The following is a 117645-nucleotide window of genomic DNA, read 5'->3' as shown; positions in this document are numbered from 1 at the left end:
GCCGTGCAGATGGTCGACTTGTAGGGCCACTGTTGGGGGGAACACGGCCCTTCTGACAGCAGTACTGACAAAGAGCCATGTGGAAATTAATGGGATGGATTCAAAATACTTCCCAATTGGAGTCCAGTGTGGCACCATTTACTCTTTTGCTGTATGTGACTTCTGCTGCTCTCCATCCGTGCTGCACAAGGAGCTATTGCCAAGAGGAGCAATAAGACCTTCCAAGACGACCTTCCCGCTCTCACTGAACCCAAAACCTCCCTCTGCTGTACCACCACCCCAAGGAGCCAAAAGCATGAATTCCACCACTTTTACCACAGTCTCCTGCTGCTGCTGTAGTACCACAAAGCTGATTCCTCACCAACATAAACCGGTGAAATAACTCCGTTTATGTATTATTTTTTGTTTGTTTTTCAAAACAGGTAGAATAGAACAGACACTAGGAAAAAAAAAAAAACATTTTTTATTCAGTTGAAAAGAAGTCATTTACTCAATCACATTAACTATGCTAAAAATGATTTTTCTGACTACACCAGCAGTTAAATATTTTCAGCACCAGTTCAGGACACATTAGTGACATTTATCACAACAGGTCTATTTCTCAATGTAGAAGGACATACTAACGTCAGTAGCTGCTACTGGGAAAGGAGTAAGCAGAAAACTGCCCTTGCTTTCCAAATTCTTATCAGCGAAAGTAGCAACTTCTAGAAATAAATAACTGCCAAATGATCTCCCAAATCTTTAAATCGATTTTTTAAAAATAGAGTTAAAATAGATATCTTAATATGAGCTATCATAGATATTATTTTTTATGTGCTGAATACTCCAAAACGCGAGTAGCTGAGCAAGCATCCAGTACATAACTTTTTAAAATAATTCTTCCCTCCCCACAATATCAACCCCATTTTTTTTAATCCAAGTCATGCTGGTTAGATCCCTATCTATAGTGACTTCCCAGTAAACACCACGCTGTTATCACTAGGATATGCTACCATCCTATGAGTGAAAGAAGTCAGTGAACCGGTGAAATACCATCTCACGCAAACACAAAATTTATCCAGTCATTGGCTTGTTATCATCTCAGAGTATCAAACAAATACAAGCTTTTATTTTAAAAAGCTTTTGCGGTCTTCCTCTTGCTGGGCCAGTTCAGAAGGTCATCGCTGAAGGCAGAACGGATGAAGGCAAAGAAACCAAAAAGCAGCAGATAGTAGTGTCTCAGTCCTTTTAAACAAATCAAGTTCGCACAAAACAAAAGGAGATAAGGTTAAAATGAAGTTTATTAGTTTTTTTTGGTGTTTTTTTTTAAGCTTTTTTATATAAAACTGTTTGTGAAACAGCTATTTTATTCCCATGGCAGAGTGACCCCTGAAAGATGCACTAACCCCTTTCTTAAGGCCTTAATAAGAAAAAAACTTTTTTTTTTTTTTGTGGGTTTTTTTGGTGTTTTTTTTTGGTTGATGTTTCTTAAACCCAAATGTTTACAGTTACATAATTTACAAAGAAACCCACAACAAATAACCATATAGTGTAGCCTGTTATAATGACATTCCTTCTTCCTTCTTCTGGAAAAGCAGAACATAAAACATAAAAGGGCTAAGTGGATTTTCTGACTACTCTGAAAACACTCTGGTTCCACCAGCATTTGGACTTCCTTCCCAGCTCCCCAACCTGGCAGGTAAAACAAACCTCCCCGCTGCCTCCAGCACTGAAGGCAGCTCCTAGCTATGACCTGGGCTGTGTGCTGCAGAGGGCAGCCAACAGGTAGGTCCCACATGTAGAAGGTGTACGCTTGTGTGCATGATCTAAGCAAACAGCAGTTTCCTCTTACTTCGTGAGCCACATGACCTAAAGGTCTCTGGGTGTTTATCAAGCTCCCATTATCAACACGGTGTCTCTTAAAACTATGACCACCCCATCCCACACACACAAAGTAAAAACACCCCACCACCTGCATCCATTCAAACCTTCCTCCCGTACCCTACAAACAATTTATCCTGTGATTTTGTTTTCCTTTTAAAATTGGACTTCCTTGGATGTTGTGAGAAAGAAAGAAGGCAAGAAGAGAGACAACCCCAGTCCCGACTGCTCCCAGTACCACTGTTCTTTCCTGCCAAATGTTAGGCTCTGTGAGCCTTGCTTGATTTTGGATTTAATATTTACTTCAGCTACAAATTTGTTTTTTAAATTTATCTGGGTTTTTGTTAATTTTAATCAAAAGCATCAAAAGGGATAGCGCACCTTTCATTTAAAACAAAGTCTTTCAAGACTAAAAAATAGATCTTTATATATATATATATTTATCCCTCCCTCTTTAGTTCCCCCCACCTGTTTCTTTTTTCCCCCTCCCCTTCCCACTGTCACTATGGAGATTGTGTCCATGGAAACAGCTGGTTCAGACTCCTTGGTCAGATTCTGTGATGTCATCAGTCTTGAGTGTGATGTAAGAATTGATGAAGGAAGTGCTGGCATTGGCAGGCACGTCGAGAGGGGGCATGGCTGCACAGTGGGAGAGATTCCATTCAGTCACGAATGTCCACCGCTTTTTATCTCAACAGCCTAACCTGAAAAACAAAGCGAAACAAGTAATATAAAGGAAGGCTTCCTTGACTTGGTCTGCCAACGCTCCCCCCCCACATTCTGGGGAAAATATTCAGCATCCTACCACAGCAGCAGCACCTACAACTCTGGGTTTGAGGACTAAAATCGGACACGAATACAACAGTAAGTAGTTCATAAGAGCAAATCTAAGTAACAACAAGCTTTGGTTTAACAGCCAGCAGAAAATGAGAGACCAGAAAGAGAGCAGAGCTACCCACACCCAATTCAGCACTCTCAGTCTTCCAGCAGTGGGAAAGGAGCTTGCTCACCTCAAGTTCAGTCCTCATCCTGACTCTGAAAACTGCAAAGCAGCCAAGCATGTTCAAATGCAACAACAGCTTTGGGACACCACACCATCCCTTAGGATTTGGATCCAAGTATTTTCATACAAGTCACCACATTGCCATCAGACAGTTCTCAGTGAACGTGATTCAGATGATGAAACTGGTACTGACACTAAAGGATCCAGCCACAGGAACCGAGCTCCTGACACAGCTGGATTTCATCAGCAAAAGGCAGAGCTACAGTTAAGCTAACTGCAGGTAACGTAATATTTATTTATTTATTTAGTTGTTGTTCTAATGGCAAGGTTATGGTGGCAAAAGTTCATGGAAAAAGGATGCTCACGTTGTCTTTCAAGACAAGCGTGGGAATGTCCAAGCGGTTGGCACACTCACTATCCCTGTCCTGAAATGCTGAGCAGACAGATCGAACACCAGGAGTTCACTATGTTGGTAGAGGTGTAGTTCAGAAGAGAAACCACAGATAAAATTAAAGTTTAATTTCTCTAAGCCACAGTTCTCATTCTTAACCTGCACTGTCGAGAAAGCAAAGCTTGAAATAATAAATTCCTTTTTTCCCTTCTCCCATAGCACATGTGAGGCCCAGCAGCAGCTGATTTATTTAGTAAGGTTAACCCTTTGATGTCGCTTGGGTAAATCCCTCCTCACCAGTCAGTGAGCTCTTGGTTAAAAAAAAAAAAAAAAAGCTCACAACTAAAGTGACACATACAGAAAGCAGTTAATAGCATTAGAGGTGTGCTTGTGAATAAAATAACATCCATGTTTATGTATAGCTGGCAATTACCCCACGAGCCTGGAGCGTGATGCAGAAATCAATGCCCTTCTGATTATCAGCATACCAATTAGATTACAACTCAGCAAGCTACCTGTTGGCTGATAACACCCCCTCACAAAGTGGATAAGGTAAAGCAAGTGCATATGAAAACCAGACAGGCAAGCCATGGAGTTGGAACTCAGGAGGAAAGGAGGGAGGCTCAGGCAGCTGACCTCTGTGGCGTTCATTACTGTGCAACTGTGAGTCTGCACTGAAGGAGTGTTAAGGCTGCAGTGCTGTCTCTGGCTGCTGTACAAGTGCTGCTTGCCCATGCCTGGAATCAATCCAGAGCATTAGGCACTGGCTCAGGGAGACATCAGGCTCACCACACAGAGCCCTTCCCCATTCCTGGAAAGGCTCCAGAGCACCAGACTCCCTTTCACAGTCACTCTCCAGATCTGGATGTGATCCAAATATTCTAGAGGCAACTGGCTCAGGGAGAAAGAAGCAACAAACAGAGACAGAATACACTGACTTGCCTGGATGTTATCCAATACGCACGATTTCTCCTAACTCACTGGGCCTAGAAGTGAACCAAGACAAAGCAGCACAATAATCTAACAGCTGACTGCCCCATCTATCTCTACACCAAGGTCAGTGGAATGGCAGCTGCTCTCCTACTGGAGGTGTTCCTCTAAACTTTGTTAATTACAATCAAAACAAAGCAAACTTTCTTTTTAAGAACTGTATCATCTGGATTTGCATGGTTTTTGCTTTGGTCAGGCTGGATAACTTCATTTCTAAGACATTCTCAGCCCCCAAAAAAGGAAGCTAAACAGGACCTTCAGGTAACAGCTACCTGAGGTCAAAGTGGAATTGGGAAGAAATGATGCCTTAGAGAGAAGCCTATAGCACAACAGTGAACACGGCGCTGAGATTCCACAGCTTACAAGGTCTTAAGCCAATACAATCCTATGACCTATAAAAAAAAACGAAGGAAAATGATGCAGCAAACAAAACTGCACAAAGGTCTCTGCAACACATTAATGTTCATTAGCTCCTTAAAAAAACTGCCTTCAGAAATCACCACTGAGAAGGCAATCTCTGTCTCTTGCTTCTACACAGAAGACCAGAATTCTCTAGCTAACCCCTCGTCCTTCACAGAAAACAACATTAAAAGCTCTTTCCACTCACTTAATTGGAGAAATAAGTAAGATTATAAAGTGACAAAGGTGCTTGGGAAGCAGTAAAATGGTGGTGAGGGAAAGGGATTGTTAAAATCAGGTCAGACAGCAGACATGAAGCAGCAACTACACCTGCAGTGCTGCAAGAAAAAGAGAAATGGCCAGCTGAGCAAGAAATGCACCTGAGCACTGAAACGGAGTCAGAAGACTAGAGGGACTAGAGTTTATGGGAAAATGTGCCAAGAGGAACTAATTTGAAATCACTTATTTCATTTAGACCTCCCTGTTGCCACCACATGGCAACGTACTTGATGGAAACGAAACAAGAAATCCCATCCTCATCATACCTGCTCTAATTCCCACTTCTGCGCTGCTCCCTTCTCACTCCAGACATACAGAAAATCAGATTAAGAAAATGATCCGACTGATACACTAATATGGCAAAACACAATTATCAGACATATCAAATATCTGATCGAGCTCACACATGGCTGCCTGAAGATTTGGGTGAGAGCAAACATGTCCAACCCCTGGCCCATGGACTGTGTGTGGTCACCTCCTGCCCTGCGCTATAAAGGCAGCAGCTCTTCCCTGCAGAGTGGCCCCAGGAGCGAATCCATTGCTCAGCAGCAACCAAACTGTCACTGTTATTAACGCTGCGTCGACCGAAAGCAGGGCATGGGGAGGGCAGTGCTGTGCTGCTTCAAGTGACGGCAAACACTAGTACGCATTCTGATACACTGACTAAACAAAGGGCTACAAACAGATAAGAATACACAACTGAGCTTTTCATTTTGATATAGGCATTTGAAAACAGGTTTCAAATTGCCCAATAAAACATCAATTTATGTTTGCAACATTATTTTGAGTTGATCTAAATACATTACCTGCAAATTTTCAAACAGAATGTATGCAGTTGCAATCAGATGTTCCAACTCCAAAATCTGATCGTGTCTTTTTACCAGACTTTCATAATCCCTCTCTTACCAGAGAGAAATATCCTTCGCTTCACAATCACACTGTATTCATGTCATCACTTCTTGGCAGTACAAACATTCTGCACAACTACTGTCAAGGATGAAGTAGAGGAAGAGTAAAATTCCATCAAAAAATCTCTGATGAATACCTTGAGACCTCACTAAGAACTGCAACCACTGCCATCAAACCACGGTGATGCATTCATTTCACAAAATCACATATCCCAGTAGTTTTATCTTTTTGTTCCTCTCTTCTTTAAACTCTTATAAGAAAAATATTAAAAATTGAAATGTTTTGTTACTTATATCTTATGAGAGCTCCTCTGAAAGTAATGCCTCCTGTTTTATTGTATTGGCCCACAATGTCTGAGGCGAATGTTGGTGGTATGGCAGTAGAGAGTGAACGTTCCCACCAACAGTCCCTTACATTTTGCTGCTGTGTGACAGAGGGCAGCAGAGGGGCAGTCTGACAAATTGTTGTCTGATGGGGAAGTGTGTATGAAGCAAATGTGAATCACTGAATTCCTTCATGAGGAAAAAGCTACACCGACATTCATTGATGTTTGCTGAATGTTTATGCGGCAGTGGGTGGTGTGTTTCAGCAGCGGTCACCTCTGCTGGAGCAGGTTTTGTTGAGTGCGGCAGGTAGGCTCTTGTTCATCACTGGCAAAAATGCACAGTTAATGACGGTGATATGTTGAAAAACACTGTTTTGTAGCTGAGAATTTGCTCCATCAAGCAGTGTTGCTGTGCTCTTTGTACCTCTTGTATTTTCCATGGAAATGAACAGGAGATATTACTTTCAGAGCAGCTTATATATATGTGGCCCAAGACAGCTCCTACTCGCTTAATGCAGTCCAGGCCAAAAGGTTGGACACCCATGGGCTAGATAAAGAGGGAGGCAGGTGGAAAGAGCAGCTGGAGAGCTGAGGTACAAGAGCAGAGCTGCTGCCTCCCACAGCCCTGCTGGCTTATGCTGACCAAACACTGCTACAGCTACCTTGGATACAGAGGGTAGAGCTGTAAGGAACTAGAGGAAACATTAGTAAGTTGAATTTGTGTTCACCTAGAGATACAACTCCACCTTCTCTCACTCACAACTATTTGCAAAATAAAGAAAAATGCTATCATGAAGACAGAATGCACTCCTGGTAAGACCAACGCACATATCCCTGTATTTATGTTTATGGAAAACTAGTGACTAGCCTGAACAGACCATAGCAGGAAAAAATGGAAACCAATGTTAGTAATTACAGATTTGCTGCACGTACATGAGATCACCATTTTATCTCTCAGAAGTGGGGAAGAGCACTGCAGGTAAAGGAGCCACAGGAGAAAGCAGGTGGAAACTGGAAGCTCTCCCCAACTCACCTGTGCTTGCTTTTATTTCCATTCCCAGGAGTACACTTCCCCCCTCACCCCCGCTCCGACTGCTCTGTGCTGAGGCTGCCTTTCACCATCTTGTTCTGCAAGGAGGGAAGAGAGCAAGGAAGGAGGGGCTGACAAACCAGCAAGCCAAAAGGAGGAGGAGGAAAAAGAAAACAAGGGAGAAAAGGAAGACAGGGGTAGGGAAAGTGAACATACAGAAAGTGAGAGAGAGAAAGAGAAGTCAGTATTGAAACCAGACACAGATTTTCAGACAGAGTTTTCCCTAAAGCAGGTAAATTTGCAAAAGTTAAGAGCCTGGGACATGGAAGCCTGGTTAAGAAACACAGAATTTAACACAGAAAGGTAGAATGAACTTAGCAACACCACTTAAAACTGCCCCACAAACAGCTTAAGACTATCTAAGACTGCAGTGCCACCAAAAGGTGAGGTGTCCTATCCCCTGTGCTTCCCTTTCTCTGCCTATCCATCCTTACCAGGTCTGCTGCAACAGCACTGGCTGTGCTGCAGCACACAGTGAGCCGGCTCAGTGAGTGGAAGCAGAACCCTTCCAAAGATGATTAGTTTTCAGACAGTGTTTTCCCTGTGATAAAAGCTGCTATTTTGCAAAAGTAGCACATTCAGGACATGGATGGTTGAAGCATCAATGCTGACAGAAGGAAATGGGAAAGCTCACTGGGGAACACAGGGAAAGACAGGACTGGTCCCTCTGGACACAGCCTGCTTATGCCTGAAGTGTTAAGCGCAGTTAATGAGGCAAGAAGCACCTTTGCTCTCTGGGAGCCACTTATTATGATGAGGTGTATTTACCGACGTGAGGCATGGACTAAAAAAGGGTAAGAGGCACTATACTGGGGACTCGCTGAGTGTCAGTGGATTTATGAAGTTAGTGCTTCCACCCATTAACTAAAGAACAGAGGAGTGAGATATTAGACAGCTACTAATTAGCTACTAATGTTCAACTGCTGCTACCTAATAGCCTAGTTTTAAATGGCCTAATCTAAAGCATCTTTTCCTTTCAGTTGCTCATGTTCATAGTTTGCAGAAAAACTGACATAATTTGTTTTCCAGTCACTCCAAAGCAAGAGTTTTCAGCCCTTCTGGCCCCATCTTACAACTGCCTGGAACTCCCCCTCCCAATTACTACAATAAAAGGAGCAGGGCAATACTGTATTGTGCCAGAAATGATCAGTGAGTCACAGAGCAAGGGCTGAGTCACATGCAGGCAAAAAATAATTTAAAAAAAGAAAATTTAAAAAAAAAAAAAAAAGAAAAATCCCTGCTTGACTGGAAATGATTCATGTATTTACTGAGCAAATGACAACAAAGTGCAGTGTCAAAGGTTGCTGATGCTGAATTTCTGTATTGAAAGCAACACAGCAGGTGTGCAAGTGGGTCAGTTTTGAATAAAAGCCACAATTTGTATTGCTTCATGGAGTACCTTAATGTATTCAGCAGTCCACCCCTTCCTGCTCCCCAACGTTACTTTAGAAATCAATGTGTCTTTTCACTACCATCTGCAGAAGTTGGATTCCCCCATGTGGTTCTTTCCTTTCATGTTCTGGGCATCACCAATGCAAGTACCAATACTGATGACCCAAGCCAGGTAAGAAAAACTTCAGAACTATCTTTTCACTTCAGGCAACAGGCACTGAAAATAAAACATTTCTCAAAGATGCCATCTTCCTGATCTCTTCAGGCAGGTATCCAAAGCTGGGCAGCAGATGGCACATCTACAGTTGCATTCTACAGTAAGGGGAGCTCACCCTTTCTGGTTTTGTTTGGGGAGATCTGCAGGCTCATGCAGCATTAATACAACAATTTTTTGTAGTGTTATTTTTCTGTGCTGTAAATTTTCAACATCATCTCCACAACTGCACAGAGCGAGTTATTTTCTTTATATTATGGAAGGTAGGCTGGTTCTTGATCACAGACTCACTGCTCCCAGAATCTTCCAGCACATTTTAAATACGTCTGCCTAAACACATCACACTGTGGTAAAACATTTAGAAAGTACTATGAGACTAATTCTTGTATGTTTACAAAAGACAGATTAAGAGATAATCTGTGAAGACAAAAGACCACCAGATGTCAGTCTAATTCTAGGCAGGGATCTGCAGGCAAGAACTAAATGGAAACTAAATGAGAGTAACAGAATTGTTCCCTATTATAATTTATTTTCCAGCATGGGCCATCCATGCTCTCACACAATTTATGTGGCAGCCAACTGGCCACAAGCACAGCCATTTTTCTGGAGACTCCCAAGCATTTAAAACCAGTGGACAGGTACCCACAGGGTCCCAGATTTGCAACCTCACTTATGGACAGGGGGAAATTAGGGGACAAGACAGAAGATGGATATTCCCAGCCCCTTATCACATTGCTCATATGTACAAGAGAATCTGTGCTATGTCTCCTCTTTCCACACAGAGCAACAGAAGTCCAGCTCTTAGCACCACTGAGTTTGCATTCAACTAAGAATGTCCAAACTTTAGGCATAAGCATCACGCTGAATCCATCACCAAAAACAGGAAACAATGAGTCGTTAGAAGAGTCAAAGTCCAAAGAACAGCCGAACATATATCATAGGACTCAGTCTAGTTACTACCATTTAACGAGATGTCTTGGTTTCAGCTGGGACAGAACTTTTCCGAGTGTCTGGTACAATGCTGTGTTACGGTTCTAGCACAAAAACAATGTTGGAAACACAGATGTTTACAGTTGCCTGCTAAGCCAAGGCTATTTGCAGTGAAGGGCCCAAGGAGCTGGCAGGGAACTGAATGAGGACAGCTGACTAAAACTGGCCAAAGGGATATCTGTATCTGATGACATCAAGCAGAAAGAGTTCTGAAGGGGTGGAAGTTCAGCTTACTGGGACTAGTTGGGCACTGGTCAGGGGATGGTGATCAATTGCTTGTGCATCACTTGTTATATATGATTATATATATATATATATTTCCTTTTGCTTTTCTCTGCCTTAGGAAATAGCTTATCTCAATTCTTGAATTCTACTTTGTTGGTTTTTTTGTTGTTTTTTTTTTTTTTTTCAATTCTCTCCCCATCCTGCTGGAAAATGGGAGAGTGAACAAACAACTGTGTGATGCTGAATCACCTGCTGGGTTAAACCACACCACTAGGACAAGGTATTTCACATAGACAACAACGGTTCATGGTGTAGTCTAAACGTTTCCCGAAGCTGTTGAAAACTTTCCATGAGTTATTATTTCTTCCTTCTTGCATCCTCAGTAAATCCAAGAAAAATAAACCACCATAGTTTCAATGAAGCTTTTGAACAGATGCAGTGAGCAGTGTTTTTGTTCTACCACAGAAGACAGGAAAAGAAGCTGGTTCTAAAGTGTCATCAAGGATCTAAAGAATGACTGTGCATTTATCTTCTTAAACTCTCTGTATTCTTCTTAAGTTGATGTTTGCCCCCAGAATATACCACGAGCACACATCTAAAAGCACCTCTGATTACAGATGTTATCCGGGTATGAAACTACTAAAGCAGATTTAAATACCAGAAGAGGGCAGTAAAAAACAGGTGCAATACAGGTGAGGATTCTTACCTTGTGCTTGGGGCACCTCACTGAGAAATTCTCTTCATTTAGTAAACAATCTAGAGGAGGAGAAGACAGCAACTTAGTACATTTTTAATAAAAAACAATTTGAATAATACACATGTGTTAACTGTGCTTCTCAGGCTATATATTTCTCATTCAAATATCTTATTTTTTTTTTTTGTTAGGAATATTACCAGCAGATTTGTCCCTTCCACCCCCAAAGGTGGAACAATTAAAATTACTACATGTCCCAGTGTCACCTGGGTAACCACACCTAAGCATCCCCAGCCTCCCTAGTCCTCTGTATCTGAAAGAATCACAACAGAAAAACTGCAAATCCTGCAACCCAACCCCCTTCATCTACTACAGCCTTCCCTGCACAAGGGAGTCAGACACATCCACCCCATTCAAAGAGACAATCCCTGCTTTACAAGACATAGGAAAATTGTTGTCTTTCATCCTACCCCAAGGCTCTGCCAACAACAGGGGGAGAAGGGGTGACTGTTTCTAGGTATGGCTGCATATGACAGTTTATTTACAATCCCGAATCCTGGAGATCAGTTTACACTTTGACACTATGTCTGGTAGCTGGGTCACTCACGCTGCTCTTGGATCTGCTTCCATGATTTGTGTATGCAAATCTTCTATGATCTAGGAAACAGTTTAATTAATGATTTAAACCTATTAAAAAAAAACTGGGGCACCTAAGTAGAGCTTGTTTAGGATTCTACAGCAGCTCAGAGAGCATTCCATCGCTGACAGTGCCAGTGCAGGTGTTGCCACTTCCCATCACCTCCCACACCACGGGCACTGGCTGATGCTAGGAGAATTCAGCAAGTTGCCTATGACCTCCCATGTTCTCAACCTACCCAAACAGCCAGTAAGGAAAGCGGCGCCATGGTAAATAAAATGTGCTAATTTAAAGCGCTCTTAAGTATGTAGCATAACCAGAGCTACCTGCTGTTTCAATCTGCTGGAAGAGTTTAGCAGACAGCAGGAGACTGCAACTAAAGCTTGAGGGAAAGGCTTCCTAGACACCCAAGCCTTGGCAGAGCATCCCTCCGCTATGCAACGTTTATGTTCCAACACAAATGCCTCTGGCCTGAATCAAAGGGAAACAGCGTGCAGTGGGCTAAGTTAATCGAGAGATTTTAGCAAAGAAGAGTAAAACCTTTAATCCTGCCAGGGATAACGATTTCATATGCAGCATTAGCAAATAACAAAGAAGAAGTAAAATAAATTGTTGTCTTGTTGTAAGGGCAGGAATTGTACATTTTGACTATAGACTGAATTATCACTGGATGATACAGCTATCATTAAAAATACATAGAGCACTGATTAAAAAATAGACGCAGCATGTTAGAAAATGATGGTTTTTTTCCTTGGAAATTCAACTTCAGCAATGAATGCACTTCTCTATCTGAAAGGAAGACAGCACAAACATTAGGAAGGAAAGTCAGACACCTTGCACTTCAGGATTGATCAGTGTACAGAGCTCTGTTTCTTAATAAGTTTGGTATTTTTTCTTGTAAATACTAACAGCAATCCCAATTACTGACAATTTTTTTGCTTCTCCAAAGGGACAACTGTAGAAAACCAACTGCTCCCTGTAAACCAGAAAAATCTGTTCAGCATTCCCAAGCTGGTCTGGGTTTCAACTGGCAGTTCCAAGGATTTATATCTCAGATACAATTCAGCACCAAGTCAGCAGACACGCAGCTACCATCAGCTTATCAGGGCAGATAGGGAAAAAGAGCAGAGCCTCGTCCTTGTTTATACAGATTTTTCTCCATAAAGCAGTCAGGAAAAAACCTAAAGCATTTCTAATGGAAGCAATTTTTCTTCTGCAGGCTTCACGCTTTGTCTCACTCTGTGTTCTTGTTCCTCATCTTAAATGATACTTGTGAAGACACGGAATTTCTCTTCTCTGAAAATCCTTTCTATTTTGCTGCTATTCTTTTTTTCCTAATTTACAATCACTAAACATCAGTATGAGCTACTCCCTGCGCTGGATGCTGAGGGTACAAGAGTGCTGCACCATCTGACTGCAGGTGGTGAGGAACAAGCCCAGGGAGCAGATAGCAAATTTCACAAAACAAAGATTCTGTTTCCATGGAGACATCTTCAGGACTAAGTTATCTTGAGACATCACAGGCTCTTTGTAAATTTGGACAGACGAAAGCTAAACACAGACAACGTTAACCACAGTCATTTCCATGTAAAAATTATTTAAGTGGCACCACTAATCTTGATTTTTATGCAAATGGCCAGCAGGAGTTCAGCTGTCTTTTGCACAGTTCTCTTGCACAGAAACACACCCTGCATTGCCAGAGATTATTTTGTATGAGAGGAGATTAAAAGGAAGACTGAATTGGGATATATGAAAACATCCAAATGTACCAACTGGAAGCTTAGAAGGACACATGCCCCACACAGCGGCCACATAGCATCAGCTGCCCAAAATTTGGCTCCTCAGCAGGGCTGGCATGAAGCACGGCAAGTAGCTCAAGTGGTTCTCAGTTATTGCACCCTCCAGTCCTTCACTGTAAATGTGCTGCCCTTCACATGATGAGGCACAGGAGCTGACAGTGCATTCGCTTCTAATCCACACAAGTCAGAGGCAGAGAGACACTTCAGCTCAGCACAGCTGCCCAGGAATAGGACACACACACTGAGTCCCAGCTACAGCACGCTCACACTTCCAGGGATGCCAGAGTCACTCTGTCAAGCACTTAGTGTTTACGACTTGACATACCCTAAAAAGCATTCCAGTAAGTGGTTTTGGATTTATTTTTTTCTAAGATACAAAAGAAGTCATCCGTATTCTGAAAGCCCGAGCACGCTTGTAAACGTCTGCACAAACTTCTGAGGACTCAGCACCAGCTCCTCCATAAAGGTGGCTGAATCTTTCATAGTGGGGCCGCTGACTTCAAAGCAAACTACCGCAGGGCTCAGGGAACTTGAGAAATACTTACACCTGATTTACTGCAGCAGCACTGCATCACCAATAAAAAGGTTTACAGGCAGACAGCAGGCTGACAAGAGAGTAGAGAATGCTGATTTGCTTCTCCAGGAAGCCCACGTTTTGTTTTTGACCATAAATGAAAATGAAGTCCTATTCCTTACAGCTTGTTTCTTTTATACTGACTTCCTGGAAGAGCATCTATAGATTAAGACAGCTTGATTACTCCCACAGATAAAAAGAACTGCAAGGAAGGTCTTACCGTCATGTCATCAGGCTGAAATTTTCAATGCCAAGAATGTACTTCAAGCTGGGCTCTTCTGTTTGTTTTGGTTCAACACCTCAGCTAAAGCAGTCTAACCATTTCCTTAAAACTTTTTCTTGGAAAAATTGTTCTGCTAGTGTTCAATGTCCCAGCAAACTTTCTCTGACAGACCCCAACAATACTCTGGTTTGCTATAGGACCAGAATTTTAGCCAAGGCATTCCCTTGCAACTTAACACAAAATGAGCAAATATCACTCTCTGCAAGGAGGTACAGGGATTTTAATCTGCACATTCTCCAAGAGATTTCTTCAATTTTAGTAGCTAAATCCTTTGCAAATCCACCAAATGCACTTCTTCTTGGGCCTCCAATTTTGGCACCAGAGCCAAAAGCTGCAAAGTTGTCAGGGATCCCTTAGAAGGCCCAGGAAGTCTGAAGAAAGGATGTGGCCATTTCTCCACTGCAAAATGGGAAGCACTGGTCCAGAAGGCAACAGAAACAAAGAGGCTAATGGGATGTGAATGTGGGGCTGGAGATAGAGTGCGAGCTGGCAGGTTGTGGAGAGCAGGACTAGAAGTCCAGAGCAGGCAATTAAGGATAGGTGGAATCAGAAGCATGTGATCCCACAGAGTAAGATGTGAGACTTATGCAAAGAGACTGAAGGAAGTAAATGGGACTGGCTGGGCTGGGAGAGAGCCAGCAGAAGGAACAGAAGACTAAATCGGGAGTGTGTTACTGCCAGAAGACTGAAGACTAAGAATTAGTGGGATGAGAGGAAACAGAGAGGAAAAGCAGAATGAAGAGAGGGGAAGGATAAGGAGAGAGGAGAGGGAGAAGAAGAGGGAGAGAAGAGGCCTCAGTCCTTGTTCTCAGTAAATCATACTGTTCTTGGACTGAACATAGAGATTCACAAGTTTCATCATTCCTCTACTACTGTTTAAGTACTGTTTAAGTATGCTCATGAAACTCACAGCCAAAGTACCCCATCTCCATGCAGCTCTAATCCACCCAGTGGCTTCCAATTTATTCTTGCCATATTACTCTAAGTGGGTAAACCAGCTTGGAATGGTGCCCTCTGACAGATGGCCACATGACAAAGTGATGTCTTGTGACAGAATTTAGAGTGGAAGAAAATGAAGCAAGCACAGCCTTGGAACCTGAACACAGAAAGCTACTCTAAAAAAGCCTTAGAGGTTACAATGTCAAGACAAATATTAGCCAATACCAAATGCAAGGTAGCCCACTTCAACTAATTATATGGTGAATATATTAAATAACATTTAGCATGGAATTAATAGTATGGATTTAAGAGCAGGACTATACACTGTTTTTCCATAGAATACTGCCTTTTCCATGCATGGCACAAAACTGCTCTTGAGAATCAGTCATGACTGTTCAACGAATGTGACATCTGGAGAATCCCACTGCATTTTCTGAAGTAGAGCAGAGTTAATGAGGAAGAGATATCTGAAGAAGAAGGACAATATCTTACTTCTGTTATCTGTATTTGGAACACAGAAAACGCTATATCCTGTACACAAAAATTCTAATTAAGCTACTAGGGCACTATTAATTAAACTAATTAAACTATTTGGGCATATTCACTATAAATTAATTCATGTTTTCATGGCACAGAAAAGGTGAAGTCACAAACCAGAAACAAATCACTAAATATAAGTTAGCTAATGTTCACAAAACTCTTCAGAGATGAACATCACAGAATTTCACAACTCCACTTGCTGAACTGAGATGGGAAAATTTCACTCAATAAAACACAGAATCACACAGTACGGATAATGAAATGCTCGTTAACGGAGTATCCCTTCATCCTATCAGTTGAAGTGGAGCACTATCTATCAAAAAATAAGTCTTTAGTTGGGTGATTACTATTTCTAAGATACATTCCTAAGAGACCAACATCAAATTTACACAGACAGCCTTATTTCTGCCCTTTTTTGAGTATGCAATTTCTTCAAATTGGATGATGTTTCTTTAACACTGTATTTCACGTACAATCAAGACTTCTCTGTCTATACCGTGGTATTAGTCATACTCCACTGCAACACTCTTGGTATTAAATAAATTTCTATTGGAATAAAATATGATGCTCCAATAGGGTGGGATTTCACAGCAAGAAGTGCAATGCAGTCATTCAGAAATGAGCAAAACTACTTCAAGCACTCCACGATTTGAAAAATAGCACAAAACAGGCGGAGAAAGAAGTGGTCTGCTGTGGAAATGAGATAACAAATTGGAAGCCTGAATTTATATGCCACTCATGAGATGCAAACTTGAATCCTTGCCTCCTTGCAACTGGACTAAGTTTTGTACAATGTGAGAAGTGAGTTACAGAACATTGGAAGAGCTGGACATTATTTATTTTAAACTGTTCAGTTGGGTTTTTCTATAATCCAAGAATCAAGTTTATCTCCAGGGAAAACTTACTCTTGTATGCAAAATACCAACTCAATCCCAAGCTCATGGCTGAAGATAGTTTAAACTTCACAGAACCTCTTACAAATTGTTGTGACATACCTTACATGCATTCCTCTTACCTTTCCTTGGGTCTCAAAAGGTGAGAATTTGCAGAGACCGCACAATCCATATCTTTTATTCTGTTTTAATTACCAGACTTCTATTAACAACATTCTAGTGAAGCTTTTTTTCCTGCAACCAACTGTTCTGTCTTCTATACAACCTCTGTTCACACCAGGTAAACAATACATTCCATAAAGGCACATGTACTCACAGAACTCCAAACTCCTCCTCTAATCACTGAATAAAAGGTGAAAATTCTGCAGGCCATTAGCTTGTCCAATGATAAAAACTGGACCTAGTCAACAGATCAGCTGAAATGGCTCTAAGGAGGGAGAAGGAATGTTGCACTGCTAGTGGTACTGAAAATACTACAGACACTCTGCACTTGGAATCAGTACTATGTTTATCTTTACGAGTGATGCTCTGAAAGAGGGGATGTGTCTTTCTGGTTGCTTGCGTCCTTTTTTTGCCATCTTGTCCCAGTGCATTACTGTATGCTGTTTCTCTAATGTGATCCTTCATCATTTCTGTTACTTCATTAGTAGTCTGACATACAGGTAGCGCGTCATTTCTTCTTACCTGCATCGATGGCACATGGGTAATGGTATCGGAAGGAGCAGCCTTTGTTGTAGCAGCCTAAGGTGGCTCCTGGTTCCTGGCAATGGGAACATTTCTGAAAGGGAAACCAAGAAATGGCAATGAAGACTGTAACAATAATTCTAAATAGGTGTATTTTGTTGGGAATCAACCATGTTCCAGCACACATTTATCGAGAATCACAATGTTATGTTTTTATACACCACAGAAAATTGCCTTTTGAATAAAGGCAACATAAGGTGTTTCAAAAGCAAAGCTCTTCAGCTGTGCTTAACCAGGCAAGATAGACCAAATGCTCACACCAGCCATTCAGACAGAACTTGGAACACTTCTCTCAAATCCATTCCACCGACCCATGTTTCAGCACCTGACAATGACATCAGCGTTAAAATTGGAAAAGAGCTTTTTTTGAATCTACAGCAGCTTAAAAATGAAAATTAGCATGACAAAGATGATTTAGAGGATACCATTAGTGTAAAAGTAATTTGCTGACAACGGTTTCATCACCATGAGCTGTTCGGGAGGATCGAGGCTGAGCTGAACATTTTTTCACAGGTGATGAAGAAAGGTTTACCTGGAGCAGGGGAAGATGCCATCAACAAAAAATACCTCACAGTCACAGAAATGGCACTTCTCCTGAAGAAGTGCCCACAGCGCTAGAAAGATGCTACACGTCTATCTTCAAAGCAGCAAGATTCATCTGATGAACACATTCCAAGTTTCGTTACCTAAATCCTATCGCCTCAACTGGTCAATGATGTATTTGATTGTATTACCAGACAGATGTCAATGCAGCAGGATGAAAGCCACCCATTTAACTCCCCTCCAGTGACTTTACGGAAGTAGGCCCACAGCGCACCTCATTCAGACAACAACTCCTCTTACTGAATGGATACAGTGAGTGATTTTCATTAACTAATCTCAGATTCTGATGAAATCTGGCAAGTTGACATTTTTCAAAGAAAAACACCTAAGTCACATCTAGCAGAAGGCTGAAAGGACACTCCTATTTGAAAACTAAAATGCAAGAAGACTGGTGGCAGAAAAACATTAACTACAACTTCTAAGATGTACCTAAGAAATGCAGGAACTGTGGGTTTGCTGATAAGCACGACCAACACAACAGGGCTTTGTATACCTGGTACAACTCACCTTGAATTCAGGCTATAAAAAGTCGCTTTGGTCAATGATTACATGTGGATGAGATGACCTAAAATCTCTCCTCCTTCTGGAGAAACTGTTGTCAAATTACATGTACTCCATCAACTCTACCAGCATGCAACAGCCGTACAGCACATGGAACAGATGTGCTTGAACCAGCAGCATACTTGGCACCGCACAAAAGCACAATTTTTCTGCCAAACGAGGAGGCTCAGGTGCCAGGATGGCTGCATCAGAAAGACAGCACTTCTTACATCCCTGACTTACACAGGTGTGGCAGTGCAGGCCTGTAGGACAGACGTGTCCAGTGATTACAGCCACAGAGAAATCACTCACTCCAAACAAGCAGGGTTTTGATTGCAGTACTTCACAGAACACCTAGGAATAGCTGACTGCTGTTGCTCTTTCTGCTATTCTGTGTGATGCAGACAGTGATGACTAGGTTGCATTTAAACGACTGAATGAGGATGAAAGCAAAATTAGCTCCAGCCATAAACCAGGTGGCCCTCTTCAAATCAAAGCAGATGCAACTAGCAGCAAAGCTTGTGAGGCATCACTTCTCCTGACATGTACAACTCTAGTCTCTAATGCTGCCTTCCTTTTTCAGTTATGCCAAAGCTTTTCGAGCCGGATCGTCAACATTCCCTTTTTCAACATTCCGATTTAATACTGTTTCTATCTTCTAAGCAGCAAATGTGTGTCATGACAAACTACTATTTATAATGTAAAGAAAGTGCCCCTGGGGCCCGAAAGAGACACCCAGGAAGCTTATTTTTACCTGTCAGAACATGAATGCTGGTTTCCAAATGTAAAAAAAAATAATAATAAAATCTAACACAATATTTAAATGCACATTGAAAGACATGGACCTCTGGCCAAACAGCAATGTAATTCACTCTCTCATGGGAGTAAAACTGAGTTTCATGTATAAAAAATGGCTCTTCCTGGCTATGAAATCAACCCCATAAGATTATTGCGTCCTGGCAGCAGTCCCAGATTCACCTATGCCAAGTATTCACAAAGTGCAGCTCGAGGAGCTGTGGATCAGAGTGCTTTACCTGCAAGCTTTATTCTCCCTCTCAGATGTGGCAGACTAAGATTAATTATTCTAACAGGACAGAGCCCAAATTGACTATTCTTTTTGAACAAGGATGTGAATTTCTAGTGTTGTCCCTCAGAGGCATTCTGTCCTCCCCACTTTATCTCGTCTTTGAAGTACCACTGTGCCGTTGCAACAGCAGAGGTCATTCTTCCCTGGAACACTGTGTCCTGCACAGAGCAGTCAACAGGAGCTTACGAACTGCAACAGTGGAGATTAAACTGCAGCTGTGTCAAATATTTCTTAAAACTAAAAAGGCACGTCGTAAGAGCGCGCTGTGCGATACAGCTGAAAACAAAAAGACTCCTAGCAACATTTTTGATACTTTTCCAAATGTTAATTTAGTCTTTGAACTAATTCTTTATGGCACAGAGTGTAGTTCATCCTGCTATTCTGAAACTCACAGTGGGAACATGACCGGCATTCTGATGGATTTTCTGTGTGCCCATAAGTGCTCAGCTGAGGATGGGCACAGATATTTTTATATGGGTTGTAGCTGGGACTGATTAGGCAGGAAAAGTGGGTGGTTAAGTTGGCTGAGGGTGAGCACTGAGCCTTTTCTTCCCTTGCTTTCTGTCTGCCTGACCAACTAGATTATTGCCAAGGTTACCTGCAGCTACGCCCACAACAGCGATTCCCCAGCGGATTACAACACCATTGACTGCTCAAGGCAGAGATCATCTGCTGCTGCTGGCTCCCCTGTTGCCAAACAAGTCTCCATCCTGCCAGATGCTTCTGCTTTTCACAAGCCACTGACAGTCTAATGGCCCCATTTCTCCTACCTCCTGGGACCCCCGACCATCTGCTTCTTCCAAGGGGAAGCAGGGGGAACCACAACACAGTAACTACTCTTTTCTTCTGAGTCCTTCCTTCTTGACGCACCACACAGAGACTGAACAAAGCAGAAATCCTACAAAGTTATGTGGTCTAAAATAACTTAAGGTCCACCACTGAATCTTTGAAAGAAATGATAACAATGCCATGTAGTTTCCCAGTGTCTCCGAGCTTTCCTAAAAACAGAATATAGTAAATGTAAAAAATTCTAGATGGTTTCAGTTCTCATTTGCAAGACACCACAGCTGTGTCTTGAACGATAAAAAGAGGCACAGCTCCTGTCAGCACCCTTTGAGGCTCTGGTGATAACCATATCCTTACGTATTTATGTTCCATAAACAGACAGACAGATAATGGGGTACACTGCAATTAGAAAATTTTCAAAAACCCAAACAAAACCAGGGAATTTTATACATGAAAGAAACAAACTGGTCTCAATGACCTCTTATCGCACTATTTCATCCATGAGCAAATCTCCATCCAAAGTCCCCTGCAATCCTGCAGCCACTCAGCAGAGGGTAGCAGCCTGCTTGTCCCCTGCACGGGAGTCAGAGCACGCCTAGCCAGGGAAGCAGCACTCGGCCTCTCTTGGGAAGAGAATTTCCTCTTGCTCAGTAAGCAGCCTGCGGAACCTGCCCTGCCTGACAGAGCTGAAAGCTGGTGCTTGGAGCGTGCTTCCAATGGGAGGTGCCAACGGCAGCAACCACTGCCAGGCAGCTCATCAACTCCTGGCTTAAATTAAAGAAAAAAAGAAGAAAAAGAAGACCACACAGTGAAGATTGATTCAGAGGTCCTATCTCCACAATTCATCTCTGGCCACAGAGCACATACATCTCACTTACAATAGGCTGGAGAGACTGAAAAGTGCCATTTAGAAGAGACACTCCATCCCTTGAACTAAATTATCAATAGTATTAAAGCCAGATACAGTGTCTCTATTCCTCCATGCTATTAGCAGCCCATTTCTTCCTCGTTACAGCTCATCATTCTCTGTCTTCCAAAATGAAGTAACACCAACATGAAGTGTGAGCAGCATTCGGACAAGCACCTCAGCTCAGAGGAGAGGCTCTGAGTCACTCACAACACTATGACATCCTCCAACTGCATTCCTTTTGCTTTAAGGTCTTTGGGTTGGTACAGGTTTGCCATGCACACTCAAACACTTTTGACTGGAGACTTTTAGAAGAACTTTCTTGCCCATTGGTTGCTTCTTTCAGATTCCTACCAGTGCCCCACACTCAGACTTCATTCTGAATTCCTCTCCCCGGAGTACAGCTCTGTGTCTTCCTCTGCCCTCTACTTTCTTCCCTTTTCCTTCACTTTGCTCCCTATCTCCTTATCTTAACCCTTCCTTAGTACCAGTGTCAAGAACACATACATGGAATAAAATGCAAAGCAGCAATGAAAGGTTACTTCAAAACAAATGCCAGCTTAAAAAAAAAAAGAAAAAAGTAGAAAAAGAAAAAAGAAAGAAACATGGCATTAATTACACAGGCAAAATCTCTACTTTCTACACTACATGAATTTTCTGTACTGTTTCAGTTCTACGCCCCGTTGTGCTTCCTGGCAAGCAGGGCACAGGGAGATGACTGCATCCAGGGAGCTGCGAGGAAAGCTGCGAGATGTTTGCTGCCACACACAGTGGTGAAAAGTGCTGTATGCTGTAAGGGAAACGAAGAAGAGATTCTGGGAGACTGCTGTTAAAAAGGACTGAGACAGAAAAAGATGAGGGTGGGCTGACATTGTCAGGAAGCAGAAGAGAAAGCTTCTTGGCTGATGTAGAGATACCGATTAATGAAAAATTGCTTTTGTGATTGGGGCTTGACATAACAAGCAGCAGAAAAGGATGCGGAATGGTTTGCTCCATTTCCTGTAAAACAATTGAAGTTCTCTAAAAAACAGACACAGAACATCACAAAAATGAATCCCACGATTAAAAAAGGAAAAAAATCCTTCAAACTTGCACTGTGAAGAGGTACCTCCTCTCAATGGGGATCTCCTTCTGCAGCAAACAAGTCAAGTATCGATAAAGAAACATAATCACAGCGGCAGAATTAGGCAGCTATGGTGAATTCAACAAAGTAAGGACTACTTTAGATTTTGAGATTTTAGCCAACAGATAAATCAACTGTCTGGAAGATGCCACTGCTGCACTGTAAAGCTGCATGAGGAAACAGTGAAGAGTCAGAACTGCAGTGCTGCATGGGCTGCTGAAGCACAAAGAGAAGCTGCAGCTCAAAATGGATGGCACCGAAAAGAATGAAATACCAGAGCTAAAGAATGTCTTAAAAAGGGAAATCCTGTTCAATACTTACACAACCAATCAAACTGATTACAGCACAGCAGAAGCCCTTAAAATGAACAATGAACACACCTATTTCCCTCAACTCGAAGGAAAAACAGAAAGTAACAAGAATAGAAATAAATTGCCTGTTATGACAAGGGAAGGTTTGCAGCAATGGTTTCTGAGGCCTTACACAGACACCTGGGCTGTTTGTACCAAATCTCAAAATGAGGCTGAACAATAAGGTGGAAAAACTTGCAAACTGTGCAAAATTATGCAAGGGAGTCAAATCTCAATGGTAAGGAGCTGCAAACAAACATCTTACTATGCTGGGTAACTGCATGATAAAATGGGGATGAAATTTAACGCTGGTAAGCCCAAAGTGATACACACGTGGAAAAATCTTTTCACCTATACATATACATGATTATAGACTCTAAATTCACTGTTACCACTCATGAGAAGATAAAAGGAGTAATCCTAGGGACACCATGCAGCACTTGCAACTGCAAAAAAGACAGAACGCAGTTATCAGAAACAGAAACTGATAATGAAAGCAAAGGCTTTGTTATACCCATATAATAGCCTTGTAGTATCCTGACATCCTGAATAGTGCGTGTGGTTCTGGTCACTCTGTCAATAAAGAAATACAACAGATCAGGAAAAAATAACAGAAAGATCACAGAGATAAGAAGGAACATGAAGAGCTTCCATGTGAGAAGGGTGATAAGTATTTCGGAAGAGAGGTAACCGAAAGGGGACTGAGATCTACAAATCAAATATGGTGTGCATGAGGAATGATTCCTAGCCACTTTCAAGGAGGAGAAGCAAATAATGCAATCATCAGACTGCAGGTTAGAGATCTAAAATAAATCCACTTCTCTATGCAGCAAATAATTAGACAATAAAACTCAGTGCCAAGGGCGGCTGTGCTGGCCAAACGACAAGTCATTTCAACATCAGATCAGGCAAATTCATCAGGGACAGATGCGTCACTGGCTGTGCTGCAAGAAACAACCCCAGAGCTGTGACTGGTAGAGCAGACAGAAAACATCTAAACATCTCTCCACACACACCTGGTTTGTTACCCTCCTCCAAAGACAGCCGCTCCTGGCCATTGCTGGAGATGGCACACAGCAATGAAATGCTTTTGTACCTGCCCAGAATGGCAGCTCTGCAGACAGAGAGATTTGATTGTAAAATTCCCCAACGAACAGCAACGAAAGTCCCATGATTATTAAAAGGAATGCAGGCACCCAGAAGTATGCTATGAGGTTACACGCTTTTAAGATTCCTCATCTTGCCTCTAGAACAGGAAGGCTGAGCTCAACTGTAACACCATATAAAAGGGCTGAAATCTGATCTAAGCAATGAATTCATGTTCACTGCTCCATACAAGCCTAAGTGCCTCATTCACTTGGTAGAGTGATCAAGGGCTTAAATGTGCATGAACCTATGCTAGGAGATGAGACTGGAAAAAGGCTGAGAAATCAAGGGAGATATAAACCCTCCTTGCCTCTCAGGCAATGGAAAGAGAAAAAAAACAAATGAGATTAGGACTGAATGCAACAGAACTTGAGCAGACTTCAGATACTTCAGGAACACAGTAGAACTGATTCAGCAGAACTAATGAGCACCGCTAACTCAAAATGGCAATGGGAAAGCATATGTAATTTTAAATTAAGCAGGCTAAGTGTACTCCTTTGCAGGCAGTAAGTTCTGTGTTTTAAAAGGAATATTAATAGCCAGACCAGCATGCCCAAGCAGACCAGCAATGCCTCAGTCTTGTCTCCTTTGACAACAAAGTGCCACCCTGAACAAGAGAAACATTTCAGACCACTTATGAGTACAGGGATTTGAATTTGCTAAAGCATGCAAGTCTGTCTAAAAAAATTACACAGTTTATGTTATCTTGGCTATTCATTTGGGGATTTAAATGAGCAACAATAAATGCAATTTAGCTAAGAAAAGGTCTGAAAGATAGAAGAGACTTAAAAGAGGGAAAAGAAATTCAAATTTCCAAGCAGTGATCATGTGATAAGGAGATACGCGGCTTCAGGAACAGCACGCTCAGCAAGAGAGGGCATCTATTCCACTTGGATTTTCTGCCAGTCCTAGAGTTCTTTCCCAGCCATTCTGACTATGGGAAATATTTATTATGGGAATTATTTATGCAAGATAAATGGGAAGTTGGAAAGGGCCTGCAAAGACCACAACCCAACAGCTTCAAGGCCAACCAGAAGTTAAAGCGTATTACTAAGGGCATTTATCCAAATGCCTCTTGGACACTGACAGGCAAAGAGCAACCACTATGCTAGGAAGACTTGCCCAGTGTCTAACCACCCTTATGGTAAAGACTCAAGGAAATAACTCACTGAAGCAGACAATATTAGTGGCACATCAAAAACAACTGTACAGGTTTAAAAAGTAAGCTTTTGAGCAGGGCAAACTGTAAATGGAAAAGATTTTGACAAGAGATTAAATACCAGCACAACCTAGCAGGAAAACAAGGTGCAGAAGGATTCCACCCCTGCTAACAATTCAGTCTGTAACACTGCGCAGGAATAAGGCAATTGTCATCATCTATAACAATCGCTGCAAGCCGTCGTCATAAACAAAGCCCCACTGTGCAAAGATGCTTCTGTAATGCTGAGCAAAACGCTGGTGAAGGCAAAGGGGTGAAGTGGGAATGACGGGACCGGAGCAGAATCTGTCAGCAGCAGGCGGCACATCCCTTCGTGGCAGCAATCCCAGTAAGGAGGGCTTTGAAGAAATGCACAAAGGAAAACAAAGGCAAACACGCAGGTTCTTGAAAGTGACATACTTCATTTAGGGAAATAGAGGTTGCACTGGTGGGACACGGATCAGAAATTCTTGAAGGTAGATAAAGGAGAAGTACACAGGCAACTGCTGTAATGAGGAGTAATCTGAGGTGTAAGAAGGGGGAAGCAAGCAGATGAGTGCAAAAGAAGCAGGCACGCAAAAAGGATGGCTTAGAATTTTTTTAACAGTATTCCCAATGGATGTTTAGTCAGCAATAACAATTCTTAGATTCAGATCTTAAGAGCTGTTCCTCAGAGCAGAACACACATCACTGCTGGGTGAAAGGTACAACATGCACCTCACACATGCACTATCTCTCTCTAGGAAAATGAGAAGCCTGCAGAGCACACAAACACTGCTCTGTAGCTAAAGAGAGTGATGGGGAGATGGCAGCTCCTGGCAGCAAGGCCCCAAGGAACAGAGCCCAGTGTGCAGAAACACTCCCCAGGGCCACTGGTGGCTGCTGCCCAGGGGAAATGAATGCCCAGGAGTACATCTCCCTGTAGTGATGCGCTGTCACAGAACACACATGTTAGAAAAGGAAAAAAGCAGAAAAAAGCTGGAATGCAAGTTTATGAGTTCGAGCAAAGATAACCAGTCACAGACCATGCAAACAGAACAACTCAGTAGCAGGCATTGATGAAAAGACCTCAAATACAGAGGAGGTGTTCGATGTTAAAAGGAAAGAATCCTGCTGGCCAAAAATGTGAATGGGCTTAAAGAGAAATGTGTTAGTTCACTACTCAGTAATGACCAAAAAAAACCCAAACTACAAACAATGATGATGTATGTGCTGTTTAAACAGCTCATTACAATAACAACTGCTCTTCTCAAGTGAATTTATTTAAAAACATTGCAGAATAGCTGGCTGGCCAAAGACACACAGCACAGAGAAGACTCCAGTGAATGAGGCACAGTTCAGAAGTGGCAGCAAATATAAAGAGCAGCAAAAAGTCAAGGCCAGACAGCGTTCCAGTTGGATGGCACAAAGCGCTGGGGTGGTGGCACGAGTTCCTCTGAAGGACAGGCTGGATGTTCCACTGGAAAAAGAGCTGCTTTTGCCTATGGAGTGGTGTAGCTCCCCAAAACGTGAGTGGGGAAAAAATAAATAGACAGTGAACCACAGAATCATATTAACGAATCACAGAATGGCTTGAGTTGGAAGGGTCCTTAATGATCACCTAGTTCGACCCACCCTGCCACAGGCAAGGTTCCACCACTAGATCAGGCTGACCAGATAACAAAGATCTTTTGGCCTCAGGTCAGGACACTGCTGAACCATGATAAAAGCAATAATATCATCTAACTACTTGCAAGCTGCACTTTAAGTTTTACAAATCCATATAAGATCACAGAATCATTAAGGTTGGAAAAAACCACTAAGATCAAGTCCAATTATCACAGCTTATCCCCACCATGCCCACTGACCATGTCCCTCAGTGCCACATCCACACGGCTCTGGAACACCTCCAGGGATGGTGACTGCACCACCTCCCTGGGCAGCCTGTTCCAACAGGTACCAATCTATACCAAGATAAAAAGGACCGGTACAAACCGCAGAGTACCAGAAATAAATCACTGTGCGAGACCAAGAAGGAATTCCGTTTTCAGGTGAAGCAGAAATAGAAGGACAGGGGCAATTCTGGTTTTAGTTTATTTTACACAGGCACACCCTCTTCTCACTCCTTATTCCTCCATCTTCTGAAGGCTCTCACTCAAAAGCAGAAATGTAAGTCAGCAGTAAAGCATTCTTTGTCAGGCAGCATCAGAGACTCAGAACAGGTAACTTCTCTTTTGGCAGCACCCTTGGAGCTATTAGCCCAGAAAGCAGAATTTGTTGATAACTTCACCAAAACTCCTATTCCTTGGGGTCTGTCTCCACATGTTTATACTTAGTGGCATCGCTAAAGAGCCTGTATTCTTGCCAATCACAGCATGTGACACCGCAAAGGAAGGATAATTAAATTTGAGTACAGAAGAGTACATTACAAAATTCCTAAAGTATTTTCAAATACCTACAGTGGAGATAATGGAACCATAGTATAGGCACAGGCTCTGAAACAACCACAGCTCTCAAAACTAAGTACTTGACGTTGCCATGTCCTCTCTTTTTAGAGTCTCATACAGATCAGCACTACCTGCTAGAGAAAGCCCCCATTTCAGAAATTGTGGTGACTACACTGAAAAACAGATGAGATTTTGCTCTACCCAACAGGGTTATCATGCTCTATCTGCTGTAGCTTCCACAGAAATAAATAGGAGGCCTTACTTTCAGAGTGAGCTGGGTATTTTGCTATGGCAGAAAACACAAGAAATGACAAACGTGTTGACTTGCACTTCAGGGATTTAACTGTAAATCAGAGAAAAAAAATAGAAAGGTGCAAGAAATTGGAAAAATGTTACTTCTAGGTGAAGGCCACATAACCAGTTCTCACCTCCAACCTTTATTTTTTTATTAAATAGAAAGAAAGCTTAGGACATGGACAACTAGTTGACTGAGGTAAGACTTAAGTATTTAAGCTATGAGAATTTATGAAAGCAGCCCTCAGAAGATATATGCAACCTATTTATAACATTGCTAGCCTAGGTAGGGGAAAAAAAACCAGCACAGCTGGTGCATGCCAAGCACCAGTCTTGGGTAGTCACAGGTAAGTGTTACACTGTAAGGTGCTTTTACCAATGATTCAGGAAGTCTGAAGACAACTAGATCTACATGATACAGTCACAGTCTCAACACTACCGCAACTTCTAAAAGGAGCTGAAGCTATTTTAGTCCTTTTAACCGCAGCGAAATGCCTGCTTGAGGTTACTCAGGCTGGCACATCATGCTTTTCCCTGTAGCAGTGCTGACACTAAGAGTCAAGAAAGCTGGTCCAGCCAATAACAAGTAGATCAATAAAAACGTGGTGGAGGCAGCCTGCTGGCCAGACAAGCTCCCTCCATTATCTCAGACTCAGCGCAGTGGTGCCAGGAGAAGGGAAGGCACTGGGGAGAAGAATGGATTCTGGAGCCTGTGAGAGAGGGTAGGCTGAAGTTACCCCTGTATTTCCTAACTGTTCCACTGGCAGATCTGAACTAGCTAGTCAAGGATGCTCTCTTTTGTATCTTCTGTTGCAAAACATCAAGATTGCGTTGCACTTCTACCATCATCCTTCTTCCCATCTCCTTTCCACCTTATCTTATCCATGCCCTCCCCTCATCCTTCCCCTAACTTACCACACTACAGCAAAAAGTATTGAGAACTTCTCCACTAGAAATGGTTATTTCATCAATTTAGCAAGGGATTTTGAAAAAGCCTTCAGTTGGAACAAAGAATGGACTAAGGCAATCTATGAGGCTGTAGGAAGAGAAGCTAGAGATACTGAGAGCACAACTGGAAACTTCAGTAGGCTATTTGAGGAAGACTGTTGTTTTACAAGTTCTCCCAGTGGGAGGGCATCTAAAGCCAGACTCTGTGTCTTAGGTCCAGGCTGTACCGCTTTGATCATTTGCTCCAAATCCTGTTCCTATCTCCCTTCCTGGCTCTACACAGCAGTTGGTTTCCCTCAACAGCTCATTCCTACATCAAGATTCACACCCCCATATTCCCCAAGCAACTCCGTGCCCCCAACTCCAGCTACATGCCTTCTCAACATGGCTCAATCCCCTTACGCTCACCCATAGCTTCAGCAACACAAGACTGCTGTTAAATGCTAATTACTTACTAATGAAAACTAATCATGCAATTAAACTTTAATCACTAAGCAGCTGGCTGAGATCCAACCCTTAACAATGAAGGTTCATTAATAACTTTTCTCCAAGTGCTTTACCCATGAAGACTATTCTGTACTTCACACGGAGTCCATGAGTGTGCATGAAATTCTGATGCAAAAATATTTCTTCTGGTAAGAAAATGAAAACTAACCACAAAATAAACCTGTCAGAACACAATTTAAAGAACAGCACCAAAAGGTGAAAATATGGCTTTAAGGTGCAAGCAGCCCTGACCTCGCTCCTGTCTTCCCCCACATCCTCAGGCAACGTGTGCGATACAGACAGGGAGCAGCTCTTCTCTCTGATTCTTTTATCTTCAGAGTAACGTTCAAAGCAAAAACTGTCTTCTGAAGAGTTTTAATTTTTGCTATAGTTTCTAAAATTATTACAAGAATCCTCACCATAGTTTTATTTTTACTCAGCACTTCCAGAGAAATTAATCTAAACCCTTTCAGAATACATTTCTCTAATTAAATAGTATATTTGGGTTATATAACTGGGTTTATAATGGACAGATGAAAATGACTCTTTTCAAAGATAAGTTTTTAAATTGCTGTATCATAATAAATAAAATCACATCACCTTCTGAAAGTTTCTGTTATGACCCTACACCATTCCCATCCCACCCCAAAGCTTCTATAGCTAAGTATTGGGTTTGCTGTGTAGTGTCTGAAGAGCTTTCCTTTCCTCTGAAGAGTACAACAGTAGTACAGCTGAAACATTATTTTGCTTACTCAGCAATTAAAGGGTTCAGAATTTGGTTTATGTTTAAAATTAAAATATTTTAAATAAAAATCCTTATTAAAGATATATAGTATTTTCTAACAAAGTTATGAATTTCTGCATTTTCTGTGCTGAAAAGGCACAAATCGATTGCATTCTCTTGCTATTGAGAATTTAGCAAGAGTTTGGCATCTCGACATTAACACAAGTGACTTAAATCACACAAAAAAGACTCTGTGAGTTTGTGGATAGCCAGACAAAAGCTCGGAAGGTTTTGCTAAGAAAACTCCAGCATGGAGATTTACACACACATCTGGAAGAGCTTCTTAAAAATACATTCAAGTAAGGCATATTTCTAAGAGAAGGCCACACAGATCTTGAGAATCCCTGATGCACAATAGAAAGGCCACAAGTGTGGAATGAGGAAGTTGTATTCTACATTCAAAAGTTTCTAGTGCTCCTGGCTACAGCTAACAGAAGAGCTTAAACATCCTATTATTTCCCAATGCACCACTGTCAGTAAATCTATTCCTTCCTTTGCCTACTCAACATGCTAGACAAGTAAGATATGAACCCACATGTAAGCACGTACACAACGCCCATACTATATGATAAATGAATGGCAAAAGAGTCTGCCAAAGATGCACAAAAATTACTTTCCTGTACACAACTCTTCATCTTCTCTCTTTCCTCTCTTTCCAACATGGTCTTTAGGTTTGAGAGCTCAAGTAAACCACATTTCATGGCAACCACAATCCACAGTCACCTATTTGTTGCAACCATATTACCCAATTACTACTCGTGATAAAGGAAAGCAAGTTTTATCTCCCCAAACGTAATTAATGGCTTTCAATCACTCCAAACATTGAAATACATGCATCAGAAGTGCAGGTGTAGGTTCTGTCTGCTCACGGCTTCAGCAGCTAAGGACTGTGATAGCAACACAGAGCTGTTGTGAGCTCCACAGCACTATTCATTCACACCTGCAGGTTCCTACCACAGGTAGGCAGTGAACTGAGATACAACAGGGGCTCTACCAGGCTCTCATCTCTGTGGATGCACACTCACGCACAACAGGAGTCACGACAGCACAGTCAGTTTCAGTAGCACAGCAGATGGCAATGCTTTTCTGAGAAAACTGAAACAGAAATTTGCTATTCAGCCTGTCTTTCAGAATTTCTTCTCAACCAGAAATTCCACGCTTCCTTGTTTTTATAACACTGCAGAAGAATACCAAGGATGCAGCCATTTACTGAGGAATTAAATATTAGATTAATCATTCTAAGGACTGCCTTCAATAAAGAACAAACCTGTTCTCAGTTCAAGTAGGGCTGTCACCCACCGGCTCAGGCTGCCCCAGGCCCCATCCAATCTGGCACTCCTAGGGATGGGGCACCCACAGCTTCCCTGGGAAGTCCATAAATGAGAACCAAGAACTCAAACACTCTAGGGGCAACGGGAGAATGTGCCTCGAGATTCCATGGCAGTCATCTCTTGTGCGGTCACAGCAGCTGCTGACAGAGTAACAGGCAACGTTCCACATCCTCCCCTTTTTCAACCACTGCTTACAGGTAGTTTTACATTTGTTACCAGTTTCCCCTCTTTTCACCTCCACATCAGAAAATCCACCAGCTCCAGTGTCACTTCTTCCTACTCCAGAAATTTTTTCCTTATTGTTACAAGTGCAGATATAAGACGCACAGGTTTTCCTTCTTGCGCTTGTCAGGCACGCAGCCTCTGAAGCTGATCATTACTTCAGCTGAACCCTGACCTGATGTAGAACTTCACTCAACGTTTTTTTTTGATAGAATTTCAGCAAAGAAAAATTATGGAAAAACGTGCAGAACATGATTTTTTTAATTTTTTTTTTTTAATCTAGAAAGGATAACGAATAAGAGAACAACATTCATCTCTCAACACCCCAAAACAGTAACACTGTACAACTAAAACACTTGTAAGCAGTGGAGTCCATTTTGTGCTCGTGCAATGCAAAGTTACAGCTACCAGTGGAAAGGCCCTGACCAGTCAGACAGAGCCCACAGTTCAGGGAGTATAAGCTGATTGGAAATGGCTGATCTGACAGAATGGACTCCCCTGTCTTATTTGGTCTTCTGATCAATTAACATCCTAAAGATCAGCCCATTGCACCAATGTGTAACTGGCCAGTTACTACAAGGGAGACAATAAGGAACAAACAGCTTTCAAAGACGATGAAGCAGGATCCTCCTCCTGGCAGCAGCTCTCTCCTAGCCTGGCTTAGGGACAACAAAGCACACCTGCTCCCGATGAGACATCCAAAATAAAACTGACGCCTTCAGACCACTGGCACTGTGCTATTTAGGTTTCTGGGACTAGAAACTGTTTTGCCAGAGGTAGTTAACCTTCCCCAGTTTTCTCAGTTTGTACTGAACTGCCAGCTGAGGCATCTCGGTAGCTATGAGTTAGAAACCTTTCAAAAGCAATTACTTGGGGCGCACAGCAACGTTTCTGTCAGGCTTTGGTTCCTCGAACTGGAGAATACAGATAGCTTACAGTGATCTCACTAAGGACCTTCGGTTACCCAACTTACAGCTAGGATCCCAGAAGGCAGAGGCTCACAAATGAAATTAGTTCTGTGAATGCAACAGAGTAAATATCACATGTATGCAACCCTTATTTCCTTTATGACACAGATTTCTCCAGACAGGTACTTGCTAAGATCAGCTTGCAGGAGTCTGAAGTGATCCAGAACAACTTTTCTGTTCTTATATTCCGAGAATGAAGACCATCCATTCTTACAAACACTGTATCTGCTGAGGGCTTATGCAGCTTCCTAATTTTGCCAGCTTCAAAGTAAGCAAAACTTCAGTTTCTCAAGAGGTGAGATGCAAAACCAAACTAAGACATAGGAAGAATACAGATAGACTGTATCTTACTAAGTAAGGCTAGGAATCCTTAAATAGTCTCTGCTGCATTAAGACTTGCCTCAAGGTTCTCGATACCACAAAGCAAAGATACTATCCTCTAATGACTGACTTTAACACCACGGTGTCTGATCACCTTCAATATTTGAAAGCAAATACTCTATAGGTGATAGGTCCATCCACCCTAGAGAGACAGCAATTTCTCAGGTAAGAATTCTTTAGCTCTCAAACCAAAAATGTCTAATAGAAGAATGCCAGTTAGCGCCCTTACTATGGTCTAACAATGAGTATTAAGAAGGAACAAAACTGCTTGGCAGGTGAGTCCATCTGCAGAGACATCTAATTTAAAGCTCAGTATAAGAAAGATTAAGACATTCTGCATCTAAAGCAGTCCCATTCATCTAATGAGCACTTTGTGATCTTGGAAACAATAACCCCACTGGAGTACACAGAAGTGCCTTTTTGTTTTATTTGGCTTTGAGGAACACTGCTTAGTAAACCACCTAGATAATGCCTTCAACATCATTTTAGTCTAGGGTGAAATCAAGCTTTAAGGAAAGCTCAAAGATCAAGAAAGGCATTTCGGTTTGATGAAAGCTTTCTCATTTCAAATTCTCCCAGAGCATCTGGTACAACTAGATCTCTGAGAAACCTCACACACATTTAAACTTTCTTCGAATTGACTACGGGGCTGCTCTCCAAAAGCAGCCATGAGCCACAGATATTTATTCATAAAAGCAACAGAAGAAGATTTAACACAGCAAGAGAAACACTTCAAATTCTTTGCTGACTCTGGAAGGCAAAGAAGAATCAGAGGTGTCTGAAAAAAATCTGTAATAAGCTCCCACGGAAGCAAGGAGAGTTGGTGTGAGAAGAACAAACACAGGATGAGTTACCTAGGCCACTATCATGGCTTACGGCCTTGGACCAGAGTGAATTACATACATATGAGGTGCTCACTCCAGCCTCATAACCCCTTCATATGTCCTAAGAAAATGTCTTTCTCTTTCCAGACCAAATTACCAAATGCTTCTGCCCCCATTACCTCCTCTTTCCTGCCAGTGAATAACTTTATGGTTTGCATATCTGCTTTTTCAGGACATACACACACCAATGAACTGCAAGTCAGCTGAAAGAAAAGGAAAATGCACCTGCAAAGCAAGAAAGATGTATGAAAAGAGTATATGCAACAAGCATAGGAAATCAGTTGTCGGAGACAGAAGGCAGTCCTCAGGGAGCAGGGCAGCAGAGAGCTGAGTTCAACATAGCCTTTCTACTGCCTGAGGAAGGCTTGTGGCAGGTACACCTCTGATATCCTGACTGCCAGCCCTATGCTGTGTGTAACCCTCTCCAGAATGAGAGGGAGAAGGACACAGCTTCCAGAGAATGCAGCACTACAATTTGCTACAGTAGAATAAAAAGGTTAAGGAAAAAATATGGACAGGAACTTAAACAACAACGAATAAAAAACTCACAAAGGAAAAAAAACACCTGAATTTCACTACTTGTGATAGAAGCGAAGAGAAAGATGGATTACTTTTACCAATGAAATGAAGAAGTGCCAAGCTTTCAGTTATAATATTTATTACTGTGTTTGCATAAGACAGAACACAGTATGGTACACACAAATGGCCTGCATCTTTAAAGGTCCACGACCCCCAAAGAACAGTGGTGAGCACTGAATACATACTGCATCTCACACACCAACAGTAAGCAGTATTTCCTACAGCCTTAAATAAGAAGAACTACAATTCTGAGAAGGTTTTTGCTGCTCAGATTCACCAAGCCAGAACAAGATGGCAGACGATGGATTAAGGACGATGTATATTCAAAAGCAGTACCTGAAGCTAGAGTCTCAGACCTCACCATGAATTCAAAAGCCATCTTTAAGCTTCTGACAGAACAAAACAGATCTGGAGCAAAGATGGTTTTTAAGACTGGAATAAAGTAAGCGGATTACCAGAAGTTACCCAAAGATATGGCACTCTAGGACTGGGGGGGGGGGGAAAGCATAGACAGAACCTTAGCAAACCACACAAGAAGTTGCAAGTAATGAACAACCACCTCTGCAAAGCCAGTGGAGAGAAAACCAGGTAATCAAAAGAGGACGCAGACAGGAAACAAGGTGGAACAACACTCAGAGAGCAGCACAGCTGATAGCGACAAACGTAGCTGACAGAGAAAGGAAAATGAAGGACTGGATTTGAACCTTAGCTAGGAAGAGATCACAGTAAACACTGATTACAATTGTAGTAGAGCACAATCGAAGTCAAAGTGGAGGAGGACAAGCACACCAGAGAACGCATTTAAAGAATTCTGAGATGAAAAAGGGAAAGGAAATGAAGAGGTAGCTGCAAAAGCAAGAGAGGCCACAGGCATTTTGTACGCTTCTTTTAAAGATGTGGAACACTTGTGTCTACAGGTCACTATGCGGAAAAAACCCTCAGAGCTGAGTGAGTGATTAAAGGAAAAAGGCAAGAGGGAAAGGCCAACAAGTTCAAGAGAGATAAGGGGATATTATTGTACGATGCCATAAAGGCAAGTGAAAGGGTTAAAGGAGTGCAAAATGCCACTTGTGACAAGGAGATGATCCTAACAGTTGAAGAAAGTGATAAAGAATAGGCCAAAGTGTACTCGCTCAGAAAATCACCACAATCCCATATGGAAAAGAAACAACATGTTGAACAACATGCAACAACCATGTAAAAACACATTTGACAGTGGGATACTATTTGCCAAGTCTGCTTAGATCTATTGGTACAGCCATGATGTTCTGTTGGCCACAAACCCTTTGGAAGGGTTCAAGAATTTGAGAAGGCATCTGCCATTGGAAAAACAAGAATCATAAATGGCAGGACACACCTTGAGATGAGGAAAAAGGGAAATATGCTAGAGAGATCCAAACTGAAAATACCGGTGAACTGCAAGACACATGAAAGGACAGTTACATTAAAACAGAATCCAAATGACGCTGGAGATCCTGAAAGAAACCTTACGATTATCAGAGATAAGAAATTTAGCACACAAACACTACTGGGTGAAAAGCAAATGAAATTAACTGACTTTATTTAATGAGAAGCTAGAAACAGGAATGCAGGCCAAATCAAGTTAGGGCGAAGAAGTATGTAATTACTGTCAAAGAACAGAGAGCAAAAAGGCAGAACAAGCCAGGAATCAAACCTGCAGAGGAGAGCTCGGGAGGCGGCAATGAGCTGCACATAAGAATGCAGAGAGAAGATAAAAAACTAGATCCCAACACCGCTTAGGAAAAAAAGAAAGAGAATCTGAAGGCAGTGGGGAAAAAGCAGTCTAGCATCTCATGCATGGTCTGGTCCAGGTCAGAAAGTATAAAGAGGGTAAGCATAAATAAAGGCACGTGGCACACTGACAATGGCAAGGAAAGTCAAATCAGATATGGTTCTAAAGTGCCAGCTTCAGTCTCAGATAATCAATTATGAGTGTGTCTCCATCCACAACCAGGTGACACTGAATAAAACTCTTTGTCCCTGCTTTGATTTTACATTTCTCCTCATTCATTGTGTACTTGCACTTTGGAGAATGCCAGTTATCAGTATAATAATACTATAATTCGTACAGAACTCATCAACAGTCAAGCCGCCCAAGTTCCAGTCAATTTACAGACTTCTATGTCATTCCACTTTATCGACCTTAATTTGCAGGAACCACGTAATACATATTATAGTCAAAAAATAAATCATTAGGATTTGAAGGGACCTCTGCAGATGTGTGGTCTAAACTCCTGCCTGAAGCAGGGCTAATTTTGAAGCTACCTTAAATTTCACCAGTAGAGTGAGTTGCTTTAGGACCTTGGGGTTGCATAAATGCGACTGAACAAGAACAGATAATCCACAACTTGCGCTGTTCCCCACCCCCAACTCCCAACCCCAGAGCTGACCACTTTCACTGAAATTTCTTTTTTTTGCTCGATATTGAATTGGAATTTCCCCTGCTGCAACCTGTGTCTGCTGTGATTTGTTCTTCCATTGCACAACTCCAGGAGCAGCCCTGGAGAGCATTAATACCTAATAGGACAGATAAAGAAAAGAAGGTCTCTGCAGTCACAAGAAAACTTCTGGACATCTGGATCTGTTAGCAGGAGACACGCGTCCAGGCTTTTGAGGCTCTAAAACTCTGGCTGATCAGGTAGGTGTGGTAGAGATCTAAAGAAGGCCATCTGAAGGGCATCACTGGAGATTTACTTAGAGATGAAAGATTAGCATTTAAGATGAGAGAACAAAAAGGAACACAACATTTCAAATGGTTTGCTTAATGCAAACAATCAAAGAAAAAAATAAAAGGCACAGTAAATTTCAGTACTCACCATCTCTCTTGCAATCTCCACAGCTTCCTGCAGCCCATAGAGCCTGCCACAGACCAGGTAGATCCCATTGGCCCAGAGAATACAACCCTCATGGACCCAAAATTCATTGCTGTCAAGAGGTAGTTCAGGAATTTGTAACTCCAGCTCAGTGCCACCTTCCGAAGTGGGCATAGAGGGCTTTGAGTCCGAAGGAGTCTTTTCACCACCACTGCCACCTTCAGTGGTTGCTTTTTTACAAGAAGCTCCCCTTGAAAGTGACCGAGAGGCTCCACTACAGTCCTCAGAGCGGTGCCGCCTCTTAAAGCGGGGATGAGCAGCGAGGCTTCTTTGTTCCTTCTGTTGTTGCTGTTCCTCCTCCTCCTCTGTATCTGTCTTGGAACCATTAGAAGCACTTTTGTGCCGTACCTTGACCTTGCTCTGCATTTCTGTGGCCCTCTTTGGAGGTGGGTTCTTGGGCAAGGTGGCTGCGTAATCCTGGGGGTAGAAAGGACCAAAGAGGTCACCCATGTTACGATAGCTGGCCCATTTGCCACACAGGCAGCAAACCAGATGCCCCAAGACAGAAGACTCTGTTACTACAGGGCCCTGCAGCATGAAAGTTGAGGTGGGCAGCACTTTGCTCTCCACATTGCTAGGAGGGGGTGTTGAAGACCTTTGTCCTTTCCGACCCCTCACCAATTTGTTCTGCTCCTCTTCCTCCGCATTAATGATTGTGCACACAGCTCCTAATTCACACTTGTTTACCACATGAATGTAAGGGAAAAAGGATTTATTCTTGGAGTCAGTTTTATCCACAGCCTGGGTAGCATATTTGAGCTTGATTTCTGGCTCTTGAGGCTCCACAATTGGAGCGGCCCGTCTAGGCTTCCGCTTCCGTGGCTGTGCTGCAGGTTTTCGCCTCTCCCTCCTTTGCCTCTTAGGTTTTGGCTCACCACCAGCAGCCCCTTCTGAAGACTGCGAAGGTACAGGTGGAGGTGGTGGGGGTGGTGGCAGTTGCTGCTGCTGTTGTTGCTTCTTTTGCTTGTTCACACTCCCAATTGGTCTCCCCTTTTTCTTTCCAGAAGGAAAATATCCCTTTGGAGGGAAGCCATCTGGCTTGGGTGAAATGTTTGTCACATCTCCATCTTTTTCCTCAGACTTTGGGTTTGGTTCAGAAGTAAACGCATTGGAAGGGGAAATTGTTTTTGAGTCTGGAAAGGTCAAAGTTCCAGCTCCGCTTATGGATCCATCAGACCTCCCCTGACCACCTGACTTCTGAGGAGGTGGTGCTGCACTGGATCCTGTCCCTTCTTTACCAACACTGGCAGTTTCAGGGCTGTCTTTCTTGGTTTTATCATCCTCGTTGCCTTGCCACTCTTCTGAGGATCGCGCAAGAGTTATTTCACTAGCTGCATCCTGGCTTGCTGACCCTGCTTGATCTGACAACATCTCTCCTTTTCTCTTCTCAGCCTCTGGCCCATGTGCAGACACGCTTCCTCCCTCAGGTCCACTCTTAAGGGACAGGATGTCATCAAGAGTGACGGTATCTGCACCAGTTTCAGCACTGTTGGTGGAAACACTTCTCCGAATATTAGGAGATGTGATTTTTTGAACAATTGCTTCCAGTTTTAATCCTCGCCCCTTTCTTGGGGGCAATATTTTGGTCTTAGCCGGGCTCGTGAGGGAAACAGCAGGACAGTTCCTACCATCAGGACTTGGCAGATCCTTGAAGGAATCTCCCTTTGCAACTGGTTTGCCAACATCTTGGCTTAGAGATGAATGGGCATAGGAGTTGTATGTCTTATCAGCTCCTTCTTTTGTTGACGTCATCATTCGCCCTTTATCTTCGCTGCCGCTGTTTTTCATATCCTGTGGCTGTCTTTTGGTAGGAATAGGAGAGATGAAAGAACGGACTCTCCTCCTCATAATTAAGGGATTTTGAGGAGACTGGTCTTCGTGGCCAGGGAGCCTGAGCATGGCATTGCTAGGCTTGGGCAAATCCGTAGATTCCTCTCGTCTGTGCCCATCGCTTTCTTGGGGGCAAAATCTTTTTTGGTTGGCTGCTCCAAGAGGGCCACTGCTTTTGGCAGGTGAAGTCTGCCGAGAGAGGTCCCAACCAGATTCATGTGGCTGCAGTTTCTGGCTACCGTGTTTCAGGTCGGTGCACTTGCCCTGCACACTGTCGCTTCCCATAATGCAGCGCCCAGGATCCTGGCTTCCAGTATCATGGTAAGAACTACCCTGAAGGTACATCATTCCATCCTTATCATTTTTCAAGGGACTCCTTACTCTGTCCAAAAACTGCTGTTGTCTTGGGCTCTTCCTGGCTCCTTCCTGCCTGTGCTGAGCTGCAGCAATCACACCCTGAGCAGCGCTGCTTGCCCAATCTTTGTATTCTTCTTGCTGTTGCTGGTATAGCTGTCTCTTGTAATGATATTGGGAATTTAAACTCTGGTTAGGGTCACCAAAAGGATGAGGCCTAGCATTTGCATGATACGCTGCAGCCAAAGATGAGCCTTCTGAGTTCTGAGGGTAGCCAGAATGCAAGGAACCCCTGTTAACTCTTTCAGATAGCGTCATGTGTGGGTTCATGTGATGCAGATCTGCTCCTGGGCCTCTGCTTCTGCCCGGTGACATTTTCAGCTTATCAGCGAGATCCTGAAATTGAGAAGGTGATTTACCCCTGCTGCTTCCAGTTCTGCCAGGTGCTCGTCTCAGCTGTGTTGATCTGCTCTCCTGCTGGGGAATGTAGTCTGGAGCAGAATCGGAGACCGCAGCTCCAGGGCTAGCATTGCCTCGGAAAGACTCATGCTTGATGCCAGCAGAATGACAATGGTCTCCTGTCTTTTTATTATTAAGACTAACTGAGCTCTTTGACTGTTCAAACTCTTCTTCTTTTATTTGCCCACTGTGAGCTTTCATCTTTGTTTCCATGGATACTAAACCACCAGGGAGTATTACTGACTGGCTTAAGCCAGGGGCAAGACGTTCACTCCTTCCACTTCTGCCCTCAGGACCCATGTGCCCCATTGGGTGAGGACCAGGATCTCTGACAAGTTGCCTTAATGGAGATATGTCACAGATCACTGATCTCCTCTCCGAGAGTGCTCCCCCTTCATGAGAAGACTGAGACTCCATCTCAAACTTTCTAGCAATAGGGTAATCAGCTAAATTTATCTGCTTCATGTCAGGGGCTGCGCTGCTGGACTTCCTGTCCCAGGGGCCCCAATGAGGGCCCTCCAGGAGAGACCCCATACTTTTATTTAAGAGGCCTCTATTCGTCAATTCATTGGCTTGACTAATTAAAATATTGGGCCTCATGGCTCCCTCCAAACTCCCAGCCATCCCAGAATGTTCCTGTGCATTCCTAGAATACCTCCTGTCTGGATGATGGTGGTAACCCTGTAAGACCTCCTGTAGGAGGCTAGGAAACTTCTCATTCCTACCTTTGCGCTCACTGTGTCCTGGAAAATCCCCTTTTTCTTGACCAGAAGGATACTGTGGAAAACCACCAACGTTTCTCTGTATGCCAGCTGCTATGTTATCTTTGTAACTGTATCTTAAACTGCCAGGAGATTTGGAAGGTTCTGTTCTCACAGGAAAATTTGACCCAACAACTGCATTGCTGGGCTGACTGTTTCCCTCTCCATTGTGGTTAGTGTTATCTCCGCCTTTGCTCCCCTTAGCACCTCCTTGAGCTTCTGGCTGTGGCCCTGCGTGGCCAGCTTCCTTCGCTCCACTAGCACTAACTGGTGTCTGAGTGGCTGTGGAAACATCATCTTGTGCAGGTTTCTCTTGTCCACCTGACTTTTCTACTCTACCTGCCATAGCCTCCCGGGAGACAATCACTCCAACTGCCTTTTCATTCACTTTGGGGGCATTTTCCACTGCCACCACAGCTTCCTTCCCATCAGGGGAGGCCACATCTTCCCTAGCTGCAGGGCTGGTGCTGAGTTTTGAGGGCTCACTTTGGGAGCCTTGTGCTGGTGAGGAGTTAGATCTTTCTAAGTTGCCTCCTTTGTAGGTAGTGTCTGAGCTTGTACTCTGGCCACTCAGCTGTCTCACCCTTTCCCCATGATCCTCTGAACTACTGGAACAGCCACCATCAAGGGACTCTGCCAGGGGGGACTTGAGCTGCTCCTCTGCCTGGGAAGAGCCTTCTGAATTTGTGCAGCTGTCAGCCTTCTTTGAAGAGGATGACCTTTTGGAACTTTTTTTCTGAGGTGCCAAGGCATCTGAAAGCAACATGTGCTGGACTGTGTTGGGCAGATTGGCCACTTGAGAACTTAGAGCACTCAGACTACTCAGCCCTGGATCTGTGAGCCTTTTTTCCTGCAGTCCTTCCAGCCCAAACCCCTTGAATCCCCCTGCATGAGCATTGGGACTTGGCATCATAGATGGTGTAGGACTAAGCTGAGGCATCATCTGCAGGATTCGGTTTCTAGAACCCATGGACATGTTGCCTTGCCCACACTGGAGATTTTCTCCACCTGGCATGAGAGGAGAAGGGGTGGAGCTGCAGCTCGGAGACTGAACCACAGATGCAGCAGGAGATGGATTAGAGATTGGACTGAAGTTTTGGTGAAACTGCATCGGTGACCTTACAGGAACTTCAGTCTGGCTGTACTGTCCCACTTGACTTTGAAGAGAGAGCTTGGAGGCAGCATTTGAATACTGCATTACATGCTGGGGTGGGTGCTGCTGCTGCTGCCCCTGCTGCCCACTTTGGGGCAGCTTAGACTGCTCAAAGCTTTTCATTGGTTGAGTCTGAAAGTTGTAGTTTGACTGGGACCCATATGCCTGCGCACTGGAACCCACGGCATGGCCTTCATACTGTGACCCAGAATTCACGCTGTAGCTTCCATCATAATTCTGTCCTGACTGGCCAAAACGCTGTGGGGAGGGGAAAGAGGAGGACGAGGACGACGAAGGTGGCTGATAGTGTTGGCTGTACTGACCCACTCGTAACTGGTACCCAGAAGCAGAGGAAGGCAGGGTGGATGGACGCTGCATTGGCTGCAAGTGCGAGGTGCTAGAAGCAGACTGGCTGGAAGCCTGGGGTAAAGGCTGATGAGACTGATAGATCTGCTGTCTCAGCTGTTGTACCTGCTGCTGCTGCTGGCTAGAAGCCTGCTGCTGATACTGAGCACTCCCTGGAGAGAAAGGACCAGTATAATCCTGCTGATAGTGGGATACGCCCCCAAGGGTCGAATGCTGTGTTTGAAATTGGCCCACGTGTCCCTCACTCCCATACTGACTCCCAAAGCTACTCCCTTGAGGGGGCCCATAGCTCTGTACCGGTCCAGAAGGCCTGCGCTGAGGCGGCTGCTGCCCTCCTGACGCCACTGGATCTTTGTTGGTAGCCATATAGTAAAACTCTCCTGCTTCTTTTCTGAAACCTTGGTAGCTCTGATGGCCAGAGCTCTCACCAGGCATCGCTGTAGAGGCTCCTGCTGCTCCACGACGTCCACTGCTAGTACCTCCTCCGAAGCTCTGGAACATCTGGGCCTGCTGGCGCGGGCTGAACTCCTCCAGTCGGGACGAGCCGTGCACTTCCTGCGGGTAGCTCTGCTGGTTTCCGTGGTAACTACTTTGCTCCCGAAAGGACTGCATGCTGTTTAGCAGCAGAGCAACAGCTCGAAAGCCCTCCTAAAGTGGGGACAAAAAGAAAGAAACAGGTATAGCATCTGTATGTCCCATTCACATCAACAGCACTGCCCAATTCCACTGTTTTAACAGCAATCAAAATCGAGCGCGTCTCCTGCACTAATTTCTATCTCTCCACTTGCACCTTCCAGTCATTCTAGGTAGCAAAAGGAATCATTGCCTTCCAAGAAAAAACAAGTCTGTAGCCTACTACCAGCTGGAACATATTTTCAGCTTTAGTATTTTCTGCAGTCAGTCACTAACTGGGTCTATTTATATGGAAAACAACCTTCCAGTAGCATTTTGTTAAGCAGGAGAGCGATCCTATTCCTTCAGCTATTTTGCTAACACAAGATTTTAAAAGAGAATTAACTCTATGAACCATGTAACAGACTCAAGCCACCTTCGGATCTACACCGTAGGAACAATGTCCAAAAGCCCACCTTCCACTGCAAGATCTCAACTAGAATACAGTCAACATACAACCCAACAAAGCCCCAACAAAATATTCCAGTGAAAAGGCAAACATGAATCCGTGAAAAATCAGGCACCAGCACACCGAAAGACATCTGCTTCATACTGCACTCCTAACTGCTCCAATGACAATGGCAATTGTTCTGCAGTATGAAGAGTCAGAACCAGCCCACCCTTTTGAACAAGTGGGCCTATGCTTCATCTTCAGGACTTTTACATTACCTTGACTGAAACTTAACTCATCAAAAAACCCAGAACATGTGTGTTACCCATGTCTACATAATCAACCCCAAAGCAAATGAACTTCAGGAAGGCTCTCCTACATGCTTCCATTTGCTAACCAGTATGTATAACCACTATTCACCCTCAAGGACTGGGCAGCAGCTGCAGTATTGTACAGGTATCCAGGGTAGGCCCTCAAAAGCTTGAGGCACCACTACAGTCATGAAGAAAGTCAAGTAATCTAGCTATGTGCATACACTGCTGGTTGGTTTGTTTAATTCTGCAAGGAAAAAAAGCACAATTAAAAACCACAGAAAGATGAAAAAACCCGCGTTGTATCTGGAAGACTGTACAGCTTTCCCTTCCAGTAAACAAACCAGTTAAAACCACGTGGAGAGATTGCTGTCTTCAAACATTAAGCCAACGTTCATGCTTTTCCACGAAACAAAACTCCTCAAATGTGAGACTTCCTGGAACATTTGCCTTCATTATGCCTTCTCATACTGTCAGGTTATGTACTTGTCAAATCCAATAGAACACACTCAGAATTCAAGTTTTGGTCAAGTACAAGATCACCAAAGAGTCGCAAGAATAGAGACGTACAAACAACAAGATGTAGACTATGCGCGACATCACACTCTTTTCCCACCTGCCTCTTCACCTTCTGAGTCCTTCAGAAAAATAGCCTGGTTTTATTTGGGTTACTACTCTCCTCTACAATCCCTTTCCACTAACTCAGGAAGGCAAAAAAGCCGCTAACTCAAAAAAGTGACAATGTTTTTTTTTTTTTCTTAGTTGGTTTTTGTTTTGACCTTGCAGTTTATCTTGACAAATAAAATGGTTTGGTCAGATTAACAGCCCACGCCCTAAGTAAATGCTCTGCTCTCAGTTCTCCTTCAGCACAACACATCTTTTTGGTATCTCCCAAGCAGCCTGAATAACACATCCAGCAGGATAAATGCCAAGGGTTTGGGGGGGGGGAGGGGAGGAAGGGGGAGAAGAAAGGCATTTCATTAATAATAGGAATTTAAAAAAATAGGCAGAGCCTGACTCCATTACATCATCAATAACTTAATACCTATAGCACACTTGCTGCCATTAATTTACTATAAATACAGGACTATTAGAATTCCTATTGTAATAACATTTCTTTAAGGTAACAGCACTATTAAGTGCACAGATCTAAGTGCTGACTTCTCAGCAAAACCACCAAGGAGAATTCCACAGGTAAGCTCTGTTAACAGAACACATTCAGGCAGATGAGGAAGCCTTCAAAGCCCACGTGGATCCACAGGAAACGAGATATGTATTAATTTGACTAAAATTTTACCAGAAGCTCTTAAACAGCTTAGAATCTCAGAATCATGAAGGTTGGAAAAGACCATTATGATCATCCAGTCCAACCCATCCCCACCCACCATGTCCTCAGCGCCACATCCACACGGTTCTGGAACACCTCCAGGGATGGTGACTGCACCACCTCCCTGGGCAGCCTGTGCCACTGCAGCACTGCTCTTACTAAGAAGCTCTTCCTAAAATCCAACCCGAACCTCCCTCGGCACAACTTCATGCTGCTACCTCTCACCCTATTGCTGTTACCTAGGAGCAGTGGCAAACCCCCATGTCACCACAACCTCCTTTCAGGTTGCTGCAGAGAGCAATAAGGTCCCCCCAACACTCCTCCAGACTAACCAACCCCAGTCCCTCAGCTGCTCCCCATCACACATGTGCTCCAGACCCTTTGCAGCTCCACCTCCCTTCTCTGGACACACTCCAGGGCCCCCACGTCCTTCATGAGAGAACCGAAACTGACGGCAGTGTTTGAGGTGTGGTCTCCACCAGTACGTTATCTCTGAAATGCAGGAACTCAAATGAGTGGCACAGCAGTTGCTGGGCAGAGACTACAAGAGACATAAAGCAGTCCAGAACTGTGGCAGACCGCTGCAATTCTCTCCTAAGAACAAGGGGCAAAGTCTCACCTACAAAAAGGTGCTCCGCTGATGGCCATGAATTGCATACATAACAAAAACAACCAAGGCCACCTCCCATCATTCACATGGAGGGGAAGACCTTGGCACAACTCTCACTACCCCAGAGCCCCATCTACAGTGACTGGAAGGGCACCCAACTCTGCCACTGCAGCTTTGTGATTCCTCTCAAGCATTCATGGCCGGTAGCATTATATCCATCTGAGCAAATCCACCCAGAGATTGCAGATGACATTCACTAGACTGAATTGTTTCACTCTGTTCCAATGCTTTTCTTCCTTCCCAAATGCCCCAGTAACCAACATCTGCCTACAACCTGGGCAGGAACAAGGAAGCGTACTACAAGCTCTCAGGGGTGACAAAGAAACAGCCTCGGTTTTGAGATCACAGCCCATAACTTAGAGAGAAGCAGCAGGTCTTCTTATCCATCTCATGATTATTTGCCGCAACATCTGAACTTACCAGGTAGTTTTTCAACCTACCTTCTCCACATGAAATTATTTCTAAGTACATCTTAAGTACATCTACAATGCAGACTTTGTTTCTTGTTTAATTATCTGAAACCCCTCTGTAGAACAACTTTGTTAATGAGGGAGCTCCCCAAAATACAGAGCTGCTGCATTCAGTCCGTCCTGCTGTCAGCAGGATTACCAAATGGTAGCCAGCAGCACGTAAATCTCTTTAAACGGTTCCTGCATGTAAATGCAACAGTCCAACCACCGCTGATTAACAGGGTTCATCAGTCCTCCCACACAAAGATTACTGTGTGAAATGATTTTCTGCAACATACTGTGCTAGGGTTTTAAAATCCATATAAATCTCTGAACTTTTTTGTCCCAATTATCAAAGACAAATATAGATTTTCTCACGTAGTGCCAATGCCAGTGTAGTTGCGCAGCACTACAGCCAGCCAGCTCAACACAAGTGAGCTGAATGGCATAATACTGTGCAGATATAATACTGTGCTTAATGCTTAAAGTAAGCCAATGAAAGAGCAAACCAAACCAGCATCTCTTCATTCTGTAGGAGGTGAAGTCTTTCTGCTTTGTTAAATTTTCTTCAGATTTGAGTTGACTACTGTGACCCATCTGCACAGAGAAGTCTCATGGCAGCAGTCAAATGCAATGCGTTTTTGGTGATCTGCCCAAGACCTCTCACTTCCTAGAACACTGATCAGCAAAGAAAGTGCCATCACAGACAGCTGACAAACATTAAGAAAGCATATTCCATTGTCCAAGTATGTACACAAACATCTGCTGCTTTTCTTAATTATTATTTCTTTTTACATTGGCCATCCAGGCTTCTGATTAAAACAGACCTTATTTATTAAACACTGCACAAGAGAGATGCAGATACATCTCCATAACCATTTCTAGTCCCCACCTGCACAAAAGCCAACTTTCTTCTCCTTCCTCTCTCCATACAAAGTTGCAGAGCACGGCCAACTCCAAGTCTCCATCATTCCAAAACTTCAGCATAACTCCTTTGAAAAATCTGTCCCTAAAAATTCCTAAGATCAGAATTAAGTCTAAAATAAAAGTATAAATAAATAAATTTCCATGAACTGAGTATCACTTCCACAGTCAAGGCAAAGTTACCGTGCTTCACTTCTGCAGGTGGTCAGCTGTAACTTGTACACCTGAGCAGTGGCAGGGAACAAACTGATCTTGTTTCAGTTTGGGGGAGAACATCACCTCGTGTGCAGCTTTTAAGTAGTTTTAGTTTTTTGCCTTGGGCGTAATATGCAAGTGAACCAGACAGCCAGCACTGCAAGAGGTCAGCATCTTGTCCAAGCAGTAACATTCACAGCTCAGCAGCACTGGTCAGCCTGAAACACACAGGAGATTTCCTTTGTACCTTTCCATACAGCCATTTCAGATCCTGTTCCAGCCAGAAGCTACTTCCGTCTACTAGGAATAAACCAAATGATCTAAGACAAGAGAAACTCATATATTGTCTCATTCAACTCCATTCTTCCAGTGAAAGCAGCAGTCACACCTGCCTCTCACCAAGACATCTCTTCATCTGCTCCAAGTCATCTCAGCAATTCTGTAAAAATGGAAGTTTAAACCAGAACATTTTATTAATGAAATTAATTTTACATGCCTTAAACACGCACACAGGTAACTATTATATATGCTTAAGTTCCTACTACTGATGTATATACATTAATAACATCTTGCAAAGTGGTGCTAATGCTGGCATAGACCTAAGAACTGAATGTTGTCCTTCTCGCCCAATGAAAACCTCAAAGTGTTCCTCAACCGAGGTAAGATTTGGACAAATCAATTCCAACTCATCTCACCAGCTCACAGAGACACTATGCCTTCTTCACAAAAATGTCTGTACAGCTCTTTTTTCTTTAAACAGAAAGTCAGTAGATAAGCATTAAACCCAAACAATGTAGAAAGTGTTTCTCACAGGTTGAGTGAAGAACGGCTGAACATGACAGAAGGAACACAGCGAGCTCTGTCACTCTTAAGAGGGGAATGCTCTGGGGATCACTGTGCTAGGTAAGATCTAGATTCACTTCTTATTTCATGTTTTTCCCAAGTGGTCACACAAAGAGAATGTGCTAAGTCTGAGTCATCACATCTTCTAGTCTCACAGGGAAGGACAACACACAAGAACCTGGAGTATTCACCTGCTATAATTAAAGACACCATATGAACGAAAAGACACTCTAAACAGCTACTAAAAGTCCACTGAGCGAGTGCAGAAAGTTCTCCAGCTAAGCTTTTAACAGCCACCAGTAAGAACCTATCCAAGACCAACTGTCTTATGCTGAACATCACAAACTACAGCTTGTCATGTACAGTCAGCCCTCTCTGCACCAGATGAGGAGGGCCAGGCTCTCACTTGGCTGTCAGTCAGGACACAAACCACACCACAGAACTGTTATGGGTGCGAAACACTTCTGCAAGGAGAAAAAGCCCTCCCTGAACTAACAGATCCATCCGCTCTATTGTCACACACACATCCATACCAGCAAAACGGACGCAGCAGGAACTGCTTAAGTGCCACGGCTACTGAAGAGCACTTGAAATCAGAAGTTCGTATTTAAAAGGCTCTTCATTTTTATACAACAGTCAAACAACCTCACCCACCGTTCAAAACGAAAATAATACTGATGACTCCGTTCATTTCTTTTTGCCAAGCCTTGTGCCAGCTTGTCACACAATCCTAACCCAAAGCATTAGCTCTCCTGAATGTTTGGGCAATTCATTAGTTGCCTCATATTGAAAATACACCTTTATCCACGACTCCAATGTCTCCACAGCTGAACATCATACCAGCTTCTGCAATACAGCAAAATCAGAGCAACCATTTCAAGGACAGCTCTCGATTTGTTCTCCACTCCCTCAAAAACAAGAGATGGGACATTTAGTAAAGGCACGACAACTTCCACCTCACCTCCACCTTTCAGTTAAAAAACATTAAGACAGAGAAAAGGAGAACTCAAATTATTTATTGCAACTGGGAAGCAGGAAAGACCGAATAGGGCTGCCTGGCAGAACCTTCATTCATCCAAGCTCCCACTTTCATTGCAGAAGTGAAACCACTACCAGAAATACTCAAAACAACACAGCAGGTTAAAAAGTGAAATAAAATAACAAAAACCAACAAAAAAAAACTACCCACTAGCACATTAACTTCTATAAATTGTTCATACCAAATAGTAGCCTCTACCTTTAAGGTCTTAAACTCGTTATCCCTCCAAATTGTGGTGAGCTGCTAAGATCATACATTAAATATTAACACAGCAAGATATGGTGTTTCCCCCCCAACCCCTCCTATTCTAAGCAGCCTACACAAACCTTTTTATTCTGATTTACAATGCCTGCTGCAATGAGCCTGTAACTAAGACTCCTGGGAACTCAAAGGTAAATGAAGTAAATTAACACAAAATCTCTATCAGTTATGTTCAGGTTTATCACAATACAGGTTACACACAATATACAAGAATTAAATCCACAAATGAGGATAAATCCATTGTTGGGGATCAGACAATCTAGTTATATTACATGCAAAAACATCAACATCAAATAGAGATAACCTTAGACTACTAAAATCAGTCACCATCCAATTGCATTAAGGTTGTACTCCAATTATTTCTTCCATGCTTTTTACCTATAATCTTTACTCCTTTAGGACAACACAAGAGATTTAGCTGTGCACTGAACCTTCCAAGTTTCACTATCCTATTAGTCTTCCTCCCAAATTGGTACTTTATCCTTCCCCTGAAACAACAAAGATTTAGGAGTGATTTGGCTGTGCAAGGTTTGCAAACACTCCCGCCTTGGAAGACCTGAGACAAACCCACAGGTAAATTCATGTGATTCTTCCTGACAGAACATTAGGGGAAAAATAAGGCTTTTCATCCAACATAATAAAGAAGTAGCAGAAGCTCCCTCAGAAAAATCAAGTGTTTTTAAGACACGCACACTGAAAAACAACCAAGCAGTCTTCCCCTGTCTCCTTCAACCTATATCGTTTTAAACAACACTTGGCTCGTTCCTCCAACCCCTCAGGTTCCACGTTATCTCCCTCATGCTGAAAGCCAAAAGTTGAAGCAGATTCATTAGTACAACGTTATCTCCTAAAAAGCAACTAACAGGCAGAAATTAAGACTGCATCCCTATTAGAGGGAGACGGGCGAAATGGTCCATATTAGCACAGAATAACTTTGAATATTCATGAGATTTAACAAAAAGACAACTTCAGTGTCCATACTACTTGCAGAAGTTCCAGCTGTCTCCTGCCTTTCCATTCCCATCACTCTCACTCCCACCCCTTCACCACAGGTTTTCTTTGCAGACAGGACCAGTTTTGTGAATCATTCCACCATTCTCCCTCCCTGCAGCTCTGCTGGCATAGATACCTACCAGGCAGATGACCAAGAGGAGGCAGAACTCCGTAGTATGTTGGAGGAAACAGGAATTAAAAAAAACATCATAATAAAATACAAACCTAAGGAATTCTATCGCTAATCCTTAGCCTAAAGCACTTAACTTGGTTTGCTCTTACCAGCTTCCCACAGAATCAACCAAAGTCTTCCAGAAGGCCTCTTTCCATGTCTATTTTACAAGTATAAGGTGATTAAACTAATACCCTTCAGTCAAATGTTTAAAATTATATGGTATGAGCTGAGGTCGTAGTAATCAAGTTACAAGATACTGCATCCTGCTACTGCAAACTGCAGACGATTAACCCCATATTCCTAAGCTCTGCTGCCCTAGCCAAAGGCACAGTGAATGACAACAGCACTCAGACAACTCCACACACAAAAACATTAATTCTAATGAGCGTAAGCAGTTCACAGAAGCAAAGAAGCTACAAACGCAGATCACACACAAGTCACGCAGACCACAGCACATGTCAAAAGCCTTCTCCTCTCCCAGCAGATTTCAGTATCGCCACAGCAGAAGCGCAGGGCAGCTTCTGAAATTGTTGACAGAAACAATGTTGAAAAGCTGATGGAGAAAGTTTCCACTGCAACTATGCTGTCTCATACATCCTGCATCAGCATACATCCCGCATCAGCACACATCCCAAAGACACTGAATGAACTACTGAGAAGTTAACAGTTAAAGGTGAAGAAGAGAGACGAGTTCAGCACTGGAGAATGAACATTTAAACGCAATGTGAGGAAAATAACAAAGATGGTGCACTTTGAACATTGTATTTTGTAAATGCTACATTAAGATTGCAAAGCACAGGAGGGAGGTAGAGCTGGCCCACCACACTGAGAATCAGCCCTATTGCGCTGTGAAACTTGAGTTCCTGCAGTCAGTCACCCTGTATGTTAGAAAGAACAACGGGGAGAACACCTGAACAACAACAAACCCACAGAAAACTCTTCCTCCATCCTGCGTACCCTCAAGAGGAGGCTTAGCATGGAAGGACTCCAGAACCTTCATGCATCTGTGGGGGTCTCAATAGCCAACACTTCAAACCTCCACTATGTATACCCACTACATTGGTTTTCCAGATTCCACCATTCAAGCATACAGAAAATTGTATTTTTGCAAGGCAAAAATTCACGACAAGTCAAATTTGCTTATCTTAATTGCATGATACTGGCACCATTCAAACCAAAGCAAACAAACAAACCTGTATTCAAATGAGCAGTTCTCAAGAAGGAAACAAGTTTAGTCCCTGATGACCGAAATGCAGGAAACAGCCTACCGAAGATGCTGAACATGGAAGAGTGTGCCACGGCCACAGGGAAAAGACCAGGAGGTGAGACTCATCACCCTGCTCCTGCACTGCAGCAAACATGGTGCTGACTCAAATCAGAATGGCAGATGCTGAAGGTTGCACTGCGGTGGATCTCCCTGGGTCATCCCCAAAGCCAATCCCCTGCCACAGCGTGTGCACCATCAACCTGTAACTCTGCATCAGTCAAGCTCTCTTTATGCACTTCCACAGTAAGCGAGATTGAGAAAAGCAAAGAATGTTCCTCTGTTAAAATGCAATGACTTTCAGGGGAGGGGTAAGGATGGCACAGCTCATTTTTCCACACAGAACAACAGTGTCACTTCAGAGCAAGTCTCAGTGACACTCCCAGAGCCCACGTTCTTCAGCAGTACGCAGAGAAGCTGCCGCTTGCTCGCTGTCACGCTGCCATACAAAGGCAATCTGCTCCCACCGTCTGTACCACCCTGCCCAGCTCACTTACCCTGCTGTCTGCTACGCGTCTATCAAACTTCTCAAGATCTAGCTAGAAGATCATCTTTACCCATCAGTATGCATCATGCATGGGCACTATGAAGAACATCAGAAATGCTGACAACATTATGGGCAAGTGTGGTGGAGAACATGGAGAAGGGAAACCTCCCCTCTCCCACATGGAGAGGAAGAAAGCAGCAATGTGCCAAAGTGCACAGCACGTGACAGAACAGCTTCATTCAAAGGAAAAGAAACAAAATCAGTCAAAGGGAGAAACAAAGACACCAAAAAAATGTGTTAACGTACTGCTGACCACACAGCATTCACTACATTTCCCAGGCAGCCCGTCCGTAACAATCTTTGTTGATAAAAATCACATGGGCTCTTGCCAGTATTCCAGAACTTTTATCCACAGGAAATACCGATGGACAAATCTCACAGCGATTCCAGCATATCCATCCACCTGATGGAAGGAATGAGCAGGTACTGCACTGAAAGCTGACTGACAGTATGTTGCTCCAGTTTGCACTGGTTTATTCCTTTAAGGTCTGGAAGGTGGGGCGGCACCCATTTTTCTTTCAGCCTGTAAGTTTTAGGTACATTTTCCAGAGTCATTAGCAATGTTATATGTGGCCAAAAGCCATCTATGTAGCCAGGTCTGGTGCCTAGCAGGGACTAGTAACCGGTATTTAGTTCAGTTAAAAGCTATTACCAAGGCAGAGCTTATAGTGTGTTTCTTTTATAGGAGAAGTGATACAAACAATACTCCCAGTAAACTGCATGAGAGCTTCTAACGAAACAATTCCCCATGCAATTTCCAGCCAAGCACTGAGTTCTTATCAGAACTCATCTGAGCGTTATTTACAACTCCACATTTACTAGCAATGAGCTGACTGAGTTCAGTCAGACCAGTGAAAACCCTCCAAAACGCATCACCATGATGTAGCACAGCATACAGTTATCCCATACGCAGTTATTATGAACGCAGGCACGCTGTGTGCTTACAAAGAAGAGGGAAAATTGATTTTCCTCTTCTTTTTCTGTACCTGTTGCATCACAACACAGGCAATACATACTGCATTTCTCAATTGGACACCACGTCAACATCCCAAGGGGACTCTGGGGCTGCCAGAGGGAAACCCCATAACGCTTTTCCTAACCTTTCAATATTAGCATCACAGTATAAGAAACACAAAGAGCGCTGGGCAAAGCATGTGCATATCCATCATCTGTCAGTGAATCCAGCGAGAGGACGGCCGTGCTTTCTTCTGTCGCTTCTCATCTTTCCTCTTAAGGAATCAACACATAATGGATGGGGGAAATAAAACCCACAAACCAGGAATTTTATAGTGACATTAATGCTTTGCTGTGTCCAGCCAAAACCAAAGTCTGACCGCTCACATTCACAGGTACAGCATAAACAAATTCAAGAGCTGCTAATTTACTTTTCTTCCCCTCTTCAAAGGCAAATATTAGAGACTGGGGAACATCCTGATCTAACCTTACTCTCCAACAGGGCTAAACAGAATCGGCTCACAATTGCAGGTCAGCTTCACATTTTCAGTCTTTGCTTTTGGCTTCTGGTTGATTTCTTTATTTTTTAAACTGAAAGGAAACACACATAAAGGCACAGGGAAGAAAATCGTATGCATTTCCAAACGTCCTCAAACAGAACGGCACATAACTCAGCAGTAAGCAATAGCAGAAAGGCTCAGCTGAAGAAATCAAGGAGCCACAGCTAAACTCTGTGATGTTACACAGATGCACAAGCAGCACCATGCACAACTACAGAACAGAATCTTCTGCTTTCCTGGTCAGTCAAGACTGCAGGCAACAACTGTAAAGGAGGGGAGCAAGGTCAAGGTAAGAGCATTAACTTTAAAAAGTATCTGCCTATATAGATATAAGTGGGACCAGCCATTAGGATCCCATTACCAGAACTGAAATACAGCAGTCTTTCCTACACATTGTGAGAACTCAGAACTCCACCTGTGTTGCATTTGTGGCCTCTATCGGTAGTGTCACATTTCCACATCATTTTTTTTCCTTACACCAACACTACTTGAAGTGATTAAAAATACTTGAGACTATCCTTGGTTTATGTCTCATAAACCGAAAAGCTAAACAAGCAGTTTGCTTATTTATTTTTGAGACAGAGATCTCAGCACAGAGAGTCACAAAAAAAACGACTTAATGCTCCCTGATTTTAGTAACTCAATTGAGAGGAGTTGGTCAGCCTCAGACCAGTCTCCACAAGCAAATAAATCAGCATGGAAATCACGGGACTCCCTGACTGATGTTAGCTGGCTCTTCACAACCTCTCGTTGCTGTAGGTGATCCTTCCTGTCCTGGAAGCCAAATGCACAGTTAAGTACCAAATTCTCACACAGCCAGTTACAGCTCATTCTGAAGCCTGAGGAGTTAGCGCTGCCAAAAACACTCCTGAATCTTCAGAAGTTATAAGGACTCAGGTTCCAAAAGCAATAGTCTAATACCCTCTGTAAGTATAAAATATAATCAAGCGGGTTATGAAAAAAATAAATGCTTTAATTAAGAAGTTACCCGACCCAAATGGGGATCTGGCACTCCCCGTGCCAAAAGGTAAGATATGCACAAGCCAGCTATAAACTCCTAAATATACCCTTATCTCAAATTATAGGGAAGCAGAACAGCATGAAAATTATTCACGTTTATTACATCTGATGCCCTCATTCCACACAGCAACCTGCCAAGCTGTTGAGAGTTGCAACAGGAATTGTGTGGTACAATTCCCACATAGGGACCCTTCTAAGAAGGGTCTTATTATCATTTGGCTGAGCTTCATGGGTGGTTTAGTTAAACATGACCTAAAAAGGAAGGGAGAAGAAGGGCACAGTGACTTGCTTTTTAATGGAGTCCCATGAGCCCAAATGGACTTCTTGGTACACATTCCAACAGGAAGTGGGAGATCCCAAAATCTGTACATTTCACTCTTCTTCCCTACAGACCTTATGCCCATAGCAATCATAAACAATCCCTTATGAAGAAGGTTTGCACTTGCACTGCCTTATGCATTTAAGTTTAATCTGAGTACCTTTTAAAATGTAAGACAGGTTCACATCTCCCTGGTTCTTCAGCCAAGGGTTAGTGAAGTTTCTTCTGACAATGAGGAGCTCCTATCTACACGTAACGCATAAACACATTTTCTGTTTAATCTGAATAACCCGCAGATCTCATTTAAGCATCAGCCGAACAGATTTACCCCTTTCATAAAGGTTCACCTCTGGCCCTCTTTATGAAGCGTTAATAACTGAGAAGAAGACAAAATACATTTCTGACCTCCCATTAAAGACACAACCAAACTGCTCCCAGCGCTTTCAATCTGGGAAACATCCTTAACCTGCCCCAGGCTGCAAAGGTACATTAAAGTATGTATTTCAGCAAAAAAAGGGCAAGTTTCATAATTCCCAAAGCCTCTGAAATCTGATTTAGAGATCAAAGCCCAAATTGTGTCAAAACACATAAGATTCTACTCAAAAGGATGCTGGCAGATTTAAAGCTAAGCAGTCTAGAGAACACCAAGCTTGCAGGAAGGTCCAGAAACTTCCCCTGAACATTTAAGCGTGTTAATCGAAAGCCCCAGAGCTACCGGTTTGTCTGAGCTAATTCCCAAAACTATGATCAATTAAGAATGGGCAGCGTGTTTCTGATGTGAGAAGGGCCCATCCTCGCACTTCAGAAGCGTAACAGCTTATTTACTAACTAGAAAATTAAAAGATAATAAAAAAGTATGTATTGCACACACCAGCCATTTAAAGAAATTAACAAATACTACCAGCAAAGTTTTTAATAAGAGACAGATGACTGACAAATACCGTCTTCCTTCTTTTTTTTTAAGTAGTTATTCTTTCTGCATCATTTTAACGCAGCCACCTGTTTATATGCCAACCGAACCTAATGCAGGGAGAACAGATTAAGAAACAGAGCTTTATGCAACCCAAAGGAAACAAATCTCTGTCTCGTAGGGTGGCATATTAAAGAAAAGGCCTTTCAGCTAAATGAAAAGTGAAATCCTTCAAAGCACTTAACCAAGTGGACAGCCCTTACTGAACCAAGCTCAACCAATGTGCTGCATCTGCAGCCCAAAGGTTGCAGCGTGGCCATCAATCACTCAACCCCTCCCGCAGAGCAGAAAGGTTCCACACAGACAGCTGAAGGTGAGCAACTGCAACATGCGCAGCCATGGATCAGAAGCACGCGACGCGTCAAGCGCGCCTAAGAATTACCCGTGGAATCAACAGATGGCAACAGCTATTGCAGACATGAATAGCTTTCAAATACTAACCTAAACATAGCAAGCTCAGAAACTGATCCTCGTTTCCCTCACTAGCATCTCTGATTTTTCTCTCTTGTTTTTAGAGGATAAAAGGACTGGACTGGTACAGGGAGCAATCCTGCAGTTTAACCAAGCTGCATGCCCTCCTGATGGAAAGCGTGATGATGTGGCTAAGACCCAAAGAAAAGGATGATGGCACTGAACCGACACAGCAATAAATGCTTGTTGATTCACACACAACTGCAGCCCTATTTTCAACTTAACAACAGAGCCCTGGTACCATCAGACAGCTCCACAGGGCTGTAGCACCTCGCTTACATAACTTTCTCCTGTTCCTTCCTCGAGGCAAGGAAAACAGCTGTCCCCACCACATCCACACAGGCGGCCCTTACAGCACCTCTGCCAACCAAGGTGAGGCTGGCCCCACTCAATGGAGGGGAGCAGCAGAGCCTCGAGTGCAGCCATCCGCGTGCATCACCCCTGTACCTGGGGCAGCCTGTGCCCACGTGCAGCGCTGGGCCTCACAGACATCCCGCTTTGGCCACAGGCCGCTCCTAGTGACAGCGAACAGGTGGGCAGCTCTCAGCCGGCACGGCGGCCTTCTGGGCACGTGAACACGCGTTATTCCTCTAAACAACAACAAAAGAGGGAGGGGGCGAAACGGGCCACACGAGAACTCCCCCAGAGCCCCTTCCGAGCCCTCCCCCCCCCACCGCCCGCACTCCGGCCCTCAGGGACGCCCCGCACCCCCTCGCCCCCACCCCGCTGGGCCCTGCCACCTGCCCCCCACCCGCCGAGCGGGGCTGCCCCTTACCTGCGGCCCTCCCCCCCCACCCCGCCGCCGCGGGAGGCGAGCGCGGGGCGGGGGCGCTCAGCTGCGGGGGGCTGCCGAGGGCCGGGGGGAGCCCGGCGGCGGCTCGGGGCCGTCGGGCTCCATTCTCCCCGTCTCACACACAGACACACACAGCGCCGCACGCACGGAAAGGGGCGCACACACAGGAAATAACACGGGGTCAGCTGACCCCCGGCAGCCAATGGCGGCGGGCGCTGGGCAGGCAGCGCGCGCCAGCGGGAACGGCGCGAGGCGGCGGGTCCCGGCCGGGCGGAGGGGAGAGGAGGGAGGGAGGGGGGAGCGGCGCGTGCGCGCGCGCTCGCGGCTGTTTGCGCGTGTGCGCGCGCGGTGGTGGGCGGGAGCGGGGGGCGCGCCGCGGAGCCGCCTCACGCTTAAAGGGCCCGCGGCCTCACGACTCTCAGCGCTCCCTTGTCTGCTGTAAGCCTCGCATGTGGGCAACCTGTGCCAGTGCATCACCACCCTCTGTGTGAAAAACTTCCTCCTAATATCCAACCTAAACCTCCCGTATCTCAGTCTATGACCATTCCCCTTTGTTCCATCACTACCCACCCTTGTAAACAGCCATTCCCCCTCCCGTTTATACGCTCCCTTCAAGTACAGCAAGGCCACGTGAGGTCTCCCCGGAGCCTTCTCTTCTATCACACCATCACATGAGCACAGATCCCATCTACCCTGCCCTAAGACGCAGCCCCGCTGAGCTGAATGGATAATTTAATTCTCTCAGAAACTAATTTTTGGCTGTCTGCAGACTCCAGAGGAAAAAAAAAACAGTCATCTGTATACCTTGTTTACATCACCATTTTTCTTGTATCTTGGCTACCAAATGCTTCGTTTTCCCTCCAGAAGAAAGAAATTCAGGTTTCTGACTTGTCCACTGAACAACAACCACTTGATGGTGATCAGTTACACAAAAAATGGTTAGCAATGAAACATTAATTGTTAGTGCTAACAGAGAATAATCCCATTACGTCCCTGTCAGGCCCTCATCCTGCTGACAGATGACCAGGGCTGGTGTGCAGCATCCACTCAAGCAGTCCTGGCTCAGCATAGAGCCATCAGTGGTACCTACACATGCACAGAGCAACCAGATCGCTCCTCAGTTCTTAAAAGAGGGGGGGAAAAAAAGATAGAATAGGGATTTAAAGCCAAAAAGAATCACTCACCAAATTAAACCCTTGAAGTGTCAATTTTAAAATCAGCGTTAACAAACTGACCAGGTTTGCATGTAAATTTTCAGCAATAGGCTCAGTAACTGGAGAGTGCAATAAATTGAGCAGATGCACTACACCAAGTCACGAGAAAGATTTAAGTTCCTGCCTTTAGCACAAGAAAGTCAGCTCTGCTGTAATCGTCTGCAGCCACTCTGGGACCAGCTGAACAAAACCCTTCTGACTGACACCCTCCCATGTGGCAGACAGGAGGTCTGGGGTGAAAGGAAGCCCCCTAAATAGCCCCTGGGTGAGTGCCACTGCTCCCACCTGTGCTGCTGCCACCACACATTACACAAGGAGCGCTGACTCTCAGCAGACATGAGCTGTGCCAGTGGTAAACGACAAGGCTTTTTCCCATTATGCCTCAACATGAGGCTTACCTTGCACATCCCTTTACCATCTCCCGTAGATCCCTGAGAAAAATCTCCCTCTGACCCTGAGAGAACTGACAAATGGAGATGGAGAGTTTCCTCCTGTCCCTGAGGTCATCACTTCTGATCCAGCCGTAATTTGGTGATTACTCAGTCGCTGTGGCTCTCCAGGAACATACATTAGCAGCTCACGGGGGGAAAGGAAGGAGTGCACAGTTCCTGACCTCCACCACCCGTCATCTCCACACCCCCGTGAGCTCACTCTGCCCAAAAGGAAGAAGGAATGCGGCAGGGCTGCAAGAAACACAGCCTGCAGGATCAAAAATGAGTCTGTCGATAACAGATGCTGCAAAGACTCCACTGTGCCCCACTGTTTGTTAGCAGAAAGATGATGTCTGCTTGCAGCTGGTGGGGTCCTCTGAGAGATTTCTTCTTCCTTACAAAAGGTTTCGTTGCTGATAAAAAGCACTGAACTAGCAGCACCAGGAGGCTTAGGTCTCCACTGAGCCAGGCACAGATTCCTCACAAGCACGGAAACCATCTCCTCCAAGTATTACCCTGATTCTAATCCTTCCCCCTACTACACAATTTCATGCCACGCACAGGCTCGCCACTGCACTTCTGCAGCTTTCATCTGGAGGCACTTAGATGCTACAGGAACAGGCATTAGAGACTAGCTTGAAGATAGATAATACAAAAGATGACAGTGAGATCGGGCACCTACAGGTCACACAACCAGGGACTGAAGCTGATACTCACGGTGGGACAGCTAAATCTTTAAGTAAGTGTAAAGCAAGGGCAGCAAGACCGTTTCTCTTCCTCCAAGAAAGACATCAGCATGGCTGCATTCATTAACATTTCCTAACTCTCTTCCCATGCAGCCCCAGGATTTCCCATACCTTCCTCCTATTTCTTTTACGCTCACTTCAGATAAGAAGCGCTACATCTGATCCTGCGCAAGGGAGCAGCGGTATCAGACATCTCCCAAGGAACTGCAGCACAGACAGGGAGGGCTCTCCTCTCATTAATTCACTGAAATTGAACTTCCCCTCAAACAGTCACGGGATCTCTGCGCTCACTGCAAAGTATTTTGGAAGAGCACGGATTATCAGCTCCTGAGTGGCACATCTTGGCTGCATCACTTGGAAGCGGACACGAGCAGCATCTTCATAAGACCTAGTGTTAAGTCCTAGAGCCCCATTTCCACAACAGAGAACCAACTGGATTGAAAGACTTTGGAGTTTCTCAAAGGAAGAAAAATGATAAAGCAGCTGAAGGCAGGTAGTGTGAATCATAGCAGGAAAAAAAATACATAAATCACCTACAGAGGAGACAATTCTGCTCTATCTTTTAATACTGCAACAATTCTGTCCTCTCATCCTCCCATTACAAGGAGCTGATTCATGAAAATAGCATCTTTGTACCTTAAGACCCGCTCGGCTTCTTCTGCTCCTTCCTTTTACCTCCTGCCAAAAAGCTGCTCCTGGCAGAATCAGAATTAGTTGCTGTGAAAATGATTGCGGTGTTGCAGACAAAGGGATCTGAGTCCAGTGAAAAGGCTGGGAACAACAGAAGCTGAACTTTTGAGGAAAAAGGGATCACATTTCCATGCAGATGTCCAAAGCAATAAAGGTGGAAATTAAAATAGAAAGCCACACAAATATGATTCCCTGGCAAGACTGTCTCCAATAAGGCAGAAAAGGCCATCAATAAATCTTCATTATCTGAATTGCTAAACATATCTAAATAAAAGAAGAAACCCAAATATTAGAAGAACCCATCTTTTAAAATGTCCTTACATGAAACCAGCTCTGCTTTGCCACAGCATGTCTTACAGAGAGGGATTTTTTTTCCTTTTCCTTTTAATTCTGCTGCCCTTTCACAGAGGTTTCATCTGTTGGTTTTCTTTCTGCCTACAGGGAAGTGGGAATTTCCAGGCTTGACAAGCTTAAATCCCCTTGACGTACAGTCCCAAATTTTAGAGGCAGCTCAGATTTTGACTCTTACTTCATTCCCCGTTGGTTTTCTCCCTGATGCACACAAGAGCTGTTTGCAATCTCGGCTGTTCTAACCAGGAAGAACAAAGTTGGTTCCCCCACCTCCTTGCTGCTACCACCATACAGAGGCCAGGCACACAGCCCAGCGCTGGAGCAAGGCTTGCAGCAGGAAGAGGTGAAAGCAGAGCGCAGCAGACTAGACCAGAAGCTGCATCTTCTACATTTATCTGCTAAGGAAGGCTGTATTTATTTTGTGTAGTAGTAGTCTTAGGGTCCACTTAAGATATATACGCATTACATGAAATCTCATTAACTTCTTGGCAGAGAAACCAAATTAATTTTTTTCCTGTCACATGCAGTGACGCTTTCTGCTCCTGATTCATCAGAGACATTGGCTTATTAAAAATATTTTAGAGGTTTCACCACTGTTTACTTATATATCTCATATTGCTAACAAAACATGAAGAAAAAACACTTCAAACACAACCGCTTTAATTACTTTGCATCTTGAGACTCATAAAAGTACATACAATGCTCAAAAGCCCTAATTCTAAATTTCAGAAGACATTAATTTCTTATTTTAGTGCCCTGTGTTGCTTTAAAGTCATGCTCAGCTCTAAGGAAGGGTAGGCAACATGAGAACATACAGAACTTAGAGCTTTAAGCACAGCACCTTTGGTATTTAGGAGCATTACCTACACTTAGCAGTGGGGTAAAGAGGCACATGTTCCCTCAAGTCACATACCCCAAGCAATGACAGTACTATCAGGTAACAGAGTAAACCAACTTGGGTTAAGAACACCAGCATTTAATCCATTAAAGCCCATGCAGACCTTTACAAGGTGCAAGTGATGGGAACACCTAGTAGAACCTGACGTAGTTTCTATTGCAGGATTCAAGGAATCCTTCCAGCTGCTGACCATCAGTGACTTCAGGTCTACACTAACAAAAGATCTGCTTGTGTACCAGGGCTGTGCCCACTCTTCTTGAAGAGATGCTCTCCCGCAGCTTGGAACTTTCCTGGCAGTCACAGTTTTCCCATAGAGGTGACTAGGAAAAGAGGCCACCTATTTAACCCTTCTATAAATGTGCTCAGGGTAACTAGACTTAACATGCTGCCTGTTACACTGGGGCTCCCAAAAGAAGGTAGGCTCCTCTCCTCAGAGCATCACCAGCAAGCACAAGAAGAAAAGACTCAATAAGCAAGACACTTGTCTACTTATCAACTCAGTCAGCTAATTTTAGAAATAGCCCATAGCCACAAATAACATAAAAGGAAACCCCAACACAAATTCTTTCACAAGAAGCAGAAGCACTCTGGAGAACTGCAGTCTACAGAGAGGGGCCAGTAACTGTGGCTGAACCCAGGTCTAAGGAAAGAAGCTGTTTAAGCTGGCAGAGAGGAACCACTGGGCTGGGGTGAAATTCCAGCTCCCCGTGGAAGCATCCTGTGGCTCGGGAGTCCCCACTGCGGCCACACAGGGGAAGGCGGGGGTGAGCCTCAGGATGACTTCTCTTCTCTGAAACCAGCAGCGCTTCCCACTCCTGTGGCGTGATTCATCCCTCAGGCTGCAGACAGAGGTGCTGGCTTTCTCTCAGCGCTGATGAGAAAGGGTAGGCACCCTGTTTGTAATCAGCCAGCATTATCTCATCTCCAGAAACTGTAAGTCAGCAACTAGCCTTAGGTGGTAAGTAGGGGGTTTCCTTAGCAGTTCCTTCATTGAGACAGAAGTTGGAAAAAGGCAAAAAAAAAAAAAAAAAAAAAAAAAGGGCAAAAAAAAAAAAAGGTTACAAGAAAGGGAATATTTTAGCAGAGAGGGGGAACCAATTAATGCTTTCAGCTTGTTCCCCTTCACCACTGCCTGGAAAGGCAGCTCTGATACAAGAATCTCCTGCCTAGGGCTTTCTGAGAGCCCCTCACACAGCCACACTGATTGCTTCCCCCACTCAGGGAGACAGACTGTCCTCTACCCTAAATGCTTTTATCCTCTTGATGAGGTCTCTTACCCAGCTGGATCCTGCCTCACTTCTCCCACCGCAATCTCTGCGCCTGAGAGAAGACACCTGGGGACCTTTCACTTTGCTTTGGAAAGAGATTTAATCCTTTCACATCCTGGCATGGGGTTGGAGCCATGTACTGCTCCCTCTCCTCGAGCGTCTCTGGATACAGTCCTGTGCAACGGATGTCCCCAGATGAACACAATTCAAAGCAAAAGGTTTTCTCTGCTGTTTTCTTGCTCTTTCAGGAGTCATATAAAAGCAGGTGTAGATAAAGAGCTGAGGAGAACCCTGCAGGGAACAATCCCACTGTACCCAGACAAGACGATGAGGCTTAAAATCTCTTCTGGGTCTAATCGTAGCTAAATCAGGCCCTGGATGTCCCCCGCCCTCCATTTTGGGGGGTCCATGCCTCTTGTTGCCCCTGCAGCAGCTGATCTAACCAGGAGGCCGGCATGGCTGCCCCCCAGAGACCTGAGGGGGACGGCAGGCCTTTCAGCTCACCTTAAAGGGCAGTGGGGGCACTCCTGCCCTCTGAGAGTGCTCACTTTCCCTCTAAGAAGGGGCAGACCACAAATCCCTTAAACGACACCATCATGATGGTGCTGAGATGCTGAGAGCCCCACAAGTCCCTGTGGGCTAGGGCAGGGGACCTGATGGGCAGCAGTGCTTTGGGCTTGGGATATTTTGCCTCCCAAGACCCGGACTCTTTGCCTGGGGAGGTCCCCGCGGGTGTCAGGGCAGGGTGAGGCCAGAGAGCTGCCGAGCTGCAAATGGGGCCTTCCCGGAGCCCGCCGGCCTGCTCCGACTGCAAAAGTGCCGCACGATTAATTATCCATCTGCGCTACAAAAGCTCAGCCCTGTAACTGCAGGGGGTGCTATTCATCAGCCTAGAGACGTGCTGGCAGAGGACAGCCAGGGTCCAGCAGCTGACAGGGAGAAATAAATAAATACAAAAGCGGGACGCGCTGTGGGTCGCGGGGGTGGACGCGCGGCGGCAGCGGGATCCTGGTGACCCGGCGGCGGCGGTGTCTGTGCCGCGGGGCACGGCGGGGACCCCGGCCGAGCGGGGCGGCCGGCGGCCATCGGGGCGAGGCGTGGGGCACGGCCGGGGCACCGGGTTGACACCTGCACGCTCGGCCCGTTCCCCAGCCTTTCCCTCGCCGGGACGCAGCCCCGTGACACGCCGGCAGCAGCAGCAGCAGCAGCCCGAAGCGGCTTCGCCGCAGGAGCAAATTCAGAAGGACCCCCCGCTCCCTGATCCCTCTCTTTTGAAGCCCCCGTTTCCCGGAGCGGGCACTTAACGAGTACAAACGCAACACGGTGCCGAGCATCCTTCCCCTGTCACTCTCGGCTCCCCTTCCTCCTCCAGACACACGCGCTAACACAAAATGACGGCTTCCTCGGCAGGCTGAATGAGCAAAGCCCTCGCGCTGATCCCTAATTGTCTGCGTTTTACTCTCTCGCTCCACTCGTATCATATCACACAACTCAAAGCAGCCCACCCACTGCCCCCGCCTTTGTCCGAAATCTCAAATGAATGCTAAATTGGACACGGGAAAATATATATATATATATATATATAGTGCTGAAGAAGAAGGGAGGGGCAAACTGCCCCCCCACCCCTCTGCCTCCATCCCTTTTTTTTTTTTTTTGTTATTCCTTTTTTTTTATTATTATTATTTTGAGGTTGCTCTTTGCTGGTGCACCCACGCTGCTATTGTGTCAAAGGGAAGAAAAAAGAGAAAGAAAGAAAGAAAGAAAGGAAGGCAAAGGAGATTGTAAAGCAGCAATCCCATCTCTCAGCCCTCGCGAATGTGACCCCGAGGCCCTGCCCTCCTCCTCCCATCAGGGCCCCCACCCCGTTCCCAACCTGCGGATCCGGAGGAAAACAACAAACCCCCTCTGAAACCAAAACAAAAAACGTGATGCGGGCAGAGAGAGGGGAATCAGAAACGGCTACAAACACAAACAAACCACGCAGGCACATGCACCAACCCAATAACCCATTTATGTCGGGCTGCAGGCTGGAGCCGGGCTGCGGCGAGCAGCCAACAGCTGGGGCCCGGCGGCGGCGGGGAGCTCTGCCCCAGCTGCGTCCCTGCGAGACGCCGCAGCCCCTGCCCGCAACCCCCCCGTACACACACGCACACGCACCTCGGGCGGCCGCGGCGTCACAGGGTGACACGCAGACACGGGCGGGCGGCCGCGCGCGTGGCCTGCCGGATGCGGCCTCTTTTACACTCTAAACTTTGGAGAAAGAGAGAGAGACATAAAGCCCATTTACTGTACCTTTCTGGCATCTTTCTCAGCTTTCCCTGCTGCTTCTCCCCACCCCCTTCCGATTTATCTCAGCTACTGGTTTTATAAACCGAGAGGGTGGGTGGGGGGGGGGGGGAGGGAAGAGGAGGGGGCTTTTTTTCTCTTCTCTCAGCCCCGTCTGCACCTTCTGCCCGAGCAGAGTGAAGTCACACGGCTGAGGCTGTGACATCACAGCGAGCCTACAAACACCGGCTTGTGACTTCACTGCAAGGCAGATCGGGGAGGATGAGGAGAGGGGAGGGGAAAAGGCTCTTATTCAAACACGTATCTGCAGTAGTAACAAAGGGAACTCGGGAAACGGCTGGCCCAGAAAATGGCTTTTTTTTTTGTTGTGGGTTTTTGGTTTTTTGGGGGGTAAAAAGCATATTCTCTTTTTTTACTCCCCCTTAACACGCCCCTCCCTCCCCCCGCCTCAAAAATAAATAAGTAAATGAATAAAGTTTGTGACCGCCACAGGAATACCTTTCACCAGTGGTTTGGGCAGGACAGGCAGCGTCCCCAGCACTGCCCGCCGCCTGCAGCCCTTTAGGACTGAGCCACCCCACCCCCGCCGTGCTGGGGCTGAGACCGAGAGGAGCCCGGCAGGGGATGATGGCAGGAAGGCGAAGGGGATGGGGGGAACTCGGCACTGCAGGTCACGGTGCTGAAGGAGCCGGCAGTGACGCACGGTGACAGAGGTCTGGCGGCTGCGGGTAGGGCTGAGGGAACGCTAATTACCACGCACTCGATTGGGGTTTTTTTCTTCCACTTGAGGATCTGAAACCACTTTTATGCTATAATTGGAATAAAAGGGGTAGTAAAGGTCAGGCTTAAGGTAACAGAGTTGAACGCGAGGCCTGAGGAAGGCAATAAGCTGTGAGGTTTTCGGTTCTCCATCCAATGTTCAGTTTTTAGGTGCCCTGGGAGGCTGGGGTAGATGAAAGGAATACCCGAAAGCTCTGACTGCATAGCAATGCCTGGATGCTGCAGAAGAGCACGATGTTAATGCATCTCTGAAACAACCCCCCCAAAAAAGGGGATTTACTGAGTATTGGCTTCATGCAAACAGGACAGTTGCAGGAATTGGGGTTCTCTTTGTTTATTCAGTTGGATGGTTGTTTTATTATTATTATTATTATTATTTTAATGGCAGTTTACAAAAATTTAACACAACCTCAGATATGTTGGTAAATAGGTAAAAAAAAAAAAAAACCACAAAGCCCTGTTCTTTGTGTTTAAAGCAGAATTTTCTTCCTCCTTTTGGAGAGCGGCAACCCGAAGCCTCGCGCTGCGCTAATCATGCCCGCAGGCCAGGAACGCAGGGGGATAATAAGCCAAGGGCACAGCCACAGCCAAGCCAAGTGCAAAAATATATGTGTATAAAAATTACAGAGCGCTAATTGCAGGCAATGCTATAAAGTTATCTGAACCGCAGAGCCAAAGGAGAGGCAGCTGTGCTCCTCACAGCGTGTCCACCCTGCTGCAGCCGCCACTCCAGCCCTCTCCAAGGCCAACCTGGGGATGGAGCATGGACGGCCATGCTGCACAGGGTGAGTGGGATGAGTAAGGGAAGCCACTCAGATCCCTGCCAGGCTGGCAGGTAGAGGCTCTGAGAGGCTCCTCTGTGCCGGAGCCGCTCCATCCATGGGCTCTGAATGCCAGCGCCTCGGGCACCGCCAGCATTTTCTTCCCAGCCCTGGCACAGCCGTGGCACCTGGGAAGATGTTCCCTGGCTGCCTGTGTCGTTGTACAGCTTCCAGTGCCAGCGCAGCAACACAACAGGCTGCCATGGAAGGGATGAGCTCTCCTTCAGAGTGGGAGGAGAGCTGGCATGCTATGGGCACCCACCTGACACTGTGCCCACCATACTCCCCAGAGAGCCTCACTCCCTGTTTGGCTGCAGTTTTGTTACAACTGAATCCCACTGGGTTGTTTCCTCCCCTCCTGCCTCCACGTTTGCCCCAGTCCTTTTCCTTGGGGACCTCCCTCAGCAAGGCACACAACATGGCTGCTGCAGTGCCAGGGTGCTCGCAGGCATGGGGAGAGCGGAGCAAAGTGGTGAGGAAAGCAGGAAACCCAACATGCACGTCAATGAGAACAGGCGTGCTCTGCCTCGGCCCATACCACCATTACCTGCCTTGGAGAGCAGCCAAGGTGCCCAGGCTGCATCCCTCTGTGCTGGTGCAAAGTGCGGGGCTTTGGCAGCGCGTCTCGTCCCAAGCCACAAAACCAGAGCCAGGGCAGGGGCTGAACAGGGGCTTCTTTTCACACAACTGCAATTGTTTTGTTGATGCGGAAAGGTAATTAAAAAAAAGTTCTGATTTCAAACGTGCCACAGAATTCCCAGAGCCCGGAGGCTGCTGCTTAGAGGCAGATTAATCACACTGAATTCTCCATCTAGATATTGCATGCACTCCAAACTCCCACCGCTAATAGCTCTAATATTCTCCTCAGCGTGTGCATGCTGCTGGTGTTATGTTCCAGGAATATTAATTCCCCAACTCCGGCTCCTTTCACTTGCGCATGTACCCTAAAGGCTTGCTGCCGGGCACTGGGAGATTAGGGAGGAGAGAAAACAGGGCTGGAGGAGAGCCGGGGTGCAAAGGTGCTGGCGGAGCTTCTCAAGGAAAGCCATTCATCTTCTTTGGATATGCAAGCAGCCCCAATAAAACCTACCTGAAGGCCAAGTTCTTTAAACAAAGACAGCCAGCTACACAGGCACAAGATGGTTGAAATTAAAATGAGTTCCCAGCGCTGGCTTTGTCTTTCCAGCTTCCTGCTACCCTGAGAACTGCCCCAAATTTCAATCCTATTAACTGTGGGATCTGAGTTACAGGTTCTTCTCCCATCCTCTTCACATCTGAAGCAAGGCATCTGAACCCTGTGGCCACCTGTCTGTCAGTCACACTGAGAATATGGCATGTTGTGGTGCAGCCACCCAGACAGCGGGCAGCACTTTATGGCCATGAACCCCTTCAGCTCCAGCAGAGACGGTCAGAGAGCTTCAGGGTGCAGCCTGAGCTCTCCACGCATTGAGGAACCAGGCGCATCCGCATCCCGCAGAGAAGAGAGGAATAAGTCCAAAGGGAAATGTGTAATTTTTCTTCAGATTGAAATAACCGCTGTTCCTAGTAAGCAGTTCTATGCGTGTGATCTATATATATGGCCAAAAGGCCGGCTGCTAAGCTATAAAATGAATGCACACTTGAAAAGTGCCATTTAAGATGCCTATAATGTAATTTTCAAAGCTGCTGAATGCCCAGAGCTCCTAGTGCTGCTCAGAGAAGCCTGTGAGCAGTCTCCAGCCTAAAAGCCAGGTCTGTTCTGAAACCAGCCCCACCAGGACTTGTGAAATCCAGCCTAGAAGGCCTCAGAACAGATGGCTGTGGCCATGATGTCAATTAGTAGTAGGCTTACTTGCCTGACAAGAAGTTGCCATTCTCAAGATGTCAAAATATGCATCTCCATGTATAACATAAGCCAGCATATCTAGGGTCAGCATGGAAAAGGGCATTTGGCCCTTTTGTTACAGGCCTGCTTTCACAGCTCAAAACACCCTACCTGGTTTCTGGGCTAAAGCCTGTAAGACCACAGATGTGGGGACATAGTTGGTGGCCCCACTGCATAGCTGTGACAGATTAAAGGGAAAATGCAACATTTTTATGGCTAAATACTTCACAGGTGCCTGGTGGCGGTGGCAGGGATGCAGCGGAACAGAGGCATTTTTCTAAGCTTCCTCTTTCCTATAGATCCTGTAGGTCTACAGCCACACGTGTGCCTTGAACTCTCAGCTCCCATTCCTTCAACTTGATTCCTGCTGCAGGAGAGGGAGGACAGGCTGTGAAAGGCCTTTGGGGCCAGACTCTGCTGTAGTATAAGGGGAGAGGCACTGCTTCCCCCCTGTGATAAACCAAGGCACCACTCTGCGCAGCTTAGACTCAAACGTGTGATCCTCTTTCTCTCTTTGTACACAAAGAATGAAGCTGATAGCAAGGCTGACATCTAAATCCTCACTATTGGACGGCTGAGATAACCCTGGTTGTTTTTGTTTTTAAAGCTCAAACATTGGAGAAGGGAGAAAGACAGAAGGATTTCAACCCCTGCCAAACCCTGTGGCCAGCCCCCTGAGTTACAGATCTATGAACTCTTATGGGATGAGGGCTCTTTGCTTTTATCTCCCTGTGCAGCTCATGTCCTCAGCCCTCTGCAAACAGATGTTTTACCCTCCGAGGAAAAAAGAGAGAGAGAGAAAGAAAGCACGGCCAGGAATGTTGTCTGCAGATGTCAGTCAGGACCTCAGCCTGGGTCTTACCTGCCAGTCCTGCAGGAGGAGGATACATGAATTTTCTAGTTGGATACTCAGCATCATCAAACAAGAAAATTGTGAGGTTTAGATTGTAATGCAGCCTCACGTTTGGTAAAAAGACCTCGTTATAAAGGGAAGGTGTGGGACCCAGGAGCCTATTCCTGGCACCTGAAAAATTAAAATTTCACTACAAATATCCTAAAGAAATGGTCAAAAATAGCACAGCATTTCAGACCGTTCCTGTCGAACGTGGTGCTATTGGCAAGGAGGGAGTGCTTGGAGGTAGAATACTGTCGGCTTTGGGGAAAGCTTTCTCTGCATTTTTTAAAACGATATGAAGGAAAATATTCTTGGGAATGAGAAGTCTAATGATTACATGTATATAGAGAGTGTCATCTCCATGTTGGCTTTCAGCAGAAATCTGCTCCCCCACGCCGACGCCCTCCCCTCCAGCCACCCACCCTGATATTCTTCTTCACCACTTCCCACCCATTAACCCAGTACCTGCAGTGCAGTGCTCAAGTGGGACTGGCGGAGCTGCTGCCGCTGTCATCTCGTCGGAGCTGGCAGTCACCTGCCAATCTCGCCCCCACTTCCTCCTCCCTCCCGCTCCCCCCACCCCTCGTCAGTGCCGCTCTCCCCGGGGATGGATCGCTCTCTCCCCCCCCCACAGCAGCCTCACAAATAACTACTGTTAACTCAATAATATCCCCCTCCAAGGTTTTTAATTACCAGCCCCGCGCGGCGCTCGAGGCAAGCAGAAACGGGATGGAGAGGGAGGCTAGCAACAGGGGGTAGGAGAGTTTGGATGGCTGTGGGCTTCACATGGCAGCTCCGGACTGCCGGTGGGATGCTGCAGCCCTGGCAGCGGGCAGGTGCAGAGCAGGGGAGGAAGGTGAGGGAGGGGGGAGGGGGGAATCAGGTGCATTCCCTTCTGTGCATCCTTGCAAAACACAGATATAGCTCACCATATGAAAGAGCCCAGCTTTTTGCTGTTGTTTTTTGTTGCAGGTTTTTTTTAATGTTTTGTTTTCTTTTTCCTTTGCAAGAGAGCCGTCTTATTAAGCCTTTTTTCCCCTCCCCCTGAAAATTCATGGCCTTGTGGTCTGCGAGCATTTTTCTTAGCCTGGAATTAAATGGACATGGCTTACTGAACTTTCAAACAAGCTCTCCACCTAATATTTGTTTGTTCACACCCATTTAAACTCCCTTGGTTTTTAACACGTCTGAGTAAGAGGGTTGTTTTTTTTTTTTCCTTAAATAATCAGTTAATGAAGTTTTATCTGAATAGCCCTAAGCCTATTAGTGCCAGGGCTGTCCGTGGAGCCCCCTCCCCCAAGGTTAAACAAGCCCACCATTCCTTTTGTGCTCTGAACAACACCCTGTGAAGAAAAGAAGCAAAGAGGGCTAAGAAAGCCCAAGCCCCATGCTCTCTCATTTTTTAATTATGACGAGATGCTGGAAAGAAGCATAAATGCAAGGCCTTCTGTTATTTCTCCCCCGCCTTCTCCTGTCCCTCCTTTGTAAGTCACCTTTACTATCAAGATGCTCTGAGTCTTCATTCGCTTAAATCAAGAGAGCAAGCTCAGGTCATTGCTGTTCCACTTCAGGAGTGGGGCACAGAAGACTTCTCAGGGGTGCACTGGGCAGAGAACAAGTTGAAGGGAATGGGCACAGTCCTGAGGGGCAAGGACCAAACACAACAGTGCCCACCATGCTCTGCTGGAAGGGCACCATCAACCGGCACCACCCGCCGCATCCTGGCCTGGCAGCCCCTTGGCAGACACCCCTGTGCCTCAGGAGAGCCTCCGCTCCCCAAAACCAACAGCAGCCTTCCCAACGCTTCATTAAACAACACAGCTTCCCACCATTGCCCCGGCAACCGACGAAGGCCTCCTGTTTGCCAGCTGGGGGAATTAAAGGCAGCCTGGCTGCCAGCCTCCAGCTCTGCTACCTTGGAAAGCTTGCCTTACACTGTCAGAAAGCACCCCTGGGCAGGGCAGGGGGCTGTACAGCCCTGGACGAGATGTGTTCCCCCAGAGAGCCAGGATGCCCTGCAGCATCCAGCACGCTGCAGCAGCCAAGGGCCGCTCCCCACCTCTGCTGAGCACTTCACCCATGATCCCCAGGGCTGGAGAAGGACTATGTAATGCTCCAAATGCTCCAACCGTCAAAGGTAGAAATTATTGCCCATTACAACACCATCCCTGTCCCCAGCATGACCACAGCTGCCAAGAGCATGAGCTGCCCCTTCCTTCACTGCTCTCCCTTAACAAACTGTCCTTGGGAAGGCTTTGAGTGAAAAACAGTAATTCTGTGCAGGCCTCAAGTGCACAGACCACCTCCAGTCCCTTTGCTTGCTCTCAACACAGCCTCATGGAGGAGCTCAGTGCTGCCCAAGCCCTCATTCACACTCCAGAGTTAGATGAGCTGGGTTACTGTCAGAGGGGGTGAGGGGAACAAACCCTATTCTCACCTACTCCAATGGCTCCGTACTACAGAAAACATATCCAGCAGAGCAAAAAGCAGAGCAAAACTTGCCAGACTATCTGCTACCTTCAGCACTTATCCCACAGCACAGCTCTGCAACACGCCAACTGCTTCCAGCAGCTTCTTCACATTACCACCACGGGCTACGAACACCACAGAGGAGGTCTGCCAAACTGGGGAGGAGAGGAAAACACCTCGCTCCACAGCAGCAGCGAATAAAGAAGTGCTATTCACAAAGTCGGGAATCCAAATCTGTTTTGTCCTGTTTTCCATGACTACTGACTGCGAGTAGAGGTCTCACAGGGAGGAGCATTAAGTATTTATTCCAGCTCTTGGTTTTGTCAGATTCTGCTGCCACTAACATGTTTCAGTCCTGTTTGGAAAATGACATGGCTTTTTTTTTTTAATCTAGGGATCCCAGAGCAGCACTGCAAGGGTACCTCTACCCTCATCTGCAGCTCACAGCCCTGCATTTCCCAACAGCAATGAACTCTTTCTTGCAAAATCTGCTCTATTCCAGAGCCTGAACGATCTGTATGCCCTCCTTCTCCCTTCCTTGTGAAATATTACTTAGCTACACATTAAATAGTAGGGGGAAAAAAAGAAAAAAAAAAGAAGAAAAAAAAAAAGAGAGAGGAAGAAATCAGGGCCTTCCAGATTCTGACCGCTACTTTGAACTGCGCAAGGAAATGGCATATGGAAAATGTGGAGTTGCTTATAAGCATTAAATAACTCGCTGATAATCTTTAGGGAACATAAAGGCAGCATGTCCATGCAACCCTACCAAAATTATCTGAGATATTCCATTTCAGTGACAGGAGACAGCACTAAGTTAAGGGTTCCTGAAGAAATCTAGAGCAGAGGTAAATATAAATAAGGGGCAGGAAAATATAATCATAGATTGGCTTAGGTAGAAAGGAACCCCAAAGCCCACCCAGTTCCAACCCACCGCCCAAGGGCAGGGCTGCTACGCACGAGCTCAGGCTGTCCAGGGCTCCATCCAACCTGGCCTTGAGTACCTCCAGGGATGGGGCACACACAGCTCTCTGGGCAAATAATCAAATATTCCAGTACAAAACTCCCCAGAAGAACCAACTCAAACAATCCAAGGGATATCTCTGAGATGAAGGGAAAATAGTATGAACACTTCAACATCATCCACTGGAAACAACAGTGATGGTGGAAAGAATGCTGCCTTACTTCTGGTGGGGGATGTAGAGAGAAAGGGAAGCTTTCAGTGGCTTGCAGGAGGAGCTGAGAGGGGAACCTGCGATATGCATGCAGAGCATGCAGGTAATAGCTGGACTGGGAGACACGGTTAGCAGGCCTCCCAGCACTGCTGGTATAATCATGCATTCCCTATTTGGGAAGTTTCTGATATTCCTGGCGAGGGCAAAAGAACCCCACGTTTCTACTTCCTGACCTTTACTTCCAAGCTGTGAAAGAAGCTGAATTCTGGAGGCTCAACATCAAACACCCACCCACCCTGAAACAGAACCCAATCTGTGTGTAAAACTCGGGTTTTTCAGGTAGCGCCAGGATGTGGAGGGAGAGAAGGCTGACAAGTCCTGTAGCCCGGGGACATCTGCCTGCCTCGGACTGTTCTCCTCCTGTCCCCACCTTTTGGACCACAAACCGCTTGCCACATGCTGCTGCCAAACCCACTTTCGTTTTTCCACACTCCTTGCTAATTAAACCTCCATCTCGTCTGCCTCTCCTCCCACCTGGCCCAGCTCACCTCCCCGCTTTCACACTGCTTTCATTCTTCCCCGCACCCGAGAGATCAGAGTTCCCGGAGCCCCGAAGGCCGGGGCAGACGAGGAGCCGAGCCACGGCCTGCCCTCCTCGCAGGCCAGCTCTGGGAGCAGCAGGGATTGCTGCGGGCGAGCCAGCGGCACGCAGGGGCAGAGGCTGCGTTGGCCTCGGCGTGCGCCCTGCGCTCATTTTCCCCGCTGCTGCCATCCATGATTAATCATCCCTGAGACACGCCTGCCGCTCCCCCCGGCTCCCGAACAACCACAGCGCGCTGCGAGAGCAGAAGATCCTCCTCGGGTGCCCGGCCCCGGCCTAGCCCGTGTCTCCTGGCAGGGACCCTGCGCGCTCTGCGTGCCGGCCCCTCGCCTGGCGGCCCGGCAATTAATCTCTACCCTCCCCCCATGTTCAGGCTGGCCCCGCCGCCCCCTCCCCCAGCCCCCGTCCATCTGTGTCTAATTGCGTTTCATCTGCAGCCGTTCTCTGGAAGACTCACCGGGAAGGTGTCCAGAAGACGCGCACAAGCCCAAGCACGCGCTCAGTGCGGGGCGTGGGGAATGGCAGCAGCGCAGAGCCGGAGCCCCACAGCCCGCACACACCTCCCTGGGCAGGGGACAGGGACCTGGTGACAAATACCCACAGAAAGTGGCTCCGGATAGCGCAGGAAATGGGAGTTTGCCTCCAGGCCTCCTGCTCACCAACTTCCCCGCATAAACAACGCGTTGTTAGCGGCACCCAGGGCTTCCTCCTGCAGAGCCCAGCCCTGAGATGGGGCTGTTTGGGGTTTCAGTGGGACATGTGCAGCTCAAGGGCTGAGGCCGCAGTTTCCCTTAGAGCAGGCTGGAGCCAGGTGGTTTCACACCTTACTATCACCTGACACAAAGGTACGGGGCTGACGCGTGTGGCCAGCCTGGCACTCAGCAAAGGAAACGTTCTCCAGAGTCAATCTTCCAGCTGCCAGAGGTCAGGGACTGAGCTACTAACCCATATAACACCATCTTGTCTACGTGCTCCAAAACTTCAAATACACACATTCACAGCTCTGAAGCAGGTGACACTTTTACTGTGGCAGGACAGCAATGTGGACCCCAACAAATCTTTCAGAGTTGCTTCAATCCACGCTACCAGTCGTTAACCTGGTTACAAGCAGGAGCTCTCAAGCTTTCTCTTTCACTTGCCTTCCATTTACAGTGGAAGCCAGCCCATGATATGCAAACACAGGAGTATGCAATTGAGTTACCATGACTAACGAGTTGCCATTTATCAGCTGAGTCACAGCAGCACTAAACTAACCAACCTCCTGATGGGTTAAGCCGATGTTTTTACTTCTTATTGCAATGAAGAAGGACGGCAAATGGAGTCAATTACTATAGCCCAGATGACGGCTTATAATCCCATCATGGTAAATCAACTCGCTGGCAATCATCCGTTCATACATTTTGCTCCGCCAATATCAGATTTACTCAAACATTTCGGTTCCACCAAATGCCATAAGCTAAATACACGTCTGCAGTACAACTGTAATGCTGTTTGTGGCCAGGCTGCAGAAAGCTACCGTCCTATTTTTATTCTTTTAAGCCCCTCCTCAAAACACTTATTTTAATGACAAGTGCTGCATTTGAAGATGTCCGTTTACAGAAGCAGATGTGTCACAAACATACACAGAGAGCTTGAAGAAAGCACAAAAATCATCCCTCTTTCTCTTGTTGTCTTTCTTGGATATTAGATGCTGATCTGAGAGCCCAGAGCTCTGGCCCTGACCCCCACTTACAATATAGACCTGCCCCACCTTGAACCACACAACGCAGCTTCTTATGAAGCTATAAAACAAGGGCAGGGCTGGTTTTGACACAAAGCAAGGAAGAATACATGCATTGATGCTAAAAAACCCCAATAATAATAATAATAAAAGCTCTGTACGTGAGACAACGGTTGTATAAATAACTAAATATGAATATATACAACAGATTTACCATGGCCCCAGAACTCTGACCTTGTGGGGTAGCCTACATACAAGGGTACTTTCCTGATGCTCACTTGTGTTAGGAAAACCAGTACCTGTGAGAGAACAGGCAGCTCTCCATCTGCAGTTGAATTGCATCTGCTTTCAGAGCCAGCTCAGAGCCAGCACATGCTGGGAGTAAACAAAATTCGTCAGGAGACAACAGTTTGTGACAAACAGGAGTAACACATGGACTTAGGACCACTGAACAAGTCCCCATGCACATCAACATCACGGAAACTACCACCACCCTCCTGAACCCTTACAGAGGGAAAGCCTCAGACACTCACCTCTCCTCCCACTGCTAGCAGCTCTCTGCTCCATGTCAACGTGCATCCTCCACGCTGGCAGAGGAAGTTTCTACTGGCATTGCCTAAACTGTATCGTCACAGTGCAAGGACTGTCAACCCCGTATCTTTCATCAGCACAGAGTTCTCCTTATCAGAGAAGGAGAGCACAAAAGGGAGGGAGAGACGCGTACACACAAGCAGTGTTTCTCTGATACTCAGCATAAAAATCTAATCAAAATTGTACCAGAATGGCGATGTGAAAAGCACCCTGCCAAGTCAGTAATAAATATAAAATTCATATCTTACATTTCCACAATATATCACCTCTCATCCTGCAGTACTTTAAGCATTGTTAGAACTCGGATGAATCCCCAAATCAGAACAGATTTGCACTGGAATCTAACATTTTTGTTGGCTTCACATTCATTCAAATTACATCCTTAAGCAAGAGTAGGATAACAGACACTTAAAATGGCCCCCTGAACGCGGCAGCAGCCATTTTAAATAGGGCCCAATTCCTTCCAGCCGCCTGATTAATTCCCTGAAGCTTGTCCCACCTCTGTCCCCCTCATTTCCCAAATCCTGCTCCCCCCACTACCTGTGCTGTGGCAAAGGAAAGGCCACATGGTGCTTTTAGGGTGCACAAACAGCTGCCCGCCCCAGTAGGCTCTATTGATGATATCCCAACTCTAACAGTATGCCACCTACCTCCAGAAGTCACAGCCACTGAGATTTCAAAAGACCATGAATCCTTCTCTTCTCCTTTCACTTTACCCAGGTTATGCCCCACACAGGTGTTACACACAGCATCCACGGGCACCAAGAGCCATGCTCTGTGCAGCTAACAGTAGTAACAGCTTTTTGTGAAGACCACATGGACTGTGAGAAAGGTGGAGGGGGAACAGAGTTCAAAGTGATCTCAGCTTGCTTTCCATTACTCATAGCCAACCTCCATGTGGCCTGTTACCCGAATAATCATCACCAAATCCTACCTGGCAGATGCACTTGCCAGTGATTCTGATGGGAATGATCAGCTGTGCCACACTTTCTAGTCCTATCAGTATGATTAAAACACAAAACTGTCCATTTTTTGCCCAAAGACTTCACATTCTCAAAGGCAGGTGTATAGAAGATGGGAGGCGTCAGAAAACCCCAAGGAACTGTGTAAGTGTTAATAGCAGTGGGTACTCTAAGACAGAAGCGCTGAGTTTAGTTCTTCACGCGTCATGCCGTATCTGAGCACAGCAGGTCTAAATAGGGAAAGCATCTTCTCAAAGCTCAGCTAGTGCCAAGGTATCCAAACAAAGACCAGGTTTTCACGACTGCTCAGCAACCAGAAGCAGTAGGTGTTCAGTTCTTGGAAATTCTGACACTGCATCTAATGAGCCACAGACGATCTCAAACTACTGCGCCATATGAGTAGTGGTAGCATAGCTAACTAGGGCTGGCAGCACCGAGACGTGCACTGCGAGGTTTCCCTTTTGTCAGTGAGATTTCTGAGATTGTTGTATTTTTCATACTTACATCTACTCTCTTCTTGGTGGCTCTGCCTGCAGACCAAGTATTTGGGAAAGAAAAACCCCACTGGAAGTCACAACAATGTGAATGATTTTAAGTAGTCCATCCAAAGGAGGAAAAAGGAGCTACTAATACTTAAAGATGCTTCTAACAAGAGGTGGGTGGTAAAGGTAGGAGTTTTCCATAGTTCTGTAGTTCTGTTTACATTTATCTGCATCTACACTGATGAAATCAGGGCAGTTATTTCACCTCTAGAAGCAGAAACACAGCTGCAGCACCATCAGAATCATGTCTTGAAATAAAAACACAAAAAAATCCCACAGTGTCATTTAGCTTCACAGTGCAACGATAAACTGTGCATCGTTTGTCTTTCTCTTTGTAGTATAGATAAGGCCCTGGAATAGCATTACCTCAGCTGTGGTCCACAGGTCACTGCTGGTCTGTGAAGCATGATAGGTGGTCCATGCAGCGCACTATCTGCAACCACTGCTCAGCGAGCCACAGCACCTAATAAAATTCCCCATCCATTGCCTGGTGTCATTTTTCCCATTATAAACACTGTATGTTTTTATGTCCATATGCCAGAAAAACACATCTAAGTGTAAAATATCAAAGTGCATTTACTTTGACTGCAGAGAAGCGACAGTAGGAGACCCTTCCTGAGCGAGCCAGCTACATCATTGTGACTGAAACACCAGCACCTCCTACTCATGGTCAGTGCAACAGCACTGGTGTTGGAGATGCACTGGTAGGGAGGCTCTTGGAGGAGACTTTTGCAACAAAGCCAATTCTGTGTGCGCTCTCCAGGGCCTTGATGTCTTTCTTGCAGTGAGGGGCCCAAAACTGGACACAATACTTGAGGTGACACAGCACTCGAGGTAAACTGATTTGGTTGCAACCGTATCTGAAAGCCGGTATTTAATTTTGGGCTAAACCTGATCAAAAAGCTTGTGATAAAACAGAAGGCTGCAGAAGTCGAAGTGAGAAGGGAAAAACACAGGCTTGTTACTGCACAGTACAATAAGGGAAAAAGAAGACAAATCATCTTAACAGGGAGGCATATGGTCTTGTCTTCTCAGGAAAATAATGGAAACGCAATCATTCGGGACAGTCACAACTAAATTGGACGCAAACACCGGAAAACATGCGGAAGGAAGTATCACATACACTGCCTTCTGATCACACGTAGAGCTAGGTAATCAGATCAGCAAGGGGTATTTTTGTTTGTTTGGTTTGTTGCTGGCAAAAAGACATTCAATTCCTCAGCTGAAAGGAGACCTATTCTTTGTGTCTACCTTGCCACTGCCTGCCAAGGTTCCAGTGCAGGAGTCCCTGTCACACAGGAATGTGACATATGCATACGAATAGGTCAGCACAGAGAGGTGTCAGGCTAAAAGTGCCTCCATTCCTGAGTCCTTGAGGATAGTCAAGAGATTGTGCTGAACCAGAAGGGTTGTTTGTTTTGCTTAAAATGTATTTACATCAACAAGTAATTAATATTTTGAGTAGAGAAGGTCTTTGTTAGAGATTCACCACGTTCACCCCTTCAATTAAGGTTTTAAGTGCTCACATTCATAGATCCATTCATACCTCCCACTTGTCCTTCAGCAACACCAGCAAAGACCAGAGTTTACATTTGTGGCACCTCAAAGATAAAAAAGCAACAACAAATCCTCCACAAAGCAAAAAAACACCAAATATATATATATATATAAATACCAAATAAAAAAAAAGTAACAAAAAAAAACCAAAAACGCAACAAACACAAAAAGCCCACCCCAAACCTACCAGGTCTTTTATCCATCACCAGCGAGAAGAAATGGTGTCCAAGATGAGCTGTGTGGGCACCTTTCCCCACTCGTGTGACATGAACCGAAGAGCCACTTGTGTGACCCGGGGCACCCCCAGAAGAGACCTGAGCCCCCCAGGTTGAGCCTGAAGCACTTGGCTCAGCGCGGGGCCCACTGGGCAGCCATCTTCCTCAGCACCATGCACAGGGGCCCATGGATCCCTCCATGGATGCAGAGCAAACTCGGTGTACTTCAGCACCAGGCCCCGGTACCCCTGGTCGGTAGGGTACTGGTGTATGTTAATTGCAGTGTCAGGATAACAGCAAGCACTGATCACAGGAGCAATGTTTGGACCCAGCACCTTCATGTATTTAGGGGAGAACGGCTGGATCTGCCTCTACCTGTGCCGTGCTGATGTCACCGGCTGCTATTTCCAGCCCTGTTGCCATGGAAACAACCAGGCCTCAGCACCAGTTAGCAGTTCAATATATAATTTACTTATTCTTTTTCACCTAAGTGATTAGGACTCAAAATACAGAAGCATCTCACATGGATAAAATCTTCCGATTGTTTCACAGGAATTTCTTGAAGACAAAAAAAAAAAAAGAAAAAAAAACCAACAACAGGCTGAAACACCATGCTGAGCTTTCTCTGGGGACAGAACAGACAAATAAAAGCCTATAAGAAGAAAAACCCAACCCTCTCTCCTCAGTCCCCTGCCCTTCCAAGTTCCAAAGGAGTCAGACGTTAACATAACACACCTGCCTCATCCCACACAGCCGCAAACCCCTGCAGATGGATGGCAGCGTGACCCCAAAAAGACCCTTTTTGGCTTCTGCAGATGACCGCCATACATTAAGCAAAAAGTCTCTCTCTCATCCTCATTAATCTCAGAGGAAGCGGCTACTCACGTTGTACTGCTCACTACAGCCTTTTGGGAAGGTAGCCTCTCCACCTCTGCCTGCTGCAACACACTGTCTCTACCTTCCATTGCTTTTTTAACCAGGTAAAGCGATGCCTCTGGTTTTCCACCACCCCATTGGTCACCAGAGGAGCTGGCACAAGACCTGGAGGTTATGCTTTGAAGCAGTCATCCAGCGAGAGGCACCATGAATACTTCCACAAGGAAAATTTTCAAGTGACTCCTCTAAGGGTCAGGTATCTTGAAAGTAATTCAGGACCTTTAAAGGCCCTTACGCTTCGTACTGGTTTTCATTATTTTCAGATTGGGAAGTTTTAAGCATTAATTTTGACAAACAACAGCTCCGTGACTAAGCCGTGCGGTCTGGCTGAACAATAGCAAGAGAACCCCCCCCAGAGTTCCCAACCAAGGCTGGCCACCCCCCTCTCGCTTCCCAAAACAAAACAAGCCATCATAAACCATCTGAGCTCGTATGCCTTCTCCCAACCTTTAGTCCTCCTATGCACAGCTGGGCATAGGGAAAGATTGACAACCACCAATGAAACCCAAACAGACAGAAGCAGAGAGGTATCTCAAGCAAGGCTTGAATTCGGGCATGTTGCTTACTGAAGAGTAAAAGAAAACAAAAATGCACAAATCTGCAGATTTGCTGGAGAAAGGAGGGTTCAACCCAAAATCTCAGAGGGCAAATTTCAGAGGTCTCCCTGTGCAAAATGATGAAGGAGATCACTGGGGGTGGTCGGATGCTTCAAACAGTAATCATCTTGTCCTAAGTTTCGAAACACAGGTTAATGCCTCAAAAGCAAAAATTAAACAGATATAATCTATAAACCTAACTGACTCGAACAAACCTTTGTCCTAATTTTCTCCCTTTTGTTCTATCCAACTCCTTGACTCATCCTACCTTTCTCCAAGCCAATGGTTTTGGTTTTGCTCCGCGTTGTTTTCTTCTTTGCTCTTCAGCATCTCCCCCCTCCCTCCCTTTTTATACATTGCCCATCACTCCCCAGCATTGCTGGCACCACTCAGCCTGTGCTTCCTCGTTGCTCTTAACCATCATCTGTGCCCTTCCATCCCTTCATGCCCTCGCTCTGATGGTTGGGTCACAGTGCACTTCTCTAACAGCATCTGGTGCACAGTCAACCAATATCAATTGAATTAAACAGCCACAACACCTTTGAGAGTTTATCAGGAGCTCCCCCCGATTCAAGGCTAGAGGAAATAGATGATAAATTCAAGTGATTTGGCAAAGACTACATGGGCAGTCAGGAGCAGTGCCAAATAGAAGGCCGTGTCCAGAATCGCTCAGATCTATCTTTGGGTCATTTCATGGTTGAGAACCAGATCACATAATTGACAAACCAAAACAGATTTATGCCAAGTCCAAACCAGAAACAGCCACTGAAAATATAATGTCTGTTGGCTGCAGATTGAGAAGCGTGATTAAAAACTTGATTAAATGGTTCTATTCTGGGGAAGGAAAGAAAAAAGAAAAAAAAAAAAGAGAATCTCTTTAAAACCCCTTTGCTTACAACAGCTCATCTCACACAGGGAATGAGGCTACAGAAACATGTCAGAGGGACTTCAGATATGGGAAAACCACGGGCACTTCAGACAGAGCTGACAGCTGACTTGAGAGTCATCACTGGGGCTAACATCTTCCTTCTCCACACAGCCTAGTGGTCTGGCACATCTCAAAACTTGGAAGGAAAAAAAGCTGCTGATTTCATAAGGAAGTAGCCTAGGAGGCTGTTGGGAGGATGAAGTCAACTACATATGGTTCTATTTATTTGTTTATTTTGGGGTGGGGAGAAGGAGTCAGTGGCAAATTCTCAGCCCTAACAACCAACTCACAATAAATGCTTATGAAGTCAAGGGATCCTTAAGGAGAAAAACAAGAAACACTCTTCTAAAATGTGTTGATTAAATACATGCCAACATACTTGCAGGATCCCAAAACTCAGGCATGGAGCTCTAATGATTAAAGAGCACTCCTCCTGGAGGCCACCGCTTGAACCTGGCCCAGATAAGTTGTAATCCAAACCTGCCTTTGGACAGCAGGTTAATATGGTTCACACAGAAAAAAGCCCTCTGTGTTTGGAGGTGATGCAAAACAGGTACAGTAGGCAGGTCATGTCCGAATACACTGCTAGACCTCTACACCACAAACCAAACACAGCTGCATTTGAATGCATGAGCAAAGTTTTCTGCATCTTCTTTTAGTTAAAAAAATTAAAATCCCCTTAGGAAACTGTACAAAAATATCCCTTCTCTGTGCTTTATGAATGAGAATTCACATGCAGAAAGGCAGGAAATGAGGTAAGGTTGCTTTTTCCCTCCTTGTCTATATTGTGGCCGCAATGCACACATGCATTTATAAGCTGAAGAATATAACTGCACATGCTTATATATCTGCATTTCATCGAAGCGCTGCTCACTTGGGAAAACTTTGAAATTCAAGAATTCTGTGACTCCGATACCACAACCATTACCAGTGGGGAGCTAACATACATTTCTTTTTTCGTTCATCCTGAAGCTTTGAATTCTAATTTGCTCATTAGCCTAATAAATATCTCATCGTTGTGTGGCCCGTAACAGCAGAAGCAGCAGTTGTTATAGCAGTTCCCTGCTGCACCAGAGGAAGCTCTTCTGACCTCAGCATCCCAGAGCACCTAGAGCAAACACAGATCCAGTAGGGCCATGGTCCTCCTGGAGCTAACCCGGACACACGCAAAGCAAGACGTGCTGCTTCTCCTTCCTCCAGAGCACACACAGACTCTTCTCCAGCCACAGGGGACACATCCCGTCCCCAGAGACTTTTTCCATCTGCTCTCTGTAAAGAACAAATTAACAATCTATGGCACAGGGGCAACACGTGCTGTAGGAAAGGTTCCCTTGTTTGAGGGCTGTGGCTGTGCTGAGCATTTTGGCTTTGATCAACGTGATTTCCTGCCATTCCACTTTTCCTGGGTTGCCTCTATATCTGTCCTCAATCTGTGTGAGGCTCCTGCTTATACTTCAACCAGGGCCTGGCAAGAATTTCCTCTTAGAATGGAAGGGTAAGAAAACCAAAAGATATTTAACAGTTAACAGATATTAAAAAAAGAAAAAGCAAAAACCACTACTACTCTTCAGCGCATTTAAAATGACCCCAGAACAGTGGGTCTGGTTTTGTTTGGGTTTTCATTTCTTTAAGTTGAGATTGTGATTCTGATTCTGTTGAGACCTCCCCTGGCCCACTCCCAAAACATATGCGTGATGAGAAGAGTGATTACTCTCCCAAATGTACTAAACAGGGCAATTTTGGGACCTCCTCCAAGATCTCTCTCCATCTGCCCACCTCCTGCCCAGCAATTTGTTCTGTCCCACAAATCTCTGGCTCTGCTGTGTTCTGCAGCCCCGCTACCGGCTCTCACCTCTGCCCCACGTCACTGCAGTCACCTCCCCTCTCAGATCAGCACCTTTGCTCCCCCTGGAGCGTTGCCTCCTTTCTCAGATTTGTGTTTGGGATATTCCTGGATTTCCTCTTCCCAAAGCAAGGCATCCCCCAAGGCTCAAAGGGGCAGAGCTCACTGCTCATAGAGCAATCCTACATTACACGTTTCATCTTCTGCTGTATCAGCAGGCGTTATTTCCAAGAGCAGAGGCAGCGAGCTGTGCCACCTTTCCACACCAGCTCCACACTAGCTCTGATGCCCCTGGTAGCTTCCTAGTCCCATTTCTCTTTAGGGTTATTTTTTAGGTTAGGCTGAACCTTCTAGTATCACTATCAGACCTAATTCACCCCTGCTGAAACCCTACATAAAAATTGAAGAGGGCTAGCACTGATCTCAGCGCCCTATACTACTGACTGTCCCCGTATGCATAGCAAATGCAAGGACTGATGTAGTGAGCACCCCCAGGAGGTGACAGCAAGACCCTTCTGCCTGCAGCAGGTGAGACACACAACTCCACTCTCCCAAGAACCAGGCTTTTTTCATCATCATTTTGATTTACAGCACAATCGATAGGTTCCTGCCCACTGCTGCCATCCCCTCTCGTTTCAGAATTGATGGGCAGCAGTGACCCAGAGCTGCACTGGGCTGGGAGATGCCACTGGAGCAAGCAAAGGGCTGAGCCCGAATTCCGTTTCTGACAGCTGCCAGAACAGCTAAGCCCTGTATCCTCTCTGCCTGCAGCTGTTACGTGTTGTAAGTGCACCACAGCCCCAGCAGGGCAGGCACAACCTCACGCCAACCCGCAGCTTAGTGATTACCCAGAGCATCCTCCCAACAAAAGTTTGCCACCCAGTCTTGTTCTTTTGCCCTCCAGCACCTTCTGAAGGCATTTTCAAGGAAAATCTGAACTCTGCACAGGCTTCCAAAGTTGCTTCCAAAGTTAAATAGACGTAAGAATGTCTTCATTATGCTGCAGGAGATCACAGGTATTTTCAAAGCTTCCAGGAAACAAAAGCCGAAACAAAACAACACAAGGCTTTCCTCCCTCTCCTGGGTGAGGAAGAGCCCTGAGGCACTGCCACGTTGGCTGGCTGCTGGTGACAAAGCCAGGCACCGTGGCTCCACTTCCCTTTGCACAGTCCCCAGCAGGAGCTGCTTCATGGAGGGCCATGCTGCAAACTCTCAAGCCCCCACCTCAGGTTGGGAGCCTGGCTGCAGAGCAGAGGCTGCCTTGAGGTCAGCAGGCAGCTGGACAGCAGCATTCCTTCCCCTGCAGCATGCCACCAGGGCAGTGATTCAGACAGGCACTTAGTGCTGTTCAACATTTTCCAGGAAAAGAAAAAAAAAAAAAAAAAAAAAAAAAAAGATCAATATTCCCAACTGGCTCAAGTGCTCATATCTTCAAAGGAAGGAAGAGAGGAATGCTAAGAGAGATGAGAGGGGGGGAAAAAAGTGTTTTCAAATGAAATGAGAAACGTGAGGAAGAATCAGCACAGCGGGGCAATGGTCAGGACACACAGCTGGAAAAGAGCCTTTTGTAGCTCAGGATGGACACTGCAACAAGCCAGAGAAGGAGGATGCTCAGAGTGCAAGGCAGGGAGATAATGAGAAGGGAAAGCAGAAAGGAGAAGCTCAAACAGTGTGAGCAGCTGCGAAGCAGTGACCACAGCCAGCAGCCAGTACACCATTAAACACATTGGCTGGATGCAAGAAGCGTGAGCAAAGGGGACCTTCATTTCCATTGGCAGCTCTGGCAGAAGGGCTCCCTGCACACTCGGAACAGAGGCCAACGCCAGTTCATTAACTGCAGGCATCCATGAGACCACCTGAGATGAGGCCTGGCAAAGTCACAGCCCCAGCATCCACATGGCAGCTGCACATGCAGCAATAGCATTCCCTTGATACAGTTCCCTCATCCAGAAAAACAACCTGGACAGCACCTCAGTTCCACTGGACTTTTCTGAGGACAAGGAAAACATCACAGAGGAACCAGGCAGGGGAGCAGTTATGAGCTGACGCAGACCCTCACATGTCAGAAGCAGGCCAGCTAATAGACATGAAGCAGAAACTTCTTTCTTGGGATTATTGCTCTGAACGACCCACAGCACTGATGTCTTTCACTTCCCAGCGAGTGCTCAGTCCCAGCTCTGCTATGGCAGCCAGCTCCCATGCCCAAGGCAGCACACCGGGCTGAGCAGATCCCAGCAGCACGGCAGCTCTGCTCCCTCCTGCTACCACACTTCATCAGGTCAACAGTGATACCCATGGAATGCATCACAGGGAAGTTGTGGGTGATGAGCTACCCTGTTAGAACAGATGTTTTGCCACTGGCAAGAAACCCCAAATAGCTCCTTTGAACACGAGACTGCATTGCTAACCTGTCTTTTTTTTTTTACTCCAGCCACAGAGTACTGGATTAAACCTGCAGGCAGAACAGGTAAGAGACTGCTAATTGCTCATCTGTTTTTGACAGCTAAGGAACGTAAGTCATGCATCTCTGCCAGCTCTTTTGTACTGGTCATCTGCCTGCAATTAGTCAGTATCAGTGGACCACAGACACAGACTGCTCTTGAGAAAGAACAAGTTAGTGTCACCATGCCCAGGTTCCTAGATGGCAAAATCAACCTGTGTCTCTACAGCCCAGAACACAGATTGCATTACAGCCATTCCACATTTGCCTTCAAGCCTCAGGCAGGCTAGAGAGAACTTATGGGGACAGCATTCAGCTATATGGCATCCAGCCTTGTAACTCTACCTTAAGCCAAGACAGAAAGGAGAACCAGCAGCACCCCACTGCTGACACAATATCCATGCACAAAGCAGGACCATCTAGTCCTCCTGCAGGATGCCACAGTAAGAGGCTCAGCAGAACTGCTGACACCACTGTGACTTATACCGCAAGCAGCTCCCTCTGTCTTGCCCACCATCCAGGTTTATCCTAAGCAACCCGAGATAATGACAGAAAATCCAGTTCTGTGGGATATGCCGTTGAAGTTGCACCTATGTGCATCCTAGGTCTCGGACCAGAAAAGTCCTATGAGAAACAGGAATAACTTGCAAACACCAGGAGGGCCAATGCCTCCTCCCAGCAAGGCTGACAGCTCACAGCTCTCAGGCAGAAACGTGGTTGCAGCACAAACTTGGGGGAGGGGATGACAAAGAAGGATTGAAATGTAAGGCTACGTCTGAAACACTGCTCTCCTACAGAAACAAGGCAGGCAGCAGAAAGAACTACAGAATCATTAAGGATGAAAAGACCACTATGATCAGTTAGTCCAACCAAGAACCCAAAACACATTTGCACTAAACCACATCCCCAGCGCCACAAAGACACCTCTGCTGTGCAGCACCCACATGGACCATCTCCACCTGAAGTGCCAGCCTGCAGGGTCCAATCAACAAAAGCACATGTGCCACTGGCAAGGGACCAGCTGGATGGGCAGAGCTGATGACACAGAGGGCTTCTCTGAGGTCTGTGTGACCTCCCCTCTCCCAAGACACGAGCTGAAGTCAGCACTTACAAAAGCTGATGGTAGAAAGGGAGGAGGCTGGGGCAGGAGGGAGAGCATAACGTATTTAACGGTCTGTAAGCAGAATGAGAATAAAAGGATAGCTTCAGATTAGCAACCCACTCTGCTGAATATATACAGGCACGGAACAGTGCTGCTTTTTCACTAGAAACCAGTAAATGAGGTGGAGGGAGAATGCAGGACAGTGCTGTGTTTCTACATTAGGATTTTTAAGTACACTGCAGGATTTCTGTCTCAGAGTACTCATTGAGTTACATCAGACCGTAATGGCCTGTTGATTTTGAGAGATTATGGCAGCGCTGTTGATGCAGAGAGAGGGGAGATGGAAGGCAGGAGAAGATGTGATGCATCAGCCAGTGTGCGCACACATCTCACATGATTACCCACGCTCCTGAGCCAGACACACACCACAGCTGCACAGTGGGACCAGGACCGCATGCAGGACTCTGTTAACTCGATGGTTTTGGTCCATCCCCATTTCGTTCCCTGGGGCAGCAGATGCTACAAACAGCATTCTGCAGGGCAGCCCCCGGCTGGCGTCCCACAGTGAGATGTAGGAGGTGAGTGCCCTGTGTCAATGAGAGCCCTGCGCTCCCGAGATGCATTCAGCCTCCCTCTGCCAGCCTGACAACTTTGTCTGCTGCATTTCTCTCTCCCTTGTCTATTTCATAGAGAGATGGTATCCTTTCCTTCTCCTTTCTTTGCTCCCGGGCACAAGCAATCAAGAACAAAGGATGAAAGAAAAATGCAGTGGGGGGGAGTGAGGCGGGGGAGGGACATTTGAGAGTTAGGAAGCAATCTTCAGCAGAGAGAAGAGAATTAAAAAAAAAATAAAATAAAAATAAGGAAAAAAAAAAAAAGAGGAGGAAGAAAGGAGATGCAGAGGCTTGGAAAAAAAACACAATATGCAAATGAGGTAGAACAAAAATCAGAGCTGAAAAAAACATATATCAAATCCCACCAAAGCAGCCCACCCCTCTGCAAGCTCCCTGTCTGGCACACACAGGGGGAATAGGAGTGAGGGGCTCCCCCTGGCACTCCATGCACATCAGTGGGCAGCCTGCCCTCTGGGCAAAGGGAAGAGGAAGGGATGTGGCTCCAAAGCCACAGAAATCCCTGTTTTCTCTCTGAGGTAGGGAGCTGTGGGGCAAACAGAAGCAGCCAGGTGCTTCTAACATGATGTTTGTCAAACAATCTGATTTCAAGCTTCAATGGAGTAGTCCCTCAGCAGCTGCTTTAATCCAGCACAGCCCTTCTCCCCAGCAGGCTGCCTGCCTTCCCTCAGCCCTCCACACTTCCAGCAGGACGGCCCGCTCTGGGAGCAGAAGGACATCCGGCTGCCAGAGGTTTGCTCTGCAGGTGACAGCACTGCCTATGGTGCAGACCCAGGAGGGGGTGTCAGTGAAGGTGGCCACTCCCTGAGCACTGAAGAGGGAATAGCTCATCTGTCAGCTTGCTCATTAGTGACAGCAGAGCTGGTGCTGTGTGGTGACACCGTAGCACAGTTACCCTTGTACTCATCATCACCTATTTCTTCTCCTTCCTAGGCAATGAGAAAATATCGCTGCGTGCACCTCAGCCAGGAACAGTGTCAGGTGTGAAAGGGAACCATGACGCAGGGGATTCCTAGCTGTCAGACTAGCCCTGGGGCCAACTCACCTGAAATACCACTTCTCAGTACCAGCAGTGCCCTCCTTTCCCCCAGCTTTTCCTTTGTCCTGCCACACTTCATAGAATCACAGAATCACACAATTATAGAATCACAGAATTGTTGGGTTGGAAGAGACCTTAAAGCCCGTGCTGTGGGCAGGGCTGCCATTCCCCAACTCAGGCTGCCCAGGGCCCCATCCAACCTGGCCTTGAACCTCCAGGGACGGGGCACACACAGTTCTCTGGGCAGCTGTGCCAGCGCCTCACTGCCCTCTGAGTAAGAAATTTCTCCCTAACATCTGAAATAAATCTCTTTCAGTTTAAAGCCATTCCCCCTTGTTCTATCACTCTTAGGTCATGTAAAAGTTGCTCCCCCCCTCCTGCTTACAAGGCCACAATGAGGTCTTCCCAGAGCCCTCTCTTCTCCATGCAGAACAAGCCCAGCTCCCTCAGCCCATCTGCACAGGACAGGAGCTTCAGCCCTCTGAGCATCTTCATGGCCTCCACTGGACCCATTCCAACAGCTCTATGACTTTCTTGCGCCAGGGGCCCAGACCTGGATGCCGTACTCCAGATGGGGCCTCAGGAGGGCAGAGCAGACACAGACAATCACAGTTTCCAATCCAACTGTTATTGCTTGTCCAATTCTGCCTGTAAGCTCCTGGCATTAGCCATCTCATAGCTATAGGTTGCTTTTCACAAAAGAAAATGTTACCTAAAAATCTTCTATCGTGTCAGAAAAAAATGGATTATTACTTTCACTGAGCATCATTTCACTGAGTAAATGCTAAAAGCCCAGAACCTGGAGTCACAACTGTGCTGCGAGTGCCAGTTAGAAAACAATATCGAGACGCTGCCAAATCACACAGCGCAGCCGTCTGCATACCACCAGGGCACAGGAAGGCAAAGGCAAAGCCTCGCAATGGGTCTGCACAGGTCAGCAGGGATTGAGGCACACACAGCGTGGGAAGCTGAGCTCCCAGCAAGGACTGGGTCTGCATCCCCATCAATGAGAGCCACCACCACGACTGACACTAATTGGCTCTGCGGCTGTCGCGTGGCAGAGGTGACAAGGACCACCTGTGTGCAGACAAGAGGCCTCCCATCTCGGCTCCCTCGGGTCACACTGAGGCGCCCAGTGGGAGCGGTGTGTGTGCGACCGTATCACCACCACGGCGGGGATGCTGCATCCATGAATAAAGAGCATCGCTATCGGGAGCTGTCGAGCCTGCGTCACTCACTGCAAGAAGCAGGGGGGGGAGGGGGGGGGAGACAACCACCAGCTTAAACCAGATTTTACTGGTAGGAGCACCACCACAATCCGGGCTCTCAGGGACTTGACAAGGGAACCTGAAACGCTGCCGTTCAACTCGAAGAAACAACAATTAGCACATGTGTGTGTCGGTGCATGCGTGTGTTTGCATGAGCCTGCAGTACAAACACATACATTAAACAGAAGGAGGAAGAAAGAGATCACTGTCTGAAGCTCAAAGCAGCAGCTACGTGCAAAAATCCGTGTGCAAGCGATAATAAAGCACAAAGAAGAATTACTTTCTTCTCTCTGTCTGGGGGCAGGGAATTAAGCACACCCACCCTCAAGCAACACCTGGGAAGAATTATGCTGCTTGTGAGAAATGCACTTTTCTGGTTCTGAGAAAAAATTGGACATAATGCAAGTACCACGAACGCAATTACTGGCACTTGTTTAGCAAGGCAGGGCACTGCACTGCCACTGGGCTCACTCCTCGCTGCTCCCAATTAGCATGGCGAGTGCTCCAGCCACACACATGGGCTCGCAGGTCAGGGATTGGCGCGGCGCAGCAGCAACCAGCTACCTGCTCGCCAATGGAATGCTCCGGCTGCCTTCATTTTACATCCTCCCATCCCTATCACGCTCTTTTCCTCCGCTCCTCCGGGGTCTCTGGAGGCAGCGATAAAAACCACAAACTCCCCCTCTCCCTCTCAGCTGGTCTCATTCACGGCTCATGGCAGACCCGCTTTCCTCCGGGGACTCACTAATGAAGACGGCCAACGTTAATCTCTTTCCCCCTCCCTGACGGGTCGATTTATAGTTCCACGGAGAGTCCTGGATTGCAGCCAGAGGGCTTGACACATTTTTCTTGTTCCAAGATGGAAGGGGGGAGAGAGCGGCTTGCGCGCACGCACACACACACACACACACACACACAGAAGACACACGCATCGACAATTTGGATGGAGCTGGAGATGCCGCTGGGATGCCTGTTTACCTGTTTCGAAACGGCATCCAAGAGGGACATGAACCAACTGCGCTCTTGTGTCTGTGCATACACCCCAAACAGCTCCGTGTTTCCATAGCACCTCTTGCAGCCCAGGGACCCCAAATTGCAGGGATCCCTCCCTCAGCACTGGGATGAAATAAAGCATCAGTTGTGTGCCAGCAGCATTACCTGTGGGTCTTTAGGGGAGGAAGCAACTGAGAACTTCCCCAGGATAAGCTGCAGGGGGAGGAGAAGGGGAGATTTTAGATGGGCAGAAAGCAATGAACTGGAATGTGGCCAGGACACTAAGGACATTGTCCCCTAACCTCGTGAAAAGCTCAAGGGCACCTTTAACAACCGATGGATCTAGGTCTCGGCTTTACATCCCATCCATACGTTGTTCCAGCACAGCGATACTGCACTGGCCAGGTCCCCAAGATGCACACCCACTGGGCACCCCCTGCCCTTCCACCACACCACTGGTCCTAGAGCCCCATTTCCACAGCTGAGAAGGGAGCCGTAGAGGAGGACCGACACAGCTCCCCTGCCTGCCACACACCTGGCTCACTGGTGATGACACAACAGCCCTGCTAACAGGGGCAAGCAGTGAGCTGCCACCAGAGCTGCCTCCATTCCTTCATGAGCCATACATTACCTCTGCTCCTCCACCTCTTGGGAACCGAGTGGTGGATTTAAAAGGGGCACAGCCGAGCCATTTAGGGCCATTATTTCACACTAGAAGGAATGGCCTTTACAAAGCCCAACGGAAGCACAATCTCATTCCGTCTTTAAGTAATCCTGAAGGTTTCAACTGCTGAGCTTGTAAACCCCAATGCAAAAAAGCACAGACAAATAGATCAGATCAGATATGAGACTGCCCAGACACAAGAGTTCCACTTGCCAGGCTGACTGCAGAGCAAAAATAGAAATGTACACTGCACATAATTACAGTATTTTACATTTCTACTGCACTTTCCATCCAGCAAGTTCCCAAAGTGCACACACATGTGCATGCATGTGCATACAGAGAGGCAGGACACCAGGAAAATTCACTTCCTTGTGAAAGAGACCAAGAAATCACAGTGCAGTAATAACAGCTTGCACTGAACCAAAGCCATCATTAGCGCAGACTCACACACACACACGCGTAGAAAATCATTACAATGTGAAATGAGACCAAGCCACAGCAATCTGTACATCAGCAGCTATAGCCCTTCTGCTGCTGCTCAGAGTTTTATCCAAAACAGAAGATTAGAAACAGGTTTTATCAACTCTTGCCCTCTGCTTCCCCACAAAGCCTGAGCTACCAGCACCCCTTTGATCCTGCAGGGCAGGGGCAGCTGTGCAGCCCACAGTCCCCAGCCTTCCTCTCTACCATTGCGAGTGCTTTGCAGCCCAGACACACTCCCCAGCCCCACCACATGGACAGCAGAGCACTGGAATGGGCGCAGCAGGGCTGGTGCCCTGACCAGCGAGCTGCTCTTCCCCTGACAAAGAGCTGAATGAAGTCAGGTACAAAGACCTGCTCTCCATGTATATGCCACCCAAGATGCTCTCAGCATGGATGAAAAGAAAAAGGCCAGGAAAAAGAAAGACTGCTGGTAGGCAAACAGGAGCAGAGATGTGACACTGGCAGAAACTTCCAACTTCAGTAGAAGCAGGAGAGAAAAGAGTAGGCTCCAGCTCGAGCTCCATCCTGGGGTGCTGGGTCATTCCCTTCTCTCTCCCACATGTCTGTGACAAGTCAGTTTTGTCTTCTGCACGTTGAATATTTCATATCCATTTTAAAGTCCAACCAGAGCACACAGGCATTTTGATGCTGACTGGTGGCCAAGCATGCAAAGAACAGGGGAAGGAAGTCAAAGGGGAGACAGGGAAGAAGGCTGCTCTGAAGGCAACACAAAAAAGAACCCATGGAGCAGGAAGAGGGAAGGAAAAGTCTGAGGTTATAAAAATCTCTCAGGCCGGCTAGAGATGGCCAGGATTATTTGTACTGAGTGTGTATTAGGTGTAAAACAGGAATTTCACCAGCAACGCAACATAATGAAGTACAGTACACAACTACCTGACCCAGAAAGAGCTTGTTTACCAGTGGCTGGAGCTCAGTAAATGACCAGCATAGAGATGGCACCTCTCTCAGAAGAGGTTGGAGGGGAAGAAAGGGATTTTGTCAAGGATGCCGTGGCAACACCCTCCTCTGTACTTAGGGAAACAGTTATGGGATTGTGCATGTCCAGAGAGGACTCCAGGTTTTAATAAGGTCACATCTGAAAGAGCCCCACATAATAAGCTGCATGGAAGTCAATTTATCGATCACAGCACACAGGGCTAAGTCAGGCCTGCCAGGATTCAAAGTTGTGGTTGCAGGGCACGTAGGTAATTCATACCTGATGCTCGAGGCCATCCCCTCTGGCTACAAATGGGAAACCAAGGTGATTTCTTAAATTTCATTTAGTTTTATAGTTGAACGTATAATTCAGGAATGCAAGGAAGTGCCTGCTTAAAATCTGATCTTTACTTTGACAATGTCACCTTAACAGCAAAGATCTTCCTACAGTTTTGTGTGCTCATTTTCCCATGTAATAAAACCAAGCAGAGCAGTCATGAGACTCTCCTTCCCAGTAGTAACATGTCCACCTTATTACCCTAAGTGCAGCACCAGTGAGATACTATGAGGTCTTTTGAAACCCTCACCAATGATTCTCTTCTTTGAAACCACATCAACCCTGCTCTAGTAAACAACTGGAAATCAAGAAAAATGCATTGCAGAGCCCAGCATCTGCAAAACTATGAAAAAACAGGGTTGTGCCAATGTATCTTAGCAGAGGGGCTGTTACAGTGTCAGGAGATTGCTGGAGATGACCTTAAAGTAATCTTTAAAAATAGGTAAAGTGAACATCTGACTCGGTGTGTTTGTTTGTTTTGGTTTGAGGAACATCTGGCTATTTCCTTTACCTCTTCCGCCTTCCCCACCTGAGGATCCAAGCTTTTCTAGGCTGAAAAACATTGACAAACAGAGGACCAAGAAAATGACATCCTCCTAAATAGTGAGAAACTGAAAGATGCTCAAAGGAAATGGGATTTTATTTAGCCCATGTCAAATCCTGGCTGGTCTTCAGTCATTCTTACTAGCATCGACACTAAGACTTCTATTTATTCAGTTGTTTCGATCTCAAGATAGCCAGTAGACTCAAAACCCTCTTACCTACAATTAAAGTATTAAAAGCTCACAGAAACATTTGTTATACCTCAGCAGCAGTTCTCTAACTAAGCCAAAAGAAGGAAAAAAAAACCTACTGAGCACACATTACTCTCCATTGAAGACTTAGATTTATCAGGTTTGATGACAGTATCATTTCTTAAATCCATCGTGGCAGGGTTGGGAGGGGGGAGATAAATTGGTACAAGCCCAGTATAAAACAAACTCTCTTTGGGTCATCTTTAAAACCAATCTGGATACAATACTAGAAAGTATGCTTAAGGAGACAAACAAAAGCCTCCCAATTGTTTTATAATCATACTATCAGTCCAAGAGGCCTAAGTAAAACTAATCCGATGCGGCCGTATGAGCTGCCTGTTATTGTTGGCTACTCGAGGAAAGCAGGGTTTCAGCAATCCAGATTTACAGGACGGGGAGCCTGGTGGGTCTCTGGTTTGGTTTTGTGCCAATTCACAATCACTCATGCTCTTGGATAAGTCATGATGCCGTCAGCAGCTTCAACTCAGCTGGAAAACCACATTATGAAAGCAGGGGACACTCAGCAAAAGTGAGGGCCTGCCTGCAAGGGGCACACAGTAAGGCCACACTGTAGTACTTTAAGCAGGTGGGGAAGACAGCACTGAAAGCCTGTGTGAACAGACTAACACAAACACATCCCCAGCCACTAATGTGGTTTTCACCAAAGCAGCTGAAGGTTCATTTAAATTTAAATAAGGGTATGCTCAGATGAGCAAAACAATCCGGTCAGTGTGGCTAACAAGTTGCTGTCCCCCCAAAGCCCGATACTGCCGACTCACCATATGTGATTCCAGTCCTCTGCAAGGACTGCAAGGGAACCGCCAGTATCCTCAGAGAAATCCCCCACAAACTGTTTTTGTGCTGCTTACAATCAGAGGGGACAGTCTGGCTCAGAGTCAGCAATCTGGCACGTTGGCAGGGGCCGGCTACAAAGGATGTCCCTGTAGAGCTCCCAGTCTAGCACCATCCCCTGGCACCAAAATCAAATAGGAAGTCAAACTTTCAATTTAAAAACTAAATAAAGGCAGAAATGTAGCTCCAACCCCACTGGGATGCTGCCTCAGAAGCAAGAAGAGAAGCTGCCCCCCAGAAGGGGCAATGCATCGACAGAGGGATTACAGTGGGGTGGTTTCCACCACATCCCACAGGCCCTTGAAGGAAACAAGAACCCAGGCAAGATCTGGGGAGGAGCTGGGGAGAAGATATTGGGGATAAACCTTCTCTCTCTGCCTCTCCCCCAGCAGATCTCATCTATTCCATCAGGATTTTGGTGACATTTCCCCTCAGCCCCTCACTGTCACCTCCCTGGGCTGCGCGCAGCCAAGGGTGCAGAGAACACCACACGCTCTGTTTCCTTTGCAGGCTGGACAAATAAGTCTTCAGCTAGCCGCATGCAAGCCATTAAAAATATATTAACATACCCAGCAGGGGCTGTCACTTTTTCTTTTCTTCCCCCCTCCCCTTTTCTTATATGCAGAGAAGGGAGAAATCTTGCCACAATAACAAGAGGTTTTCATCAAGTCTCATTACCTCGAGCACAGCCGCGCACCACAGCCCCCACAGAGAACAGCCCTCGGCTCCTGCTGTCATTAAAGGAGCGAAGATCTTAAACAAAAATTAAACCCGGGGCAGCGTGGAGCTGGGAGCGCACGGATGGGTGAAGCAGGCAGGGATGGGATGGGATGAACGTGACCTATGGAGCTGGTCAGGGACACGTGGGGTTTCATGCTGGCACCCGGGGTCATCCTGCATTTCCCAGCGGGGCAGCTGATATGGTTCAGGGATAAGTGAGGCGATTCCACGCTTGGGAGGCTGCCCAACAGGCATGGCCTCACACACCCTGACACACATGTGCTCCAGCCAGCCCCAGGCCTTTACACGGCTAACTGGAAAGAGGTAACCAAATGGGATGTAAAAATAAAGTCTGGTGACAGCATGGCCGTGTTTTACAAGCTTCTAGGTGAGACTTAAGTACGCTTCCCACTTGGGAATGGGGAAAGTGAAAACGGTATCCCTTGAGAATGGAGCAGAAAAAAGGCTGAGCTGCGCAGAAGTGATGGTAAGGCACTGATGGAAGGTGGACAAAGACCTCTGAGGAGTAAGGAGGATGAGGACCAAAGGAGTGGGGACAGTCCACAGGCACCACAGAACTAACTCCTGGCAGAGCACTGAGGAGCAGAAGGCAGCCATAAAGACGATACAGCTCATGAACAGAACATGAACAAGGTGACCAAAAGACAGGACGGTGACATCCAGGGTCCAGCCTGGTGGCAGAGGAGGGCACTAAGGAGGCGTAAAAGAAGCTATTCCAGATCTCTGGTACTCATAACTGCTGCAGCTGTGAACGCTTTAACAGGTCATCATCTGCACAGTTCATGTACCCTCCAGCTCTGGAGTAATTACATCCATTCTGTAAAAGACATACACATCACATAATGAGGTCTACTGATATCACAAAGACAGATAGGAGAGTAAGCAAAATGTCTGACGGTACTAGGAACAGAGCAGAAAATAGCCCTGATTTCACAGTGATGTGATATAAATCAGATATATTCGCCTCTCCTTTACTCATCCTATCTTGGCAAGGGCAGATGAGGGACTGAGGGAGTTCAGGAAGTGGCAACAAAGAAAGACAAAAGGCTTGGAAGGCAGCAAGTGGACCCTACACGTGGGAAACAACATCTGTGTGCTAACAGCAATGTAATTAGGTCAGGGGATAGCTGTGTTGTAACAGATTCCTTGGACTTGGCTCCATCCGAGGTAGACATGCACATGAATGCTGCATCAGCTTCTACTTGCTGGCTTGCCAGCAGCCTGGATTCTAGACAGCCTGCTCCAAGTGACTAGCATGCCTCTCATCGTGACCCAGGCCCTTGATGTGGGCTCCCAGCCCCGTGCCTGCCTCCAGGAGCAGCGCTTGGGCTGTGGGGCTGGAGCCAAGGCACCGCTGCCTGCTGGCAAAGCAATGCATGCGGGAGGAGACAGTGGGAAGGCTGCAGGCAGCGCACGTGGGAACAGCACTCAAAGTGGTGCAGGATCAGGTAATCTCAGGGACCAGGGTCATACTTGTGAAACTGGCATGGCCTGGTATATATGGAGGTGATCTTAATTTGCAGCAGAGAGCATGTCTCTTAATAGCAGAGTTGCTATCAAATAAGCTTCTGACACAGTGGGCTGGCATTAATGCTTTCGCATCTTGGCGCTGACTTCATGTTTAATGACCTCCTTCTCACCTTCCATTTTTCATATTTTTAAAAACAGGGAGAAAGATCCGCTTGGTTCTGAACTGCACAGTTCTACAGGAATATGTATTTTGGCCCATTTAAGGTGAGCAGACACCTTTCTTCTTTGTCTTTTGTTAACGGGGCAGGGAAAGAGGCATTAAGAACCTCCCTGAGTTCAAAACGAACGTCTCCGCTTGTAACACGCTTCCCTCCTGCTCCCAACACACTGGTTGCAGAAGCTGCCCACGGCTGACACTACTCGTGGAGCTCCATATGGTTCTGCTCCCATTGATTTTTCCTCAGCCTGACACACTTTGGCACTGCTCAGGTTTTCCAGGTCCTCAGGGAAGAGGAGAGATTCCAGCAATTCCAGCTTCTCCTTTCTTTGTTTTGACAAAGCTCCCGCTGTGCCGTCTATGGCAAACAAACTGTTATGGTGAAGCACAAGGCACACGGACAGCAGCAAATGCCCTAGCCCAACTAACATGCTTTAGCAAAGTCATTTAATTTAAGGTTAGAAAGGCTTCAAAATGGAGTGTCATTTTAAAGCGCCACTAAGTTGACAACGGTTTGTACAATTATCACAAACCACTCACAGAAAGGCTCAGTACACCCTGGGAGTACCATGTACTCACCATAACTCAGCGAGTGATTTTTGCAGCTCCCTTCTCCGCTCAGTCATGAAGGATATAGATCATTACAGCCTCCAGCTATGGAGCTCTAGCTCACAGAGTAGCAGCTCACACTTTTAGCTCTGGAGATCCCCAGTTCAATCTGCTGCATGTCAACCAAGAGGGCAGCTGTCATATAATTACAGCCACAAATTTGCATGCGAAAAAGTAGGGAGAGCGAACAGAGATCTTATTATAGAATTCTGGTTGCAACCTGCTGAACAGCTCCCTATTTAAAGTAACTTCTTGTAAAGAGGAAGAGAGAGAGAAAAAAAGAAGAAGAAGAAAAAAAAAAAGAAGAGTCTTCCATTCAGCTTCCCAATCCTCTGTTTTGCAGAAGAAATCAGAGCTGCTTTGCAGGAAGTCCTTTGTTACAAACGCATGTGTATATTTAATGAAGTGCACGCATGTAGGATCAGGAGCAAGGCTCCAGCCCCTGCTCAGCTGGAAAAAGAAAAACAATTCCTACTGCTGCAACCAAGCAATCTCAAGTCCAAGATGGCACCTTGGTTGCTTTCTGAGCTATAATCATTCAGCAGCAGCACAGCCAATTGAATCTGGGATTTGCATATTATAATTTAGGTTCAAGAAATCTTAATTTAGTTACATCTTTTCTTCCCCCCCCCCCCTTCAAACTGCACATACGAGCTTTGAGGAAGACTTAACAATACAGAGAATCTGGGAGGATTTGTGCCTTGAGCTACAAAGGTACAAATCACGGCAAAAAGAAAATCAAATCTCAAATGAAAAGATACTTTAATGAATGCAACACAAAACAATTAGACCAAGTTTCTTCTTATCCATTAATCTTTCTGCAGATCCTTCTGCACACATGCAGCAATTTTTGAGCCAACGCTTTTTCCAAGCCAAGATGTTCAAAAACAGAATTTGAAACAATGTAATCCACTTTTAAAGAAACATTCGTTTCCCCCAAAACAATTATTCTCGAAATCAGCCTTTCAGCAGCCAAGCTGTCAGGCTGCAAATACAGCTCAAATTCTTTGCAGAACATTCTCTACTAGAAAGTCCTGTCCATCCACCCATTCATCCATCCATCAGTCCATCCATCCACGCATCGCCAACAGCAGGAAAACCACATCCCCCACATTCCCCATTCTCTGCACTGAAGCATCCCAGATCACCAGCAGCAGACCAGAGCGAGAGCTCTTCCTTCTTGCCAAGGACTTACCCGCTCGCTACACACCGCTCCAGGTGGGCTGCTATGACTCAAGCTGCTCGGTACATGCACACATACCTGCTGAAACATGCCAACTAGTTCACGCTCACTGCGCCTTCAAAGCTCCCCAAAACACAGCGCGGTGCTTCCAACGGGACGTGAAGGAGAAGCTCCCTGTGGACCACTGAGCTTTTACAGAAAGCAAAAGCTTGCAACGCCAAGCTCCAGAATTCAGCACAAGCACAGGCACACCAACACTTTGTATGTAAACCAGTCGAGTCCTCCAGTGACATCCCTCCATCAGCCTTATTTCTGAAGACCTGTTTTCACTGAATTCAGAGCCCCTGCTCCTTACCTCAAGGAAGAACACCTTGGCAGCACACAAACCTTCCAACCATCTCCCTCCCTCTTTTTGAAAACAGGCTAAAGGGTTAGAATCAAGGCCACAAAGCTCAATTCTGAAGAAAACTGCTCGCAGCACATAAGTAAAACGTGGCTGGGCCCATTGCCCAGGAGGGACCCACAGAGAGCTCGCCCCTCCCTCACCTACTGCAGGCAGGCAGAGCTCACCATCATCTGAACCACCCTTGCTGCAGAGTCCAATGTAAGCAGTACAGCTGTGCACAGAGATCACTGAAACGAGACACCGCCAGGCTATTTTCTGGTATTATTTCTGTAAATTTAGCACTGCTAAAAGGTTCCAGATAGACGCTCTCTGGAGACTGAAAGCCGTTGCCTACCCGGAGAAGATATGCAGAGTGAATCGCAGCAAAGCGTAGCTGTGCTTTTCTCATCTCTCCCAGCCTGCCGAGGCTGTAATGACTGACAACGGTCCAAAATGAGGGACACACATAAATTATTAATACTGCACTAGTAGTCGTGCTGTTGCTGTGACAGTCTAAAGACTTGAGAGAGGCAGGCCCTGCAGGGGAATATTACTTCACTTCAAAATCATTCATTCAGGAAGCTCACATACTGAGGAGGAAAGAATCACTCTGCAGCAAGCTCCATCGAAACCCTCAGTTTTAAGACCCTTCCTTTCCAAGGCAAAAAGCAATTTCAATGAGAACGGGAAAGCAACGTGAAGCATCGGTAACTCTGGATTTCAAGCAAGCGCCACAGGAGCTGCATTTTTCCAGATGAGAGCCCTCACGCGTGTCTCCTCCCCGACCCGGGCAGCCCACCCCGCTTCTGAGAGCTGGAGCCGTGTTTTGTCTCTGCAGCCGCTCTGCTGAGCCAGCCGAGCCCGCACCAGCCAGGATAATGGGCACTAGCACATGGCTGGCAGCCAAAGAGCCACTTCGGGCAGCAACCTGCAATGGGAAGAGTGTGAGGCTCCAGCTCTGCGTTCTCCCAGACCTTTTATCTCCTTCCAGGTTCCGTGCTATACCTGCAGCAGCCAGAAACCTGTGAAGCAATGTAGATATAAAAAGAGGCAGCTTCCTACTGATCATTTTTCCTTCTCTCCCCTCTTGCAAGTTTGGTCCATTTCACATCGATTTCCAGAACTGAGATAAATGAACGGAACTTTGGCATTTCAAAAAACAAGTTCAACAAATTTTGTCTTTCTTAGCAATCAAGAATAGATTCACTTCTCATTTAAAACAGAAAAAATCCCTCCCCGAATACTTGAAATAGTTACTGAAACGTTTTCTTTGCCAAAACCCCACAAAGACTCGAGCTTATTAATAACATTTTGAATATAACAAGCACAACAGAGCTCCACACCAAAAAGAGAAGAAAGCAGGCAATTCCTCAAACAATACAGTAAACCATTTTGAAAGCCAGTATTTTCTAGTACAAATTCTTGCATTAACCAAAAAAAAAAAAAAAACCCAAAAAAAAAAAACCAGGAAGGTTTTTCAGTAACTCTACACACTGATGGGGGGAAAGAAAAAGCAGACCCTACCCCCAGCTGGATGGCATTCCTCTCTTTGGGTGCAATGTGGTAGCATCTGACTGACGCATCTGATCCATTCCCAAACTCCAGGCGATGTTTTAATCATCAATGGGCAGAATCCTATTAATTTTCAGGGAAAAAAAAAAAAATAGAAAAACAGAGTAGAATATGGAGACAGGACGCAGAGCACCTGGTATCTGTCTAGCAGATCCAGCTGATTTAGCTAGGCCCATAATCAAAAGAAATTAAAGAATAAGTTGGTGGCACAAAGTGCCATCTACCAGTGAAAGCCCCTTCCACCCCTCCGCCCTCCCTCTGCCACCTTAGCCCAACCCCATCTCCAAGTACATCGGTCCCACAGCAAAGGAAAGGAAAGAGGCATAGGAGAGGGAAGAAATAGAATGGGGTGAGCAGGGACAGCACATTGAGCCCACCAGCACACCCCAAGGGTGCAGACAGGCCCATGCTGAGCAGGAAAGAGGAGATCCAGCATGCAAGGGGAGACAGCAGCAGAGCAGCTGGGGCTCTCCCAAGCCGTCAAGCCCTTGAAGGTCAGGACACAGAGCCTGCACAGAGCAGGGACAGCAAGAGGACGACACGCTCAGCCCCACCAGGGGCCGTGTGGCTGCAGCCCAGAGCTCCACCAGGATCCCCACAACACGTGGCTTCACACCCAACCCGACTGTGCCTGTAACCAACCCCACGGGCCGGTCAGCAGGGCTTGAACCCTGGGATTCAGCAGGCACCAGCCTCTACCTCACACACTAAATAATTAAACTCTGTGGGAGCAGCAGCAGCCTCGTAAAACTCTCACACAGCCCGAGCCAGCCATTAATGGGGGTCAAAGATGAAGGCTTTTTTTTTTTTTTAAGTGCGCTTTGATGCATGGGGAGAGCGGTGAGAGGAGATGTTCATTACCCTCTGTGGTACCCACAGCATTTTTCCTGACTATCAACACCTCCTCCTCCCACCCGCACCATGTGCTGCTGGCAGCCACCCATCCATGCAGCCGGAGGCCATCGGAAAGTGCATCTGGCCACCTGCAGGCAGCAAGGGGCCGGCAGAAATAGCAAGGGCTCTTTGGCCTCTGCACCCCTTCCTGCCAGCCCTTGGGCCAGGGCGGCCATGGGAGCACTCAGCAGGGCACACATCGCAGGGCTGTGCTGTCACAGAATCAGAGAATCATCAAATACCTTGACTTGGGAGGGACTCACAGGGATCCTCAAGTGCAAAACGGTAGTCAGCAACCAAAGGGGCAGTGAGAAAGCGTGACAGAAACCTCAGCTGAACAGCAAGTGCCTTCAATTACAAGGAACAACTCCATCACATGGTTGGACCCACCACCCCATGCGCTGGGTCGTGGTATGCTGCATGCGCACACTGCTGTTATCTGTTTGCAATCACGTTTCAGTCAGTCTTTCTGCTTAATGCACGAAGAGCAGAGCTAATCAGATTCACTCCTTCTTTCTGCTTAATGCCATCAGTTCCCAAGGATGCTCTGTGCTGCTTCAACTGATGCTCAGCTAACACTATCCAGGAGCAGGCAGTGCAAAAGAAGATGAGGCTAACTATTAATCTTAGCCCTGCTTTCCAGTCATTGTGTCTGAAAATTCCTTCTGCAGTCAAAGTTTTGCAAACTAGAATCAGGAAATTCCTATTTCCCCCTCTCCACTCCCTTCTCCAAGCTGCTCCTGCAGCCATATCTGGGCAATTAATTAGCGCGCAGACCTATCAGGCTTTCCTCTCACCCTCAGGGAGAGCTTTTTTAGGTATTTCCTGGCTGGGAACCTCCACAGAAGGATGTCTTCTGCTGGCACCGTAATACCCGTTCTTTGCTGATCTATCGGAAGTGACCCTCACGTGCTCTCCTCCCCCTGTTCTCCCAGTGCTGTGTGATTACTGCAGCCCGGCGTATGAACTCTAACACACCCTCAACACTTCCAGCCTGAGGACACAGAGGCTCCAAACAGGGCCCTGATCCTTCCCTGCATCCCTCTGCCCTCTGCAAGGCAGATGGGACACTGCTGGAGACAGCTGCAACGCCGTCACCTGCCGGTACCAGAGCGACTGCCACAGCTGTGCAGAGGGCCCCAGGCCCCAGTAACACCCAAGACCATGAGCCAGGATGAGCAGCACAGGAGATGAAGCCAGCAGCAGCTTCCGCACATATATGTGACCCCCACCTGACACCCGTGGCATCAGGCAGAGCAGCAGCAGCTCCCAGGAGGACTCTGGCCACGCAGCTCCTTTTCCAACACCTGCCCCAGGCCTGCAAACAAGTGCGAGGGATGGAGGAAAACCATACCTCTCTATGAGATTACTTACAGCTTTTTCTATACTGCCCCCCTCTTATAAACACAGGGTGATTCTTTCGTCTTTAATAGTGCAGCTGGCTTATAAGCGTGTAAGATTTATAAAAACACATCCTTGAAAACAAAGCCACTTTGTGCTCAGCATATCCAGTGGCACCATTATTTAATATCAATACACCAGTTCTTTCCTTTATGCACTCCACTGCCGGAACACAAATCCACTCTAACAGCCACCCGGTGTATAATCTTACCCTGTAAAGCAACGTAGCCCCACAGTAATCCCTCTTTTCCCATAATGTCTTCAAATACCGACAAGAAGAATTTAGGCTTAAATGTTTAACACAAAGAAAAAAGTAAAAGCAGAAGGATACACATTCCTAACAACCCTCAAATTGGAGCAAACTCCCCCACCTCTCCCTACTGTTATTTGAAAACAGCTGCACAAACATCTCCAATTTGTGCCGCACACCAATCGCCACCTGCCCTTCCCACCAGGTATGGCTGCTCGGTCGGTCCATGCACACAAAGGCTCCCCACACCCTGTTGCTTTTGGCAAACAACCCCCTGGTGACATCATCTTCACCCCCGTGCTTTATAAAACTCAGTAGGCAGCGCAGGATCTGCACCAGTAGCTGTAAAGCAATCACTGAGGGCCAGGAGACATCTCCATCTCATCTCCTAAATGCGCACTCTGACCCACGCCGTGCCCCTGCTAAGTGCACACGTGGCCGTGCATCTCATCAGGCTGCACGTGCCTCTTCCCTGCCACCAGCAAGGGATGGCACAGAGACACGGGTCTACAAAAGCAGAGTGAGGCTGAGTGGCCGTTCGTGCCATTCAGTGGAAGCAAGGTCCCTTGGTTGTTTGCCAAGGAGTTTGGTCTGCTGCCCTACCTCTGCATCTTGGCTGCATGCTGTGCTGTGCTGCTGCTCCCACCAAAGGGGGACCCAGGGATCATCCTGCTCTCGTCCTTCACCACAAACCTTGAGGACCCCCTGGTCTCACCAGCACCAAACTCAGCCACACATGCCACCATCCCCATATGTGGTGATGCCCACAGCTGTCCTTGCCTGAGGCAGAGATACGGCTACTGCTCTATAAGCCGTTTATCATCTATAGGCTCAAGTAATTAGCAAGTACCCTAACAGCAACAGGCTGTCTTCCTGACGAGGTGGTGAAACTCAACCTCTTCCCTTTCCCTTTTGAAAGTACAGCTTGGAAATGGGATCAGCATCTGGAAGCACACATGAGCTGATCCTGGGGAAAGAATGAGAGGAGAGAGGGGAAGGGAGGGAGCTGAGACTGAAGGCTGAGGGCGAGGTTTCACATTACAGCTGAAGGAGACTAATAGTTCACTGCTGCCAAAAAAGGGGGGCCCCATTTCCACCTTTCCTTCATTCCCCACCTTTCACTTCTGGCAACATAAACCTCACCCCTCCCGCGCAGCAGCACTGGTACTAGCCTGAACCTGGTGAGCAGGTTCAGTTCTCCATCCCAGGAGGAAACTATTCATGTTATTTTTGCTGTGCTTTTTTATTTATTTATTTTTAAACACATGTATTTTTTTTACCAAGTCAATTTTCCAAAAGCTGCACATGTTGAACTCGCGCACACCGGAGCAGCACAAGGGCACAACTCAGCCTCCCCCTCTGGACAGAGCCAGCAGCCAGACTGCAACAAAACCCACCTTCAGCTACATGACAGTGTGATGCCAGCACAAAAGATGAGGCTAAGCCAGAAAGCCTGCAATAGATGTGTTTGCTAAGAAGCACAAAACTAAGTTTTACCTGTCACTAAGGTCTACCCACCTGCACTCAGGAGACAAGGCAGCCATGAAGGTAAAGACACACACTCAAACCGAGCAGACCCATACCAGGCAAAAACACGAGCAGTGCTGCAGGATTTCCAATAATAATTGTTCCTCTTTTTAAATTGGACTCCTATTATCCAACAAGATGGCTGCCTTCATCACTACGCTCAGAAATGTCTGTTTCCATTACAGATTTAACAATTAGTTTCAGGGTGCTGCTGGTAAAGAATTTTTCTTCCCCCCTCAGCTCTACATCAGATGAACAAATAATGCGGTTCTCTTCGATTTTAAAATAAATAAATAAATTCAAAAATCAAGCCCATTTTACTTCACTGTCTTTCTTCCCTTCCACCTCCTCAGCTCAATTACTAAAAGCAATTTACAGACAATAAATGCAACTTCACAGCTGCTTGTATGAAACGTTCCCTTTATTTTATAGATGAGGATACAGTCTATACAGAAATTAATACCACAGAGGTCTGCTTCAAAGCTGGCTAAGGAAGAGGAACAGATACACTATTAAGGAATACAGATCGTGCCTGCACACCACTAAAACCAGTAATAAAGGGTTAAGGAAGCCACCAGTGGGACGTAAATTTGGTGAATGTATCTGCTTAAATACAGCACCAAACAAAAGCCCACTCTGGGGTGTTGCTTTTTTGTTTTATTTGTTTTTATTAGCTTCGTGCGTGATCACCAGGAATGAAGAATCTGCAGCTGAAAACCACACACATCATTTTGTTAATGGAGATCTGCCAGCCAGGAGAGCGTCCAACACTTTATCGCAGCCTCCCGGGCTTTGGCAGGGCCAAGAGGAGCAAAAACCTGAGCCTGACGTTAAAATAACCGCCTGCAAAAAAGCACGGGGAGCAGCACCGCTAAAGAGAAGGAAAATAAAATATGCAGGCGCTCTTCTGATGCTAACTGCTCCTCCAGGTTTAATAAAAACACACAGCCAACTTTTCTTCCTCCGCGCGTTCCTGCAGCTCAGAAGCACTGTACAGCCCAATGTGCCCAGCTCTCCCAGAGCCACTCACCACAGCAGAACCACCCTATAAGAACCAGGAAGGTGGTGCTGGAGACAAAGCAGTGCTAATTTTGGCACTGTCTTATCGCATAGGCTGTGTTTACCACCAAACCTAGCACCTCTGGGTCAGTAAACCAGTAAACTGCACGCTCCTGGACTCCACCCTGCAAGTCCTCTCCTGGCACCTTCCCTGTGTTGGCCAGCAGCTTCGTTTCCTTATCCCTGACCAACACGGACTGGTTTTTGTATAGCCACAGCCGCTGGAAAACTAATTCAGGATTAAACTCAATTCTAGCCTGCATACAAATACCAGGCACACTTAACCCAAGAGGGCACTGGGGCTTCTCTACTGTGACCAGCTTGAAAACCCAAGCTGTATCACATGTGCATCAAAGAACAGACAGGCATCAAGAAGGATCAGAAAACAGCAACAGAAACAAAGCCAACGTGAAGGATTTGGACTTGCTCTCTCTCTCACACTGGGTTTGCTGGTAAACACCACACCATTTCCAGCAGGGCTGCCATTTTCTGCCTCTTCACTGCAGGAAGTCCAGCTGTGTGCACCCCTTCCACACAGCCCTCCCACCACAGCCCAGCGCTACCTCACAAAATGGCTCCTGGGATGCAGCCACCGCAGGGGGCCCAACACACGGAGCCCACGGCCCACATGTACCTTCTATGCAAGGCCTGGGGTGCCCATGTTTCCACAGCGTGGCCTGCGATGTCCCCGCAGCTGCAGGACAGCAGGAGGGGACCGGCAGCCTTTTGGGTGCTTGGAACTGGCACCCAGTGCTGCCACCAAGGCCCTGGAGTCCAAGCCTTTCCATTCATGCCCTGGAGTCCAGGCTCCCCACTCCAGGCCCCATATACAGGTTTCTCTGCCCAGGCCTTCAGGTCCAGGTTCCCACATCCAGGCCTCCCATCCCCTCAACCTCTAGCCAGGCCGTGGCACCATTCCCCCTCCCAAACCGTTCCAAAAGGAAGAAACTGCAGAAGGCATGAGCAGCTCAGGCTGAGAATATCCTTTCTGAGGCCGGCAGAGGCTGAGCCACCGATATTTTTCTAATACAAGGAACATATAAGATGCCTAGAATTTGATAGCTGCTTTTTAATTAAATTGAAATAAGTAAATCACAACCCGTTGCCATGGAGAACGAACAGACACAGCCTCTTGACTCCAGGGCAGGATCAAGCAGGAGAGGCAGACAAGGCTGTGAAATTAAAAACACCTATTTTAAAGCAAATGGTCTTGATAATTAGCAAAAAAAAAAAAATGCGGCATAGGGAAATAATATAACCATATGGCAGGAAGCGGTTTTCAAGGTGAACTACAAAGCTTCTTTAAATAAATGAATAAATTGCAGGAGCTGCCGGGTCACTTCCAGAACCATATCCACAGGATTAAGCATCATTTTAAAAATATATAGAAAAAAATAGTAATTAGCCCTTCTTTTCATTTTCCTGCCTATAGCCTACATCTGTGTTTGTTCTTATTTTCAGAGACTTGTTTCAAGTGATTTATGTTTGCACCTATTTGCAGCTACCAGCGAGCCATCAAACTCACACATTTTCAAAAGCCTCGCAGATCACCCTGGAGCGAGAACCAAGTTTATGGGATATAAAACCTTTTATCTCTTGCTCGGTGTCATTACACAATCCTGGCCAAGTCATCCGACACTAATAATCACTCTGAAGCCGCGCGTCCCCACTGTGACTGCCCCAAAGTGACGTTAGCAGACCAGGCACATCACACATTAGAGTCCGTACTGCCCCTCTGCAGCAGCAGAGCTTAGAGGGATGGGGAAGGCAGGCTGGGCTGGTGCCAGGAGCCTCCCATGCTCCCTTTCCCTGTAGTGTGTGCAGCCCACAGGGCAGACAGCCCGCTCCATGACTCCCTGCTCCCACGCTCACATGCTTCCAGCAGCACAGAGAGGGGTTGGGTGGCTTGTGCTGCTCCTTGGTATCTCTGCAGAGAAGGTATTCCTTACATGGCTGCTGCCCCTACCCTTCCAAAGCACTGCTGCTCTGCTCAGACCTGAAAGGGGCACAACCAGAGGCTCTCTCGCTACCATTCTGAGCCCAGTCAGAGCAAACCTGAGCAAGACTTCCCAGCAGGGCAACATAAAATACAACCAAAGCACACCGAGTCCGTAAGAGCCTAAAAATACTTGAAATAAATTCTACCTGATGACTCGGATTCAAAAATATGCCATGCGTTGTTTTTTTGTCCCAAGGGAATGGACAGACACACTAATCTTCACTTCAAACCTCCTCCCTGCTCCAGGGGAGAAACCAACCTTTCCTCCTCATTTTGAGGACACAAGTTGTCAGCCTGTCATTAGTCTTTCACAGCCACTAACGACCCACACCAAGCACGCTGCCAGATCCCAGTTCCAGGCCCTCACGGCACAGCTGGTTACATTAAGAGCAGTCATACTTTCAGCACTAATCAGCAGAAACCAAGCTGGCTATTGACAAATCCTCTTCTGTTCCCCACCATGGCTGTGAATGGAAGGAATTAGGAAAAGGTGCTGCAGATAAAGAATGGGTGGAGGAGAAAGGAGCAATTAAAATGAGCACTGTCTGCTCTCTGCTTTGCCCCAAGTTTGGAACACTTGCTGCTCTAACTGCTCAGTAAGATCCATAGCTTTCATTATAAACAAACTCAAGGCCCATCTGCATGAAGATGCGCACAAACTACCTGCCAACATGGCCCACCCTGACACACACCATCATGGGCCCCAGTGCAGCTCTGGACAGACCCTGAGGCACACACAGAGCACGTCCTGCCCTGCCTCGTTCCTCCTCACCCCTCAACTTCGCTTATTCTGAATCCAGGTTCACAGCAGCACATCCAGCCCAGCACCTTCCCCTGGAAGGAGCTGCAGTTCCTTGCCTGTTCCCACAAGCCAAGATAAGTGCCCGAGGGAGCCGCCAGCCCACAGGCACTCCTAGTCGGACGCAGCCAGGCCTGGAGGCGTTCAATCCCTGCTGGGCGGCCACTTGGCAAGCACAGACGATGCTGGTGATGCCCAGGAGCACGTTATTTCAGCATCGTGGCGGCGAAGGTCACGGGCCAAGAAGAAAATTGAAGAAGGAAAAGAAGAAACCGTGCAAAGTGCTGCTCCCTTCGCAGCACTGCCCCATGCTATGCACACACAAGGGGCTGTGGGCCCACCGGGCTCCTCCTGCCCCAATCTCCGGCCTCTGACTGTGCCATGCAGACGGTAGATTTGGGATGTTAAGCTGCCGACACCGGCTATAGCCACGCCACCATCCCAGCGTCCAGCCCTCCAACTTCAGCGTCACCCCCGTGTCACCCGCTGTCATAACTCCGAGCCACACTCCTGCTGAACGGGGAGCGGCACTTCGGACCCGGACGGAGCTCCGCCAAAAACCGGCATCACCCCAACGCTCTGCCCCAGAGGTCACGGCGGGATGGGAAGCGACACACGCAGCTCGCTCAGAGCAGACCGCGCGGGGCAGCTCGGGGCAGCCGGCCCCGACCAGGCGCTGTGTGACCGCGGACACCCTCGCAGCGTCCACCCCATCGGCTCCCAACGTCCCGCCGCAGCCCCGCAGCGGTCGGGGCCGCTCGGCGCAACCCCCCACGAAGCGGCAGAGCGCAGAAAGTCCCCTCCGGCGGGTGCAGGGGAGGGGGATCCCGCCGCCCACCGGCCGCTCACCTGGCGGGGCCGCCGCTCACGGTGCCATCGCGGCGCGGGGCTCCCGGTTCTTTGTTGCGCGGCGGGGAGCGGGCGAGATCCGGTCACGTCATGTGACCCGCCGGGGGGGGGGGTCAGCTGTGGTAGAGGTGCTTCTGTTTTCCCTTTGATTTGTTGTTTTTGTTTCGGTTTGTTTGTTTGGGTTTTCGCCTCCCTCCCCTCGCTCCCTTCCGCCCCCCGCCCAGGCCAGGCCCCGCCGCCGGGCGCGGGTGTCAGACCCGACTGCTGCCGGCGGAGCGGCGCTGGAGGAGGAGGAGCCGCGCGCCGGAGCGCTCCTCGGCGGGGCGCGGGGGCGGGATCCGGCGGCGCTCGGCGCTGCCCACGGCACGGCCCGCCCCGGGACTGCCCACGGCACGGCACGGCGGTGTGCGGCTGGTGGGCTTGAGAGTCAGCGGGAGCGGGGGGTGATCGGCTCTCTGTGTGCTGGTGAGGCTGCACCTCCTGTGCTCAGCTCAGCTCAGCTGTGCTCAGTTCTGGGCCCCTCACTGCCAGAAAGACATGGAGGCCATGGAGCGTGTCCAGAGAAGGGCAGCGGAGCTGTGAGGGGTCTGGAGCACAAGTGTGATGGGGAGCGGCTGAGGGAAATGGGGCTTTTCAGTCTAGAGAAGAGGAGGCTCAGGGGAGACCACATCACTCTCTATAATGACCTGAAGGGAGGTTGTAGTGAGGTGGAGGTCGGCCTCTGCTCCCAGATAACAGTGATAAGATGAGAGGGAATGGCCTCAAGTTGCACCCTGGGAGGTTCAGGTTGGATATGAGGAAGAATTTCTTCTCCAAAGGAGCGGTGCTGCAGTGGCACAGGCTGCCCAGGGAGGTGGTGCAGTCACCATCCCTGGAGGTGTTCCAGAGCCGTGTGGATGTGGCACTGAGGACATGGTCAGTGAGCATGGTGGGGGTGGGCTGGCCATTGGGCTCAATGATTGTTACAGTCTTTTCCACCCTTAATAATTCTGTGATTCAGTGATTCTGAGAAGCAGCCTCCCACTGCTCCTGAGATTGCTCCTACACCAACATTGGCTTTAGTGGCACCACAAGTGGCACAAAAACATAACATCCATGAACCAGCAACCTTCAGGGCCTAAAACTACCTCTGCAAGGCTAATGTGTGCCCAGCAGCCACCCAAAGCACACTGAGGAGCTTGGCTGGCCCGGTTGGCACTGCTGTGCCCACCTGAGGGGCTGGTTCCTGCCCTGCAAAGCTGCAGTACAGCAGCAGCACACAGGCATGTCCATTGCAATACAGATGCAGTGTCAACAAGAGCAATTTTAGACAATTGCTTTTCAAGGGCTCAGGTTCATTTGGTGTTTGTCTAGTGTGGCCAGCATTACAAAGGACTGGCAAAGCCTCTGACCACATCAGCTTTCTGGCAATTTATTTTTTCTGCTCTTTAGTTTAGAGTCGCTAACGCAGCATTCCCCCTCCCTTGATCATGTGCCCCCCGTAGCAATAACATCCCATGCTAAAATCCACACATAAATTAATCTTTTAAATGGCTATCTCAATTTGAAAGCCTTTTTTTTTTCCTACTGCCTCTCCCCCTAACCTTCCACCTCTCCCTTTCCCAGCTCATTACAGGAAGCAAATCTGCAGATGAAAACACATGAAATAGAACCAGATCCCGCCAGAGCATCAAACATGAAATATGCCAGCACCGCTCCACAGACAGCATAATCAATGCCCTTCTTCGCACAGCAAAACCACCGAAATTCTTTGTTCCTGCGCAGAGTTGTCCCAAATCTACAGTTCATCACTTCATCCGGCAGATGAGATACCCCCACAGAAGCCATGTGAGTGAAACCAACTAATTGCCATCTGAGAACGGGTGCACACAGACAGACAATAAAGTAGAGGAACACATACTCATCATTAGCGGAATGTGCTGGAAAATAACAACTCGGGATCCTCAGTCCTTATCCCAGAGGAGACCAGCAAAAGACTCCCAGAAGGTAAATCTCAACCCTCTCCTTGCTCATGGTGCAGCAGAGAGCCATCAGCTTGTTACTCACTCCTGCTCACGCGCCTTTGCACTCCATAGGTGTTCCCTTTTTTTTTTCTTTTTTTTCTCTCTCTCAAGTGGTCAAATTGATTAATATAATTAGATTAAACTAAGAACAATTGCATCTAGCCTGTAGTTAGCCTGAATTTTGCTGCTTTCTGTCAGATCTGATAAAGAGACCCTGAGCCCAATGGCTTGTTTGCTTTTTCCAGCCATATCAGCTGATCTAATAAAAGATATTACCTTTCTCCACAAACCGTGCTTCCCTGGGATCTTCAGACCATCACAGCTATGACAACAACACTGTCTCGCCTTCTCTAACTGATTCTTCCAGATTCTCTTATCTATGAAACAGAATATGATAAAACATATTTTGTTTTGTATCGATTCTCATGCTGTTTTCATAATCATAATATTCGAGTACAGCCTAGGACTACATTAACTGATCCAAGTAACATCTGTCACACGTGGGGGTTGGTTTTCTTTGTCTTGTTCCCTGCCCAGGAAGAAAATGAAGTGCAGAGCAGTGTTTTGGTCTTGTGAGCTGGTGTTTTGGTTTGGGTTTGTTTTTTTTTTTCTCCTCTATTCTTGTTGCTCTGTATTCATACCAAGCAAAATGAGGACGATGGCAATTTCTGTGCTAGACTTTATTTCCCTGGGAAGTTAATTTCAGAGTATTGAGGCGCCCATAGAAAGATTCAACCTGTGGTCCTAAAGCTCCAGCAGATTGAGGCAGGTTAACATACAGACACAGCTATAGATAGGAATATCTGCAAACCAAAAGGAGTAATGTATCTTCTGTTTGCATTGGAACAGACCGTCATGGGACAGCTTGGAGGGAAACAGTGGAAATAAACTATTTCATACTGAAACACAGAAAGCATTTCCCCCTATGTAAGGAGTCACACCACTGTTCCTCAGAGAGGAACCCTGAGCAATCCCACGTGTCTGAGAGGCACAACATGCGAGCTTCTGAAAGGCAGGAACTGAGGTGAAGAGAGGAATCATTTGTGCTCAAGTACTGAAAGCAGAAATACCAGAAGACCTCAGGGAGACAGTAGACAGCAGATTTAATATGTTTTTGCAATGTTATATGGCAGCAAAAATCATGCAGTTAATTTAATTTGGGGTTGTAAAGGCAGAGACCTCTTCTCAGAGATACAGGCAATAGTCCCATTTTTTAATATAGCGGTGAGACCATGGTTTGAAGACATGTTTAGATCTGGACAGCTCAGTACAAGCTGGATGTCAACGACTTGGAGGGAAATAAAAAAATAAGAACATAAAATGATAAAAAAAAAAAAAAGCTGGAAGGGATTACAGTGTGTGTAGGTTGGCCAAATAACAACTGTGAAGAGCATCACGGGAATTGCATACGAGAACTTCAGGGGTGCAGAAACACCAGGGAGCGAGAAAGACTGCTTAGGGTTGTCTGAGGGAGTGTAAATGATATCAATGTAAATGAAATTAAACCAAGGAAGTATTAATCTACAGATCTGCATGACAGCATCCCAGAGGAGCTCCCATCACCCAATTCATGGAAGGTGACCAAGAAGCAGTGACTGCAGGAGGGGATTAGGTGGGGACAGTGTGCCTTGGGCATGTCCCACTTCTGACTGTCTAACAGCACCTACCTCTTCCAAGGAGTCTGTAGCATCTGTAGATGGCAGCTAATTGAGATGGGGAAAAAAAGAGAAAAAGGCAGAGCCTTATTATTCCTTAATTAGAGTGAAGAGATCAAAGTATTTCCTTTTCTAACACGGTAGGAAAGCCAGCCTGAACTTGCACCTTTGCCACCTTTACAGCACGTTGTGCCACCACAAAATGGGAGACCTACAGCACGGTGTGGCCAAGCAAGGGGCAATGCCCCATGGTGCTGTTCATCCTGAATGTGCCACACACACGATGCTTTAACAGGAAAATTTAAAAAAAAAAAAAAAAAGCCCAGACAATTTTATAAATGATCTTTAATGAGTTTGAACATCTTCCTTTTCCTTTCTGGGTCTGGATTTTTTTTAACAACACCCTTAGGGAGGCACTGCAGTGATAATTATCAGTCCAAGCATACACAAAGCACGCAAAGGTATCATCTACTGTAATTGTTGACCTTAAACAGCTTTTCTATAGGTAAAAATGTAATGATCTCTGTGAAGGAAACCTCTCTACTTATTTATGAGAATGAATACCATGGCCTAACACACACAAGCAAACACGAGTGCACTAATATCTGGGTTTGAGGTTGTCCTGTAATTAACTGCTGAAGCACACACTGAAATGAGTCCATCACTTCCCTGTATCTCAGGGACCTCTGGCTGCTCCACTCACACTCTGCCTAATGGCTGTCTCAGGAAAACACCTGCCACAAACCTCTCTCATTTCTTGTGCTTACCTTGTGAGGTTTGCACTTGTTTTTTGGTCTTGATCAAGAGGAAAGTGTTTTTTTCTTTCTTTTAAATGTAGCTTTTCTCTGGAGGTAGGACAGGCAGTGTCAGCTCTGAAAATTCAAGATTAATCAAGCAATTAAGAATTGATATCTAGTGACTTATCATGACTAGAAATGAGAGATGCTGCATTCATTTTAGCTCTACACGAACCCAAAATAGCTAACCTGATTTTTATGGGCAGCGAGATTATTTTAAATCTACTGGGCAGGAGAAGAGGAGCTACAGTTCCCTTATTAAACTGATTTCTCCAGAACCCACAGCTGCGTTTCTCACACTGCCTAGCAGAGCAGGGCTGCACAGAGCTGTTCTGAAGAGCCGCTGTGCTCCAGGCTCAGACCCTGCCTTGACCTCAGTGAGTCTGAAAGCCTACAGAAATCCCCAGAGAGCAAAAGCTGAGCTGAAGTTTTACTTTCTCTTCGCCACGTGCTTACACAGCACAGCCCTGTTTGAATAAATAATCCAGCCAAGCAGGAATTACATCACATCGCGGCTGCGGCTTCTTTCGAATGATCAAAAGAATGGCAAGCATTCCCATTCATAGAATGATTGCAGCACCTCTCTTTGCACCTCTGTCTTCCCCGGGAAGCTCTGTGCTGGGGCTGAGGGCTTCCCCATCTTCTCATCCCTGAGCATTGTGCTGTGATGAGCCACAGCCATTTGCTCTGCCTGCCCTAAGCCCTCTCCACCAGCCCAGGAGATTCTTCAGCAGTTAAAACCTTCTGAGATGGATGTGCAGTAACTCATCACGTCCCCTCCATAAACATTTATTTGGGGAATTACAGCATAAGTAATTGGGCTTTCCATGGTAATTTGGCTTTTACGAGCTCTCCTTATTGCCAAAATGGTGGATACCTCCATCAGAGAGAGCAGTAACTTCTGCAGCTCGGTGACCCCTGTGAGCAGACCTCAGCCAGTCAAATGGCAGCCCCAATCAATACCTGCATAAGAAACCAACAATTAAAAAAGAGTGCTGCTGAAACGGGTGCTGGAGACCCAGGAAGAGACTTTTTTCCCCTATACTTTATAAATCTGAAAGGAGCTTAATAATTCCAGCTTACCCAGCTACTGGCTCCCACCCTGACAGCCTGATCTGAATAAGAACGTAGGAAGCTGATTCTTGCTCCTGACTTTACTTCTGACCCTCTGCAATTTTGGAAAAGTCATTTAACCTCCCGAGTCTCCGTTTCCTCATGTATGAAGCTGAAATATCACACTGAGCCTTGCAAGGACACTTGACATCTTTGATTTTAATGGCATGTGTCAGCATAAAGCACCGCTGGTGGCGTTACAAGGCTAATTCCCTCGCAACTGCAGCACATGTATTTTGGGTACAATTATTACCCCTGGGAGCGCTCAGAAATCCTTGCCCCAAATTGCAGGCCTAACAGATTTTCAGATGGGATAGAAAACAGAGGCTCTAACTGGTTACCTTAAGACATGTTTCAAAGAAGCCCATATGTTAGCTTTTCCATTCTCATGCTGTTCCAATTTGGGCAATTACATTCTGACTGCTTAAAGCAGGGGAGCCGACCTGCCGGGCCCTACCAGCTGTATATCTCAACCTTCATGTGGCCAAGAGCTATGGAACACAAGCCACATATTTCAGAAGGAAAAGCAAAGCTCCAGGAGATGCACTTATGTCATGGGTGCAAAGGAGGGGAACTGTCTTCATCACGTCTCAGGGGCTGGTGGTGGCCCTTGGGCTGCAGTGCAGAGCTGTGCTGGGCCAGAGGCACCATCTACATAGGCAGAAAGCAGCCCTGGCTGGGGCGGCTCTACGTGGCTCCAGGTGCCCACCTCGGGAGGCTGGGGGCCTCCAGGGGCATGCGGGCAGGCAGGGGACAGGAGAGGGAGCAGAGAGGACCTAGGGCACCATCTGGTGGCTTCACTCACCGCCTTCCCTAAATCCCTGACGCACAAGGTCACAGCCCTCGCATGGCTGAGGACTGGAGAAACAACAGACTCTGCCGAGAGACCACCCAGCAGGGACCCGTGCCCTTGGTCCTTTGGGCGTTGCTGGGTGGGACAGGAGTCCAAACAGAGCTGCAGTAGCCATTCCACTTGGGTGCTTTTCAGTAAGTGCCTCCTCTTCTAAAAAGACTCAGCCCAAGCTAGATCTTCAGACACATACCATAGAAGTGTTTAATGTCAACGATACCCCTGAGAAGAGAGATGATGATGATCGGAAGACAGAAGCAGTGAAAGAGAACACAATGGACAACACCTTGGTCATGCATTTTGTTTCAGTCACCTATCACAACAAGCTCTTTGTTGTCTACAGATAAAAGGCAAAACATGGTTGGTGTATTTCATACCAGAAAACAGCACCCATGCAAGAGTTTGTTCTCTACCAAAAAGGATGAAAGCAGTGAACCACTCACACGCACTCAGCTTTTTGCCTTCTGAAAGTAGGACTTGCTGGAAAGTGTTGTGAAGGGATTGCTTGAAAGGGACAGGATGGCCTCAGTGCCACCAACTGCCACACTTAGAGCAGTGTCAGCTAAGACAATATGGAGAGGATCGTCACAGTGAGAGGCTGCATCTTAGGAGCAAAAGCTTCCTCTTGGTACAGAGGATAAAGGGTCCTGTGTTAATAGGGCACTTCCTTTACAAGAAAACAGTGCATTTTCCACCTTGTACCTCTGCTTATTTTGATAACATCTCCACTTCCTGAAATCCTGTCAATACAAAGGGGTAATTTCTCTTAGCTTTCCCACCACCTGGGAATCAAAGATTACAGCTCTGCAACCTGAGAGCATGTTCTGTGTGTAACTGCACCACGCTGGGGAAAGCCAGCAGAGCTGTGGCCCTCAGGGACATCGTTTTTGAGAGGAATCCATTCTCAGCATTCAATTCAGGAATAAACACAATAAGTCCGTCATCAAGTCTCACTTGTGTGGAGCAGGGGTAGCTAATCCTTAGCTTCTCCTTTGTACGTTTCATTATTATTATTTATATTGTTCCACACTTAAAAAACAATATCTTCTGCATCCATTCTTAGAGACCGTACAGACAAGAAGAGCAAACGACTGCCTTTTTTTTTTTCTTTTCTTCCTGAACAAACCTTTGCTATAAAGAAACAGCATCAATATTATATAAATTATATTCACTGGTTT

The 117645-nt window shown here is 46.4% G+C and overlaps 2 protein-coding genes and 1 long non-coding RNA gene across 12 annotated transcripts; 1 reads left to right on the top strand and 2 right to left on the bottom strand.

The window, feature by feature from the left end:
• Nucleotides 1-446: 446 nt before the first annotated feature.
• On the bottom strand, nt 447-110188 carry TCF20 (transcription factor 20). Of its 10 annotated transcripts, XM_085516229.1 has the most exons (8): nt 110050-110188; nt 101224-101334; nt 42328-42678; nt 37051-39687; nt 17111-17204; nt 10774-10823; nt 7190-7317; nt 447-2564 (listed from the first exon to the last, which is right to left on the bottom strand). In XM_085516229.1, the coding sequence occupies exons 3-7, from the start codon at nt 42640-42642 to the stop codon at nt 7234-7236; spliced, it is 3180 nt and encodes a 1059-aa protein (XP_085372355.1). In that variant the 5' UTR covers nt 42643-42678; nt 101224-101334; nt 110050-110188; the 3' UTR covers nt 447-2564; nt 7190-7233. The 10 variants fall into 10 exon arrangements, with proteins under 10 accessions (XP_085372355.1, XP_015716945.2, XP_085372348.1 ...); XM_015861459.3 differs by having other exon boundaries at nt 37051-42678; XM_085516222.1 differs by lacking the exon at nt 7190-7317 and having other exon boundaries at nt 37051-42678.
• LOC107313374 (uncharacterized) lies at nt 109679-112341 on the top strand. Its single transcript, XM_032444986.2, has 2 exons — nt 109679-110463; nt 111655-112341. Exons 1-2 carry the CDS (start codon nt 109802-109804, stop codon nt 111758-111760), a joined length of 768 nt encoding a protein of 255 aa, XP_032300877.2. The 5' UTR covers nt 109679-109801; the 3' UTR covers nt 111761-112341.
• On the bottom strand, nt 112328-114587 carry LOC146762385 (uncharacterized). The gene is made up of 3 exons (XR_014934747.1): nt 114475-114587; nt 113720-113755; nt 112328-112429 (listed from the first exon to the last, which is right to left on the bottom strand). It is a non-coding gene; the product is annotated as an uncharacterized LOC146762385 (long non-coding RNA).
• Nucleotides 114588-117645: the final 3058 nt, after the last annotated feature.

The sequence above is a fragment of the Coturnix japonica genome, chromosome 1 (genome assembly GCF_054131305.1).
Source record: "Coturnix japonica strain WE chromosome 1, WE-NBRP24, whole genome shotgun sequence".
NCBI classification, from domain to species: domain Eukaryota; kingdom Metazoa; phylum Chordata; class Aves; order Galliformes; family Phasianidae; genus Coturnix; species Coturnix japonica.
Note: the sequence above shows the minus strand (reverse complement) of the source record. Positions and strands in the feature narration are given on the sequence as shown.

Coding starts and splice junctions, on each gene's coding strand:
- TCF20 (XM_015861459.3), bottom strand. CDS start 42,642: ATGCAGTCCTTTCGGGAGCAAAGTAGTTACCACGGAAACCAGCAGAGC. Junction 17,205..37,050: donor TGGAGATTGCAAGAGAGATG/GTGAGTACTGAA, acceptor TTTCCCTTTCAG/AAATGTTCCCATTGCCAGGA. Junction 7,318..10,773: donor TGAGGTGCCCCAAGCACAAG/GTAAGAATCCTC, acceptor CTGGTTTGTCAG/CCCCTCCTTCCTTGCTCTCT.
- LOC107313374 (XM_032444986.2), top strand. CDS start 109,802: ATGGGAAGCGACACACGCAGCTCGCTCAGAGCAGACCGCGCGGGGCAG. Junction 110,464..111,654: donor GGCACGGCGGTGTGCGGCTG/GTGGGCTTGAGA, acceptor TCCCTTTCCCAG/CTCATTACAGGAAGCAAATC.